The following is a 144,179-nucleotide window of genomic DNA, read 5'->3' as shown; positions in this document are numbered from 1 at the left end:
CACATTTGCATGGTTATTCACATCTAGTTTGTGATCCTCGGTATCCCAGTCACAAATAGTAGAGCATAATCTGAGATTAAAACATGCCATTAAATAGTTTTAATGTATCTCAAAAGAATTAGGAATTTCATTCCGTTTATTTAGTCTAATGGTGGAATTGGTGAATCGTCATTCACCTACCTTTATAATATTTGAACTTGGATCTCGGCATCCCATTTCTAAGTTGTAAATTGTCATAGTTGGGTCCTAACCTTGATATGATATCTTTGGGTTATTGTATTGAGGTATCTTGAAATCTAAACTAAAACTATCCTTCTTTTCAGATGTCTACTCCTGGAAACACTTATGCTTCTTCATTCTCCAGCCACAACTTCTCTTTGCTCAACATTTGCGCTAAAGTCGTTATGGATGGCTCGAACTATAACGACTGGATGCGTAACATCAAGATGGCGCTCAGATTCGAGGACAAAGAGTATGTCCTTGAAAAGAAGCTCAAAGAACTTGATGAGTCTAAAGCCACTCCTGAAGAGTATGTTGCATACAAGAAGCACTATGATGATGCTACCAAAGTGCGCAACCATGTCCCCAGAACTGCAAAGGTACTATGAGGACTACTGGCCTTTTGAGATGAACAAGGACCTTATGGAAAAGTACCATAAGCGAGCTCGTCAAGAAAAGTTTGAAGTAGTCAAGTCACTCATGGCTTGCAAGACGAAAGAGGGGGAATTGGTTGTGTCTCATGTGCAAAGAATGCAATGCTACATAGAGCGTTTGGTCAAGCTCAACATTCATTTTGATGAGGAATTGGCCATTGACATGGTCTTGAACTCATTGCCTGATTGTTATGGTCAGTTTATCTTAACTTACCATTTGAACAACATTGAGCAGACATTGGCCCCAACTTGTTGCAGACTGCTGAAGCAGGGATGAAGGGTAAAAGTATAGCCTCCACTCCTTCAAGTGCTCCTGTTCTAGCTATTAGACGGGGAAAGGGGAAAAAAAGGAAAGGTCCTCCTAAGCAAAACTGGAAGGCAAAGGTCCAAGTAGGGTCATCTAGCAATGGCCCGAAAGACAAGCCCAATGCTTCCATTCCCCATGTCTCTGATCCAAAGGAAGTTGTTTGCTTTTACTGCAATCAAAAAGGGCATTGGAAGAGAACCTGCCCACAATATCTGCAGGACATCAAAGATGGCAAAGTGAAGCCATCTTCGGCAGGTATTTACACTATTTCTTCTAATAACTCATTATCTCCTCGTTCATGGGTCCTTGATACAGGATGTGGTTTCACATCTGTTCTGATTTGCAGGGGCTAAGGGAAAGTGAGGAGATAGAGCGAGGTAGGATAAACTTGATCATGGGAAACAAGAAGTCTTCACCAGTAACCAAGATCGGAGTTTATCAACTTTTTCTTAGTAATGATGTTAGATTAGATTTGTTGAATTGTTGGTATTCGTCTGAGATGACGAGAAACATTATTTCATTTCATGCATTGTTCAGACAAGGTTTTAAATATTCTTTTAATGATTTGAATGGTTCAATTTCTGTTTATAAGAATGGTGTTTTTGTGTTTGAAGCTTTACCTTGTGATGGAGTGTATGAAACAGTAACTTGTGTTGATAGCTTAGGAAATAGTGTGTTTAATATTGACTTTTCTAATAGTGTAGACAAGGAATGCTTGTGGCATTGTCGTCTTGGACACATTAACAAGAAACACATAGTCCAACTCCAAAAGGATGGAGTCTTAGAATCATTTGACCTAAAATCAGATGATTTGTGTGAATCTTGTCTTTTGGGAAAGATGACAAAATCACCATTCATAGGGTCTTGTGAAAGAGGTGAAGGTCTGTTGGATCTCATACACACAGATGTGTGTGGGCCCTTCAGATCAACCACAAGAGATGCTAATCGATTTTATGTGACTTTCACTGATGATTATAGTAGATATGGTTATGTATACTTAATCAAACATAAGTTAGAAACCTTTGAAAAGTTCAAAGAGTTTAAACATGAGGTCGAAAATCAATTAGGCAGGAAAATAAAGGTACTTAGATCCGATAGAGGCGGAGAGTATCTTAGCATTGAGTTCAACGACTATCTAAAGGAATGTGGGATAGTCTCACAATTGACTCCTCCTAGGACACCACAGTTAAATGGTGTAGCCGAGAGGCGTAATCGAACCTTGTTAGGCATGGTTCGTTCTATGAGGAGTCGTGCTCTACTTCCAATTCATTTTTGGGGCTATGCCTTAGAAACAGCCGCCCACATCCTAAATCTTGTCCCAACAAAGAAGGTTGCCAAAACACCTCACGAAATGTGGACAGGGAAAGTTCCCTCGTTAGCACATATTAAAGTCTAGGGTTGTGAGGCTTTCGTAAGATGAGAGACTCACGACAAGCTAGCAGCAAGAAGTGAGAAATGTGTTTTCATTGGTTACCCAAAAAAGTCTTTTGGATATTTGTTCTACAGACCTAGTGAGAACGTGGTGTTTGTAGCTCGAAGATGAGTCTTTCTAGAAAGAGAGATCATATCCAAAGAGGACAGTGGGAGTACCATTGACCTTGAAGAGATTCAAGAGTCAACCAATGAAGGAACCTTAGATGAAACTAGCACTCAACCAGAGGAAACAGTTCCTGTTGAACCAGTTGATAAATCATTACCTCTTCGTAGATCCACTAGGGTGAGTGTGCCACCTGACTTGTATGGTTTTCATATCACTTCAGACGGTGACACATTCATCAGTGATAGGACACTGGTGAATTTAGATGAACCAGTCTCTTACGAGGAAGCAATGGCAGGCCCAGAGGCTTCCAAGTGGAAAGAGGCAATGGAAAGCGAGATAAAATCCATGTATGACAACCAAGTTTAGAATTTGGTTGATAATGCACCTGGTCGTAAGACAGTTGGTTGCAAATGGATCTTCAAGAAGAAGACAGACATGGATGGGAACGTACACACATTCAAGGCTAGACTGGTTGCGAAAGGTTTCACACAAACCCCAGGGGTTGACTATGATGAAACTTTCTCACCAGTAGCCAAGATCAAATCTATCAGGATATTGCTTGCCATAGCTGCCTTTCATGACTATGAAATATGGCAGATGGATGTTAAGACTGCCTTCCTTAATGGGAAGCTGGCTGAAGATGTTTACATGAATCAGCCAGAGGGTTTTGTCGATGCAAAGTTTCCCAATAGAGTGTGTAAGCTTGAGAAATCCATTTATGGATTGAAACAAGCATCTCACAGCTGGAATCTTTGCTTCCATGAGAAAGTCAAAGAGTTTGGTTTCTCTATAAGTGAATATGAGTTTTGTGTGTATATCAAGGCTAGTGGGAGTATAGTAACTTTTCTGGTGTTATATGTCGATGACATATTACTCATTGGTAACGACGTTCCAACCTTGAATGAAGTTAAGTCTTGGCTTGGAAAGTGTTTTGCCGTGAAAGACCTTAGAGAAGCTGCCTATATTCTAGGGATTAGGATATTGAGAGATAGAAAGAAGAGACTAATTGGACTAAGTCAGAGCACATACTTGGAGAAGGTACTAAAGAGGTTTAGTATGGAAAATTCCAAGAAGGGAGAGCTGCCTATCCAAAGCAACACAAAATTGAGTAAGACTCAATGCCCTAGTACAGACGAGGAAATAGCAGACTTGAGTCGTGTAACTTATGCTTCCGCTGTCGAATTGATCATGTACGCTATGACATGTACTTGCCCTGATGTGGCCTTTGCTTTGAGCATGGTCAGCCGCTATCAGGGGAACCCAGGTAGAGCTCATTGGACAGCAGTAAAGAATATACTCAAGTATTTGCGAAGAACGAAGGACTGGGTCCTTGTACTTGGTGGCAATGATACTTTGAGAGTAGATGGCTACAGTGATGCCAGTTTTCAAACAGATAGAGATAACTTCCGTTCTCAATCTGGCTAGGTATTTCTACTAAATGGAGGAGCAGTTACTTGGAAAAGTTCCAAGCAAGATACAGTGGCTGATTCTACTTGTGAATCAGAGTACATAGCAGCAAGTGAAGCATCGAAAGAAGCAGCTTGTTTGAGGAGCTTCATCGGGAATCTCGGAGTTGTTCCAACCATCCAGGAGCCTATTTAACTGTTCTGCGATAATGAAGGAGCGGTTGCCTTGACAAAGGAACCGAGAGATCATGGTAAAACCAGACATATCGATAGAAAGTACCATTTCATCAGACATAGAGTAGAAGAAGGCCATCTTATAGTGAAAAGGGTGTCATCTGAAGATAACCCAGTAGATCCCCTCACAAAGGGTCTAAGTAGGGCTAAGCATATTCAACATGCTCGGAGCATAGGTCTGAAAGATGATATTAGTTTTAGTAGTTAGATTAGTTTTGTCCTGAAACTTGTAACAAAGTAAATGTAATTGACTTTTGGTGATTAAATAATAAAGTATTATTTATGGGTTTACTACCTTTTGTCAATTGTTTATTGTTGTGTTTCATATTTTGCATGTTTTACTTCCTGAATAATATGATTGTTCAAACTCCACAGTCGCTCGTACTTTTGGAAGTAAATAGTGAATTAAGACTGTCATGAATTGGATTGCAGATTGTCTAAGGATAGACATGGCAATAGAATTGCTGCAATGTTCATGAGTACTCAGAGAGTGAGATTTGAGTATTGGATAAACCCACACTCAGAGTATTACTTCATGGAATTCATCACGAGTAATACTGAGACGATAATATCTATAATCTTGGAACAGACATATATGAGTTGTAATTTGCAAGTCGGCTATACATTGGTAATACGAAAACGCATCAGTAACTTGGTGTTATAAAACGTATTGTCATGTATGGTTTGATGAGTAAAAGATACAAGCATATGAGTCAATGTTTATTCGTTCCTTTTGCCCTAATGGGAAAAGCGATATCTGTGGGCCCCTCGATGATTTGGTGTTGACTTATGTGCTGGGCCCAGCCAGGACTGAATTGATGTGTTCGATTAGAAGTCCTATATCATCACAAATCAGGAATCAGGAAACATAGATTCTGGACAAAAGAGGATGATTACATTCCATGTATTTTGTCTAGGGATATCTAGCAGAACGAAGGATTATATGATCACTTATCTTAGGACACGTAACTGACTGGGTCAGAGTTCGGCAACAGCTTTTTGGAAGCTACAATTTGCTGGTCCAAGTGGGATATTGTTGGATTAGGTGTCTAAGCCCATAACTATAATTGGTATGTACTTGAATTGATAGCAGCACAGTCCTTTTGGGTTGCCCTCAAACCTAGCAACCAGACAAGGAAATTCTGAAAGGAGAGATATTAATTTATTATAAGATTAATAAATTAATATAAATGAATTTATTAATATGTTAAAAGATTAATATATTAATTAGAAGTCATTATGTTTAATTAATAGTTAGCCAGAAATTAATCAGAATTAATTTTGGGGTTAAAAGTATTAATTGTAAGGTGCAGGGACTAGTTTGCAATTATCTAATAGTTGAGTGGAAGGCTCTAGAACCCCCTTGGAAGAGGGTGGACGAAATCTATAGGGGAAACCCTAATTATTTCGTCCATAGGGGCTTGGATAAGGCCCTTGGGTTTTCTTAGGCCCTAAGCAAAGGATAACTAGGGTTTCCCCTAAACCCTAGACCCCTCAGCTATATAAGGAGCCTCCTGGTTCATGTTTTGGTCACTCTTTCTTTTGAAGAAACCCTAAGGCCGAGATTTTGCATACTCCCTCTCCCCCCTCTCTCTCCTACTTTCCTTCTTGCTAGTTTGGGTGTGATTCCATTAGAGGCATTACACTTGTGGTGCTAAACTTCCAAGAAGATCAAGATCAAGATCAAGGGAATTATCAATTGTTTGCTACAACAATTGAAAGGTATGTAACTCCTAACCCTAGTTTGTTAATTTTGAAATTAGCCTCTCTCCTCTAGGGTTCTTGTTTTGCAATTCAAAGTTGTATGTTCAATAGTTAAAACATAGATCCCAAGTAGGTTGCTTGTGAACTTAGGAATTGTTTCTAGTTTATTTGTTTTACCTTAAACCCATCAATAAACACTTAGTAAAAGTGTTGTAGAATTTAGAAGTTGAAAAACACAAGAAACCGAGGATCCTCGCTTGGACCGAGAACCCTCACAACCTTCTTCTTCTTTCTTCTCTCTGACCGAAAACTTTCGCAAGAAGGAACAAATAGCCTCGGACCACAAACCGAAGGCAACAAACCACGTTTACGGTTGAAAACTCCTCGGACTACAAACACGTTTTCGGCCGAGAACCTCGTACCGAAAACATGCGAGACCGACTCAACAGCTCTATTTCCTTGATTTAAGTTCCTTATCTTCTCGGTATGAGTTCCCAACCGAAAACCTTTCCTTGGTTTGTGTTCTCGGCCGAGAACCACTAACCACCACATTTTATGCTTCCTCTTTATATACATGGACCAAAAGCTTCATTCATTCTTATAAGATTCATCCGAAAATTACACTTTTCTCTCAAGGATCTTCAACTAAAAACTCCTCTCTCTTCTCAAGAACATGCGGAACTTCTCACATTTCTTGATCATCATTCCAAAATCAGTTGATTCTTCTTAAGGATCTTGCAAGTATTATCTATTGATCTTGTTATCACCTAAAAACACCTTCCAATCTTTTTATTTTGGACCGAAAACACCAAAATACATTAAATTTCACGAAGAACACAGAAAACAATCACACACTATTCTAAGGATTATTGTAAGTCTTTTTACAACAATTAAGTGTTGTTTAACACTTTAAGCTTCATTAGATTATCTAATTTATACTTAATTTTAAGTTAATATAAATTAGAATTCGGTCTTTATCACAAGTTTTAACTTGTGGATTTGGCACTGTTACATCGTATCTACAACCGGAAACCCACAAAAGGTGAGTTTATACCCCTACATTTTTACTATTTTTCACTGTTTTAGGGTGTGGGGGGGGGGGGGGGGGGGAATACAAGCCTATCACAAGAATATTGTGTTTACAATCAAATGTTTTCTAAATATTTCTAAAACGACTTTAAATTACTGAAACTCTTTTAAATATTATGAAACTCTTTTAAATGTTTAAAAACCCTTTTAAACTTATATTTTTCCAGATTTAAAGGGCTTAGAACTAATAATTCACTTTGTTTCCTTTTTCTTGTTTGGATGTTGGCTTAGGGTAGAATTATTTGTCCGAATGTCGTTTATATTATATTATATTATATATATATATATATATATATATATATATATATATATATATATATATATATATATATATATATATATATATATATATATATATATGAAAATAAAAGTTATTTCAATCAGATTCATATTCCCTTTGTAACAAGTCGAGCAAAAGGGATACCTTCATGAATATTACATATCAAACAAAACACACGTATAAATTATAAGAGGTCAAATTTATGGAACTCTGATACTATTTTAACTAATCAGTTATACAAAGTTTAACAACATACTCTCGTACAAATACTTTACATTCAAGTATACTAGAAAAGGAATCATACTATCAGTTCATTTATTTCAAAATGACTTTTCATCATTATTATATGCGTAACCATCAATATGGTTTTTGTGAGACAATGTTCAGTTGCTTTTTCATTTAGGCAATACTATTAAAGTCTTGATATTCTAACCAGATTTCCCAACTGTTAGTATAACGTCTTCGATTTCGTCCTTGGAAGGTTCCTGTAAAGAAAATTAGATACAAACGATGTGGTTAAGGCTCGAGTTGGACTCGATTCCCTTAAACAGATTCGCCATCTGTTCCTAGGGTACAACAACCTAAACAGTATTGTGTACTGCCGGAGATCACCACTTGCCTGAAAGAATCGCCGGAAGCAGGAGTGCAGAGAAGGAAGAAGAAGAAGAGTAATTTCATTCATGTGTTTCAATGAGAAGACAAGGTCTTCTTTTATAGTTGAATCGTGAAACGGAAACAAATCACTAATTGACTGAGCGTTTAATGGCAATAAATGTCATTAATTACGCAATCAATGCGTTTAATGGCAATAAAATTTCATTAATTACGCAATCAATGCATCTGTTATATAATTCAAAATAGGGACCAAAACTGTCAAGTTTAGCAAAAACGAGGGTAGCGCGCGCCCGAGTTTTCAGAGCTGCATTCTTATCCGCAGGTCGCGCCCATGCACGAGTTCAGTGTTTTTGGTCTATGGAACCAAGATCTGCACCCCCCCTGCGCGCGGGTAGGAATTGTAGCATAACCATAGACACAAGCTTGTAAGCCTTCCATGCAATGAAGCTTATAAACCTTGTTGAGTTTGGTCTCTCTACCAATGTGGGACTCATTCCCACATTCCTCTCTTTTGCTAAACTTATTCTCAAATACCCATCTTTGAGTCTCGATATCTCATTCACTTATACTCTGTTTTGGACATATAATATATCGTTTCGAAGTCCTCATGGAGGAGAACACAAACCCACTTAAAGTTCGTTATATACACAACATATGTATATATTTATATATGTCCAAAGTTAGTAAAATATATAAATATTTTTACTAAATTTCCAACAATCCCCCACATGAATGGAGATCGATCTCTGCACATCCAATTTCTAGACGAAATTTTCAACAGTTGAATCCTGCATAGGATAGGTAGGTATTACCCTTTGAACCTTCCCTTAAGAAGTTACACTTAATCTCCTAGCAGTTAGTAGATCTCGATGTCTTTGAACTAAGTTGCCATTTATGTAGACGACAATGTAAATCTCACAGGACTCTCCCTGACAAGGTCATATCCTCATAAACGTGTTCGTTTTGGTCATGAACACTAACTTGGTTCTGCGAGAGCTTTATGAATTTTTGCCCCTATAATTCCCTTCGAAGCGACCCCACTTCTCCCTCACATAGGTGAATCCAAGAATCATTAAAAACCATATGTTTAGCCTAATTTTGTCACTACATAAAGGAATGGACTAGGAAGAAATGTTAACTCCCCCCACAGTGACCTGCCCCACTCATACAATTAGGTTATCATTTTGAACCCAGAACTTGGGATCTCCAGTCTTCTGGGTAAGGTTTCCTTCGTATGAATTTATTCATTCATGGGCTTTAGTCCCATTCCTCTTGACAACTTATAAACTACATCTCTACTCAAGCCTTTTGTAAGCGGATCCGCAATGTTATCCTTTGACTTCACCCAGTCAATCGTGATAACCCCCGTAGAGATTAGTTGTCGTATCGTTTTATGTCTACGTCTAATGTGCCTTGATTTCCCATTATACATTGTACTTTGAGCTCTACCAATTGCCGATTGGTTATCACAATGTATACATATGGCCGTTACCAGCTTAGGCCATTCAGGAATGTCCTCTACATATTGACATAGCCACTTCGCCTCTTCAGCACAAATATCTAAGGCGATAAATTCAGATTCCATCGTGGATCTAGATATAACTGTTTGCTTGGATGATTTCCTTGCTACAGCAGCACCTCCAAGTTTAAACACATATCCACTTGTAGATCTGGAATCTTTTATGTCAGATATCCAATTTGCATCCGTGTATCCTTCGATAACTGTTGGATGTCTGCCATAATGCAGTCCATATTCTCGCGTGTATGTCACATACCTCAGCAACCTAGTAATACTCTTCCAGTGTTCAGAACTGGGTTTACTAGTGTATCTTCTTAGTCTGCTCACAGCATATGCTAAGTTAGGTCTGGTACAACTCATTAAATACATCAGATTGCCAATAATTCTTGAATATTCCACTTGATTAACACTATCACCTCTATTTTTACGTAGATGTTGACTAGTGTTAATTGGAGTTCTAGCTATGCTAGCATCTCCCTTAGCAATTTTTTCAAGAATTTTATCCACATAGTGTGTTTGACTCAAAATCAAACCACTTTGGGTTCTTGTGATCTTCACTCCAAGAATCACATCTGCTAAACCCATATCTTTCATGTCGAACCTAGATTTCAACATATCCTTCGTGGATCTTATTATCTTGTCATCACTACCAATGATAAGCATATCATCAACATACAAACACAAGATGACATAACCATGAGTGGTGTTTTTCACATAGATACACTTATCACACTCATTGATTCTAAATCCACTTTCCATCATGACTTGATCAAACTTTTGATGCCATTGTTTAGGAGCTTGTTTTAATCCATATAGAGACTTAACAAGTTTACAAACCTTGTTCTCTTGTCCCGAGGCAATGAATCCCTCAGGTTGCTCCATATAAGTTTCTTCTTCCAACTCCCCATTTAGGAAAGCTGTTTTCACATCCATTTGATGAACTTGCAAGTTTCTGATAGCTGCAATGGCAAGAACTAATCTAATGGATGTTATCCGCGTTATCGGCGAATAGGTATCAAAGTAGTCTAGACCTTCCTTTTGTCTATAACGTTTGATTAATAGTTTTGCCTTGTATTTATCAATACTGCCATCAAGTTTCATCTTTCTCTTAAAAATCCAACGGTAACCTAGTGGCTTGCTACCTGGAGGTAGATCCACTAGTTCCCATGTATGATTTTGTAAGATAGATTCTACCTCATTTTTATGGCTTCTTTCCATTGAGGTCCCTCAGAAGAAGTTATCGCCTCTTGGTAGTTTTTAGGTTCACTTTCCACCACATAGGTGAAAAAATCATCACCAAATGATTTTTCAACTCTAGCCCTCTTACTTCTTCTGGGTTCTATCTCTTCATCCTCGGATTGAGCTTTTCTTCCTCTCGAACAGCTTCGTTATTTGGTAAAGATGGGCTTTCAACTTCCTTGTTCAAACAGGGAAACACATCTTCAAAGAATGAAGCATTTCTTGATTCCATTATGGTATTCTTGTGTATTTCAGGATTCTTAGAATCATACACAAGGAACCGATAAGCACTACTACTTTGTGCATACCCAATGAATACACAATCCACTGTTTTAGGCCCTAACTTTTGTACCTTAGGTGGTGGCACTACAACTTTAGCTAGGCACCCCACACTCATAAGTACTTATACGATGGCTTTCTTCCCATCCAAAGTTCATACGGTGTTTCATTCTTTTCTTTGCGAGGTATCTTATTTAAAAGATAGTTAGCTGACAAAATAACTTCCCCCACATTGACTAGTTTACACCCGAACTAATTATCATGGCATTGACCATTTCTTTCAAGGTACGGTTCTTTCTTTCAGCAATTCCATTGGATTGAGGTGAATAGGGCGATGTGAATTCATGACGAATTCCATTTTTAGCACAAAAATCAGCATAGGGAGAAACATATTCCCCACCCCTATCACTTCTAACCACTTTAATTCTCTTGTTGAGTTGATTGTCAACTTCATTTTTGTACAACACAAACTTGTCTATTGCTTCATCTTTACTCTTAAGTAAATATATGTAGCAATATTTCGTGCTATCATCGATGAATGTAATGAAGTATTTGTTCCCACCTTGAGTAGGAATTGACTTTAGATCACACACATTAGTGTGAATTAAATCAAGAGGTTCGGTGTTTCTTTTGATTGTTTGGAAAGACAATCTAGTTTGTTTGGCTTCAACACATGTGGGGCATTTGTGATTTGAGTCAATATTAAGTTTTGGTATGTATTCTAGTTTAATTAATTAACAGCTTAACTGAATTGTAATTTACATGTCCTAAGCGACCATGCCAAAAATTTGAACACTCAAGCAAATAAGCAGAACTAGAACTTTCATTATTCATTTTGTTTGTCACCATTACATTCAATTTGAACATGCCATTCAAGGCATATCCTTTTCCCACAAGCATACCATTTTTGGACAAAACAAACTTGTCCGAGTCAAACACTAACTTAAAACCAAATTGGTTCAACAAACCACCCAACACTAGATTCTTACGTAGTTCAGGAACATACAAAACATCCCTAAGCTTCACTTCTTTCCCCGAAGTCATTTTTAGAATGACATCACCAACACCTTTGATATCTGCGATAGCTGCATTTCCCATGTAGAGCTTCTCACAATCTTCAACTTCTTTGTAAGTGTTGAAAATGCTTTTGTCATGACACACATGACGAGTAGCTCCCGTGTCAATCCACCACTCCTTTGAATTTATATTCATGAGATTCACTTCAGAAACCATAGCCGTGAGATCAGTTATCATGGCCACCAACTCCATGTTATCATTCACCATGTTTGCTTGACGGTTTTCTGTTAGGGTGCAAAGTCATTCTTGGATGTAGTGTTTTAGGCTTTCCCCTTTGTATGTGTAAATGGGTTGAGTCTTTCCTATAAATAGGAAGTGAGTGACTCCCATTAAGAAAAGGAACCATTTGGAGTGTTAGAATAGAGAGAGAAATTGTGTACAAACCCATTTGTATATCCTTTCTAGATCTAATATGAGCTTACACAGATTTATTTACTCCTTGTGTTCTTGATTTTACATGATGATTCACTAGATCTTTCTAATTCCGCACATGCCATCATAATCAACACCACTACAATTGGTATCAGAGCCAGATTCAAACTGCATTGATCTGATTTTCGTTTTGGAATCATTTGCTTTTTGAGTAGTGATTTTACTCAAAAATTTTCCGCGCATTTTGGTTCTGAAAATCTCTCTTGATCTTCAGATTTGAATCGATTCTGCATTTGAATTGTTTAATCGAGTGATCGATTAGCAATCGGTGATCAATTCATTTGATCAATTCATAAATTCATCAAGTTTTTCAAGTTTTTCTGAAAAATTCTCGTGTTCATCAATGGCAAACTTCAACATGAATACCATGACTTCTTTCTCTCACTTGCTTGGTTCTTCAACCAAAATTCCAATGTTAATCCATGAGTATTATGATCAGTGGGCTGATAGGATAGAGGATTACTTAAATGGAATTGATGAAGAGCTCTGGAATTGTATAAATGGAACAGTTCTACCTCCTGTAAATGTTCAAACAATTGGAGCATCTACTTCTTCAAACGATGTTACTGAACAACCGAATCGCCTGAAGAAGAATGAGAAAAGATGTATGAGGGAGCTAAGAGGTGCACTGCCTCATGTGGTTTACAATTACATTCGTAGTTGTAAAATAGCCAAGGAGATTTGGATCACACTGAAAGAGAAGTATCAAGGCAGTGAGAAGAAAAAGATCAATCTTGTTAAGCAATGTCTTGTTGAGCTTAAGGAATTCAGACAAAAGGATGCTGAAACAACTAAAAACTACTATGATTGTCTGAATGAGCTTGTTTATCGTTGCAGCAGGTATGGAATCACAAGATCTCTCATGGAATTCAATCTGACATTCATCATGGGTCTTCGCAAGGAGTGGCGTAGTGTGAGTATGATGATAAAGAACCAACAAAGTTTTGATACTTCCACCTTGAATGATCTCACAACCAGCTGAAAACACATGAAAGCGAAGTTACAAAAATGTTTGAAGAATCGAAACAGAGTCTAGGAGGTCCATTGGCTTTAGTTTCGAAGGTTACTGAAATTGATGATGGTGAGAAGGAAGAATCAGACAATGAAGGTTTCTTAATGAATTCAGATGATGAAGAAGTTGCATTTTATTCGAACAACAGAGTTAAGAAATTTTTCAAAAAACTTTTCAATCCAAAAGGAAAGCAAACTGATGCGAAGAGTGGTTTCATAAAAGCTGGAGGTGAGGAGAAGAAGAAATTTGAGAAGGTTGAAGAAAAGCAGAAAGATGCGAAAGCAGAGAAGAAACTAAAAGGTGACTCTGGAATTGTTTGTCATTACTGCAATGGTGCGAATCATTTCGCAGCTGATTGCATGTTGGGGAAGAAAGAGGAGAAGAAAAGCAAAATCAAAGACGAAGCCTACTACTCAGAGAAGCTTGAGGAGGTGCGTGCGAAGGCGAAAGGATTATCTTTGGTTGCGAAAGGAGAGTCTAAAGAAGAAGAAAGTGGAACTTATCAGATCTGGTCTTCAGGATCTGATGATGAAGAGATGAGGCACCCAACTCATGGTGCAATGTTCGCAAGTTATGAAGAAAATTGCGAAGAGAATGTTTCTGGACGATACTTTGTGTCCAATTCCACCAATAAATCTCCGATGACCACTAAGGTACGTGCTATTCTTGAATCCTTTAATATTCCTTTATCTGCTTATGATGCTGAAATAACTTAATTTGATGATATTGTTGCTTATTTTGATGATATTATTGTGTCTGCTAGTACTGAAGCACAAAATCTAAATTCGCAACTAGTTGAGACAAGAAGACAATTAGAAATAAAATGAAGCAGAGTAGATAAACTTGAATTACAAATGACAAATGTAAATTGTGATAGGGATAATCTTGATAAAGAAGTTAGGTTGTTACTAGCACAACGAAACATTTATTGTAACTCTGCTAAACGTTTATATGCGAAGTTAACAACTTTACATCATTCATCTGAGATAAGCAAAGAACAACATAGGAAACTACTACCTTTTCTTGAATTTGAACGCGAAAAAGTTGATGTTGTTTCTTATGACTGCGAGAATACTATTGCTCAATTTGACAAAATACCTGATGATAGATTCGCATATGGTATTGTTAAAATTGATGAATTTTTGAATGCGAATGAATTGGTTAATATTGTTAATGAAAGTTTGACAATGAATGAATAAGTGAAAATCTTAAAGAAAACTGAAACTTCAACTCTTGATTCTCAACACAATTATGCTGATGTCGATGACAATTCAGATAATGTGAGTGAAATCAGCGAGATCGAAGAGGAAGAAGAGGTTGATTGTTCTCAACTGTCTATCATTAATATAACATCTAAGGTCAAAGGTAAAGAAATTATAGTTGATTCGATAGTGAGGGATGAAAATGATAAACCCTCTACTTCGCAAACTTGTGACTTTGACAATGTGGAAGTTGAAAGCTGTAAGTCAGATGACACTGATGAAGACGAAGAAGAAGTGAAAGATTCGCATGAATCACCTCAACGTGTTGTTGTTAATCAAGTGTTTGGTGATACAAAAGAATTCGACAAAGTTCTTAATGACAAAGTTGCACATTATTTGGAAACCAACACTGTGGTCTATCCGAATTTTACATGCACTGATAAAACGGTTTTTCCGAATCAAGTCTTCGTCACAGCTGGAAATGTTGAGAAAATCAAGCCTGAATTCAACAAAATGGTTGAAAATGACAACAAAAGGTCAACTACCTAAGGTTTCTTTGCAAATCAAAATACGGTAGAAAACAATTCAACTCAAAACTCTTATGTTTTTCAACGCCAAAAAGCATCACAAAAAATGGATGGTTAAAAGTGAAAAAGAAAACAAAGTTTTTGAAAAAGATGAAAAACCAAAGATGGAAGTGAAATTGAATTCTCATGAATTTAAGTTGATGGTTGGAAAGTATTCAAAAGAAAACAATGTTTGAAAAAGAAAAGCAAGAAAAGCAATATTTTGGCAAGTTGTGACTAATGATAAACCTAAAGTTGCGAAAGCACAAATTCCAAAAACAAAACCATCAAAATTTCAGAGAACAAACAAACAAAAGGATACAAGTTTTCACAAACCAATATATTCTGTTGACAAAATTTCAATGAAAAATAAGGATGAATCTGTTCGAAAATTTGACAACATTAGAAAATTTGAGACTTCGCAAAATTTTGTGAATGATCGTAAGTTTCAAAATGTTAGAAAATTAACGAATAATTCACCAACTTTGAATGTCAAAACTCAAACAAAACCAAAATTTTCACCCAAACAACCAAATTTTCCAAATCCTTAGATCACAAAACCGACCAAAGTTTCGTATAGAAAAGGAAAATCTGATGTATATATGATCAACAATTGGCTTGAAGGGCAAGGAAAACAATACCAAAATGGAATGTTTTCAAAGCAACAGATAAAGACTGCATTCGACAAGTCTGTGAATAAGTCTTCTACTGGTAGTTCATCATCTCATGATTCGCAAGTTCCAGTACAAAATTGGAAACCATTTGTGAAAGTTGCGAAGGTTGTGAAGGATGAGGTGAAAGTCAATGGAAATCCAAAACTATCGAACAACTATATTTCAATATCTATATCTGATGATGTTGATTTAATCGATAGTGTCACAGACAAAGTGAAAACGTGGTTTTTAAATTCAAAGAATTTGTTCAATGCTACTAATGAAGGACCCAACAAGTCTTGGGTTCCTAAATTCTTTCATTAAATGCAGGTGATATGTGACGAGCAATATGATGCGAAATGGTATATTGATAATGGTTGCTCTCGTCACATGACTGGAAGAAAGGAAAACTTGTGAGATTATAGAAGCTTGGAAAATGCTGGAGTAGTCAAATTTAGAAACAATCACAAGTGTCAAGTGAAAGGTTATAGAAAAGTCACAAATTGACAATTCACAGTTAACCGGGTTGCTTATGTCGAAGGTCTTCAACATAACTTGATTAGTGCTTCGCAACTTGTTGTGGGTACTGGAAATCAGGTTGTGTTCAATGAAGAAGGAAGTATCATTTCGAATGTAGAGACAAATGAAGTACTTCTCAAATCCAAAAGATATGGAGACATGTTCACACTCGACATCAAACCGATTGTGGGCAAACCTGCAGTGTGTCTATTGTCGACGGCCTCTAATGATGTTAGCTGGCTCTGGCATAGAAGATTGTCTCATTTGAACTTTTTCAATATTAACAAGCTTATCACTGAAGATTTGGTTCAAGGTTTACCTGTACTGAAATTTGACAATGATACTTTGTGTGCAGCTTGTGAACAAGAAAAACAACATAGAAAAGGTCATCCAATTGTGATAGATTCAAAAATCGTGGAACCGTTGGAACTTCTTCACATTGACTTATGTGGACCGTCGACTGTTGCTACAATCAATAAAAAGCGGTACATTTTAGTTATTGTTGATGATTTTTCTCGATTTACATGGATATTCTTTCTCAGGTTAAAATCTGAAGTTGCTCAGACGATGATTGATTTTATCGAAAAGATTGAGATGAGTCTTAAAAAGAATGTTCGCAGAATTAAAAGTGACAATGGTTCTGAGTTTAAAAATCAAACGTTGGATTCATTTCTCACAGCCAAAGGCATTTCGCATAATTTCTCATCACCATATACTCCACAACAAAATGGTGTTGTTGAAAGAAGAAATAGGTCTCTATGCGAAGCGGCAAGGACCATGCTAACATATGCGAACTTACCTCAATATCTTTGGGCTGAAGTTGTGTCGACTGCATGTTTTACTCAGAATCGTTCATTCATTCATCGAAGATTCAATATTACTCCATATAAAATACTCAACAATCGAAAACCTAATGTAAAATTTTTCCATGTTTTTGGTTGCAGGTGTTTTATAATGAATCTAAAAGATAATTTGTCCAAGTTCCAAGCGAAAGCTGATGAAGGCATATTCTTAGGATATTCGTAAAATTCAGTTGCATACAAGGTGTTAAACAAGCGAACAAGAAAAGTTGAAGAAACTTTCAACTTAACCTTCGATGATTACTATCTTAAACAAACAGATAGTAAATTTGAAAATAAATCAACTCTTGTTGATTCAGATACTCAAATTGAAAATTCAGATATCAATGATTTTGATTATGACTTAATTTTCGGAATTCCTGACAGGTTAATTGATGCGGAAGTTCATGCTCCTGATAATCAAACATCCGAATCCTCAAAACATACTGATGATTCAACACTTACTACGAATTCAATATCTTGCGAAAGTGTGCCTGAAGTTTGTTTGGAGGGGGGGCATACGACCACAAATTTACAGGGATAGCAAACTTTCGAGGGGGAGAATGAGACTATGAGTCATCAAGTTGAGGGAGAGCATTCGCAATTAACTTTAAATGATCAACAGGAACATCATTTTGAGGGGGAGCATCAAGAAGAACATCATGTTGAGGGGGAGCATGATGAAACAGAGACAATTAATCTTGATGAAAATGATGAATTTCATGAATTAAATGATAATTTTTCTGTTGCAGGATCTGAAAATGAAGATATGTACGAAGATGCACCATTGGAATTCAATCTTGATTTTTCACCACTTGAGAAATGGACAAGGAATCATCCCAAAGAACAGGTGATTGGGAATCCACAAGATGGTGTGTTGACAAGAGCTCAAATTCGTGCGAAAAATGAGGTACTGAATGCGAACCAAAAATTATGTATGTTTAATGTTTTTATTTCGAAAATAGAGCCAAAGACAGTAAAGAATGCTATGGAACACTCAGATTGGGTTGTTGCTATGCAATCTGAACTGGCTGAGTTTGAACGAAACAAGGTTTGAAGATTAATTCCTAAACCTTCTGATGTTTCGATTGTCGGATTAAAATGGATTTTCAAAAATAAAACCGACAAAGATGGCAATATTATTCGAAATAAAGTTAGACTGTTTGTGAAAGGCTATTTGCAACAAGAAGGAATAGACTATGAAGAAACATTTGCTCCTGTCGCAAGACTCAAAGCAGTTCGCATATTTTTAGCTTATGCAGCTCACAAAAACTTCGATGTTTTTCAAATGGACGTTAAGTGTGCATTCTTAAATAGAGAACTAGAAGAAACAGTTTATGTTGAAAAACCACCAGGATTTATAAATGAGAAACATCCTGATCATGTTTACATACTAGACAAATCAGTTTATGGGTTAAAACAAGCACCAAGAGCCTAGTACGCAACACTTACAATTTTTTTGAAACAATCTAAATTTTAACAAGGATCAGTTGATCCCACATTATTTCGCAAGAAAGTTAGGAATCATCTTATGCTTGTTTATATTTATGTTGATGATATTATTTTTGGCTCAACCGACCCAACATTGTCTACTGAATTTGAAAATCTCATGAAGAGTCAATTTGAAATGAGCATGATGGGAACAATTAATAATTTTCTTGGTTTAAATATAAGACAGAACAGGGATGGAGTTTTAATCAACCAAGAAAAATATACAAAGAATCTGCTCGAAAAGTTTGGAATGACAAACAGCACGAAGCTTAGAGTACCAATGGCAGTGGGAACAAGACTAACTCCTTCGTTAGATACTCCTGCTGTTGATTTAACACTTTATCGAAGCATGATAGGGTCTTTATTGTACTTAACTGAAAGCAGACCTGATATTATGTTTTCAGTATGTAATTGTGCTAGGTATCAAGCTAATCCCAGAGAACCTCACTTAACTGTAGTGAAAAACATTTTTCGCTATCTTAAAGGGACAATTTCGTTAGGACTTTGGTATCCTTCGAAATCGGGATTCTTCATTCAAGCTTTTTCAGATGCTAATCTAGGAGGATGTATTTTGGATAAAAAAGTACAAGTGGTGGATGTCAACTATTGGATGGAAAATTGGTGAGTTGGCAGTCGAAGAAGCAAACTTGTGTTGCTATATCAACTGCTGAAGCGGAATATATTTCAGCTGCTGCTTGGACTTCGCAAATCATTTGGATTCAGAGTCAACTTCATGATTATGCTATAAATATGAAAAAGATTCCCTTGTATTGTGATTCTCAAAGTGAAATTCGCATTTTTCATAATCCAGTACAACACTCAAAGACAAAACATATTATTCTTCGATATCACTTTATCAAAGATCATGTGGAAGATGGGAATATCGAAGTACATTTTGTTAAAACCACTGAACAACTTGCTTATATTTTTACTAAACCTCTTGATGAAAAATCATTTGTGAGAATTTTAGCAGGTTTAGGGATGATCAATGCGAATTCAGTCCCAAAATCAATCACTCAAGAATGAAAGGTCCATTCAGCAGCTCTGAATCAGAATCATTTAGAAGTTACTGTGCGTTAAGCGGCTTCGCATTCACACATTCGGTAACTGAGGTTCAATTTAATTTTGTTCTTTTCTGCTTTGCGAAAAACGCGAAAAACCAAAAATATTTTCATTTGTTTGTCTAGTTTTTGAAAAATTCAAAAACAACAAAAAGATTTTCTTTTTATTTTGTCTTTCATTTTCGAAAAATATAAAACTCAAAAGTATTTTCTTAAGGTTGTTAAAATTAGATCTCGTTTTTGTTCTTTTATATTTGAAAAATACAAAATCACCAAAAATATTTTTCTTTTAACTTTGTTCTTTAAGTTTTGTGTGTTTTCAGTATTAGTCAAGAGCACAATGCGAAGAGGTCATGCTTATGTTTCTATGGGAAGGTATCATTTCTTTCAACTATGTACTAGTTAGGATGTCCCTAGAAGCATGCTGCAGCATGTTGACCCAAGCCTCATATGACTCTATGTGTGAGAAACGAAAGCCTTAATGAAATTATCTTATGAAAATTTCTTCCCAATAAGGCTTATATTCGCATTAGTCAAAAGAGCTACCTTACTCTTCTCAAATGAGCAAAGAGTTTTCTGTTTGGTCCACAAATAACAGAGGTACATTCGATCTTATAACAATTCTTTTTCATCACAAAATTTCTGAACACGATACACACACAAAGACACATGTCTATGAGGTCACTTGATCAAACCAATCGTGATTTAGACATGTCATCATTCTGTGTTAATGATCTTGTTTCATGAGTCCGTGAAATAAGTGAAACCCACAAACTTCACAAATTAAGGAATTGACGGGGAACTATGTTCCAGATTTTTACGAAACACTTGTTTTTGTACCTAAAATTTCATATACTCCAAATTATATTCATTCTTATGAGTGATCCTGATCAAATTTTCGAAGCCCACGAAGTTAGTTTCCCAAAAGGGTCCAGCACTTAAATTTTTTTTGAATATAATTTCCGTGTGAGTATATATCTGAAATCCTTGTCACTTTTCAAAAATAATCCAAAGCAATCTTGTCCCTGAACACAATGTTCAAACAAGTAATTTCGGTTACAATTACTCACCTTATGTTTAGGATGATATGTAACGAAATTCGCATACCACCACATTAAGCCTATAAAAGAAGCCCTTGTATGTCACGGGAAAATGCGAAAGCAGTTGATTACCTCTCTTGGTAATTAATGAAGTAACCTTTGCCCGGGGTTTTACTGTTTTGTGTCAATAAATTTTGACATCACAGAATCCCAATTGTTTTTTAACTTGCTTCTTATCTCATTTCTTTGAATCACATGCACTCACGAAATCCTTGAGGTTCTAAGTAATACCAACTTAGGCTGAAGATTTTGCAAGACTGGTAAATGAATTCGTTTAAAATCCCATAAACGAAAGATCCCAACCTCGATACCGAAGGGTCTTGTTTTACAACAACTGTACTCACAAACAGTTTCCAGTAACCGTTGGCCCTAGTTTCAAGGCACTTTATGGGGCATGATCATTACAACGGCTATTGATTGCACGTTTCCAGGAACACATAGCCTACTCTATTTTTGGAAACAATTCATCTTTGGGATTAACATATAAAAGGGATAATCTTTTCTGAGAATCATTACGCGATTCAAAATTCTTTGACGAATAAAAAGCCCTAATCTTTCTTTCAAGAAATTTCTTAGATTAACAATGGCTGCTACTCAATCAAACACAAAAGAAGTTATTTCAAAGTCCCTCATGAAGATTCAAAGCATGAATTTCCAAGTTGATCCCAATGTCTCATCTTACCCAGAAGAATTGAAGATGTTGATCGTTGCACTGAAAAAATCAGCATTGTCAACTGCTATGTTCAGTTTATTCCCTGTTCCTATGACTTGGTTGTCAATGGCGGCATCAACTGTGTCATTCAACTATGCGACAGATGTGATAACCTTCAACCTGGTGAATAACAAGAGGGTTCGTCTTACCAAGAACATGTTCATCGACTTCTTAAACATTCCTCATAACCCACCGTTCTTTAAGCCAACCAACTCACATATTATCTTCATGTTCGATGAGATGGGACATCAACCCACTCTTGAAAAGATAAGTGATTTCAGGAAATCAAGCTTACCCTGCATTTGGAACTTCTTGTTTGGAATCTTTCTACGATGCTTGACCGGAAGGATTGTTGGTCTAGACAGGGGAAGACTGGAGGTTTATGCAATGGTTATGGGCCTTTACTACGATCTAAGTGTCAATTATGGAACTCAGCTTTGGAAGGAGTTCATCAAAAGCTTAGAAAACACCAGTGTTGATAAGGGGATTTCTTGTGCAAGGTACTGGATTTTGATTTTGGAAAAAGTATATGCGAAAGAAGGAATTCAAGTTCCTGAAGGAGGAGATGTCGCCGAGTTCTCTTTGTACCAATTTCCCAAAGCTGTTGAAGATGATGCGAATATCTTCACAAGTGTTGCAAGAATTCCTGATGCAATGCTTCGCAAAGTGTCCTCTACTCACAAGGTGTTAGTTCGATACATGAAGACTTTTGATCCTAATGTGCGAACTGGAGTGCTACTTGAAGTCAGTGGTGAGTCATCCAAGAAGAAGAAGAAGACTCCAAAGGAGGAAAAACGCGAATCTCCAAAAGTATCAAAGGCTGAAGAGGTTGAGAAAGTTGAGCCTTCTACCAAACCTGCGAAGGAGATCATACCGACTAAGTCAGGGGTCTTAAAGAAGCTTCGCAAGTTGTCACATAAGAAGACTGCCTCTCCTACTATTCGCAAAACTGAAGTGAGTAGTAAGGGGCTATGTTTAGAGAAATTTTGGCTCCTGTTTCTCCTATGTCAAAGAAAAGAAGAGCTCAAGATGTTGCGAAGCACATCACTAAGAAGCTGTACAAGAAAAGGAAGATGATTATTCGCAATGAGTCATCAGAAGATGAAGTGGTACCTGAGACTCCACTTGTTTCAACTTCACTAATGGTAAACATCTCTCTTCCCATTACTTCACAAATTTCCACTACAACAACCATTCAACTCGAAGTAGTCACTACCAAATCAGTTCACGAGGAGGTACCTACTTCTGATATGGTTGTTAACATATCTGATACGGGGGCACCTATCACGAGTGTCGAAACTGCAATGCCAATCATTTTATCTACTTCATTACCCATCTCATCTGAGAACTTATCTACTTCATTACCACTATTCATTCTCCCGAATACAAATATAACCACATCATCAATCTTTGATCATCCTTTACAACATCCCTTCACTACATTGTTTCCATTACAATCCCCTGAAACACCACAACCTATACCTTCGCAAGCTCAGTATGATGAAGAAACCGAAGGAGGAGGTTTTGAAGGAACATTTGAAGCATTACACTTTGATTCAGAGGAGGAGGAAATCCCTGATCATATGCTTATGTTAGGTAAGCAATTTAAAATCATGAATCGAAAGTTGAATGCAATCCTTCAATCACAAGCTGATTCTGGTACAAAGTCTTCTGTATCGGGTTTGGAGGTTGAAACAATGATCAAAGCTGCAGAGAAAAGAATAGCTGCGAAAGTTGATGACTCTGATAAGAATAATGAGCTTCACATTCAAGCTCAAGGGAAATCTTTTGATGGTGTTGTAAAAGATCTAACAACTGCTACAAAAGAACGATATGTTCTTTTTGTACAAGATGTGAAGAAGGTCAGGGAAGATGTCAACTTCAAGGTTGAGGAGTTAAAGAAGGAGATTGCAAAAGAGCTTCAAGATCTTAATTCTCAAAACTTGGAAGTGCAAAAATGTGTTGATGTTGTTGCTGAAGCACTTACCAAGATTGTCACTGATTATCAGTCACCTGCTCCAATTATCGAAGCCAAGCACAAAGAAAATAAGGAGCAGTTCGCAAAACTAATTCTGTTGGTGACTGAATTAAAACGTTGTGTTTCGAAGCCTTCTCAACAATCAATTCTTACTCCGAAATTCTTAAAGCTTAAAGTCAATACTTTGGAGCAAGCTATTCAGAAGGCATTGGCCCCAATCACAAATTTTACTTCCGTTTTACCGAAGAATGCCCCACCTGCTTTCACAGGGGTGCAAGGGGGAGAAAGAAAAGGAAGTAAAGGAGATGATGCGAAAACCATTGGAAAGCTACATTCGACTCAGCTTAAAACAACTTTGCCTATACTCATGAAACCAATTCCTTCAACAATAGTAACAACAAAGCCATTTACAAAGCCAATTCCTAAGGGAATTATAATTGGTTCAACAGAAGGAGGGATTTCGAGTGCGAAACCTCAAACAGTGGATACTAGAAAAGGTAAAGAGGTGGCTTATGAATAGTCGAAAGAAGAAAAGAAAGTAGAGACTGAAGCTGAAATGGAAAAATAAAGACATATTTAGAGCATTCTAAGGCAAAGAGAAAATGATCCACCAACTTTGAACAAGGGTGATCATGTGAAGTTGTACTCATTCGAAACCATCGAATCCAAAGTCTTGGGAAATCACATGTACGAATTTGAGAAAAAGCCTAGAAGAAGTTATGATGTTGCGAATTCAGACAGATGCCAACTTGACTTTCTGATAAACGAAATGATGTTTATCACAACGCAGTACAAGATCAGTGAAAAGTTTGAAAATGCTGATGAATACACCTACATGAAAATCAGATTTCATGCTGTACTTGCGAAGGATCAAGAGGAAGTTTGGTCTCTGATGAAGATAAAGAAAGTGCTAACTATCAAGAAGGATGAAATTTTCAAGAACATGCTTCAAAATTTTCGATACTTCGTTGTCCGAGCAGATAACAAGCCTTTCGATTTTACCATTGCTGACTTTCCCTTAATGAATCTAAATGATCTCATTCAAGTGGCTCTTATCCTGAAAGACATGGAAGAAAACAATCTCAAAGGATATGATACTGATGTGTTCAGACTTGGTTTCGCACATATCAAGATATTCATAGATAACTACTATCATTGCTTGGCATTAACTGATGAAGAACTCGCATCAGGCCTTGGAAGAATAGTTACAGTTCCTTGGGAATCAACATTGCCTCAACCAGAATTGAAGAAGTTTGCAGACGGGGAGATATGCCTTAAACCTTTTGGCATGGTTTTCGTAGGCAAAGACACCAATGGGAAGCCTAAAAGATTTTTGTTTCAAGTCTCAGAGATTGAAAGATACACCAGTTCGCAATTTACGAATTTTATTTTTTGTATGAATAATTGCACGAAGAATAATGAAGGAGACAAGAAGGAGCTTAAAAAGATCATCACTTGGTATTCAGAAATCCGAAGAACAATGCACTCAGCTATTCAGAATCTCACAAACTGAATAGCTTCGAGTGTTTACAAAGGAGGAGAATGTAGAGTCTAGAAATTGTAAAAGTCGAAGTGTCTGTTCTTAGTTTCGCATGTTAATTATTTTACTAAGTCTTCATTTGTGCGAAGCGTATTGTTAAGGACTTAGTATATTTTTTGTACACTCATGTTTCCTATAAATAGGGACTGAGGTTAGAAGTAGAGTAACGATTGACTCACTAGTCATTCGCATGTTTCTCTGCTTAAGTCTGTAATCAATTTCTTCATCAATATAAGATCTGATTAATATTTACTCCTTGTGTTCTTACTTTTCATTCATATAATCATGATTGCTTTCTAAATCTCGATTACAATTCTCATCATTTTCCCTCTTAGGTTGAGGGCACTCCGAAGCCTTGTGACCCGGTTGGCCACAGTTGTAGCACTTTAACTTCTTCTTGAAAGTTCCTGCCTTGGGGCCTAGGTTTTTTCCCCTAGCTTTCCCTTTGTGAGGTCCCTTGCCTTTGCTTTTGGAAGTTTAGCCAACTTCCACCATATGAACCTTAGAAGATTCAACTTCACTGCCTTTCTTCAAGGCCATTCTATTGTCTTCTTCAATGCGAAGACGCACCACCAGTTCCTCCACAGACATCTCCTTTCGCTTATGCTTAAGGTAGTTTTTGAAGTCTATCCAACTGGGAGGAAGCTTTTCAACCATTAATACAACTTGGAATGATTCATTAAGATCCCTACCTTCTGCATTGTTATCATGTATGATGACCTGAAGGTCTTGGACTTGACTCATAACAGATTTCGAGTCAACCATTTTGTATTCCAAGAACTTAGCAACAACATGCTTCTTAGTTCCAACATCTTCTGTCTTATAATTCCTTTCCAATGACTCCCATAGTTCCTAGCAGTTGCAACTTTACAATAAACATTATAAAGTGCATCTGTTAGCCCATTCAACACATAGTTGCGGCACAGAAATTCTGAATGCTTCCATGCATCCACTGCATTCACAGATTGAGCATCAGCCTGCCCCTCAACAATTACAGGAGCATTTTCTGTTAGGTACCGAGCCAGGTTCAAGGTGGTCAAGTAGAACATCATCTTCTGGTGCCACCTCTTGAAGTTTAGAGCAGAAAATTTTTCAGGTCTCTCAGCATGATTAGCCATGATGTTTGGAACCGGTGTATTTGGGTTCACAGTTGGGGTAACACCAACAACAGGAGTTCCAGTACCAACGGGAGTTGCAGACAATTTGAAAAAATCGTAACCACAATCAAATATACTATTAAAGGAAAATAAAAATTGATACAAACTCGATTTTAGAATAAAAGAACAGAAAACGAAAGTTTTAGAACAAAGAATAAATTTGTTAAAGACTGTTAGTATAACGTCTTCGATTTTCGTCCTTGGAAGGTTCCTGTAAAGAAAATTAGATACAAACGATGTGGTTGAGGCTCAAGTTGGACTCGATTCCCTTAAACAGATTCGCCGTCTGTTCCCAGGGTACAACAACCTAAACAGTATTGTGTACTACCGGAGATCACCACTTGCCTGAAAGAATCGCCGGAAGCAGGAGTGCAGAGAAGTAAGAAGAAGAAGAGTAATTTCATTAGTGTGTTTGAATGAGAAGACAAGGTATTCTTTTATAGTTAAATCATGAAACGGAAACAAATCACTAATTGATTGAGCGTTTAATGGCAATAAATGTCATTAATTATGCCTATGAGTGACAAATGTCGTTACAGTTCCGACGCCTACAAAGCGTCATATTAGGCCATCTAGTCATAGCATGGTTATAATAACTCACAAAAATATGTGAACAAATACGATTAGTGTATAACTAATTAAACCAAAGAGTACGAATACAAAGTACTGGTTTTACAATAATACGATTTACAGTATTACATTACAATTTACAATTACAACTGGTGGAGCCAGACATACTCACATTTATAGGGTTTTCAAAGAGTACAATTACAGAACTTGGAAAACATAAACAATACATAAAACATTCTTTTTATAGTTTTATTGAATTAAAACTATGTTACACTACTTTATAGTACAACAACACTTATACAGATTGATTTTATGGCATTAAAACTACTTTTCAATTATATTAGAAAATATTGGATTTTCTGGAACAATAAACATGATTACTATTTCAAAAAAAAATAGTAAAACTTCTAAACATAAATACTTATTCACTCACCAACTTAAATGTTGATACTCTCTTTTTCAAAACACTTGTATTCTCGGGGAACTAGTAGACAGGTACATCCCCGGGATTTTGAGAAGACGGAGCAGTATAGAGTCATGTTTTCTATCTTTTGTTATATAACTTTTGATGTCATATATACAATGACTGAATGCATATGTAAAACTTATACTTTATTAATGCAATGATTGTTGTACTTTGATTACTATGATGCATGTGTTGTGATACTTAACATGAAGTCATCCACCCCTAGACGTTTCGTCGCTCCGGTTTGGGGGTGTGACACCGATTCTTCTGGATCACTTCAGCAGGTTCATAGATAGTAGCAAATTGATTAAGGAGGCTTCAATGCAATCTATCACATAACTTCAAGTAGAACTTCACCTTGCTTCTGGGGTTGAAAGATTGAATGCTAAAAAATAATCCTCACTTCTTGTTCCTTTGAATAAATGTTCTTTAAAGATCACTGTTGTGTCTTGAAAGGTAACCATGACTAAAAAGTCTATGTGGATCATAGAATCATAATGACCATTCTCACCATAGTTGTTCAAGGACCCAGCCTTGGCTCAGAAAATTCCGATGCAGTCTCCTTGAGTCTCTTCTTCCTTTAAGTTATCGTTTTAAGACAAATGGAATTTGAGATAAAAACAAAACTAAAAATAAACTTAGCACACAAATAAAAATAACTAAGAAAGAAATAAAAATAAAAAGTAAAATACGCTCAAAAACAATATTTTTGGATTTTTTTTTCATTTTATTTTTATTTATTTATTTATTTTTATTTTTTTCATTTTTTTATTATTTTTTTAAAAGGAAATAAAAACAGAAATAAACATATTTTTGGATTTTTTTAATTTTCTGATCTTTGTTTGTTTTTTTTAATTCTCCCCCTAATTTTGTGCATAGAGGAAAACTATGAACAAATTTAACAAAAACAAAAATAATAACTAAAATTAAAAACTTTTGGGATCAAAATTGTCAAGCAATTCAATATCGTTTATCAGCACACACCTGCATGTTTAGCTCTGGTCAATCACCAATATTGTGGTCCACTTAAACACAAAGGATATTGTCAAATTAGACAGATTATAAATGACAAGACATTGCTCCTATATTCCTAAATGGACCATTTAGTTGATGACGACCAAGGATATTGTTGTCCACTTAAATTCAGCAGCGAGATCTACAGACAACCTTGTAAGTAGTTCAATTTTAGGTGCACTAGAATGTGTTCCCCACTTCCCAACATACCCTGGAAATCAAGAAATTCCAACAAACTCCTTACTTTAGGTGAGTAGACAATCATTAAGAGAGAAGATAGATATAGAAGTGCATATGTTGTGCCACAGGTCGGATCTTTTCCAATCACGTAGGGGACAACATGTGACTAACACAGATAGAGGGATTGAGAGGTAGAATGTTGCATATGTTGTGTTCCAGTTCGGATCTGTTCCAATCACGCAGAGGAGACAACATATAACTAACAGATAGGAGGAATTGCATAGATAAGAAGGTGCGTATAGATAGAGTTGCATATGTTGCATTCCAGGACGAATTTGTTCCAATCTCGTAGAGGAGACAACATATGACTGACAGATAGAAAGCAAGAAAATAATTTCCTACAGACCTACTTTATGAAAGCCCCCCAGTTGCCCTATCAGTACCGGAATTAAGGACATAAGTACGTACATCGAGTAAATGTTGAGCCACAATTCTAGATACATATGACTTTAATGTATGTCGCAGGCTCCCTTGTTTAACTCACTGCTTAATCTATCCAAGCGTCGTATTGTCAGTCTAAACGAAACTACCTAAGTCCACACTGTCAAGTCCTTTCATTGTCAGCTAGGTCTAGTCCTTTGAATCCTTCGTGCCTACTAGCACATTGAGCATAGAGTCTAGACAATTCAAATTTAGTACCTTACACTTGTTTAAACTGCCCGTTATCACTCATTCTTAATATCACTTTCCAAAAATACTTACGAAAGAAAACATATTTTTTGTAAGTTTTGATTTTTATAATTTTTTTTGTATTTTTATTTCTCCCCCTTAATTTGGGCATGGGGAAGAAAGAAAATAAAAAAAAAATTGTCTTCAAAACGAATCATTTTAAGAAAAACTCAGGAGTATTGAGAAAATGCAAACCGTAATTCACCAACTAAAGTTGCATCCAGATGATCTAAGAACAACACACATATACATCAACACATTCATCCTTAGTCGTGTTACAACTCAGGAACAAAATCAGATATTCTGCACGCCGTTAAGTACAATCCCCATTTGTGATCCTCTTCCTTCTTCCTTTCCCGCAAAGGACACATAATCTCAATTTAAGTTTTTAATGTTGTACAGTTGAGGGATGTTCCCTATCATGTGCTTGGAACAGCCACTATCAACAAACCGGAGTCTGACGATATTCCTCCATAGCTGCTCCAGCACAGAGTGTAGGATTAGTTGGTCTTTGGAACCCAATCCATTTTGAAACTAAGTTGACCTTTATCATCTATGCCAGATACTCTCTCCCATGACATATCCAGTTTACCACACACAGAAGATGAAGAAATGTTAGAATCATTAGACGATTTGGGAGTGTGAACCTTTGGTACCCATCTGTAGTCGGCTTTAACCCATTTATTGTTTGATCTGATGGATGCCTTATCACTTGCTTTAGAACATGAAACCGATCGCCGATATGACTTTGAATAAGCAAATAACACTTAAACAAAATAATTAACTACTAAAGCAAATAGAAGGCAACTAGATTCAATAATAGAAGAGACTTTTGTTTAGATTCGACCCAATTATTCCTATGGTTGATGTAACGACCCAAAAATCACGACTAAAAATTTCTTTTAAAACATTACTAAAACCATATTTACAAAACTGTATCATAAGTCATAACATAATTTTTAGAGTATTAATTCAAAACATAATCTCATTATCAGAGTCAAACATCCCCAGGCTAACTGACTATGGTGTGTGCACTGCAATCTTCCCGAGCTCCTCTTTTTAAAACCGAGTACCTGAAACCAAAACTGAAAACCGTAAGCACGAAGCTTAGTGAGCTCCCCCAATCTACCACATACCACACAATAACATATAAACACATATTGGGCCTTGCCCACTGCATCAGACCGAAGTCCGGGCTAACTGGAGCCTTGCCCGCTACATCGGACCGAAGTTCGAAGCTGACTGGGACCTCCGTCCCCTACATCGGACCGAAGTCCGAAGCTGACTGGGACCTTCGTCCCCTACATCGGACCGAAGTCCGAAGCTGACTGGGACCTCCGTCCCCTACATCGGACCGAAGTCCGAAGCTGACTGGGACCTCTGTCCCCTACATCGGACCGAAGTCCGAAGCTGACTGAACATAGCATAAACATATCAACTAGCATAAACACATAAATCCTGTCTGAGCCACGGAGGCGTCAAACATACTAGCTACTGCATTAGACCGTAGTCCAGAAACTACGGCTAACCGAACGGGCCGACATTGTGGCCTTAGACCCGTTCCTACTGAAGGGAAACTCACCTGAGACTGCTGATCTGATGCTGCTAATCCTTTGACTGCTACTTGACCTCTGACTCCAAACTGCTGCTCCACTAGCTCCTCGAGCTACCAATGCCAAAATAACACTTAGTCCAACTGACCTCCAAAGGTCAACTAGGTCAAATCTAGTCAAGGTCAAAATCCTGGTCAAGTCAACCTTCCAGGTCAACCCTACTCGCCGAGTCCACCTAATAACTCGTCGAATTCATATGCTCGGGGTCCTTCTAATCGCGACTCGACTCGCCGAGTCAGTCCATGACTCGCTGAGTCAACTATTCCCGAGTCCTGACCTGTCCAACTCGCTGAGTCTCCACCCGACTCACTGATTCGAGTTTCAACTCGAAGGGTTTGGGGTTTCGCGACCTGACTCGCCGAGTCCAAGAACAGACTCGCCGAGCACAAGGCAATCTTCAACCAACTCGCCGAGTTGTTCATCGAACTCGTCGAGTTCATGCCCATCTTCAACCGACTCGACGAGCTGTTCATCCCACTCGTCGAGTTCCTCCTCATCTTCAAGCTACTCGCCGAGTCTATTAAGATCTTCATACATGTAGAGGAATTTTGAGTCATGCATGGACTCCATACTGCAGATCTACCCTCCCAAGCCTATTCCCCACGTAAAGTTGCAAACTTTACGTGTGGAGAAGGAGATCTAGGCACCATACACCATAAACTAGGGTTTAAGACCAAGGGGCTACAAAATCCACTCAATGGCTGATACTTTACGGGGTTCTAAACCAAAACAAGCATGGATCTGAGGTAGCAACCTCAGATCTGGACCTCAAGCTCGAGATTGATCTTAGACATGGCTTAAAAGCCCCATAACTCATAACCAAAGAAGATCTAAAGGAGAGAAACGACTTAATACCTTCAAATGCTCAGAAATGTTCCCCAAACCTCGGATCCAAGGCCACACCTTGATGCTTCAAAGATTCCCACTTCTTCTTCTTCCTTTAAATCACTCAAGGAGATGGCCAAAAGCTTGAATGAGCACAATGGAGGCTTAGGGTTTCCGGTTCTGGACTATAGGGCCGCAAATGAGCCCTAGGGAAGAGATTAAGATGCTTAAATAGGGTACCAAGTCCCGAAATTAGGGTTTCCCAACCCAGACCTGACTCGCCGAGTCCGCTTGCCAACTCGCCGAGTCGGTCACTTGCTTTACACCCGGATCCCGCTCCGACTCGTCGAGTTCCTCCCTGGACTCGACGAGTCAACCCTCTTTAACTTAGGGTTTTTCCTTTCCTTTCTTAACCATTCTGATTTCGGGTGTTACAACTCTCCCCCACTTAAACTAAACTTCGTCCTCGAAGTTTGCTATGGCTAATTGTCCTGCGAACTGTCTCCAACTCTCTGTCTGGGAAAACTAACACCCTTTTGTCCATCACTCTAGCCACTCACAGTGCTGGTCACTACCACTGGTACATACTGAATCCTTCTCTTTTCCATAATTTCCTCAACGTTACTTCCTCCGACTAAAAATCCTGTTGCCCCTCATTTGCCTACCGGATGCACTGAGACCACCCTGGTCCTACTATTCTGCCAATATCTGAGTTACCGGACTCCCACCGGTCACTACACTCCATCGCAATCTCCTAGCAGCTCTCAGCGACTCCAGAAGATACTTCGACAATCTATAACTGTTCTATTCATTCTGCCATCCATACTGAATCGATGCGGCTGGAACCAACCTGCTTATCTCTCACCTGATTACTCAACTCCTACTAACTCGAGCCTTTCATCCTGAAAGAAAAGATACCTGCCTAGCTATCCTTACATATCACTTATACTTGGCAGAAGGGCTCAACTGATCCTGCTGAGAGGGATTTGTCGTTTCCAAACAAACCAACTATACCGTCAGCACTTGCATTCCAACACAAATACTAACACTGTCCAAAACTCTGAAACTATCCAAACACTGAACTGCCTGCAATACTGAACATGCCTGAAACTCTGAACTAACTGAAACACTGAGCTGTCTGAATCACTGAACTGACTGAAACACTGAGCTCCAACTCAACTGTGGAGTCAAAGGACTCCTCATTTAGTCGCTCCCATGACTTCTAAACGAAATCCTTCTCTAGAACTAGTTTCCACTAGTTATCCTGTCATTGTGGCTCTAACAACCTTCCGATCCAACCGATCGAGTCCATACGTCACATCCTGACATCATCAATTCCATGACTAACAACACGATGGCTCCCAGATTGACGGTAGCCCTTAACATACCCGAACCCCAACGGTCCACTGCTACTCTGGTCTCATAACTGATGTGACGATCTATAGCCAAATTGCTGACTTAGCCATGACTGAACCATTTGGGAAATCCGAAATCTAACCTGTGGATTCCCATATCCTCACTGTTGCACCCGAACGGGTGGGAACTACTGCTTTCCCGCGTCCAACAACGCGCTCATGTTGCCTACCAATCTGATAAAGGCCACGGCTACACCCGCGGACTTAGAACTCTCTAATACTATCTGGCTGCTAGTGAATGCTACGGCTACCCCCCGCAGACTTACAACACTACTACTACTATCTGACTGCTAGTGAATGCTACGGCTACCCCCGCAGACTTACAACACTACTACTACTATCTGACTGTTAGTGAATGCTACGGCTACCCCCGCAGACTTACAACACTACTACTATTATCTGACTGCTAGTGAATGCTACGGCTACCCCCGCAGACTTACAACACTACTACTACTATCTGACTGCTAGTGAATGCTACGGCTACCCCTACAGACTTACAACACTACTACTACTATCTAACTGCTAGTGAATGCTATGGCTACCCCCGCAGACTTACAACACTACTACTACTATCCCGAGGACATCCTGACTATCCCTAGTCTCGCTAGTGATTCCTCATCCTGATTTCTCAAAACCAGCCCTCAGTCTTTGAATACTGCATCATCCTCGACATCTTATATCCTTAATATACTTAGCGCTTCGTCGAGGAACTCTTCGGCTTGGTTCCCAAACCAACCGTCTACTAATTCGGATACAAGAAGCTATTGTTGGGAAGTTTCCAAACTCCCAACTCCTGAATCTACACAACCCTGCATGCTGACTCTATCACTGGCTACTAATACGAAAACATCTCTTGCTAACCGCTCTCAGGATCCTCATTCCGATTCACTTGAGCCCCTACAGGTGGTCCTCCAATCCTGGATTCTCAACCAGCTTCCAACCATCTCGATCGCACGCGCTAACTGGTGGGGAGTTTCTCAAACTCCCAACCCTGAATCCTTAGTCCATCAAACGCTGAACTACTTCTTTTCCTTCTCGGAGGCCACATACTCACTCTGGGTATGCGTGCTCTTACCTGGGCACACTCGGGGGATTCTCCCCCACTTCGATCCTGCTTACCCCTTGTTGCTCGATACTCAAAAGAGATCCCGATCTTTGCTGCCATTCCATAATCATTCTGCTAAGGAACCCAAGCCTGCCATAGCTAGGGATCTAACCAATCCATCTCTAACACTATGCCACTCCGAACTAGCAAGACGCACCAAATCCCTCCCAAGCATGCTACAGTTACCGCAACCTAGATAACCCGCTCTATTGGGGAGCAACCGCTGACTATCAATCTAAAACCAAGGTACGCAAATGGCATATAACTCAATCACAAGCAGGTAGCATAATACTCACAGATACATGCTTACTAACATCGATGCAATACCATAAACATAGAGTTACTACAAAGGAAGGAATTCAACAACATACCTGTGATCTAGTGCGGCTCGATCTTGACTTTCTGTGGAACGATGGGCGCCTGACCCTAAACTCTCTCCACAACCAAGACGGGACAACGAGACCTGAAATGACCCGGCTGGTGACAATGAAAACATCTCTGATCCTGCTTACAATCCCGATACACATGCCCTTTTCCCCGCACTTGAAACACCTGAACTTGTGACAAGCAAACCCATGAGTTCCTCCACACTTACCACACACCTCTAGGTCCTCCTGACCTCCAGCGCCCAAGTCAGCTGAGTAGGACTCCACACTTCTTCCCAATCTCCCTGCGACACATGCTCGCTTCCTTTTTCCGAGTTGCCCATCCAAACCAATCTCCTGCTCCTAAGTGACCCCGACTACTCCATCAACCGTATGAAGAGCAGCTGGTTGTCCCTGGAACTTAACGGTCAATCGACCAGTGACCCGCTCAATGATGTTGGGTAACTCCTCACGAATGACTAGCGAAACCTCATTAGCTACCCAATCATGCAAGGGTCTCTCCCAGAGACAGGGTGCCCCACTCACTCCTGACCCCTAATGGCAAAAGTCAGAAATGGAATCCCCCTCTCTGATGGATCCCCGAACTCCATAAGAACCGGGATCTAGACGAGCCCAAAACGGTCATGAAACTATCTCGGCCTTAAAGGCCTCAAGATGACTGTCCATAAGCTCCACGATGGCCTCTCTAATTGAACCAAAAATCACTGGAGTCTGATCAATGATGCTGCGCACAATCTTTGCGGAAATGAAATCCCTCGTCAGATCATCAAGCTGCCCAGCTCTAGAGCCTGAGCCAGATCCCTCCCCAGCACCTGAACTGCCAACTGATACCTCGTGCAACGTCACCATGCTGAAAACATAACACAATAATTGATCAATACACACCGCTACTGAGGGATCTCACACACCCTCCACCATTCCCTGGTTTCGTCTCCCCCCCCTTTGAATCGAGTACGGATCCTCTGCTTTCAGTAGTATGGGCCCCTACTACCTTCCATATCTACCCGTACTTTCCTCAAGAGTTAGCTCAACTCCACCAAATCACTTCTACTACTACTGATCTCTGCTACTCTCGTCCTAGGCTTGCCCTAAGGAACTTCTGACTCCACCTAAACCGGTCCTCAGCTGCTGAAGGCCTCCTTGTAATGCCAATAAGCCACTACCTGAATACCATCACATGCAATGAGGCTCGGATAATCCTTCGAGTAAAAGTATCGTCCCTACAATGGTTGGACTCAGACAAGAGCTGCGCAATAGGGCCAAATCCAGCACTCTGATATTATTCAACCCTGATCACATGTGGTGTGACGTATTCACCTAATGGCTAACTCCCATCACTCAGAGTCCCACAAAGCACAAAGCAAGCAGCATTCGGATAAAGGAAACATACTCAGGCAAAACTATTCTCATAACGAGAAACTGCACTAGCATACAATGCTAAGCTCATACTATCAGGCATAACCTACACAGGCTATCCTACTACTGTCTACTCATTACTAGCATGAAACTCTTATTAAGTTGAAACACATAAAGCAGGCACATAAGGCATCATCCTAGATCCTTAGTCCTATTCTAGCATGCTGTTCTACTGAAGCTGAAACTGAAACTGAAACTGATACTGATACTCATAACATAACTTGTATGGGTAAATTGGGAGTACTTACTTGAGCTCGGCTGATTGCATGCACCACACCCTTTTCTCTTTTCAAAACTCTTTTCGTTTTTTCTAAAACTCTTTTCTTTATACTTTTTCTAAAATTGTTTTCTTTTTTTTTTTTTCAAAATCCTTTTGCAGCCATGGTTTTTCTCTTGAAAGTTCTATACCACTTCCTTAGTTTGAATTCAGACACACTCGGTAATGCGCCCGAATCCCTCAAAACAAGGCTCTGATACCAACTTGTAACGACCCAAAAATCACGACTAAAAATTTCTTTTAAAACATTACTAAAACCATATTTACAAAACTGTATCATAAGTCATAACATAATTTTTAGAGTATTAATTCAAAACATAATCTCATTATCAGAGTCAAACATCCCCAGGCTAACTGACTATGGTGTGTGCACTGCAATCTTCCCGAGCTCCTCTTTTGAAAACCGAGTACCTGAAACCAAAACTGAAAACCATAAGCATGAAGCTTAGTGAGCTCCCCCAATATACCACATACCACACAATAACATATAAACACATATTGGGCCTTGCCCACTGCATCGGACCGAAGTCCGGGCTAACTGTGGCCTTGCCCCCTACATCAGACCGATGTCCGAAGCTGACTGGGACCTCCGTCCCCTACATCGGACCGAAGTCCGAAGCTGACTGTGACCTTCGTCCCCTACATCGGACCGAAGTCCGAAGCTGACTGGGACCTCCGTCCCCTACATCGGACCGAAGTCCGAAGCTAACTGGGACCTTCGTCCCCTACATCGGACCGAAGTTTGAAGTTGACTGAACATAGCATAAACATATCAATTAGCATAAACACATAAATCCTGTCTGAGCCACGGAGGCGTCAAACATACTAGCTACTGCATTAGACCGAAGTCCAGAAACTACGGCTAACCGAACGGGCCGACATTGTGGCCTTAGACCCGTTCCTACTGAAGGGAAACTCACCTGAGACTGCTGATCTGATGCTGCTAATCCTTTGACTGCTACTTGACCTCTGACTCCAAACTGCTGCTCCACTAGCTCCTCGAGCTACCAATGCCAAAATAACACTTAGTCCAACTGACCTCCAAATGTCAACTAGGTCAAATCTAGTCAAGGTCAAAATCCTGGTCAAGTCAACCTTCCAGGTCAACCCTACTCGCCGAGTCCACCTAATAACTCGTCGAATTCATATGCTCGGGGTCCTTCTAATCGCAACTCGACTCGCCGAGTCAGTCCATGACTCGCCGAGTCAACTATTCCCGAGTCCTGACCTGTCCAACTCGCTGAGTCTCCACCCGACTCACTGATTCGAGTTTCAACTCGAAGGGTTTGGGGTTTCGCGACCTGACTCGCCGAGTCCAAGAACAGACTCGCCGAGCACAAGGCAATCTTCAACCAACTCGCTGAGTTGTTCATCGAACTCGTCGAGTTCATGCCCATCTTCAACCGACTCGACGAGCTGTTCATCCCACTCGTCGAGTTCCTCCTCATCTTCAAGCTACTCGCCGAGTCCACTCGAAGGACTCGCCGAGTCTATTAAGATCTTCATACATGTAGAGGAATTTTGAGTCATGCATGGACTCCATACTGCAGATCTACCCTCCCAAGCCTATTCCCCACGTAAAGTTGCAAACTTTACGTGTGGAGAAGGAGATCTAGGCACCATACACCATAAACTAGGGTTTAAGACCAAGGGGCTACAAAATCCACTCAATGGCTGATACTTTACGGGGTTCTAAACCAAAACAAGCATGGATCTGAGGTAGCAACCTCAGATCTGGACCTCAAGCTCGAGATTGATCTTAGACATGGCTTAAAAGCCCCATAACTCATAACCAAAGAAGATCTAAAGGAGAGAAACGACTTAATACCTTCAAATGCTCAGAAATGTTCCCCAAACCTCGGATCCAAGGCCACACCTTGATGCTTCAAAGATTCCCACTTCTTCTTCTTCCTTTAAATCACTCAAGGAGATGGCCAAAAGCTTGAATGAGCACAATGGAGGCTTAGGGTTTCCAGTTCTGGACTATAGGGCCGCTAATGAGCCCTAGGGAAGAGATTAAGATGCTTAAATAGGGAACCAAGTCCCGAAATTAGGGTTTCCCAACCCAGACCTGACTCGCCGAGTCCGCTTGCCGACTTGCCGAGTCGGTCACTTGCTTTACACCCAGATCCCGCTCCGACTCGTCGAGTTCCTCCCTGGACTCGACGAGTCAACCCTCTTTAACTTAGGGTTTTTCCTTTCCTTTCTTGACCTTTCTAATTTCGGGTGTTACAGTTGATTTCATGGCAAGTGCAATGGACTAATATATCATTGGCTACCGATTCCTAATGTGATTAGATTCACGTTCACTATTACTAATCCTTAGCAAACAGGTTAATTCAAATAGTGGACAATTGGTTAAACTAACATGCTTCCTAGTGTTTTATTCGGATCAAGTAAGACTTGTAATATTAGCTAACTAAAATTTTCAATTCAATTAACTCATGTATGGTTGTTCATCATACATGCTTACACATTAATGTACTTTTTTTCTAGTTAATCCTAGGTTTATATTCACTAATATTAGGCATACAATATTGTGTTCACAAAATTATATGATTCAAGCAATTAAGAAGATGTTCATGCAACTCAACAACTTGATTATTAACAGATAAATAATGATTATCAACACATATGGGTCTTTAACAAGCTTAACAAGACAATTCACCAAATCAAATTAATCCAAGCCATAAAATCATACCATATTCATAAATTCATCTACTCTAAACAAAAGTTATAAGCTTTTAGCTCATATCTACAACAATTAACAACCTAAAAACGAATCTAATGATGTAAACACAGTTTATGCAAAAATTAAGCAAAAGAATAGTGTTTATTGCTTTTGATATCTCCTAACTTGATTCCTAAGTCGAATTCTCGAAAACCAGAGCTTCCAGAACCCTTCTGATCGCCAATGAGTAGCCAAAAGTCCCCAAAAGCCGTCCATCGGTGTTTAGATTTCGGGAATGTCCGATATATATAAGAATTTTCATAATTACGCACCGACTCGTCGAGTCCTTAGACCGACTCGACGAGTTCTTTACTTAAATCGCGTGTACGGTATGACACTGTTGGTTCGCAAATATTCTAACCTACTCGCCGAGTTGATGGCCAACTCGCCAGGTTCTTTCTCTTTTAAGCTTTATTTCTTTGAACTTTAATTCCCAAGCTTCCAATTGCTAATTCTTCTTCCTTTTTTCACTTAAGCATGTCTTTGAGGCTGAAAACACAATTTTAACATAATTAAGTACCTTTTGTTCATGAATCGAGACAAAATAGCCAAAAAGTATTAAGATATTAAACAAAATAAAAGATTAAAAATGCACATATCATCATTTCTGACGAGTAGCAACAATTGTTCAAGTCTAAACAAAATACACTACTAAGCTTTAAAGAATAAATGCTGATCTTGGTAACAGGTGACAATCTCCTATTGCCCATTATCATGTTCATCTTCCCAAGCTCCACATTCCTACTTTCTCTTAGTCTCTGCAAGTCAGAGTAAATGTGAAAACCACATCCTGTATCAGAATGCGATGAATTTTTAGACAAAATAGTGTAAATACCTGCCGAGGAAGGCTTGATCTTCCCATCCTTGATGTCATACAAGTACTTAGGGAAGCTTCTCTTCCAATGCCCATTGTCTTGGTAGTAGAAACATATTGCATCTTCTGGATCTGAGGCAGGGGTACAGAACCAAATTTGCTTTGGATCCACTAGAAGAGGACTCATCATGATACTTTTCTTCTAGCTTTACTTAGAGGAAGATTTCCTATGTTTCCCTTTTCCTTGTCTAATAGCCAGGGCTGGAGCAGCAGCAGGAGTAGGAGTGAATTCGATACTTTTCCCTTTCAGTCCACTTTTAGCAGTTCTTAGCAGGCCTTGAAGTTTGCTCAATGTAACTTCCTCGTTGCTCACATGATAAGCCATTTTGAACTGATCATAGCTAGGAGGTAAAGAGTGCAGGACTATATCAATAGCCAACTCTTCATCAAAGTTCACATTCAACTTCAATAGATGATCCACATAGCACTGCATCCTTTGCAGGTGGGTCGTGATGGACTCTCCATCTTTCATCTTAGTGGTGATGAATGACTTGACTATGTCGTACCTCTGACGCGCTCTTTGATGGTACTTCTCCATCAAGTCCTTGCATATCTTGTAAGGCCAATAGTCCTTGTAGAACCGTTGTAGCTCAGGAGTCATAATGGCTACCATAATACAAGACACTTTAGTAGCATCCTTGCAGTGATCCCTATACTCAGCTATCTCTTCGCGAGTTGCTTTGGTTTCGTCTATCTTGTTCAACTCTTTGTCAAGGACGTATTACTTGTCTTCGTAACACAAAGCCATTCGGATGTTTCGGATTCAATCATTGAAATTGGAACCATCGAATGTGATCTTCGAGCAAATGTTCAAGAGCGAGAAAGAGTTAGCTGCGTTTTGGAAGAACCGGAAGCGTTGTTGGAAGTTGACATCTATAAAAGAAGAAGGACACGCTTTGATTAGATAAGGAATACTTAATATAACACCCAAAATGAAATATCAAGGCTAGGACCCAACACAATAATTACAATTCGGAAAAGGAATGTCGTAATCCAATTGTAAATTATTTGAAGGTAGGTAAATGACGATTTACCAATTCCACCACGAAAAACGAAATTAAAAGAATTAGGTTTTAAATGAAATGAAATTCCTAGATTCTTTGAGATTCATTGAACTACTTAATGACATGTTTAATCTCGATTATGCCCTTCGATTTTGTGATTGGGATACCGAGGATCACAAACAAGGTGTGAATAACCATGCAAATTAGCTTGGTACTCTCGATGTCGTTTACCAACAAATAAATGTGTCGGTTAACAACACACACTCTATTGACTAATGATAATTTACGAGATACCCATTGCGACTCTTTGTTAGTCCAAGTTAGTGTGCCGGTTAACCACACACGCTCCACTAACGACTTGACAAACTGCAATGTGCAATTTCATGGATTAGCTTAAAATTCACATTTTCCTAAAGTAACTAAGAGTGAGAATTTATAAAAACATTTAGTTACTTTATATTTATCATTATACTTATTAATGAAGATTAACATCCTATCCTACCCGTTCAGCTAACGACCCTCCACCAATCAAGGAAGCGGTGGGTGAGAGTGGACACCCATTCAACCGCCATTTTATAGACAATTTCCTTCTACCCCCTTATAGATCGGCTTCGTGAATGAGGCCTACTAACGGTAAGACCGACTTTTTCTTATACGTGTGTGTGTGTGTGTGTGTGTATATATATATATATATATATATATATATATATATATATATATATATATATAACTTTTAATATTATAATAGTATAAGGGTGTATTTTAAACTTTTAAAATACTAGGGCTTTAGAATTTAATATTTCAAAATTAAACTTTTAATTAAATTTTAAATTCCAAAACTAAAGGGTGTAATTTGAAACTTTTCAATGTTACTAGATCAAATTTTAAATAATTAAATTAATCATATAATTTTGTCATTTTCTTAAAATTTGACCAAATCAATCTTATTTGATAAGGAAATTATATTACCATTCAGAAAATTCAATTTAAGGCATTAAAAATGAATTATGGTAATTATCCTAAATCAAACAAGATATGAAAGTCAAAAAATCAGGCATTTGACGAGTCAACTCGTCGAGTCAGGCTATGAACTCGTTGAGTTGCTCCAACTCGTCGAGTTCCTCAATGAACTCGTCGAGTTCTGTTTGCTTTAGCTTTAGACAAATCACAAGAGCATCAAATTCAATTGAAAAACATACAAGGCTCTGATACCACTGATGGGTTTTGAGCATAAGAACATCCTATGTGTTCATGCAACCCTAATTGCTTTGGATCTAAGCTTTTCACCAATTGAACATGCAAAAGAAATTCCCAAGCAATAACCCCAGATCTAGTATATACAAGTCGAAATTCACATATGAAAAGGGTTATGAAGATTACCTTGCTTGCTATATAGTAATAACAAGTATTCCTTTCTTGATCTTGACCTTTGAAAGCTTTAGTGCCCCAAATGTTGCACCTCTAATGGATCACAAACACTTATAGCAAGAGGATGAGAAGGAGAGAGGAGGAGACACTAAGAATTCTGGCTAGGGTTTCTTTAAGGAAGCAGTGGCCGAAAATCGTTGTTGAAGGGGTCCTTAAATAGTTGAGGATGTTAGGGTTTTTCAGGTGGAAACCCTAATCTCTTGCTTAGGCCCTAAGCTGTCGATGGACTTCCCCTTCTAGAAGGCCTTGGACGAATTCTATAGGGCCTCCCTAAAGATTTCGTCTACTCTATCCAAAAGGAGTCCAACATCCCAGTTTTGCAACTATCAATGATTTGCAAAACAGTCCCCATTCTTTTAATTAGTTCCTTTGAACCCAAAATTAATTCCAAATTAATTTATGATCAAATACTAATTAAATAATATGATTTCTAATTAATATATTATTCTCGTAATATATTAATAAATCATTTATCAACCTCTCTCTCACAAGTCATCCTGTCAAGTTGCTAAAGTGAAGGCAACCTAAAAGGACCATGCTACTATCAAATCAAGTTCATACCAATTATAGTCATGGGCTTAGACACCTAATCCAACATTATATGCATGTGTGACTGTTTGCTATATGTATGTGGGGTGAAATAGACCCGTTATAGCCTTGTGCTGACATATGAGTTGAAATAGACTCGGAGGTGAAATAGACTCGGTACGACTTGGGCCGACACATGAGTTGAAATAGAATCAGGGGTGAAATAGACCCGGTACAGCCTTGAGCTGGCAGATATGTATGGTATGCAGTATTTTGGGGGAACTCACTAAGCTTCATGCTTACAGTTTTCAGTTTTGTTTCAAGTACTTTCGGATCGAAGGGGAAGAGCTTGGGATGATCGCGTCGCACACACCATATCGCTCTGCATTTATTCAACTCTAAGGCATTTGGATGATTTTGACATACTCTAATTTCGTTATGATTTTATGAAAACTTGTTGGATGTTGGTTTTGTTATTATAAAAATTGAAATTTTTAGTCTTAAATTTTTGGAGGTTACACAAATATGGGAAACCCTAATTCTGATGGGCCAGACCCATGCATAGATAGCCCATGAAGGGGATGTCCTAATTTCCAATCAATCATAGGATGCTGTAACAACCCAAAAACAGTGATAAAATTTTTCATTTAAAGACTGTTAATTTCATTCATTAATTGTTTAGAAAACTACCATCAATGTAATATTCAAAACATCAGAGTATAATTATTTAAAATTCAGAAATCATGAAGGGATGATGTTGTGTCATCACGTTGAGCCTTTCCCTTTCGAACCAAAAGTAATTAAAACCGTAAACATAAACTGTTAGCATAAAGCTTAGTGAGTTCCCCAAAGTACCATATACCAAAACCTAAAATTGGGCTTAACCCTGGGGTATAAACTAACCCTATATACACATATGGGCCCCGTCTTAGGGCCTCGCCTTAGGGTGTATTTCAACTCGATAAATAAACATGGGCCTCGCCCTGGGGTATCTTTTGACCCAAACATATAATAGTAGGCCCCGCCCTGGGGTTTATTTCAACCCATCATCCAACTCTTATAGCCACATAACAACTAGCACCCTAGATAACACAATAATGGGCCGACATTGGTGCCTTCGACCCATGGATACAGTGAAAAGACTCATCTCACAAACAGATGAGAAACTAAAACAACATGCTACTCTAAAATCGACTCAATCGGTCACCTTTATAAATATAGTGACCAAAACTAATAATACATATCACAATACCCTAAATAACCCTAGGCCAAACTTTGGTCAAAATCCAAGTCAAAATCAAAATTCAAAAGTCAACCCAACTAGCCACCACATTGTGGCCTGCTTAGCCATGTCGTGGTTGCAAACCGCCAAAACAGACGGGTCTGGACCAAGTCACCACATTGTGGCGACCTCAACCACGACGTGGTGATGCGTCTGGACAAATTAAATCAATAAGTCCTTTTTCCTTCAGCCACAAAAACTCCAAGGCTCAGATCTGGTCTTTCCCATGGTCTTGATGGGTAAAGTTTCCAACTTTATCTCTCAAAATCTTCCTTAAGCCAAACCCCCAAACCCAACCACTAATGGTGACTTAATGCATCAAGATTCTCATTAAGCACCAAATCCTTAAAGTTGCACCTCTAAAGTTTCCAGAATGGTTTCACACTCCAAAGTGACCTTAAAAATCCTGGCTTTATGACCTGCATGTCCAAAACATCCCTTTTCCATTTTAGGGAAAAATAGGGTTTAATGACTAAAGTCCCATGCATGACATCAAAACTTGATTATAATCCAGATCGAGGACATTACTTGCTCACTTTGGCCTGGAGATTCATAAAGTTGCAAACTATATGATATCCTATCACTTACGTCCATCAAAATCATGGAAAAGGGGGACAAAATAAGAGATCTAGCAACATGGAAAGAAAAAGTTGAATCTTAGGCACTCACCAAGGTTCAAGAGATGAACTTAGCTGAAGAAGCAATGCTTTCCATGAAACCACCACACCAAAAGCTTCATTATCATTCTAAAATCACCAAAATGCACCAAGAATGAGCTTAAAACTTCAATGGAGGCTAGGGTTGGGGTTTTTGAGGTCAGAAGGAAGATGGAGGCTGAAACCCAAGCCTTAATGTTCCTTAAATAAGGTCCAAGACCCGAAAATTAGGGTTTTCACTAAGAACACCCGCCACATCGTGGTGCCTCAAGACCACGTCGTGGTGGGTCATTAAAATCCCGTGATCCAAACTGATACGCCACATCGTGGTGATGCTCCACCACGTTAAGGCCACTCCTTCTAAAATAAATACAAGAAAGATGATTCATACCTGGACTGGATGTTACAGATGTCATGCAGGTGCTCGTGGAACCTTCAACCTTGAGAGACAACACTTAGTCATCAACCATGCCCATAGAGTGCACCATGATGCCATGAAGGCACATCATGCTCTATGGGGGCACCATCCACCTTGAGCACCTCGAACATCCGAGCAACCTTGGATTTCCTTGAACACCCTAGCCCACCTCACAACCAAAGGGGCACATCTAGCGCTGTAAACGAACTGAACGTTCAACGAATTGTTCGTGAATCGTTCGAAAGGAAGTTCGTTTATGTTCATTTATTTAATAAACGAACGAACATGAACACAAATTATCGTTCGTTTAATTAAACGAACGAACATGAAAACGGTCTCGTTCGTTCAATTATGTTTGTGAACGTTCATTTATGTTGTTCATTTACGTTCGTTTATGTTCGTTCATATAAGTTTATTTTATGTTCACATATGTTTAATTGTGTTGGAACATGAATGTATTATATATTCATTTATGTTCATATATCTTCAATTATGTTTTTTGTTCATTTATGTTCGTTTAACATGTTCACGAACATAAACGAATGAACATGAACAATGTAATTTGTTAAATGAACGGACATGAACAAGAAAACTCATTCGTTTATCCGTTCGTGTTTGTGTATTTGTTCGACTAACTTAAAATAACGAATATGAACAAGCCCCGTTCATGTTCGTTCGTTTCGTTTACAGCCCTAGGCACATCATCCAAGCTAATGGCGCACCATGTTCCTTGATGACGCACTAAGCATCACCAATGGCGTCTCATGTGCTACCAATGGCGCATCAACCTTCCAGTAGTACATAAGCAACACATTAACATTCAAAAGCTCACCGTGATCATCAAAATTGTAATGTCCCGATTTTCAAATCAAAATTTTCATCTTTATTTATTGAAATATATTAGAGTATTATTACATTGTGCGGAAACATGTTGCGAATACGCATGTGTACAGCCGAGCCATGTCCTTATAATGCTCCATTTAGTTTCACATACTTCATTGAATATCTAGATGCTCCACTGAAAATCCAGATGATCCAATGCTCCATTTAATTTCTAAATGGTTCATTGAGCCTCTGATCAAGTGTTCACATCCAGAAACAAAATTGTTAATTGGTGTCGGTAATATATAACAACACTAGGTGTGACACCCATGTATTATATGAGTTTATTTAAAAGAAAAACTATATACAAAATTCTAAACATTTAAGAAGTTTGAATTTATAAAAAAAGAGAGAAAATATTGAATTATAAAAATTAAAGTGTTTTTTTTTCTCTTTTAAATTTAAACAAATAATTTAGATAGACAAATAAAGAAAATTAATAAATCTTTAATTTAATAATTTTGAAATTAGAAAGAAAGTTCATTAATGAAATTGATATGTATTTATTATTGCATTTAAATATTATCCAGGATTTAATAAAATGAAAAAACCATAAAATGACAAGTGAAATAAAAATTAATTTAAAATAACCACAAAATTACATGTGTCAAAATAAATAAGAATGTGACATGTGGCTAAAAGATCTTTATTTATTAAGAAGAATAAGGAGAGTTCACGAAATGTTTATGAAGTCTAAATATCAATTATTTTTCTGTTTTATTAAAAACCATATCTTAACGATTTAATTAATTTTTTTTTTTTTGAATTTATTTTCATAAATCATAAAAGTTTTATATAAAAGATGAGCAAGTGCGCGACTACAAATTGGATGGAAGTTTTGAAGAAATTAATTGGTCAATCTAGTGATTATCATTTTAATCACCAAAAACACAATTGACTTGATCCAAAAAATCACTAATTGTTACGTGGTGGTGTTGCCATTTTCAAATAGAAAGCTCGTTTGCCCTAAATACCTAAATCGAGGAAAGTAAACTGAATTCGGGTCCATATCAGTTCCTTCAACAACCTCCAATTCGTGTTTCTGCGTGTCTGAATTGCTTGGAATCGAAGTCTCGGACTCATAAATTCAAGAACTCTATACCTATAATTCATCGAATCAGTTACAATGCTCTTTAACCCCTAGAATCTCCCTTCATTTCTTCAGGACGATGGTGAGGTGGGTTCACGATGATCTACTACTCTTGATCAATTGTCCCACGCACCTTCAAATCTTATCATCGTCATCATCATCACCGGCATCAATTACTTCAGTTCTTGATGGATCCGAAGAAGAAATCCGTAAAAGAAAAGAATACGAATCACGAGGAGAAAGTAAAGATCATTCACTGGGAAGATTTTCAACAGGAGCTTGCTCGTCTTTCGAGTCTATCGTCCGCCCTTAACGAAGCTAAGGAGAAGAAGTCTTTAATTCAAGAGAAACTTAACTCTCATTTACAGGTAGGTTGAAGTTTTACTCCATCCGTTTAATTTCCTGCCTGGTTTGTGGAATCGATCGGGATAGATTTGTGATTAGTGGAGGTTCTCAGATCAAACCAAATTAATTGCCTAGGGTCTCAAAGAAATCAAAGAAGTATAGGGGTTAATAAATTCCATTCTAGTAATACAATATCAAGGAAGGAGTCTGAATTTTACAAACCTAGAGCTATCTTCAAAAGAATCTTTGCCGAATTCTCCTAAATATAGTTGAATTTTACCATCCCTCACGATCTAGTTATGTTTCAATGCTCTATTGCATGTATTCAACTTCCTAAAACTATCAACCTGACATTGTTCCATTGCCCTTCCTTCATGGTGTAATATATACTTGGAATGAAATTGTAGCATGAATTATGGGAACGAGGTAGAGATCATGTTGTTTCTTGATAATTCGATGTTCATAGTTTAATCTATTCGTTGTCAAAGTTTCACCCTTGTGCCTGTAACTTCCTTTTGAATTAAGCAGATTCAATTTGCATTATCCTATATTTTGTATTAGGATCAAGAGAAAACTAGAACCAATAGGATCACATTAACAGGGACATGGTCCAATAGGGTTTTGGTTATCTTATGCACTAAATGATTTCTCATTCTCTTACTGGAAATGGTATCATGAGTCTTTTATTTTCATACTACTCTATTGCTTTTATCATCTTTCATTCATGGAATAAAATAGCAACACAATTTAATCCCTGTGTTAATGTTTTAACAGTTAGAAGCAGAGTCATTAAGTCGATCAAACAAGCTAGATCAGATGCGTGAAAATTTGGAAGCAAGAAAGTTGGTTATGGGAAACATGTCAATGCGTTCAAAAGTTGTAGAAGAAAAATCCAAAAAGCAGGAGGAACAACTCAACTCTCAGATTAGATCTCTTCTCATGGCTGGAACTTCTCTTTCTGTAGCCAGTAGAAGCTTGCAGGTATTATTAATCCATCTTTTTCCCTTTTATTTTCTTCAACTTTTTCCTCAAAATCAAAAACAATTTCTCTCTTTTTTTTGGTCAAGCAGGAAGCAAATAATTCACTGAATGGAGAACGAGGGTATGTTCGTCTACAAAATTTGCAGAAGTTGCTGAGAGGGAGGCAACAATTCATGGTGTCACAAATTGCATTGCTTTATCCTGTGAAAGTTGTGAGTGGACATACATGTGAGCAAGAACTTGAATCATTTTCCAGAAGTAGTAAATCAGGTAATGAAAATCTGAAATGATTTTTTCTAATCTTTTTATTAAGTTGATGATAATATTATTTTTACACATTTTTTATGGGTTAATGGCAGGAAATCCTACTGGATCAAAACCCATGGATGCAGGATCTTTGACTATTTCAGGTCTTCATCTTACTGTTCTTCCTTTTAAGAAGCTGAGTTTCTTCACTGATAAAAAAGAAGTCCAAAGATCAGCAACTGCTCTTGGTTATGTTGCACACGTATGTTCTTTCTTTTTAAAAGTAAAAATTGGAATTATTGAATGGTTTATTTATTTATAGGTTGATTCATGTTTTTCAGGCTGTTTCCCTAATTGCTTTCTATTTAGAAATTCCTTTGAGATACCCTTTACGATTAGGAGGCTCGCGTACATATATTTGCGATTATGCCCCTTCAGTGGAGCCCACTTCATCTGATTTCACATCAATCTCTTTATCTTCCTCAACTTCAAAGCCCATGGAGTTTCCACTCTTCTTGGAAGGCCAAGACACAACAAGATCAGCTTATGCTGTGTTTCTACTGAACAAGGTTTGAATTTCTGTATTATTATTTATAGTTATAGTTATATCATTGAGATATAGAATAGAGTGAAATTGATATAATATTGTGTTTACTTAAAAAATTATTTGGATTTGTGACATGGCGATAGGATCTGGAGCAGCTGTTGAACTGCATAGGGATTGAAAGTTTAGGGCCACGACACGTGTTGACTAATATGAAAGAGCTTCTAAACAATATCCTCTCACCAGAATATATCAATTCATAACCATTACTTCCTTTTTATTTTTTTTGTAAGTTTATTGTACATGGTTTCGTTATTTTCTTACAAATGGTGCTTGTTTTATTTTTTCCCCATGGAGCACCTTTTGATCGACATATAATATGTAATCACTCTTTCAATCCTTGTGCTAGTTATCTTTCTATTCAATGATGCAAGATCTTTGAATGGGATTTTGGAAATCTGTTAACCTAGGAATAGGATGAAATAAGTTTTAAGATGGGTTTTGATATTGGAAGATCTTGTTCCAATGACTTTTAGGATCAGTTAGAAGATAATTAGATGTGATATGGAGAAATCTATTTACGGGTTAAATATACAATATACACACATGAATGGATTCTAAAAACATGGAAATACATAGTGAGTTTTATGGTGGTTGACTACTGAAGATGGAGATGATTTTGTTGGGAAGAAGATGATGATGGAGTGTGGTCTTCGCTGGATTTATATGAAAACAATTACAATAAGTTTCTAACCAACAATTATAAAAGTACAATAAAAAAATGCAAATGTAGAATATGTAAAAAGTTGAAGGATTGAAGATTCAAACAAAATATAATGATTATAGTAGTATCCTTCCGTCTCGGGGTGTTTGGGATTTCTTTTTAAAATTTAAGCTTTTTCAAAAGAAGTTTTAAAAAACTATTTCGATTAGTTATTATAGTCGAAAAAATAAGTAAATCTAAAGAGTTTGAATCATCGAGAAACATATTTATGATTCATTTTGTTTGTTCGCGAAAAAAATATGTAGGAAAAAAACTTCTTACCTTCTTACAAAAATTTCCTTTTTATTTGATCTTGATTCTCTCTCTCTCTCTCTCTCTCTATATATATATATATATATATATATATATATATATATATATATATATATATATATATAGAGAGAGAGAGAGAGAGAGAATCAAGATATATATATATATATATATATATATATATATATATATATATATATATATATATATATATATATGACAAAATTGCAAAAATGGTCCCTGTGGTATGCAAAATTTTGGGGTTTTAGTTCAAACCACGAGTTTTTTGGAACCATCCTTTTGGAGTGGTTTCTATGTGGTTTTGGTCCCCGGACTTAACTCCCATTAAGTTGGATCTGTTAAGCCCCCTCATGTACCTCACACGTGAGGGTAATTTCGTCATTTCATATGTTAGGGACCATTTTTGCATAAACGTTTTTTTGGATTATTCCTTTTAAATACCCCTACTTCCTGCGATCTTCTTCCCCAACGTCTCTTTTCTTCTACCCTTATTCTTCTTGAGCTCTGCTACAACAAAAATGGTGCTATGTTTTTGTGGAAAAGTTGTTGTGGTGAAAGCGTCTTGGACCCCTCTGAATCCAGGAAGGAGATTTTTTGCATGCCCTATGAATGATTCCGTTTGTGGGTTTATTGGGTGGCTTGATCCCCCAATGTGTGCTAGGTCTAAAGCCATCATACCTGGTCTGCTAAGAAATTTGAATTCAGTGCAGGAACGGTGCAATGAGTTGGTTAGAGGTATAAACATGCTACAGGATCAATGCAATGGACTGATATGCAGGAACAACATGTTGGTGGCAAATGTCAGAGCATTGAAGGATGATAATTTGAAGCTGAAAATGTACATGTTTGGAAGTTGGTTTTTCTTTGTGATTGTATTCTTCTATATTTGGTTTGTGTAGGGGTATACTCTGAAGGGTGTTTCGCTCATTTTGTTGTAATTTTATGTGATCAAGTTTGTAGTGACTTGTGATGATAATGATATATGTACAATTTTATGATGCAAGTGTAATGAATGTTTTACCAAAATGGTATGAATGTATCAGAATTAACATATGAATAGAAATGGTATGGATGTATTACCAAAATATATATATTAGAACCAATTGTACATAACCAAAATGCACATTTCATTAAGATTTGTAATATAACAACCAAAGTTTCTAAACATAACAACCAAAGATTCTAAACATTACCAAAAGGGACACATTACCATACCTAAGATAACAACCAAGTTTTCATAACAACCAACCAAAAATTTTCAACAAAATATTGTAAACATAACAACCAAGTTTTCATAACCAACCAAAATCACAGAAAACCCCATGCATGCATGACACATTACTTCTTGGATTGATTCCCACCTTGCCCTTTACAGGTCCTAGAGTTATGTCCCTTGTTCTTGCATTTGCTACAAGTAACACTTATATGCTTCCTTGACAGCTTCTGCACTCCATCATTTGTTGGTTTTTGGGAACCTCCTTCTTATGTAGCATTCACTCCATCACCTTGACTTGCCTTCTGCTTTTTGCTTAACCTTTCACCCTCACTTTGTCTTCTCTTTTTCTTAGGCCTCCCCACCTGAGTGCGATGTGGAGGAGGGATTAGCTTTGTGGGACATTCACTTTTGGGCCACATGGATCTACCCTTAATTGGCTCCACCTTAAAAGAATAAGCCTTTTTCCATGTCTCTAGAAAATACACCTTGTGAACCCATTTGTAAATGTCAAGCTTAGCCTCTGGGTCTTTACTCATCTCATTCAGAGTTGCAATTGCATGTCTGCATGGAATTCCAATTAATTCCCATTTTCTACAAGTGCATGTTTTGTTCCTAACATCAACCACATGTTGATCCTGCAAAGCTCCTATGACTTGATACTTGTCTCCCCCATTCCACCTAGCAATGTATTGTGAAGCAACTGTTTTTCTTGCAGCTAGGATGTATGTTGCTGTGGGTGTTAGTGGACCTTTAGCCTTTTTCATTTCCTTCATGACATTGCATATCCTCTTCATTAGATACTCCCTTATGAATTCTAAACATCCAATGACAGGTTTATCCCTTCCTTTCTCTATACTCCCTTGCTACAAGAACTTTCACCTATTTTGGAATTCCCAACCCTACCCCTTCTATACTCTGGTGAGAAACTATCATTCTTACTCCCAAAAAGAATCAGAGACATGAACTCACCAATAGGCTCACCATTACCATGGTTCACATTTTTCATTGGAGAATCTGCATGAACTTGACCCTCAACTTCAGCCCCTTGATCATCATTTTCTGGTAATTCCTCAATGACAACTTTACCCTTTGCATTTGGTGACATGAAGTAAGTCAATAAATTTGTCTTTCCATGCTCTGTGTACACCTTAATCAGCTTGTTATGTGCAATGTATTTAGAAAGGTTGATCACATCCTGATCATTCCCTAAAGCTCTAACACCAAATTGAAAGTCACCATTGGGTATCTTAAAATGGTAGTATATAACTGGGGATTCATCACCGAATTTAGAATTTCGTGGGTCTGGGTAACCTAGGTCAAGCATTATGGCATCAAGTTCATGCACAGAAAACTCATCAATGTCCACATAATCAACATAACGCACTTCACCTCCAATGTACTTTATATCAGGTAATTTAGTAAATTTCCCACCGTGATGAAGCTTAATACTAAACCATGTGGGTGCACCAGCTAAAAATCAAAATTGTACATATTAACAAAGTTAAAATTTTGCATTTTTTTGTTCTAAATCAATAAGAAAATGCAAGGTATAAAAGTTAAAGAAAACAGAGCAACTTACCATATACAGTTGATACATCAACAACTTCGTGTTTTGGTCTGATATGCCACATTACGAACACCATTTCGTATTAAACGTATGCCCTTATATGTGTAGTGTCGATTATCTTGTTTGGATAAGCAACGAGGGTTTTTTGCAGGTTCAATGGAGCAGAAGCAAGAAGGAGGGAGTTGGGGAGTTGACGAGTGTTGGGGAAAGTAAATGAGGGGTAAATGTCAATTAATCCAAACAAACGTTTATGCAAAAATAGTCCCTAACATATGAAATGACGAAATTACCCTCACGTGTGAGGCACATGAGGGGGCTTAACAGATCCAACTTAACGGGAGTTAAGTCCAGGGACCAAAACCACATAGAAACCACTCCAAAAGGACTATGGTTCCAAAAAACTCGTGGTTTGGACTAAAACCCCAAAATTTTGCATACCACAGGGACCATTTTTGCAATTTTGTCTATATATATATATATATGGAAATGATCAAATAAGAACACCTACAAGATTAAGAACGCGAGAACAATTCTAGACAAATAATTTCATAAGGGTATAAAAGGAATTTTACGGTGTAATTAAATACGGATAATTAATAACTCCTAAAATCATGAGATGTTACCCTGATTAAAAAAACATTTTTTTTTACCAATCTATCAAAAATGTTGATGAGTTTATCATTTAATCTGAATATGTGTAATCATATAAGAATAAAACATATATGTAATTATATATGAATTTGGTTGTAATCTTAAATGAATAGATGAATTAAGTTATAATAATAAAAAAATATGACACAACTTATATAGAAAAAATTACAATACAACTATAAACATAAACAAATAAAACACATTAGATATATATTATACATCTATTCATAAATAATAACACAAAAAGTTACAATGTAATAAATATCTATTTTCCTATAGTCACATATAAATAGAACATAAACAAAAGTTATAATAAAACTATTATTCTCTAATCATAAATGAATAAGACAAAATATTTTCCACTCTGTCGTGTTTGTTTGTATATTAATAACCCGACATTCCATTGTAGAAGCATCTCGATTTTTTCTGCACACCGTCAAATAAAGAAATAAATACAATTAACAATTAACTAAATGAAAAAGATTTAGAAAAACATGTTCAAACATGAACAAAATATAAAATACATAAAAATATATAAATAAAACTATATTCATGTGTGAATAGAGCTATATTCATGTATGAATAGAACCTACAACCAATCAATAAAATTAAGTATAATAAATTTAATAATGAATGAATACATAATAACATTAATCAAAAGTAAAGGGACTTACGAGGGAGAGATAAACAGGCTGAAAGATATGACATTCCATGTGGAAGAGAAAGTTATGAACATGAATAATGTAGAAGAAAAAAACAATCTAAACTTGAAATTGAAAGTTGAACAGATGAATCGTATTAGCTAAATAGGAATCATTATTTCATCCGTTTCAAACTAATAACAAGTTGATTTTCCAGATAACAGTAAACAGATTGATAAAAAGGGAAGAAACATCAAAAATGAATATGAAATTTTCTTTTACTCTCATTTCAAGCATATTATCGTTGACCTAATTCACATCATGTTGATCGACTAACAGTTTCAGATTCAAACAGTCAGATCATTATTCACTTCTGTTTGTAATCAGTAAAACGTAAACAATTTAAATCCAATGAAATTTCCAAATTGGGTTTTAGTGCATCACCCAAAAATCCCAATTCAAACCCAAAATCCTCACTTGTGATCGCCAAACCACCTCAATATAATTTTAATAACAGTAAATCCCAATTGGATTTTAGTGCATCTTCCCCATAATCATTTACGTATCACTTATAATTTTAATAACAACAAATTGTGAAAATAATATCAAAAATTAAGAAAATAGCATCATAAAAATCGAAACATGAACTAGAAGAAGAGTAACACGAACAAGAGTGTTAATCACAACTTCCCACCACTGGGGTTGTCGTCTGCTTGTTGGGCCACCCAAGTACCACCGCAATATGCATCAAACGTTGCTGCTTCACCATCTCCTTTCTCGATCTCAGTCCGAATTAAAGCTTACCTAAAACGATGTTCACAATGTCGATGATGGCGGCATAAGTTTTTCTATGGAGATATGACACTGATAGAAAGGTTGACAATGACGGTAGGAGGGTTTGATTCGAAGCGGCTGAGAGATAGAGACGTGCCTTAGGTATAGAGAGAGAGTGTGACGAAATTGAAAGGAATTAGTGAAAAGTTATAGGAATTCAATAAACAATCAATTAATATTATACCATTTTCACTATTTTAAAGTTACACTTTAATACCAATCAATATCATAATTTACATAAATGGTCCGTCTGATAATAACCTTAGATTTGAATCTTTAGATGGTGTAGATCTATTCTCGCGTTCTCAACCTTTTTGATGTTTTCATTTGATCATACTCCTGTGTGTGTGTGTGTGTGTGTGTGTGTATATATATATATATATATATATATATATATATATATATATATATATATATGTGAGACGGCTTAATTTTGTGAGACTGTGAGACGTAATCCTAACCACTCATTTGGTAGATAAAAAGAATTTAAAATAAAAAATAAATGAAAATTTTTGAAATTTTATTTTTCAAATAATATTTTCGGAATTTATATTTTCCAAAAAAAACAAAAATAAATAAAATACATTTTTTACATATTTTAGTAGAATATTAGAATATTCTAGATATCTGATAAATCTAGTAGAATATTCTAACATTTAAAAACCACATTAGAATATTTACAGTGTAATATTCTATTAGAATATTTCACGTATTTAAAAATAACAGTAATTTTTTTTTTATTATTTTATTTATTTCTATTTTTTTAGGTAATTAAAGTTCCGAAAATAATAATTAAAAAAAGAATTTTTGGATTTTTCCTTTTATTTTACATTTTAAAATTATTTTTAGATTTGGTCTCACAAAATTAACATGGTCTCAAATTATTTTTAGAAAAACATATATTTGTAAAGATTTCAGCTATATAGATGCTTCTGCGCAACGCGCGAGTATTCGCCTAGTATATATATATATATATATATATATATATATATATATATATATATATATATATATATATATATATATATATATATTCCTTATAAAGTATGTTTGGTCAAATGCTGAATTTTAAGTCGTACAACCTTTATTGCGATATTTACAATCAATTTATGCACTAAAAAATATTGATCAACAGGTTATTGAATTAATCACGTTTAGAACAGGTCTCACGTTCTCATCTTCAAATTGAAGTGGTTAAAGATGAATGTGTATTCTTTATTTTTTGCCAATTGAATCGGTCAAGTTGGAATGCTTTATAAAGCCGCCTTCAGCCACCCATATCCACTTCAATAAAAAACCCCTAGCCGTCACCACCATCTCAACAATCCACCATCACCCCAAACTCCATTGGTGGATTTGGAGTCAACGCATCATTCTCATCTCACTCATGACCGGCGATTTGGGTTTTTATTTTTGTGGCCACCTCGCATAAAGAACATGCCAATGTCGACTCTGTGCTGTTTCATGAAACTAAATCACCGGAAAAAAATGATCGCCATCAAAACGTCAACACCACCACCTCCACCCACCGAAAGGAATTATGCTATACATGATGAGATATTTGTAAATGCCCCATGGAAAATCAAGGTAATTTTCATTAACTATTTGGATTATATATGGGTTACTATTAAGATTTATTCTAAGTGATAATAACATTGTGTAATTTGAAGTTTTTGAGAATTATTTTGAATAATCATGGTGCATAGGAGTTGGTGAAATTTTATAGCATTGTAACTCTATGCAATGTAAAATCGAAATGTTTATAAGACCAATGAGATTTTTACCAAGACAAGTGGACAGAGTAAGCTAATTTAAGGTAAAAAAAGATGATGATACTTTGCTGATTGATTAGGAAAGGAGATTTGGGATTTTGTTCGTGAAGTCCATATAGTAGATTTCGTTTCAGGTAACTTAATTTTGAATATTTCTTGCATTTGTGTTATTAGGTTTCTTCGATTTGATTTATAAATTACATTTTGTTGCTTCAATATGCAGATCCGTGAACAAGCTGGTTATTTTGAATATTTGTATTTGTTCCTTTTAAAAATATGGTATGTTGCTTCAATATTTGTCCCCATCACTCCATCAGTATGACTGTATAAGTTGACTAATCTATCTAACTCTTTTTTTATATTTCTTTATCTAGGTAAATCCAATTTCACCCGGTAGAAAAGATTAGCTTTGTAGGTATATTGATTTTTCTTTTAACATGCCCCTTTATCGGTGAAGTATAAACATAAATAACTTATCAGTTGTACAAGGTTCTTTTTATTAGGGTTCCTTATGTATGTTTTGTTTATTGAAACACATTTAATTAGGTTTACAGTAAAAACGGTAAAAAAAAATGATGTGCTTATTTTTGGAGTAAAGTTACAATCATAAGCAGTATATGTATTGTAAAATGGGATAAATGTTCCCAGCGATTTTATTGATTTTACAAAGCACGCTTAAATACAAAAATACAGGGAGATATACAAGATATCTAATAAATAAATATAGAAAACAAATAAGCTAATTTATAGGGATGATTTATTTCCAACACCCCCTTTCAAGCGCACAGGTGGTGGATGAACTCTGAGCTGCTGTTGAAAACTCTCAAAAAGCGGTCGAGGTAACGGTTTGGTGAAGATATCCGCCACGTGAAGCTTGGTTGGAACAAACTACGTATGCAACTTACCAGACAACACAAGTTCACGAATTAAGTGATGATCAATATCTATATGTTTGGCTCGTTTATGTGCAACAGGATTTTGACTTAAGAAAATAGCACTAAGGTTGTCACAAAGTAAAGTCGGTCAAGCAGAAGGTAAGGCATTTAAATCGCGTAACAGATGAGTAATCTAGATGAGTTCCGCAGCAGTATTTGCCATAGCCCGATACTCAGATTCACAACTGGATCGAGAGACAGTAGGTTGTTTTTTATCACTCCAAGACACAAGATTTCCTCCAAAAAGATAGAGTAGCCATAGGTGGAATGCCTAGTCTCAATACAACGAGCCCAGTCTGCATCAGAATAACCAATAAGCATAGGTTTTGTAGGCATAGAGAAATGAAGACCATGATTGATTGTGCCTTTCACATATCGTAAAATGCGTTTAACGAGGGTAAACTGTTGGTCCGTAGGAGAGTGAAGAAATTGAGTGGCTTGATTCACTGCATAGGAAATATCAGGCCTAGTGATAGTCAAGTATTGAAGAGCTCCAACAAAAGACTGATCGATACTGAGTAGGATTATGAAAGGGAGTGCCGGTAGAGGTGAAAACATCATTTGTAGTGAGCGGTGTACCTATTGGTTTCGCATCAATAAGACCAGATCGACTCAAAATATCATGAGAATATTTACTCTGACTCATAAATAAACCATAAGAGTCATAAGTAACCTCAAGCCCAAGAAAATAATTCAATTTACCCAAGTCTTTTATAGCAAACTCATTCTTTAAGCGAGAGATGAAGCGAGTGATGGAAGTGGCGTGGTTTCCAGTTAAGATAATGTCATCAATGTAAACCAAGAGATAGAAGACACACAATCCTTAATGAAAAACAAAGATAGATGTATCAGCTTGACTACACTTGAAACCTTGAGCAACTAAGAAAGAACTCAGGTGTAAAAACCAAGCTCTCGGGGCTTGACGAAGGCTATACAAGGTTTTGTTGAGACGACAAACATATGTCGGATTTTTAGAGTCAACATAACATGGAGGTTGCTCCATATAAACAGTTTCATGAAGATCACCATTTAAAAGGCATTTTTAACATCAAGCTGATGAAAAAAATTCTCTCTCTTTTTTGGTCAACTAGGAAGCAAATAATTCACTGAATTGAGAACGAGGGTATATTCCTCTACAAAATTTGCAGAAGTTGCTGAGAGGGAGGCAACAGTTCATGGTGTCACAAATCGCATTGCTTTATCCTGTGAAAGTTGTGAGTGGACATACACGTGAGCAAGAACTTGAATGATTTTCCAGAAGTAGTGTCACAACTAGGAATTTTGATGCTTTGTAAACACTTAACAAGGATAACATTGTGATTAAAACCTGAAAGCATATGGGATGCTTATTCAATGACAAAAAAATTTCCATCAAACACTCTATGCAAACATTCAAATAGTCAACAAAAGGTTGGAAACCCTAAAAATCCTGGATTAAGTCCATTTTGGACTGGGACTTCCTTATTGGGCCTAATGGACCAATAAGCTTCCAATTTGACTATTTTGGGCTTGAACTCTTATATGGGCTCTAATTGGACCCACTCTTATGAGACTTAACCTTTTTGGGCCTTATAAGCCTAAAATGGGCTAGTTTATCTATGATGAGTTTATAAAACTCTTTGATCGATTAGATCTTATAACAGGTAAATCAAGAAAGTAAAAACAGTAAGATGAAAAACACAAGAATGGATCTGAATGAGTCGAATGATTCAATTAACTCAATCCTCAACAGAGCTCGATTAAGAACTTCCGTTGTAGAGGATATTAGGGTTACAAAAGATAAGATCTGTGAACACTATGAAAAACTCTATCAAATCTTACGTTCCAGGATGCATGCAAGCATCTATAAATATTAAACCCTACAAAATAACTCACGGATGGACAGGCCCATACCGGAGACTAAACTGGACTAACTATCGAGCCCAAGACGCAACACTAACTGGACCTAACAATCTCCCCCTTTGCGTCAATTGGAGCGAGACTATCACTTCTTCTTGCTGGGTCCAACTGTAGGAACCTTCTTAGTGGTATCAAACAGACGAGGGATAAGAGCGAGGATTGTCTGTCTGAAGCGAATGTACCACTGAATCATGTCATCGAAGTACTTCTTGTCATCTGCCGAATTCTGCTTGCAACGATGAATGATTCCTAAAACATGTTCCAGGCATGCAGTGGTGTAGAGATGTTTGTCTGCCAAAGCGAACAGGCATTTTTGGCCTTCGTTTCTGGTAAACATGACAGAATTGCGTTTCGGGTCAATCTTCCCCATCTGCATCATGTTTAGGTCACTGGCAACAGGTGAGATAGTGTGATTTTTCTTGAAGACACTAGCGATCTCCTGATCCATCTTGGCAACTTCCATTATGTAGCAGACAAGCATCCTCTTGAAGTGGTCAATGATCGGACCATATTCTGCTTCATTTGTGAGGAGGATGTTGTGCAAGATTATCCAATCATGTGGATTCAAATTGGGAAGATCAGCTAGCGAAATGGCATGTTCGGTCTTGGCGGAACCCCTCAGCACCTTGAACCGAACGTTCGTGAAGTTCCCTTCTCTAAACGGCTTAAGGACCCGAACGTTGATTATTTTCTGAGCGCTCCAAGTTTGATAATGTGGTTGGGCAGCCATCAGATAGAACTCGACCAGATCCCTGTCAACCTTTGGATGAGGATGAGGGATATCAGCAATGTTGTCAAAGGCATGGAAGATGATGGCCTTTTGGATCAGTGGCATATCAAACTGTGAATCACCAGAATTGATGCGATCAAGTGAAATCACCGGTTCAAGCCACAAAATGCTAGGTGTTTCAATCGCTTCTTTCAGCAGCTTCTCAAGAGTCCACGGAGGAAAAAGGGTTTTCCTGCTCTCAAGAAGGTCATGAGCCTCTTTTATTTTTCTTTCATATTCCTCAGCCTCTCTGGCAACGCGAGCGCTCATATCAGCGTCCTTGTCGCGACCTTGCTTCTTTAAGAGATCTGCAATCGTCTCTTTATCATCATCGCTCTCTTCAACAATATTGTTCCTCTTGTCTTTGACACCCAAACCTGAGGCTTGGCCTATTGAAGGAGGTTCGGTTGTTTTTGTTGCTGTAGAAGTGGGAGGCGGTTGAGATACATTCTCTCCCCCTTCTTTCGGAATGGACACGAACTCAAGGAGCCCTTTAATTTTGCTCAGGAGAGAAAGGGCAGGAGCAAGCTTTTCGGCAAGATCACGCCTGACTGAGTAATTTATTATTGGATCATGTGCTTCAAGGATGTTGGAAAGAGCGGCGTGGACATCCGAAACACATGAAGACACAATCTCTCATTCAGATCGAAGAGAATCAATCTCCTTTTGAGAATTGGAGAGTTGCAGATTCTTGATCTTGAGAGCAGTGGTCTTTCGAGCGAGAGCGTGCATGAGGGAGTTCTCGGCAGCTAGATCTTCTTATAGCTTAGTGAGGCGCTCCTCAATAGTCGCCTTAAACGCTGAGTTGTCCTCAGTGAGAGTTTGACGAAGAGTGGCGAAGGACTGCAGTTCTGAGGCAACTGAGGTAGCCAGCTTGTTGACAATGGGGTCAAGCTTCGTTTTATTGGCATCAACAGTTTCCTGTAAAGACTGCAAAAGAGAAGAAGCATCAGCAAATAGTTTTTCGACTTTTTCGGTCACAGCAGCACAAGCCTTGGTGGAGGCATGAATAGCGGCAGTGGCTGAGCTGAGGGAGGCTTCATGAGCTTTAGAAAAAGCATCAACAATCTTCTGAACGACAGCTTCAGAAATGGTAGACTGTGATGAAGAAGAGGAGGAAGCAATGAGCGAATCAATCTTTTCGTGAAGCTCCTTGAGATGCTTCTTGGTGACAGGAGCATCGTCGTCATCGTTACTTTGCACCTGATACGGACTGTAATAGACCGAATCAAATGTCATGTCCCCCCACCAAGAAAAGGTTCTTCATTGTCTAAGGAGGGAGCAGGAGATGAGGGTGGAGGGTATGGTGGAGGCTCGGTTGTGGAAGTAGGTTCGGGTTTTGATGTGTGCTCGGTAGTGGGGGTGGGTTCGGGTGCTTTAGTAGGAGCCCCCGTATCAGATACGTTGGTTCTTACTTCAGCGGTTGTTGTTGTAGCTTCAGTGAAAATGGGAGGGGGTACTGGGATAGAGGTAGGAGGTATTTGAGTGGTGGAGGTTATGGGGGGAATGGAAATATGAATGGTGATTGGTGGAGAAGAGACAGGTGAACTGGAAAAATGTACTTCTGGGGTAGGCGATCGTGGAGGAGTGTTACCACGGGGAGACTCGTCGGAGTCTGAATTTTCTTCCTCAGATTCGCTTGAGGAGGAAGCAAGTATCAGCTTTCGCCTAGGTTGGGTTTTCCTCTTCTTCAGTGGAGGAGATTGAGCCGCCTTGGTAGTTTTACGTTTCTTGGGAGAAGGGCCTTTCGCTCCCTTGCCAACCTGCTTGTCTTTCCCCTTTTCATTTTTCTTTCCCCTTGGAGCGGGCCTATCAGCTTCATGGATCGACTTAATCATATCAGGAGTGAGCTCTCTAGGACCAGAGCGACGAAACTCCTTGTATGTTCTGATGATGCGGCTGTCGCTAGGAACGTCTCCAAACATCGACTCAGGGATGGAGCCAATGAACTGAAATTTAGATGCATCGGAGACAATGATCTTCGTAGTATGGAAAGTACCTATCGAAGAGAGTGGAGAATCAGCAACAATGGGGATGTGATACTTGTCCATCACCCATTTTGTGACCAGAGTCTAGAAGCGAGCGTAGGAGATCTCGGAATGGCGAGAGGTAGAGGCAAGACTCTGAATGAGCTGCTGCCATAAAACAGACCCAGAGTCTAGGTTGATGCCGTTGTATACCCCATAAAGAATCGTGATGAACAGACGACTCGCTCCGTTTGAACCGGCACTGCGTTCTGATAACCCCTTGAATAACACTGTAAATAACCCGTTCCATTGAGGATGCAAGCACGATTTCTTGAACTTAGTGACCGTCGTCAGAACCTCAGTATGACCCATATTATAGAACATGGAAAACAAGTGACCCACTAGAATGGATTCAGGGTTAACCCTAGATGAATCAGGTTCAAACCCTAAAAGCAAACAGAATCGCTACTTGGATATGGATGCCTTGTGATCAAGAATGTCGAAGAAAATTCTATCGACAGACTTATCATAATGAGTTGTGGCGAAGATTTGCGATAAACATTCCATTGGAACAGCTTCAACTTTGGTGAGAGCGGGAGCAAGCGGTGAATATTTGAGGCATTCGATGATCGGGAACATGAAGGCATCATAAACGTGTGGAGTAAGATCGATGATCAGACTTTGTTGAGGACGAATCGGTAGAATGTGGGAAGTGGCATGAATAGAAGATGAATCCGCCATTGAAGTGAAGAAGTTGGGAGAGATGATGAACAGTAGAATACTCAAAGCTTTTCTGGCTCTCTGAATTTTGGGTGCAGTAAAGAGGTAAATAATGGTCGAAGTTACCTTTTATACTGTGGCGAGAAGAGAGAGAAGAATTTGTTCCCAAATCTTCGAGGGAAATACGAAGGGTTTCCTTGGGTGATTGACGCATGACAGTTTGGAGCCCTGATGATTACGCAGGAGAGAGAAATAACTGTCCCGATTCACACGCCTTCCCATCAGGCGCCGTTTGAAAAAAAACGGTTCCACTTCGCACGCCTGTTCTTCAAGCGCCGTTTGAAAATCAAAGCGATTGGACTCCCGGCTGAGTCCGCATCTTATCCCTTTGGAGGGAACGTCATCTTAAAGCAAAATGACCACGTGTAACAATGTGAGCCACAACTTTTTCAAAAAAAATTGCCTTGTAAGTAATGAAACCAAAATTATGGAAAATCAAAAAGATTTTCGTGCTTAGTGTGTAAAAGAAAAAGAAGTAAAGCAACACATATGTGGGAAATTGTGATGTCAATAAAGACACAAAACAATGGATCCTGGGCACGAATCTCTTCCTTCAAAGTCAAGAGAGACCTTAAAGTGTTTGTTTGGTTTCCCGTTTAATTACGATCAGACACTTATTGAGAAGTGTTGAAAGGCTTCTTTTAATCAGGCTAATTTGGGTGGCTGCGCTTCAGGTCAGAATTCCGGATCTTGACATAAGACAGAAATCTACCGAAGTACTTGTGAGACCAATGTAGTCTATTGAACAAGTAGGTTTGAAAATAATTTAAGTGACATGGTGGAAAATTTTGTAGGTGAAATCTCAAAAAAAATTAAAAACTGGATTCCGTGGGAAGAAATGTTATGGTATGTAACAATTTCATAGGAATCACTCAAAGATAAAATTCAGAGATTTCCAAGTACAGTCGTAAGGCTGAATTCGTCAATTCATTAGTGAAAGCTAGATCAAAGTTAATTGTTCACCGTCAATGCATAGAAGGTAGTGAATTGTGGGTTTCACTTAGCACGTAGTGACACGAAGCTAAGATCATGAACACAGTAGTTGTGTAACCATAAACCTCAGTGGTAAATTCTGAGAGTCTCAAGGGTTACATGTATGAGAGTGAAATATGATGGAGAAAAATAATTGAGATGGTGTAAAGAAACAAAAGTACCTCTGCTATTAAAATAAGGACCAAACAGAAAACTCTTATCTCATGTGAGAAGAGAGTTAGGTAGCTCATGATTAGAATAAATATGAAAGCCTAATTGGGAAGACAAGGTTTGTATATACCAAGTCAGTAAGGCTATTATTCAGAATCAGGTGAGGCTTTGGACACATACAGCAGCATGCTTCTAGGGACACTTAACTAATATAAGAATTTCCCACAAATATCCACACAGAAAAAAATAATAACTAACACAAAAAAATGTTTTTGGAGTTTTTGATTAAAAAAAAAATAAAGATAAAAAAAATAAATAAAAAAAATTGACACAAAAAAAAAAAATTGGAACCGAACCCGAGCGTTCGGTCTATTTCGGTTGAAAAAAAAATGAAGTTGAAAAAGAAAAGGACGTTGAAAATAAGAGAGATGAAATTTGAGAAAAGGATACAAAATGTTTACAACCAAAGAAACTACATTTGAGTGATAAGCGAAGATAAGAGAATAGGACCGAACCCGAGCGTTCGGTTCATTTCGGCACACATGTGAACCGAACCCGAACGTTCGGTTCATTTCGCTTCCAAATTTTTAGTTTTGAGGAGTAGTTTTTGGTACTGACGCCGATTCCATCATTCCTAGCCCTTGTAGAATTTTATTGAAACTCGATTCAGGAAGAGCTTTGGTGAAGATGTCGGCCAGTTGATCAGTGGTGCGAACAAAGTGAATTTCGACGTTTCCATCTTCCACATGATCCTTTATAAAGTGGTACCTCAGTGCTATATGCTTGGTCTTGGAGTGTTGCACTGGGTTATGACAGATCCTAATTGCACTTTCTGAATCACAATAAAGTGGGATCTTTTTCATATTGAGTCCATAATCACGGAAGTGGCTTTGGATCCAAATGACTTGAGAAGTACAGGCGGCAGCTGCAATGTACTCTGCTTCGGCTGTAGACAGAGAAACACATGTCTGTTTCTTTGATTGCCAGCTAACCAACTTCCCGTCTAGGAATTGGCAGCCTCCAGTGGTGCTTTTCCTGTCTAAACCACATCCTCCAAGGTCTGCATCTGAGTAGGCTTGAATGAAGAAACCTGAGTTTGATGGATACCATAGACCGAGGGAGGTGGTTCGTTTTAGATACCGGAGTATGTTTTTCACTGCAAGCATATGTGGTTCACGAGGATTCGCCTGAAACCTAGCACAATAACACACAGAAAACATTATATCAGGCCTGCTAGCAGTGAGGTACATCAAGGAACCAATCATCTGGCGGTATAATGTAATATCGACTGCCGGTTTTTCCAAGGATGGTGTGAGCTTGGTGCCGAACGCCATTGGAACTTTGACCTTTGAGTCTCCCATCATGCCGAATTTAGCAAGAAGAGTCTTGGTGTATGCTTCCTGGTTGATAAAGATGCCTTCGGGTCCCTGTCTAATATTTAAACCAAGGAAAAAGTTAATCGGACCCATTGAGCTCATTTCAAATTTATTCTCCATCAGCTTTCTGAATTCAGCTGTTAAGCTAGGATTCGTTGAGCCAAAGATGATATCATCGACGTAGATTTGAAATATCATAAGGTGATTACCTTCCTTCTTACAAAAGAAGGTTGGTTCAACCGAACCTTGTTTGAATTTTGACATCTTTAAGAACTTGGTTAGCGTTTCATACCATGCCCTAGGTGCTTGTTTCAGACCGTAAACTGCTTTGTCCAGAATATAACAGTGATTTGGGTACTTTTCATTCACGAAACCAGGAGGTTGCTCCACGTAAACCGTTTCTTCAAGTTCTCCATTCAGAAAGGCGCATTTTACGTCCATTTGGTAGACCTCGAAGTTCTTGTGAGCAGCATAGGCCAGAAAAATTCGAACAGATTCCAGCCTTGCTACTAGAGCAAAAGTTTCTTCGTAATCAATTCCTTCTTCCTGGAAGTATCCTTCCACCACGAGACGAGCTTTATTTCGAATTACATTACCTTCCTTGTCCATTTTGTTTCTGAATACCCATTTGAGACCAACGACTGAGGCATCTTTAGGAGTTGGAATAAGGCGCCATACCTTGTTTCTTTCAAACTCATTGAGTTCATCTTGCATGGCTTGTACCCAATCAGAATGATCAAGAGCTGTGTTGACAGTTTTAGGCTCAACTTTGGATACGAAAGAATTATACATGTAGAACTCTACTTTGGAGAATAGAGACGATTGATTTGCCTTCAGTTGGGATCGGGTCAGGACCTTTTCAGAGACATTACCCACTATCTGAGATACAGGATGATCTCTGGTCCATTTAATAAGAGGAGGATAATTTGGATCATAAGATGGATCCAATTCAGCGTTGACCATTTCTTCCATTTCAGATTGACTGTCGTCATTGTAAAACATGTCGGAATTCTCCCCCTCGACTGATGAATCTCTTTGGTATTTAGGTTGATTCATACCGTTGAGTGCAACAGAACTCACAAGTGTGGCTGGACTTTCTGGTGCTACAGGACTTTCGGGTGTAGCAGAGCTTTCGGATGCTACAGGACTTTCGGGTGTAGCATAGCTTTCGGGTGCTACAGGACTTTCGGGTGTAGCAGGGCTTTCGGGTGTTACAGGAATAGAATGATCCCTCTGAAAGTGTGAGTTCGGTTGATTTGAAGAAAATGGATTCTCCCCCTCAACTGAAGTACCTTGCTGAGGAGGTTCGTTTGGAACTTGTTCTCCTTTACCCGTTTGTTTGGCTGCATCTTCGACGATTTGCTTCAGATGATCGATTTTGTTGTCTGTTGCCCTGGCTTCCGAGAGTAGCTTTCTTAGGATCATCGAATAAGTCCACAAACCGATCGAACAAATTAGCAATCGTGACCGTGACTTGAGCTGTTTGAGTGAAAATCTCTCCAATTGCTTCTTCAGTAGCCTTTAGCTTCTTGACGTAGTTATCATCGAAAGTCACATAATAAGTTTCTTCAATCTTTCTGGAATGCTTATTTAAGACCCGATATGCTTTTGAAGAAAGAGAGTATCCAAGAAAAATTCCTTCATCAACTTTAACGTCAAACTTGTTACGATGTTCTTTGGAGTTGAAGATGAAACATCGTGAGCCGAACACATGGAAGAACTTCACGTTCGGCTTCCTATTGTTGATGATCTCATAAGGAGTAAGAGAGAAGCGCTTGTTGAGATAAGACCTATTCTGCGTAAAACATGCTGTAGCAATAGCGTCAGCCCAGAAATATAAGGGAAGAGAAGCGAAACTTAGCATAGTTCGGGCCGCCTCACACAAAGATCGGTTTCGCCTTTCGACAATTCCGTTCTGTTGAGGTGTGTAGGGGATGAGAAGTTGTGACTGGTTCTTTTTCTGCCAAAAAGTCTTCAAATTCTTTTTTCTTGAACTCCAGTCCATTGTCGCTTCTAATGTTGCGAACGACTTTTCTCAGTTGCACTTCAACCTGCTTGATAAACATCTTTAGCTTAGGAGTAGCCTCAGATTTGTGCTTCAGAAAGAACACCCATGTAAAACGTGAGAAATCATCAACAATAACAAGAATATACTTGCTACCACCAATGCTTTCGATTGATGATGGACCACACAATTCGATGTGAAGCAACTCAAGTGGTTCAACAACTTTTGTGTTTATAATTGATGGGTGACTTTGACGACTTTGTTTCCCCATTTCACATGCAGCGCACAAGTGTTCTCGATCAAACTTGAGCAAGGGAAGACCCCGAACATGACCTCCGGTGACAAGCTTGTTGATGTCTTTGAAGTTGAGATGTGAGAGCCTTCGGTGCCAAAACCAGCTTTCGTCAGAATGAGCTTTGGACAAAAGACATATAGCTGGATTTCCTTTGATTGGCTTGAGATTGAGAGGAAACATTTTGCCTTTTCGGTCTGATTTAAGAATGACCTTGTTGGATTTCTTCTCTATAATCTCTGAACCTTCGTCGTTGAATGAAACCTTGAGACCGGTACCGCCGACCAGTTGAGATACACTAATGAGATTATGCTGCAACCCTTCAACATACGCCACCTTTCTTATTGTGAATTCTCCATTGGTAATCATCCCATAACCCTTTATCGTTCCATAAGAGTTGTTACCGAACTTGACATTCCCACCATTTTGAAGAGATCGAAACTCCCTTAGCTCTTCCTTCCTTCCTGTCATGTGACGTGAGCAGCCACTGTCAATGTACCATTCTTCATCGAACTGCTCGTCACTTATAACCTGCAAAAATTAAGCAGATTTAGGAACCCAAAGTTTCTTGGGTCCACGTGAGCTTTTCACAAGCTTAGGAATAGTAAGAGAAACATCAACAAGATATGTTCGTTTTATTAATGTTGTTTCATCTTTTCTTTTAATAGTAAACACTTTGATTTTGTTAGGGTTAGCTACAGTCGTTTTCGTTTCAGATTTTGGTGTTTGGGCATTACACTGCTTTTGGTCTTCCTGGACTGAGGAAATCTTCGATTTTCCTTTCAAGTTCGTTGATGATTTTGAATTTTGTGCAGGAACAGAATTGGGTTTAGAATAGAATTGAGAATGGGAAGAATTAGAATGGGAATTTCTTCTGACTTGCGGTTCGAAATGACCCTTTTGTTTATGGTCATTGGAGGGACCGAACCTGGACCTTCGACAGCTGCTCGATGATGAGCTGAAGTTGGATTTTTGGTTGTTGTTGGCTGGGGGTCTGATACCAGGACTGAAACTAGGTCTTTGCTTGTTATTACTTGGCGGACTGAAACTCGCTTTTCGGTTGTTGTTGCTTTCAGGACTGAACCTATCCTATCGGTTCTGTGCTCCATGTGGCCCGAAAGTCTTTTTCTCTGACTTTGAATTTTTATCAGGATAAGAGAAATGAGTGTTTTGAGAGCGCCAAAATTGCTTTCGCTCTGAGAGATTCTTTTTATATCTCAGGTTTCTCTGCTGCTTTTGATTTTTCACCTGTTTCGGTTGTCTATGGATATTAGCCTTTTGTTTTAGCTTCTTGACAGCCGGTTCACTCTTCATAGATGAGGTTTCGCTTGTGGAGGTGACTTCTTCTACAGGTATTTCTTTTGTGCCGCTTGTACTTGGCACGTCAAAATTGTCAGGCTTATTCAACAGCTCTAGTACATATCTTCCTTTGGTTTTCCAGGACGTTCGCTCTGACAGACCGACTGTTTCGTCTGCATTATCTATAGGAGCGGACCAAAAGAACTCATCACAGCCATCTGCGTTATCTTCGTTCACTATGGCAGTGAGTTCGGCTGTTTGATGTTCGGTTACTCCTGTGACTTTATACACTTGATTTGGAGTAGTTCTAACCTTCTGAAACACAAGAGCTTTTTCTTTAAGGGTCGGGGACTTATTCTTGGACAAACGAGCGAATTCCACAGAATTTTCAGAAATTAGATTTTTGTGGTTTTCGGGTTCGCTCTTTACAAACTCAGAGCAGTCGACTTCCACCTCTATAGAAATTTCACCTTTTTATCATCGTCCTCATTAAGTTCAAATGCGTTTTCAACATCAATTTTATTTTCTGAACTTAAATTGGCACTCAATGAGTCAAATTTTTGTATAGTTTCGGTCCTTAGTTTCAGCTTATCGTTTTCATCCAAAAGATTTTTAAGCATGTCCTTATGGTCTTTTGACTTTATAAAAGATTGTATTTTGTCCAGACCGTACATATAAGTAGGATTCACATCATCGGAAGATACAACACTTTCACAGTTGTATGCTTCGACATCGATTTCATCCTCCTTAAAGTCAAGGAAGGGTAGAATCATGTGATGTATTTTCTGCCCTATTTCACAATTTAGATGCAGTTGAGTAATGTTAGCGTAAAGTCTTTTAGCAATCAAACAAAAAACATTCCTTTGTTTTAACAATTTCAAATTGTCTATTTGCAAATAAATGTTTTCATCCTTAGACTTAATCAACTCCGACTCCTTCTGCTCAATCCACATCCTTCGCTCCTCACTCTTGGATGACACCCTGCTTATTTGGTCAGTTAGGTTAGAATTTGTGACCCGTGTTTGAGTTAAATAACTATCTAAATTTGAGATTCTTGAATTTAAGTTATTTAATTCCTTTTCATATGATTTCTGTGGGGTTTTGAATGAAACAAAAAAAGATTGTACCTTCTTGATTAGTTCATCAAGTTAACTGATCTGCACACTGAGAGGTTTTGCTGTGAAGCATAAGTCCTCTCGCTCCTTGGTGTCTTCATTTCCACCATCGATATTGTATCCCCTCATGTGAGATACGTCAGTCACCATCAGACACTTTCCACTGCTTTCACCACCTATTGCGACATACGCCTTTCCATGAGAAGGCTTTCGCACCTCATCATCTTCTGAGTCAGTCGACCAAACCTGCACGCCACCGAACTCGTCATCCTCTGCCGAACCCTGTACAATAAGAGCATTCATAGAAGGATTAGTAGCAACTTTCTTCCTCTTAATCTCTTCCAGCTTTTTCATCAGGATTGCCTCTTCATCTTTCTCCTCATCTTTCTCCGTCATTTTCTTCAAAACGCAATCTTTGGCGTAATGATTCTTTCCTCCACAGTAATAGCAGCTGACACCAGAATCCGCTTCAACCTTCACTTCTTTCTTTGGTTCGTCAATCTTCGGCTCCTCCCTTACCTTTTCTGAACTGTAGCTTCCCTGCCAATTTCGGTTCTTATTGGTAGGAAACCTCTTCTTGATGAACCTTTTTGGATTGGACACCATCATAGTGTAATCTTCTGATGTTAGATCGTAGTCCTCCAGGTTCAGATCTTCGTCTTCCACTGCATTCTTACTTTTAGACAGGAGGGCCAAGGACCCCAAGTTTGAGACAACACTCTTCTCTTGCATCACTATCTTTTCTTGGGATTTTAGAATTCCCACGAGTTTCGCCACCGAATATGATTTGAACTGTTCGTGAGCTTTAACTGTAGACACAACAACTCTCCATTCGGATCTTAAGCCATTAAAAAAGGTAACCTTTTGTTCAATAAGCTTCCTTTCGATATCATGTTTGATCATCTTGCTGAGAAGATGATTGAAGCAATCAAACGTCTGAGTAACGGACTCATTGGAATTTTGCTTAAACTCTCCAAACTCAGACAAAAGCAAAGTCTGAATAGAGTGCTCCAAATCTTCATCTGTGGAATACAGCTCTCGCAGCCGTTCCCAGATTTCTTTAGCGGTACTGCAGAAACTCACCAACCTAAACGTGTCAGATTGAAGAGCGAATCGAATCAGTCTCAATGCTTTGATGTTGCATTGAAACTTCTCCTTTTCGTCCTGAGCGACGTCTTTCACATCCTTTAATAGATCGTTATACTCCTTCTGAGTTTTAATAATTCTGGATGTTTCTGAATGAATAAATGGTCCAGACACAATGGCTTCCCATATTAGATACCCATTATCTTGAGATCTGATGACGTAGTCTTAGAAATGATGCGCCCAAACCTCGTAATCTTGAGTGTAAAGAATTGGAATCTTTGTTGTTGATCCAATACTGTTTGAGATGTTGATATGATTAGATTGAGAAGCGTCCATGCTTGATCGTTTAACCTGTTGGAAGATCAGACTTGTAATATGTAATATTATGGCAAAACGAATAAATAATGAGATACGTCAATTATGGTATGACGGCTCAATAAATATCAGTTCATGCGAAATAAACCCTAATCACTTCTTTCACAGAAGAGATGTGTATGAATTACATAGCCTCTTGCTCTGATACCAATTGATGAGTTTATAAAACTCTTTGATCGATTAGATCTTATAACAGGTAAATCAAGAAAGTAAAAACAGTAAGATGAAAAACACAAGAATGGATCTGAATGAGTCGAATGATTCAATTAACTCAATCCTCAGCAGAGCTCGATTAAGAACTTCCGTTGTAGAGGATATTAGGGTTACAAAAGATAAGATCTGTGAACGCTATGAAAAACTCTATCAAATCTTACATTCCAGGATGTATGCAAGCATCTATAAATATTAAACCCTACAAAATAACTCACGGATGGACAGGCCCATACCGGAGACTAAACTGGACTAACTATCGAGCCCAAGACGCAACACTAACTGGACCTAACAATCTAAATGGACCTTATTGGGCCATAACAAATCTAATTAGCCCTAATGGGCCATAAAACTCATCCCTTGATGTATATTGGTCCGTGAATTACTCAAAAAGGCCTAATGGGCCAAAAACCATCAAATTGGACCCATATTATGGACTCATGCATTAAAGGCCCAAATTCTTTGTCTTTTCTCTCTCTACTATCGGCCCAAGTAGGAAACAAAAAAGAAAAAAAAAAAGAAAAGAAGGATGTAAAAATGAGGAGGGTTGACTTTGGGAGGTGCCACCTCCTTATTGCACATCATGTACCCATGCATGGACCAACATGCATCTATAATGGTTACCTCACCCTCTCTCTCTTCTCCTTCTTCTACCCTCGACCAAGGATAACCAAACACATGCACACACATCTTCAAACTCTCATTACAAATTTTCTCAATAACACTTTCCTTTCCTCTATCAAAATTTCGAGATCTATGGCATTTCAAGGAGGTTCTTCCACAAAAATCATCATCCTAGGTAAGTTGATGCTTAGATCCATGGTTTAGCTTCTTGAATCTTTTATAAATCTCCTTCTAACTCATGAAAGTTCATGATCATGCTTCTTAGAACCTATCTAGGACAAAGTCTCCTCAAGAAGCTTTCTAGGGCTAAAAACAACATCAAACTATTCCATTTCTTTCTTCAAACCGAAATAACAATCAAAGGTGAGTTCATACCCCTTTATTTTATATTTTCACAAGTTTTATGGGGGAGAATACAAGTAAAATGTGTAGATCTATGTGTATGTGTATGTTATGTGTGATTTCATGTGTTTATGTGTTATATATGTGCCAAAAAGGAAAGAAATCCCGAGATCTATAGCTCTAGGAGGAAAATAAATGTGATCTAAGATATATTAAATTAAAAAAGTCAAGAAAAATTACCCTCTAAGGTTATATTAAACATATTACAACATAAAACTCATTTTTGGGCCATATTTGTCAAATAAACAAAAGTTGGGTTAAAGGTTGTCATTCACGGTTTTCATAGGGAGCAAAAGGGTCAAAACAGTTAAAATAGATGTTTTTATGAATATTATGTTTTTCAAAGGACTAGAAATGTAAATTGAGGCCTAATGGGCTAAATTTTTGGGCTTTTCGGCCCAGAGGCCCAAAATTGCGAAAAAAATGTAGGGATGAGCATCAGAACCGGGTACAGCTTTTGGAACCGGAACCGCCTCAGAACTGCCGGTTTTGGAAATGGAACTGCCTTAAGCGGTTCCGGTTCCGCTTTCTCAATTTATGGAACCGCCTTAAGCGGTTCCGGTTCTCGTTTTTTCGGAACCGTTACCCGCTGGGTACCCGCCGGAACCGGTTTATATATATATATATATATATATATATATATATATATATATATATATATATATATATATATATATATATATATATATAATTTCATATAAATGTTTGTTACTTAGACCGGTTTAAAATATATTGGTCCGATTTTGTCCGAATTAATTTGATTTGGATCAAACTAAATTGCGGTTTTGTCGAAAAAAGTTAACAAAATTATTGCAACCGGGTTACCCGCTCCTGGAACCGGAACCTCTGGTTCAGGGACTGGTTCCAAACATTTAAGAACTTCCTAGAGTGGTTCCGTTCCGGTTCTAACTTTCTAGGAACCGCCGGTTCTGGTTCCGGTTCCGGTTCTCGCAAAATGAGGCGGGTACCCGCCTATGCTCATCCCTAAAAAAATGTGTTTTAATGGATTGAAATGGTAAATTTCTCAAAACAGTGGGTAAAAGGGCAAATAAATCTATTTCATGGGTTAAAATGACCCTTTTTGCCAAAAAGGATCAAAAATGCAAAGTTTTTGGATTTTGGGTAAAAATTGTAAAATTTGCGAAAAGTTTGGACTTTAAATGAAAATCCTTTACTAAAGAGGCTGAAATTTCCAAAGAGTAAATTTTGGGCTAAAAACATTATTTAAATAATTCTATGGGCCAAAAATGTCAAGAAAATAGTTTAAGGGCCTAAAATGTCATTTTTTTTTTATAAAAAGGGACTAAGATTGTCATTTCTATTAAAGAAGGGCTGAATATGTCAAACCAATATTTTTGAGTCAATTATTTTATTACTAAGCTATTTGGGTAAAAAATTCCAAATTATAACTTATGAAAATAGAATAAAGAATATACATATATTTTCAAATATCGTTATAAACAATCGACAAGCTTAGTGCCTTTGCGATTTAACAATTGTTCAATCAAACTTCCGACAATTATACTATACATAAAACAAGTAAATATTCAAATTGTTGAGCTTGAAAGATTCTAATTATGCTTATTAGGCCTTGGTGACCCATTAACATGACTTTTGGGCCTAACAATAATAATAAATGTTTATTTGCCTCCTGTGACCCAATTACATGTTTAAGGGACCCTCAATGGCTTTTACATGCTATTGGGCCTCAGTGGCCCATTAGCATTGCTAGTAAGGTCCAAGTAAATCATATGCGAAATGGGTCAACGCGTCCTTTGTATACTCGACAACCTTATATAACAAGCGTGATTAGTAGGACCTTGTGGCCCTCTTCTCTTCGTTTGTTAGGCTTACCAGCTATTCAAGTAAACAAAAATCAGATCGTTAATCAAGGTTAATCAAATTCATTTGGATTAAGTGAGTAATAACGGGCGACACCAATAAGTTTCGGTCGTAGTCTGTAGTTATAATCAAAGTCTCCTGGAGGGGAGAGCGAGAGTTTGTGTATATGTCTATACGGGGTGAGTCCCCCACACCTCAGCTGTTCGCTACAGTTTGACTCGGCCAGTCTAGGGTGACAAAATCTTAAGATCAATTCCGGCGTTCGCTAGAATGCCAAGACAGACGAACTAGTCATTATCATGAATGGTTATAACGACTCACATAAATAAATCCAATGCTATCTGAGTAATCAAGGGAATTCATAATCATTCGTTGTGACGGTATAATAATTCGAAACAATCATATTATATTATCGGAAAACATCGGGTTTTTCGAGGAAATCAACACCATTTATTTTTTTTCAATGACTATAAGGCAAAACTTCTCGTTTATATACGCTTTGAAATCATTCATGCACAAACCTATGGATCTTCACACTTTAGTATAAACAATTGTCTTTTCAGAAAATATCGGATTTTTTGGGTTTTATAAACCGTACAAAACATTTTCATAACAACCCTGCTTATGAACTCACCAACATTCCATATGTTGACGTTTTCAAAATAACTTGTATTCTCAGGTAACAGGTAAGTTGAAGAGTAATACCAAGTATGTTAGGATGTTATGTTTTGAAAACTTTCAAACAATTTATGATATGGATATGTAATATTTAGACAATGTACTTTGATGTCAACAATGTCAGTTGTAATGTATTAATGCATGGTGATGTTTATGTTATGTTTCATGTATATTCATTGTGATGATATTCAATTTAAGTCACGTGAGCCTTCGGACGTTTCCGCCGTCTGGTTCGGGGGTGTGATAGGTTGGTATCAGAGCTCTATTTATAGTGAACTGGCATATCCAACCACACATTGATATGCAACTATAAACTAAAGAGGGACTAAAACAACTTTGAACAAAAAAAATAAAATATAACAATAAAACACCTTTACTTGTGTGATATAGGAAAAAGAACATAATACCAAATCAAATAAGATGATCTTGACATCTCGATTAAGCCGGGACTGTTCATAGTTGCATTAAGGGGGCGAATGTAGCCTGATAAACTACATTTACTCCGGAATACAACTATCACAAGCCTTGAGGAAATCACGATGTTCGGTAAACTTAAAACATACCCCTTTGTTACCAAGAAGAGAACATCAACTTAATTTATATAACAACTAAAATATCTTAGGAATAATGAGAGTTTATATACCTCCTTACGGGTTCCTCATCACAGTCACCATGGAAGAGGAGCATCAGGGCATTTAGTTTCACCAGGTCTTGGTGGCCCACGGAATGATTGAAGACGACCCCGAGGAGGGACAAGGGGCAACACACGACATTAGACCCGACGAGTACACGGACACAGACTACGAGTTTGATGGGACTGATGACGACATGGAGGAGGAACGAGACACAGACGAGGCCTCTGTCATGCCACCTACCAGCGAGACGCAGCAGAGCCACCCTGCCCCACCAGGGAATCCCGTGAGGGAGAATCATTCTCCGGAAGCTGAGATTGCCGCTCTGCGACAACAACTATTCACCATGGAAGCTCTAGCGGTGCAGGCTAAACAGGAAAGATATGAAGTCATTGGAGAGATAACTGAGATGGCCTAGTTATTGGCACAACACTTCGGTATATGACCTCGCTGCCGCCTTCGGGTGCTTAATAGAGTGTTAGGACCAACTTTACCCTACTAGTACTATGTTATCTTATGTACCATCGACTCTATGTCTAAGTGATTACACTACTCATAGAGTCGTTACGCTGCCGAATTTGTATCCCTTATGTATGCTCTTTCGCGCAAATTTTCATGTATCAAAGTACGAATATTATTAGTGGAAAAATATATGTGTTCTATTGTGATGTTGTTATCTGTTATGTGTTATGATTATATGTGAAATTACTTGAGTAAATTCTATACACCTAGTTTATTGGACCACGAACTCACAAAATTTTAGGCACTCAACATCTTTCCGCTGCATGACAAAAAGATGCCACAACGACTCGCCCGTGGAAACTCTGAGCCGATACCTCCAAAAATCAACTCAGGTGAATTTCAAGCAGCTGTATCTGTGGCAGTCACAGCGGTGCTAGCACAGATCCACAATGGGAACAATGGTGGAGCCAATGGACAAGGGGCTGGAAGTTTGAACAACGGAATAAATCAAGGGCCTACCAAGACATGCTCTTACAAAGATTTCACCAATGCCAAGCCACGAACCTTTAATGGCATGGGAGGAATGATAACCCTAAAGAAGTGGATTGAAAAGGTGGAATCGGTGTTCGAGATATGTGAATGCCCCAACGAGATGAAAGTAAAGTTTGTTGCATGCACATTCGTTGACCAAGCTCTCACCTGGTGGAATGGACATGTAGAGGCCATGACTCTCCCCGTAGCCAATGCCATGCCATGGGTGGAGCTAAAAGAAATGTTGATGTACGAATACTGGCCGTGTGGTGAAATTCAGAAAATGGAGCAAGAGTTATGGAATCTCACCGTCCGAAACTCCGACATTGATGCATACATATCCAGGTTTAGCGAACTGTCTCTGTTGTGCCCTGGCATGATTACATCAGAGGGAAATAAAATCGAATGATTCATCTGGGATTTAACCTCCCCAATTCAAGGAAATGTGATAGCTGCAAATCCTGAAACCTTCGACAGTGCCAAGAGGTTGGCCAAGAAGCTGTACTACCACAACAACAAGAAGGGCGAGAAGTCAGGGGAAACTGAAGGCAAGAAGGAGACTGACAACATGAAAGGAAAGAATAACAAGAGAAAGGGGCAACAAGGCTTAGAATCGTCGAAGAAACAACAGACAGTGACAGTCAATGCTGCAACCACCCAAGTTCCCTCCACACCACATGCTCCAGTCTCATCCACTCCAAGTGCCCCCAGGCAGTACTCCGGGAATCTCCCAAAGTGTAACAGGTGCAATCTCCATCACAATGGTGAATGCAAGGAGATGCATTGTGCCAGTTGCAATCGAAAGGGTCACACGAAAAAGTACTGTAGGACCTATCCTCCCTAGAACCAGCAGCAGGGAAACAACAACAACAACCACCACAACTACAACAACAACAACATCAACAATACCGGAAACAATGCTGGGCCAAGCCACACCTGTTATGGATATGGAAAGAATGGGCATTTCCGTCGAAACTGCCGCAACGTTAACAACCCTGGGAATGGAGGAGTAGGGAGAGTGCTGACTATGGGTCAAGGAGAAGCGATTCAGGATCCCGCTGTTGTCACTGGTACGTTTCTCCTAAACCACACATATGCATGCATCCTATTTGATACCGGGGCAGAATGAAGCTTTGTGGGTAATAAATTCAAGCACTTGCTAAAACAACAACCCCAGAAGCTTAATGAAACCTTTACGGTGGAAATGGATAATGGGAAAATAGAATCAACTGGGGAAATCTACATACGGTGTACCCTGACCTTAAATCATCACGTCTTTTAAATAAACTTGATGCCTGTAACTATTAGAAGTTTTGATGTGATTATCGGCATGGACTGGTTAAGCCCCCACCATACTGAAATTATGTGTCACGAGAAGTCCGTTTGCCTTTACCTTCCAAATCACGAAACCCTAATTATATTCGGAGACAAATCCAGTGCGAACCTTCATCTTATCTCGTGCATTAAGGCATAGAAGTATCTATGAAAGAAAGACTTGACGTTTCTGGCTCACATAGTGGATAAGTACAAGGAGGAGGTCAATATTCGGGACATCCCCGTGGCTTGCGATTTCCTGGATGTCTTTCCCAAAGATATTCCAGGGATACCCCCAGAAAGACAAGTCCAATTCCGAATTGACCTTGTGCCAGGAGCTACACCCATCGCCAAATCACCATATAGGTTGGCTCCTGTGGAGATGCAAGAACTGTCCAGCCAACTCAGTGAGCTTTTGAATAAAGGATTTATCTGACCCAACTTCTCACCTTGGGGAGCTCTATTTCTCTTTGTCAAGAAAAAGGACGGTTCCTTTAGGGTGTGTATTGACTACAGGGAACTAAATAAGCTCACTATCAAAAATCGCTATCTACTTCCGCGAATCGATGATCTATTTGACCAGCTCCAAGGAGCAAGTTACTTCTCTAAGATAGATCTGCGATCCGGATACCACCAACTCAAGGTACGGGAAGAGGATATCCCCAAAACTGCTTTTTGAACTCGTTACAGACATTACAAAATTGTTGTAATGCCCTTCGGTCTAATGAATGCCCATGCCGCATTCATGTACCTGATGAATCGAATCTGCCGACCATTCCTCAACAATTTTGTCATTGTTTTCATTGACGATATCCTATTCTATTCTCGAAGTGAAGAGGAGCATGGCCAACATCTCCGGCAAATCTTGGAAACCCTATAAACCAAAAAGTTATACGCAGAACTCTCTAAGTGTGAGTTCTGGCTTCGTAGTGTGAACTTTTTGGGTCATGTTGTTAGTCAAGAAGGGATACATGTGGATCCTTCTAAGGTCAAAGCCATTGAAGGATGGACGATTCCAACGACACCCACGGAAATTCGTCAATTTTTAGGTATCGCAGGATATTACAGGAGGTTTATTCATAACTTCTCCAAAACAGCCAAGCCACTTACCATGCTTACACAAAAGGGTGTACCCTTTGAATGGACAGATAAGCAAGAAGAACTTTGAAGCAAGCACTCTGCAGTGCATTGGTACTATCACTACCAGAGGGAACAGAGGACTTCATAGTTTACTGTGACGCTTCAAATCAAGGTTTAGGCTATGTACTCATGCAGCGTGGGAAGGTGATAGCTTATGCATCCCGACAACTAAAGACACACGAGGTGAATTATACCACCCATGATCTTGAATTGGGAGCAGTGGTATTCACCTTGAAGATTTGGAGGCACTACCTTTATGGTACAAAGTGCACCATTTTCACTGACCACAAGAGTCTCCAACACATTTTAAATCAAAAGGAGTGAAACATGAGGCAGCGAAGCTAGTTTGAGCTGCTAAACGATTATGAGTGCGAAATCAAGTACCACCCAGGCAAGGTTAACGTGGTAGCTGATGCCTTGAGTCGGAAAGAATACTCAAATCTGTGACAACCCGACACTTTTACACTGAGCAAATCGATCCATATATCTATGATCCACTTGAATTTAGCATCTTTTAATAGTATATTGAGCCCGCGCTAGTGTTTTAGGCTTAATATATCATAGATATGGACCTTAGGAAGGATTAGGAAGGGTGTTGCATCACAAAATCCAGCCAAACACACCAAGAGAGGTGTGTGCGGCCAAGCCAGCCACACACCCAGCAGCAAACCCCTCCAGCCTCACACTCAACCTTATATAAAGTGGAGGACCCCCTTTCTAATCACTTTTGGCTGCATCCTTTCTCTCTCTATACTTTCTCTCTCTAGAAAGCCACCCAAGAACACCTAGAAGGCCTCCAAAACGTGAAGAACATCATCATTTAGCTTGTCATAGAGGTAAAACACTTGAATCTAAACCTCAAACTCATAATGTTCTTCATCCTATGAAGGAGTGCGGCCGCACACCTTCATCAGGTGGCCGCACACACTCATAATACCCTCCAAAGTGGGAGTAAGGCCACACAATCAACACATAGGACTCAAACAAGGAGTGTACGGCTGCACACCCCTGTGTACGGCCGCACACACACCCTATACGGCGGCACACTTTAGTGTGAAGCCTCACACACAAGTTTGGCCGCATACCCCAGCCGTACACTCACCTTTATGGCCATACACACACCCTAATAGCCATATTTGGCCTTAAACTTGCATAGATCATTGAGTATAGAATATGGGACACTTAGTCTTAGCAATTCCAAGCTCTTTGGAGGGATTTCCCATCATGTTTAGTCGTGAAACACCTTAGCTCTAACTTATATATGTGTCACCATATAGTTAATAGGGACTACTTGCGTTCAGAGCATCAGTTGACACTCAACACTTATACGAATCGCATACTCAAACCCTACATTAAACAGTGAGTTCATACCCCTTAACGAACCTTTTCAACTGTTTTTACATATTTTAGGGGGGGGGGATACAAGTATAATGCTTCAAGATTTATTATTGAATCATATGTGATCCACCAATTAACATCAAAAAGGAATTTCTCTACACTTTAACTGTCTTCCAATAAAATTGTCTTAGTTGATTGTCAAATGCATTTTAAAATAAAATTGTTATTAAACTGCTTTTAAAACTGTGTTTAAAATTTACTTTTCTTTTTAAAATATATATCTACACTAATATATTTATATAAGTAAGGCTTGAAGGACTTAGGACCGATAGCTCGCCTTATTTCCTGTTCTTGTTTGATGTGGTCTTAGGGTATCGGTTATCCGTCCGACTGTCGTTGATTTCTTAGTTATATATCGCATATATCTGTGTTAGATATGAAAGTCTACATCATACTCAATACCTTTGTTATTCAAAGGCAAGAAATCATACACTCTAGTTAGCTATAATAGGTATAGCTAAGACCACTACTCGTTATCTCCACTACTACTATACTCACTGTAACGGCTATCATTACAAGTTAATACTCGTATAAGAGAACACTCTATGAACTATACAAAAGATTACTACACTATAATACAAGAGAATACGCTAATCCAGAGTATAACACACTATCTCTCTATAAGACACCCTACTGCGCTTATACCATGTGACCAGGGCTTTCCGGAAGGAAGGCAACACTACACGTATAGATCTATACGGGGTAGACACTACTACATCTCGATTGTTAACTACAGTCCGAGCCGACCAGGCTCGGGGGTGGCACTACTTCACTACACTACGTATGACCGGGAAGGTCATCGGGCTCTCTACTACTATAAAATTGGTCACATGAAGGGTTAGACCTATATTCAAACGAATACACTAAGACTAAAGTCTAAGCTAACATCCCGAAGTAAATACGTATCTATTACCAATGGAAGTTTGCACCACTACTACTGTCAACAGGCGTAACTGTTCTTCTTCTATGTTACCTACCTGGGATTTATTACCATACTTTTGCAACTGAAGGTTTTCAATGATAATACTTACACACGACTCAAAGGAATTATCTTACATTGTACTTTTCTGGAAAATATAGGATTTTCTAGGGATTTCTACTACTTATAAACATAAATTTCAGATTTTATACTATAAGTTTGTAGACACATTTATACAACAATGGCACTAAATTCTTATGAACTCACTAGCTTTATGCTGATACTCGTTTTCAACATAACTTGTATCCTCAGGTCAAAGATAGACAGGTACAGGTGCAGCCTTTTGGAGAAGATGAAGCATACAAGACCCCTCTCTTATTTTTGATATACTTTTGGTGCCTCTTGAAACTTTACAGAACACGCTTGTAATTAAACTCACCATGTAAATGAAATGGTTGTTGTCTCTTGTTTTTACTATTATGCAATTGTTATGATACTGTACATGACGTCCTCCACCCCATAACGTATTCCGCCGTTATCAGTTTTGGGGTGTGACAAAATCGTTGTGTAAAAACTCTTTCAATTACCATTTAATCCCATCTGTCCTCGCAAATCAAAGCAGCCCAGTTCGATGCTATGAAGATAGAAAACAGAACATGCGAAGCATTACGTGGGATGGAAAAGAATTTCGAAGTTAAGGAGGACGGAGCATATTATTTCATGAACTGAATTTGGATCCCTAAACTTGGGGGATTCAGAGAAGTATTCATGAATGAAGCCCACAAGACACAACACTCCATCCATCCGGGTTCAGATAAAATGTACTTGGATATCAAGTAGCATAATCGGTGGCCTAACATGAAGGCAGAAATTGCCACTTACGTTAGCAAGTGCCTCACTTGTGCTAAAGTAAAGGTAGAATATCAGAAGCTCTCGGGATTATTACAACAACCAGTAATACCCAAGTGGAAATGGGAAAGGATTACTATGGACTTTGTGACCAAACTACCCAAGACAACAGATGGCTTGGATACCATATGGGTAATAGTCGACAGGTTGACAAAATTCGCTCATTTCCTGCCAATAAAAGAGACATACAAAATGGAAAGACTGACAAGAACCTATATCAAGGAAATCGTGAGACTCCATGGAGTACCAACATCTATCATCTCAGATAGAGATAGTAGGTTTACTTCACGCTTTTGGCAATCGCTTCAGAAAGCTATGGGAACACAACTTGACATGAGCACTACTTACCACCCACAAAAGGATGGTCAAAGCGAGTGAACCATTCAAACGCTTGAAGATATGCTTCGCTCATGTGTGATAGATTTTGGAAGGTCGTGGGATACCCACTTGCCTTTAATCAAGTTCTCGTACAACAACAGTTATCACTCAAGCATCAAAGTTGCTCCATTCAAGGCATTGTATGGGCGTAAATGTAGATCACCGTTGTGTTGGGCTGAGGTAGGTGACACTCAGCTAGCCAGAGGACAGAACCCAAGCAATGCATTAACAGGACTGAAAATCATACGCGAAATGACAAAGAAGATAATTCAAATCAGAGCTGGAATACAAGCATCGCGAGACCAACAGAAGAGCTATGCTGATAAACGACGAAAGCCCTTGGAATTTCAAGTCGGGGATCGTGTGTTGTTAAAAGTCTCTCCCTGGAAAGGGGTGATTCGTTTTGGGAAACGGGGAAAACTAGACCCACGATACATTGGACCCTTCCAGATTCTTGCCCGAATCGGTCCAGTGGCTTATAGACTACAGCTACCTACCGAGCTCAGCAGTGTACACCCCATGTTCCACGTTTCCAATTTGAAGAATTGCTTATCCGACGAAACTCTGGTCATCCCATTGGAAGAAATTGAAATCAACGAGAATCTCCTGTTCATCGAGGAACCAGTCGATATCATGGACAGGGAAGTGAAGCGTACTAAGCAAAGTCGCATTCCGATTGTGAAAGTTTGGTGGAACGTGAAATGTGAACCGGAATTCACATGGGAACGCAAAGACCAGATGAAACAGAAGTACCCTCACCTATTCTCGCATTCTTAAATCTAGCTTCAAAAAGAATTCCGGGACGAAATTCCCTTTAACGGGGGGATGATGTCACAACTAGGAATTCTGATGCTTTGTAAACACTTAACAAGGATAACATTGTGATTAAAACCTGAAAGCATGTGGGATGTTTATTCAATGACAACAAAATTTCCATCAAAACACTCTGTGCAAACATTCAAATAGTCAACAAAAGGTTGGAAACCCTAAAAATCCCGGATTAAGTCCATTTTGGACTGGGACTTCCTTATTGGGCCTAATGGACCAATAAACTTCCAATTTGACTATTTTGGGCTTAGAACTCTTATATGGGCTCTAATTGGACCCACTCTCATGAGACTTAACCTTTTTGGGCCTTATAAGGCTAAAATGGGCTAGTTTATCTAAATGGGCCTTATTGGGCCATAACAAATCTAATTAGCCCTAATGGGCCATAAAACTCATCCCTTGATGTATATTGGGCCGTGAATTACTCTAAAAGGCCCAATGGGCCAATAACCATCAAATTAGACCCATATTATGGACTCAAGCATTAAAGGCCCAAATTCTTTCTCTTCTCTCTCTACTCTCGGCCCAAGTAGGAAACAAAAAAGAAAAAAAAAAGAAGGATGTAAAAATGGGGAGGGTTGACTTTGGGAGGTGCCACCTCTTTATTGCACATCATGTACCCATGCATGGACCAACATGCATCAATAATGGTCACCTCACCCTCTCTCTCTTCTCCTTCTTCTACCCTCGGCCAAGGATCACCAAACACATGCACACACATCTTCAAACTCTCATTACAAATTCTCTCAAGAACACTTTCCTTTTCTCTATCAAAATTTCGAAATCTAAGGCATTTCAAGGAGGTTCTTCCACAAAAATCATCATCCTAGGTAAGTTGATGCTTAGATCCATGGTTTAGTTTCTTGAATCTTTTATAAATCTCCTTCTTGTTGGATTAGTGTCTAATTCCATAACTATAATTGGTAAAACTTGACCCGACCCGATATGGTCTATTTGGGTTGCATGGCATCGGGACAATTGGATAGACAAGATGAGGAAAAAGGATACTAGTGATTTATATTCATATATTATAAGTTCTAATATATTAATATATAAACATATTATTTAATTAGTATTGATCAATAATTAATTTATAATTAATTAAGTGATCAAAAGGAAATAATTAAATATGGACTCTAAGATATATTTGTATGATGGGCCAAGTTCATTTAGGTTGGGCTAAGCTTTCATGGATAGTCCATGGAGTATTTAACCCATGGATCATATGAAATGAAAGGTCATGGGTATTAGGGTTTAACCCTAATCTCCACACTATATAAAGATGTCCTTGGTTGGTGAAATTGGCACTAGTGTGTGTACACAAAAGGGCAAGGCCGATTTCACTAGAGAGAACCAAAGTAACCTCATTCTCAAGGTTATTCCAAGTGTTCATGGTGTTGTGTGAACCATTTGAGGTGTCACACTTGGGGCACTAGGCACTCAAGCTTCATGAAGATAAGTTACATAAAAAAGGTATGTATTCTATCTATTTTATTACCCAAGTATATGATATTTGTATGCTAGTATAAGGTAATATCTTGGAAACTTCATATTTGCATGTATAATAGAGAAAACATAGATCCAAGGTATTTAGGGTTGTATGTGCACCATAGGATGTTGTAGTATACTAAAACCCAACAGTGGTATCAGAGCCATGGGTTGTTTTCTGTTATATTCTTGCAAATGTTTGATTTTCAAAGTTGAAAAAAAAAGAGAAAAACATGAAGTTTGTCAAATTTGAAGATAATTACTTGTTTTGTGAAAAACTAATTATTTGTAAAATTTGAATCATTTGCTATATGAGTTGAATTAGGTCAAATTTAGTAAAAGATAAAATGATATGATTATTTTATTAGTTTTAAAAGTTTGATCTAAATGTTTTATGGAGTTACAAATTTTGTCATAAAATTTTGGAGCTCAAAAGTGTTTTTTTAAGTTGTGATCTTAAGTGTTAAGTTATGGATATGAAAAGGTTTAAAATTTAAAAAAAAAAAAAAGTTGATTCAAAGTTTTTATGGAGTTACAAAATTTGTTGTTAATGTTTTAAAGAATTCCATAACTTATTCTTAAGTTATGGAACATGAAAAGTTTCATCATAAAACAAGCATTTAACTCCATAAGTTATGGATTACCAAAAGTTTTATGTTTCCTTGATTTATGAGTTAGTTTAGATTAATGGAAAAAAAATTTGTGTTTTAGTTGTTTTCAATCCTAATTAATCTAGAGGTAGTTCATAAAATGTGTTTTTGTAACTTGTCCTCAAGTTATATGAAAAGTCACGTTTATGAATCTTAAAACTCATAAAAATGCCTTAGGTTACAAAAAATGAAGAGTATTTTATTATAAATAGTCTTTATGGCTCCATAAATTGTCCTTAAGTTATGGATGTCCAATAGTCTCTTCATTAAAAGTTTTAAAGATTTAATTAAAACTCATAAGTTATGAAAAACTAAGAGTTTTGAATAGTTTCAAAACTTGTCCTCAAGTTTTGGAATTTGAAAAGTTTTCTCGAATGAATTCTTTAATTCCAAGTTAATCCCTTAGAATTTTAAAAGTTAAAATTCAACCCTTATACTTTATAATATTATAAGTTAATAATATATATATATATATATATATATATATATATATATGTATGTATGTATAAGAGTAAAGTCAGTCTTACCGTTAGTAGGCCTCATTCACGAAGCCGGTCTATAAGGGGGGGTATAAGGAAACTGCCTATAAAATGGCAGTTTAATGGGTGTCCACTCTCACCCACCGCTTCCTTGACCGGTGGAGGGTCGTTAGCCGAACGGGTAGGACAAGGACTATAATTCTCCCTTCATTAAAAGTATTAATGATAAATACTAAGTAACTAAACTCTTATAAATACCCAAACTTAGTTACTTAGGAAAATGTGAATAAGGTGCTAATCCATGAAATTACACTTTACACTATGTTTAAGCCGTTAGTGGAGCATGTGTGGTTAACCGACCCACTAACCTGGACTTAACAAGGTAGGCAAAGGGTAACTTAATATTTATCATAGTATCGGTGGAGCGTGTGTGGTTAACCGGCACATCGATTAAGGGGTAAATATTAAAAGTACCAAGTATATTTGCATGGTTACTTCACACCTTGTTTCGTGATCCTCGACATCCCAGTCACAAAACCTGAAGGGCACACTCGAGATTGAAACATGTCATTGAACAGCTCAATGAATCTCAAAAGATCTAGGAGTTTCAAATCCAAGCAAAACCTAATTAAATTATTTCGTTTTCATGGTGGAAATTGGTGAATCGTCATTCGCCTACCTTCAAATATTCTATAGCTTGGAATACGGCATCCCTCTTCCAAGTTATAAAATAGTTTGTAGGGTCCTAGCCTTAATATTTCATATTGGGTGTTATATTAAGGACTTTAAATCAACTATCTTGAATATCTCCTAAAAGATGTCTAGTTTAGACATCTATGATCTTCCTAAATCTCTTGGAACTTTACTTCCTCCACCTCCTCCAATTATTCTCCCTAACCCACAAGTTTAAGGTCACTCAAGCCCTATTGGAAAGGCAAGGTTTAGGTGTGATCACATCTTGGAGATGAAGTCACATATTGACAAGCCGGGAGAGTTGGGTGTCAAAGTCTTGAGAAAGTTGGTGGTTCAATCACTTTCTAAGTCACATAGTGAGTTCCTTTGGGACTCCTATGAAACAGACTATGACAAGACCCTTAATGATCTTATCTATATGCTAAGATCAAATTCCTAAAAACTTTATGGATATTGACAATGATGACACTGGAAATCCAGAAAAAGCATTCTCTTCCCAATGGAAAAGGGTCAGCCATAGTCAACTCGGTTGACCAAATGGTAAAGAGACAAGCTAAGTCTATGATAGTACCGCGAACCATTACCAAAGGGTCCGTATGTTTATATTGCCAAAGGAAGGGCCATTAGTTGCGAAGCTACCAATTTTACCTAAGGATGTTAAAGTCAATAAGGTTTGACCATACTTCAGGTAAAGTCCACTATCTAACTCTGCTAAGTTTCTATACTGAGATTCTTGATACATGATGTGACTGGGTCATATGTTGATGTTTGTAAGAATCAAAGAAAAGTGAAGAAACTTAAAGAAAGAACATGTTGAATCTGATCGCGTAGATGGATTTCTATCACATAGTTTGAAGATTGGATTCTTAAGCTACTTCTTAGGAGTTATGATATATTGCTTAGGAATAGATAATAACAAAGTTTTCATGCTCTTTTGCATTGTAAGGATACTTTTTCCGCAAAGTTTTTAAAATAAAAGGAAAAATGATGATTTTATTTATTTTAAAATATCCTTACAATGGCATTTGAGGGAAAAAAAATTGTTGCTTATATGATTCCATTAATAGCAAGAGTGGAAATATGAAATTGATTCTTTTATTTGTGGTAATGTCTAAATTTACCAAATAAGGAAAGACCCTCATCACCCAAGTTTCAATTGGACCGAAACTTAGAATCATGCAAATTGTATAGTATGATGAATGAGAACTTTCAAGCATTGGAAAATTAAGACTAATTACTTGTTCACATGGATGTGTGAGTATAGTAAAGGACTAAGGGATCGAGTACACATTCTTGTGCACTGATCAAGCCCACCACAATAATGGATAAGACTATTCGTCATGATTTACTAAGTCTAGTAAATATGGTTATACTTATAGGCCTAAGTATAATTCCGAAGCATTGAAAAGATTTCAGTGTATGACAGAACGAATGAGAAGAATCAAACTAGGAAGAAAGATAAAGTTTCTCAATCCGAAAAAAATGGGAGAGTACTTTAGTATCATGTTTATGATCATCTTAATGATTAAGATATCATTTCACAATTGATCCTCTAAGGTCATCTTAGTGCATTCTTATGACTAAGAAATGGAGTCATGAATTGTTGAAATGGTTAAATCAAAAAGATGAGTCATACTTCGTTCCAAAAACAATTCTTAGAGTTATACTCTAAGATTGTAACTTGAGTGACATGTCTTAAAGAAGGTTTAAAACAGTTGTCAAATGTAAGAGTAAAAGTTTTCTACTCTTGTACATTTGAAATTGGTAAGTTGTGATGTTTTGGATAAAACAAAGACCAACTAAGGCCAACTGTGTGAAGTGTTTGTCTTGATTAGAATCCACACTACCTCTTGAATATCTGACAAGAAATTCCTATATGTCAAGAGTACAGTAGGAGTCTTAATGGTCTTGAAAGTCTCAAGAACTAATCAAGAATAAAACCTAAAGTTCTTCACTAGCACACAACTTGAGGTTTATAACCTATCGTGTTGACATATTCTATGCCCATTCCAATTAAAGTTGACTTTGCATATGAGTTCTTAGAGTTCTCAATTAGTTGCACAACAACTTCGAAGCAATGACAGGCCCTTGAGCTACCAGATGACAAGAAATTAAGATTGAGTTCAGTCCATATGAGTTTGGATTTGTCATTATCCTTGTCTTGTGACTATGGTTTTGACAATTCACATGGATAAGAACACATACACCATTAAATCTAAGTGTCATAAGGTTTCTTTCCGATTCATGAAAATGATGGTGAAGAAACACTTTCACTAAGTAGACTTTAACTAGATAGCGATTGTGATATTTGCATTCTCAAAGTCATTAGTGGAGCATGTGTGGTTAACCGACACACTAACATGGACTTGTGAGAAGTGGCAAAGGTCTAAACAATTGAGACTATGATTACGACATCCCTTTTCATAGTTCTGAAATTGTTTAGACACACCTGTGAGCTATCTAAGAGAGGTATATGATTTTGATAAAGTCTTATCAAAGCAATCTAGTATCAGAAATCTGAACTTTGGTAAGAATTTCAATAAAGTATTGACTTCTAGAAGTCCAACTAATTTCTGGATACATGTCAAAGCTAGTGGGAGCATAAGTGTTATGCTAATAATCGTCATGTTAGTGGGAGCATGATAATTATGATAAATGTTGCAAGTCAACAATGTTAATTATAGAAAAAAAAGTTTCAATTCGTGAAGTTGCAGGGGTTGAAAGTTGTTTTGCTATAATTAAGGGAGAGGAAATTATACTTCATTTCAATTCTAAAAACTTAGATTGAGATTTTAATCAAATTTAGTCAAGAATATATATGAATTTCATAAGGAAATTCTATATATGGGTTCATTATTTGCATTCTAAAATTCGATTATGATTACGGCATCCTTTTTCATAATCTGAATTATGAGAACTTGGCAAATAGAAATGGAAATATTATAGCAAAAGATTGATTTAGTCTTTATGTGAGACATCGTGAATCGTGTTCCATATGCTTCGGATATAGGATCGATTACATGTGTTATATTCATCCTTTCTAAAATTTTCCAAATGCCTGGGGCATTAAGAAGGGAAAAGGTCTAGAACTGGATATGACTAAAACGATTAAGCAATTGTCGAGGACAATCTAAGGTTTACCAAAGATTGGTTGCTCAGGGACAGTTGGAAGTATAGTGTTAATTTTTGGAAGGACCATATTGACATATTCTAGAAAAGGCAACTCTTGTTAGGAAGTGATAGTCAAAAGGGGAATGTGGAAATGATCCCATTGGTGAAAGTTGTTCAATAAATATGTGTAAGATTAGGAAACTTAATGCAAGAAGGATGTTTCCAAGGAGTTGATCTCCTTTGGAATGCTCGGTAATGTTTTTTGTCAAGTATTTGTGACTTTGTGCATAATCATTACAAGCGAATCGTTACATGTAAGTTTATAATCTAACAGATTTCGGTAAAATGGCATGAATTTGGAATTCCTGCATTTTCCACAAGAATTCGGGAGTGTGAAATTAGAATCATTGAAAGTTTGGTCAATTGGTTTATTTCACAAAGTAAGGATCATAGACAAACATAGAATGCATACTTGGTGTATGGCAAAGCTATTGTTTAGAAAAACATAGTGTACATGCTCGGAGCATGGAAAAACTATTGTTTTAATTCAAGAATAAAGTTGATAGTTGAAACAATATGCAATGAATAATGTGTAATCATATGGTGATAAATAAAAGGTGTTTTATTTATGTTCATAGGTTTTGATATCATATTAGATTCAATTATTCTTGTGTTTCATTTTGCATGTTTTGACTTCCAGAATTAACTAGGTTATTCTTCCGGAATGACTAAGTTATTTAAACCATCCATAGTCGGTCATATGTTGGAAGTAGATATGAATCAAGATTGTCATGGGTTGGCTTGTAGATGTCCAAGTTGGTGGACAAAGTTGTGCTACAACACTCATGAGTGCTCATCAGTTCTGAGTATTGGATTCAACCTGCGCTCATTGGAATCACTTCATGGATTTTATCACGAGTGATCATGAGACAATAATATCTTATATTCTTCAAACCTAGAGATATGAGTTGTTACTATTAGTTGGTTGTACATTGATTGCATGAAAACGCATTCGGTAACTCGATGTTATAAAACGTGCCTTTGGGTATGATTCAACAAGTAGTAGAACAAGCCATATGAGTCGAAGTTTATCCATTCCTTTTACCTTCGGGATAAAAGCGATATATGTGGGCCCCTCGATGATTTAATGATGATACATGTGAGTGCTTGGCCAAGCCATGACTTATTTGATCTATTCAATCAGTCAGTCATTATGAATCGGAAATCGGGAAACAACAAATGGACAAAGAAAATGATTTATAATCCATGTCTCAGTCCATATGATATCTATAATGGAGGAATATATGATCCCTTATCTAATGGACAAGTCATCGACAAAGTTTAGAGTTCGACAGAAGCTTTTAAGAGCTACGATTGCCAGACGGTTCTTGAAGTTATATGCAATAATAGTTTTAGACTTATCCAAGTGGGAGACTATTGGATTAATGTCTAAGTCCATAACTATAATTGGTAAGACTTGACCCAACCCGACATGGTCCATTTGGGTTGCATGACATCAGGACAATTGGATAGACAAGATGAGGAAAAAGGATACTAGTGATTTATATTCATATATTATAAGTTCTAATATATTAATATATAAACATATTATTTAATTAGTATTGATCAATAATTAATTTATAATTAATTAAGTTATCAAAAGGAAATAATTAAATATGGACTCTAAGATATATTTGTATGATGGGCCAAGTTCATTTAGGTTGGGCTAAGCTTTCATGGATAGTCCATGGAGTATTTAACCCATGGATCATATGAAATGAAAGGTCATGGGTATTAGGGTTTAACCCTAATCTCCACACTATATAAAGATGTCCTTGGTTGGTGAAATTGGCACTAGTGTGTGTACACAAAAGGGCAAGGCCGATTTCACTAGAGAGAACCAAAGTAACCTCATTCTCAAGGTTATTCCAAGTGTTCATGGTGTTGTGTGAACCATTTGAGGTGTCACACTTGGGGCACTAGGCACTCAAGCTTCATGAAGATAAGTTACATAAAAAAGGTATGTATTCTATCTATTTTATTACCCAAGTATATGATATTTGTATGCTAGTATAGGGTAATATCTTGGAAACTTCATATTTGCATGTATAATAGTGAAAACATAGATCCAAGGTATTTAGGGTTGTATGTGCACCATAGGATGTTGTAGTATACTAAAACCCAACACTTCTAACTCATGAAAGTTCATGATCATGCTTCTTAGAACCTATCTAAGCCAAAGTCTCCTCAAGAAGCTTTCTAGGGCCGAAAACAACATCAAACTCTTCCATTTCTTTCTTCAAACCGAAACAATAAGCAAAGGTGAGTTCATACCCCTCTATTTTTGTTTTTCACAAGTTTTATAGGGGAGAATACAAGTAAAATGTGTAGATCTATGTGTATGTGTATGTTATGTGTGATTTCATGTGTTTATGTGGTATATATGTGCCAAAAAGGAAAGAAATCTCGAGATCTATTGCTCAAGGAGGAAAATAAACGCGATATAAGATATATTACATTAAACAAGTCAAGAAAAATTACCCTCTAAGGTTATATTAAACATATTACAACATAAAACTCATTTTTGGGCCATATTTGTCAAATAAACAGAAGTTGGGTTAAAGGTTGTCATTCACGGTTTTCATAGGAACCAAAAGGGTCAAAATAGTTAAAATAGATGTTTTTATGAATATTATGCTCTTCAAAGGACTAGAAATGTAAATTGTGGCCTAATGGGCCAAATTTTTGGGCTTTTCGGCCCATAGGCCTAAAATTGCGAAAAAATGTGTTTTAAGGGATTGAAATGGTAAATTTCTCAAAACAGTGGGTAAAAGGGATACCAAGTATGTCAGGGGTTAAAATGACCCTTTTTGCCAAAAGGGATAAAAAATGCAAAGTTTTTGGATTTTGGGTAAAAATTGTAAAATTTGCAAAAAGTTTGGACTTTAAATGAACATCCTTTACTAAAGGGGCTGAAACTGCCAAAGAGTGAATTTTGAGCTAAAAACATTATTTAAATAAGTCTATGGGCCAAAAATGTCAAGAAAATAGTTTAAGGGCCTAAAATGTCATTTTTTTTTTATAAAAAGAGACTAAGATTATCATTTTTATTAAAGAAGGGCTGAATAGGTCAAACCAATATTTTTGAGTCAATTATTTTATTACTTAGATGTTTGGGTCAAAAATGCCAAATTATAACTTATGAAAATAGAATGAAGAATATACATATATTTTCAAATATCGTTATAAACAATCGACAAGCTTAGTGCCTTTGCGATTTAACAATTGTTCAATCAAACTTCCGACAATTATACTCTACATAAAACAAGTAAATATTCAAATTGTTGGGCTTGAAAGATTCTAATCATGCTTATTAGGCCTTCGTGACCCATTAACATGACTTTTGGGCCTAACAATAATAATAAATGTTTATTGGGCCTCCCGTGACCCAATTACATGCTTAAGAGACCCTCAATGGCTTTTACGTGCTATTGGGCCTCAGTGGCCCATTAACATTGTTAGTAAGGTCCAAGTAAATCATATACGAAATGGGCCAACGCGTCCTTCGTATACTCGACAACCTTATATAACAAACGTGATTAGTAGGACCTCGTGGTCCTATTCTCCTTGTCTGTTAGGCTTACCGGCTATTCAAGTAAACAAAAATCAGATCGTTAATCAAGGTTAATCAAATTCATTTGGATTAAGTGAGTAATAACGGGCGACACCAATAAGTGTTCTGGAGGGAGAGCGAGAGTTTGTGTATAGATCTATACGGGGGTGACTCCCCCACACCTCAGATGTTCGCTATAGTTAGACTCGGCCAGTCTAGGGTGACAAAATCTTAAGATCAATTCCAGCGTTCGCTAGAATGCCAAGACCGACGAACTAGTCATTATAATGCATGGTTATAACGACTCATATAAATAAATCCAATGCTATATGAGTAATCAAGGGAATTCATAACCATTCGTTGTGACGGTATAATAATTCGAAACAATCATATTATATTATCGGAAAACATCGGGTTTTTCGAGGAAATCAACACCATTCACTTGTATTTTTCAATGACTATAATGCAAAACTTCTCGTTTATACATGCTTTGAAATCATTCATGCACAAACCTATGTATCTTCACACTTTAGTATAAACAATTGTCTTTTCAGAAAATATCAGATTTTCTGGGTTTTATAAACTGCACAAAACATTTTCATAACAACTCTGCTTATGAACTCACCAACATTCCATATGTTGACGTTTTCAAAATAACATGTATTCTCACGTAACAGGTAAGTTGAAGAGTAATACCAAGTATGTTAGGATGTTATGTTTTGAAAACTTTCAAACAATTTATGCTATAGATATGTAATATTTAGACAATGTACTTGATGTCAACAATGTCAGTTGTAATGTATTAATGCATGGTGATGTTTATGTTATGTTTCATGTATATTCATTGTGATTATATTCAATTTAAGTCACGCGAGCCCTTGGACGTTTCCGCCGTCTGGTTTGGGGGTGTGACAAGTAGTAAATCAGGTAATGAAAATATGAAATGATTTTCTATGTTTTTCACCTTTTTATCCTCCATTTTTACACATGTTTATGGGTGTCGCAGGAAATCCTTCTGGATCAAAACCCATGGATGCAGGATCTTTGACTATTTCAGGTCTTCATCTCACTATTCTTCCTTTTAGGAAGCCGAGTTTCTTCACCGATAAAAAATAAGTACAAAGATCAGCAACTGCTCTTGGTTATGTTGCACATGTATGTTCTTTCTTTTAAAAGTAAAAAAAAAGGATTGGAATCATTGAAGGGCTAATGCCATAAAACCGTTGAGTTTTCAGGTTTTTGTCGGTTTTACCCAAAGTTGGATTTTAGGTCCGTTTTTGCCCTCATATTTTCCAAAAAATGTTCGGTTTTACCCTTTACTGGTGACTACAGGTTTTCCAGGTTACCATGATATTAACTTTGAAAAACACCCTTATGTTTACCATTTTTTTTTTTTGCGTTTTTACCTTTAAGTTTATAATTTTTTTTTTTTTACACTTTGACGGTTTTGCCCAAAGTTGAAATTTATGTTTGTTTTTACCCAAACATTTTCGAAAAAATGTTCGGTTTTTCTCTTTTACCGGTGATAACAGGTTTTCCAGGTTACCATTATATTAAATTCGTAAAAAAACCCTTATGTTTACCATTTTTTTTGTGTTTGTACCCTTAAGTTTATATTTTTTTTACACTTTTACCTTAAGTATATTATTTTCATAATATACATATATTCATATGATTTTTCTGCTTGAACACGTATAATATGAAAAAAAATACATAGGGTAAAAGTGTAAAAAAATTATAAATTCAAGGGTAAAAACGTAAAAAAACTGTAAACTTAAGGGTTTTTTGCGAAGTTAATATAATGGTAACCTGTTATCACCAGTAAAAGGGTAAAACCGAACATTTTTTGGAAAATGTTAGGGTAAAAACGGACATAAAATTCAACTTTGGGCAAAACCGACAAAACCCTGAAAACTTGAGAGTTTTTATAACATTAGCCCAATATTATATTTACGTTCTTTTTATATGTTATTTCTTTATATATAAGTTTTTTTGCCTAGTTATACTGTTTAAAACTTAAAAAAACAAATTAATATGTTTTTAGAACTATAAACACGTATTTTTATGTATATATATATATATATATATATATATATATATATATATATATATATATATATATATATATATATATATATATATATATATATATATATATATATATATATATATATATATATTAGTCGTTTACCCGCGTTGAGCGACGGGTGTGAATAGTTTATTTCAGAAATTAGTTTCCTTTTTATAATCAGTTTCAATTCAGTAGTTTATTTTCTTTTCAACAAAAAATGTATTATTTGTGTATGTTTGATCTATTGTGTCCTAAATAGATCATTTCTAATTCATGATAACATATTTAAAAAAAAAAAAATTCTTTATTGACGTAATCACATGTCCCCTATGAATAGTGTCAAACCACAATTAGTTTGCAGATGATGATTAATTTTCTTTTGGCAGCATGTAAATAGGTTTCGTACAGTTAATAGTTTATTTATAATGAATAGTTTTTGGTCGACGATTAGCTTCATTTCAGTTGTGGAAAGCATATTTCCTTCCTAAAATTGCTTTTTTTTTTTTTTTTTTTTTTTTTTTTGACAATCTGGGTTTATAGTAGGGGCATGATTCGTTAGGTGAATAGTACTATTATTTTTGGAAAAAGGTTAATGAAACTGTTTTTGTAAGTAGTTTTTTTTTTCTTAAATAGTCATTTGTTAGTATCTCTAAGACTTTTGTATCCAGATATAATTAACAAAAAATACCAATGATGTTTGAAATTATGATTAGAAACCAATGCTATTATTATTATTTTTTTAATTTTCATCACATAATCCGTCATTTTTAAAAATAAATCCATATTTATTTTAATTATTAAGGTTTAAGTTGTGGTTAAATACTGTCGATGAACGGTTTCAATTAGTACTTAGTGTCCGCGAATACTTTCTTTTTAGAAATTAGTTACTTTTCGATGAGCGTTTGTTAGTTTTTTTGGGCGGGTAATTATCTTACGAAAAATGCTTTCATTTAAAGTATGTAATAGTTTTGGCTATAAATAAATGTTTGTTGGATTAAAGATAAGACATATTATTATATTGGGTTAAAAAAATTACAATACTATTGCCTGTTATATATATATATATATATATATATATATATATATATATATATATATATATATATATATATATATATATATATATATATATATATATATATATATATATATATATATGGTTAGGATTAGATGTGAACTCCAAATATTATATGAATGTATGACCAATATTGGTCCATTGGATTAAAAAGAATGAAAGCTTATGATCTTAGGTTATATATTATTAACATGTGGTAGCCTGTACAATATAACTACAATTAATTAACTATAAGACTAAATTAGGAAAATTGGTTAACACTAATTTATGGAAAGTAAGGATAGTAACCGATGTTTCATAATATAAATTATATATTTTACATTTTAAGTTTTAAATTAGTTATTAATCTTTTAATATGATCAGTGTTTTTTTAAGTCGATTATTGTTTGTGCATTTTTTAAGAATATAGTATTATAAATTCTACATATTGGAAATTCTCTAAGAATGTTTCTATTCTTTTGGTTTGATTTTGTTGATTATCAGCGTTTGCAATCTTTAAGAATATATACTATAAAACATTAGAATTTTCTTTTAGAATAACTTCCTTCTTTTGGTTTGATTGTGTGGATTTGCATGTTTGTAACACCACAAATTTGATATACAAATAAATAATTCTTGAAGAATTTAATCACTCTTGAAGAATGCTTGAAAAATATGTCTAAAACTTTTTCTGTTTTCACTTTCTCTGATCGATTTCAATTAAAAATGTATCGAGTTCTAAAAAATTCTTGGAGAATTGAGGACTAAAAATTAATTTATAGGTCTGTAGCACAACAGATTTTTTATTCAACAAAAGAATTCAAGCATTATTAAAAGAATGTTTGAAGAATACAATGAGTATGCTTTTTCCAATTGAATATTGATTTTCATATAGATAATGAAGGAGGACTTTATTCTGCTTGCTAATATGTAACTGATAACCCTCATTTAAGGGGAAATTAAATGTTTTAATTATTTTCTACGGTTAACTATAGCCATATTAATTAATATTTTTTTTTCTTAAATTGTGATTGGTCCTTACATTCACACAATATTTGTTGGATGTAGGGGTGGCAAATCGTGCTATCGTTTCGTGTTTCTGTCTGACATGACACGACACGACAAGGTTTTTGGTAACACGAACACGACACGACACGATGTCGTGTTTTTTTTTAACTAACACGAAAACGAACGAATTAAAAAACGACAAAAACGACATGACATGAAAAATATAACATATACTAAAAACTAGTTTATTTAATGAATACTTTATGAAATATAACACGATAAACACGAAAAACATGATAAAGAACTGCTAAATTGTGTCAATTTTAAACACGAACACGACACGACACGACATCGTGTTTTTTACAGCTAACACGAACACGACACGAACACGAATTCAAATTTTAGTTTCTTCCCAATTTCATTTCGTGTCGTGTATTTTTATCGTGCCGTGTTATAAATTGTCACCCCTAGTTGGATGTATATGAACCTAACTCTCTCTCTCTCTCTCTCTCTCTCTCTATATATATATATATATATATATATATATATATATATATATATATATATATATATATATATATATATATATATATTAGTTTATAACCCGTGGGAACCACGGTTACAAAATTAATTAAACTATTATAGTGAGAACTCAAAATTATCAATCAATAATTTCAAATAAATTATTAATTAAGAGATATTTTTTTTGTTACATAAAATTATAATCATTAATTTAAATAAATATGTGAAATTATATCACTTTATAATTTGTATTAATTTTAATTTAATTTTTATTCTAATGTAATTAGAGTGGGAAATTTAAAATTTAAAATTGAGATTTGATAGGTTGATAAATGGCATGCATTAATGATGAAGCCTAATAGGGTGACACATGGCAAAAGAAGAATAAAATATGCATTAATTAGGAGGTTTAATAGGATGACACATGTCAAAAGGAGATTAAAATTATTCTTTTATTAGAATAGGGATATATATATATATATATATATATATATATATATATATATATATATATATTTGCTTAGGTTCATGTAAGACAGCCTAATTTTGTGAGACAGTGAGATGCATTTTTTATTATTTTTATTATTTTTTTAATTTTTTTTAGTTAATTCAAGTTCCGAAAATAATATTTAAAAAAAGAATTTTTTGGATTTTTCCATTTATTTTGCATTTTAAAATTATTTTTTAGAATATGTACAGTGTAATATTCTATTAGAATATTTCACGTATTTTTCAAAAAAAATGGAATTTATTTTTATTATTTTTATTTTTTTTAGTTAATTCAATTTCCGAAAATAATATTAAAACTTTTTTTTTTATATTTTTCCATTTATTCTGCATTTTAAAATTATTTTTTAGAATATGTTAGTGTAATATTCTATTAGAATATTTCACGTATTTTTCAAAAAAAAAAACGGAATTTTTATTTTATTTATTTTATTTTTTTATTTTATTTTTTTTAGTTAATTCAAGTTCCAAAATTAATATTTAAAAAAAGAATTTTTGGATTTTTCCATTTATTTTGCATTTTAAAATTATTTTAGATTTGGTCTCACGGTCTCACAAAATTAGAATGATCTCAAATGAACCTGAATATATATATATATATATATATATATATATATATATATATATATATATATATATATATATATATATATATATATATATATATATATATATATATATATATATTGATGTTTTTTAAAAAGTAATTGTACCATGTTGTTTTGCAATAAAGAGAAAATAACTTTTATTTTGATATAAAAAGAATATGTTGCAACTTTGAATGATATGATTTTTTGTTTTTGATAAAAGTTAAAACATTTATTTTCTTGCATTTAGAAAAATTGAAAGTCTCAATGATATGATTCACATGTAAATCAAAAGTACATTGCTTTTATATTATTATCATCAAATTTTTATATAATATAGTAGTTAATCACAATTAGTAGATAAAGTATAAGTAATGTTATTGCTTTTTTGTAAAATTAAAAACTCTCATTTGCTAAAATGAGCGAAAAAGTAATTATTTTTTTATTTTTGGTTAAAAATATTAATATGTGACAATGGCAAGTATTTTTCATTCGGATGCAAATTTTGGTTGGAATTATATTATTTATAAAATTTATTAGCCTTTTTTTGGGAATGTGATAAGCCTCCACTCCTTCATGTTTACACTCGCAAGAAGAAGAAGCAACCCATAGGTGACAGCCCAAATTAGTAGAATCAGCCCACTTACCCTCAAGGGACAGTCCAAGGGTAATTCCGTCCTTTTAGTGCTCCTGCAGTTGCTGTGTGGGAAACACTGGTAGTGGGGAGGGAATGTTTAACGTCTTCATTGCAGTCTTTTGTCTTTTCTTTAGTATTTATAGCTGGAGATATTGCCTTTTTGTTTATGTGAAAATTTGTAATTGCTTATGCAAAAACTTGGAGAGCACTCACCTCTCGAAAGTGAGACCTATCCTTTTGTTCTATGAAAATCGTTTTAGTTCATCTCCATTTATCGCGTATTCAGTTTCCAGTTTAGATAATCAATCCTTAGTGTGAGCTTATCAAGTGGTATCAGAGCACTTTCATCCGATGGGAGGGGCATCAAAGGAAGCTGCTGCAGCTAAGAAAATTGAGGAACAAGTTGGAGTGATGCAGATCCAACTCCAATCCCATGGAGTGGATATTCAAGAGATGAAATCAAGGATGGAGGTGATCCTCCAAGGGCAAGATGAAATGAAGCAGACTATGAACGTGTTGCTAGAAAGAAGTGAAGCAAACCCAGCAGCAGGAAGAGGAACGTCAGGAACTCCAAACTCTGGTATCGTTACTCCTCCAAATGACCCGATGAACAAGAACAAGGGAACGAAAGGACCGGGAACAGGAGGATCCGGTCATGGTGGCTCCAGTTCTGGTGGATTCAATTCTGGAAACCCTCCCATCATTTTTGGGACTGTTCCACCGATGGAATCTGGGAGAGGGAAGTATAAGTATCGCCATCGTAAGATTGACATGCCGGGCTTTGATGGGTCGGACCCAGATGGGTGGATACTACAAGCGAAGCGCTACTTCACCATTTATCAACTAAACAACGGGGAGAAACTCGAAGCAGCAATCCTTGCGCTCAGCGGGGATGCCCTTTCCTGGTATCGATGGTCACACAATCAACAGCCGGTGGTGACGTGGGAACAAATGAAAGCCTTATTCCTCAAGAAATTCCGACCGGTGCTGGGAGGCAACATTTACGAGCAATGGAATTCGTTAACGCAAACCACCACCACCGTTGAGTATGTACGACGGTACATCGAACTTGCTATTCCTCTGGAAGGAGTCTCCAACGATGTTGCTATCGCAAGTTTCTTGAAAGGCTTGAAACAGGAGATACGGGATGAACTCCATATGTAGGCTCCTCAAGATTTGGGTCAAGCCATGGACCTGGCCCAGCAAGCAGAACAAAGGCTACGGAACCTCAAGGCCAGTTTACTTGGGTCTTTGGGAGTCCGAAAACCCATACCCGGAAAGTCGTCGCCATCAGGTACTTACCCGACTCTGAATATGGTTAATCCAAACTCGATTAGGGCAACGACACAAAATCAACGTTTGACGGAAGCGCAAATCCAAGAACGACGTTCGAAGGGGCTCTGTTACAAATGTAACGAAGAATGGAACAAAGGGCATCGATGCAAGACGCAAATCAATGTCATCCTGATCGAGGAATCAGAAGACCGAGAAGGGGAAGAAGACCCAGACCTGGAACCAAAAGAAACCGACCCAACTACCTTGGTCTCGATGGAAGTGGAAGACATGGTTGAGGTATCTCTCAATTCGGTGGCAGGGCTATCCTCTCCAAAAACCATGAAGTTAAGGGGCCACGTGATGGGTCAGCCGGTGGTGGCTTTAGTTGACCCAGGAGCCACCCATAATTTCATCTCCCTCAATCTCGTGGAGGACTTGGGCATTCCGGTGCAAGAGACAGAACCTTATGGGGTTCGGATGGGTACAGGTGATTGTGAAGAGGGGCAAGGCATTTGTAAAGGGTTCCTCTTACAGCTTCATGAGATCGACATAGTGGAGGAATTCCTTCCTCTTAGGCTGGGAAGTTCAGACGTGATCCTAGGAATGAAATGGTTGGAAACGCTGGGAACCACCCAAACAAATTGGAAAGAACAGTCAATGGCGTTCGAAGTGGCTGGAAATCCGGTTTGTCTCAAGGGGGATCGTTCTCTCGGGAAGTCTCTTATCTCTCTTAAGGCCATGGCACGTGAATTGAGAAGGAAAGAACCATGTGTATTGGTAGAGCTAAGCAATGTCGAACTGCAGGTCACAAGCTCACCTCCGATTCCGAAATTCTTGGCAGGGGTCTTGGAACGGTACCGAGATTTATTCAGTGAGCAAAAAGGGCTACCGCCGGTCCGGTCCATCCAACATCAGATCAAGTTAAAGGAGGGGTCTCTACCGGTCAGTGTTAGACCATATCGCTATCCTCATTTTCAAAAAAATGAGATAGAGAAGATGATCCAGGAGATGTTAAGAGCCGGGGTCATTCAACCAAGCACCAGTCCATACTCAAGCCCCGTCATCTTAGTCAAAAAGAAAGACGGTTCATGGAGATTTTGCGTGGATTATCGGGCCTTAAACCGAGCCACCATTCCCGACAAGTTTCCCATTCCAGTTATTGACGAGCTACTTGACGAGCTCCATGGGTCTTCAATTTTCAGCAAGCTGGACTTACGTTCTGGGTATCACCAAATCCGTGTCCGGGCAACAGATGTTCACAAGACAGCTTTCAGAACCCACGACGGACATTACGAGTTTAAAGTAATGCCATTCGGTCTTACTAACGCCCCGGCGACCTTCCAGGCCCTAATGAATGAAATCTTTCGGCCCTATTTGCGGAAGTTCATTCTTGTCTTCTTCGATGATATTCTCGTTTACAGCCCAAATAACGAGGTCCACCAACAACACTTAACAATAGCTTTCAAAAAACTGGAAGAACATCAGATGTACTTGAACTTAAAAAAATGCGAGTTTGGAAAAACAAGGCTCTCGTATTTAGGTCATGTCATCTCTAGTGAGGGGGTATCGGTAGAAGGAGAAAAGATTGGGTCAATGTTGGAATGGCCCACCCCACGTAACATCAAGGAGCTAAGGGGATTCCTTGGGCTCACTGGTTATTACCGGTAGTTTGTCCGGAATTACGCCTAAATTGCCCTTCCCTTGACAGAGCAGCTTAAGAAGGATCGGTTTGGTTGGGGGGACAAGGCGGAAGAAGCTTTTCAAAACCTTAAGAAGGCCATGACTATCCTACCGGTCCTAGCTATGCCCGATTTCCAGCAAACCTTTGTGGTTGAGACGGATGCCTCCGACTTTGGATTAGGGGCGGTGTTATCGCAAAACAATCGACCGGTGGCCTATTATAGCTTTACTCTGGGAGTTAGGGCAAGAGAGAAATCCATCTACGAAAAAGAACTCATGGCGATTGTGAAAGCGGTTATCAAATGGAGGCCCTATTTGTTGGGACGAAGGTTTGTGGTCAGAACGGACCAGAAAAGTCTGAAATACATTCTGGAACAACGCATGATTGGAAATGACTACCAACGGTGGGTAATTAAGTTGATGGGTTTTGATTTCGAGGTACAATACCGCACCAGAGCCAGTAACCGAGTGGCGGATGCCCTGTCACGGCAGGACACTACCATTGCATGCAATTCAGTAAGAATGACACTATGGGGAAGCTGGGACAAACTTAAAAAAGAATTGGAACAAGATGAATTTGTGAAAAAGGTGAAACAGGACTTGGAAACTAGTCCTCAAAACCATAAAGGTTTTTCAGTTTTCTTTGGGAACTTGATGTACAAAGGATGACTGGTAATTCCCGCCGCTTCCCCGCTAATTCCAGAAATTATCTCGATATTTCACGACTCCCCAATCGGAGGTCACTCGGGAATCAAGAAAACCTACCAACGGGCAGCATCAGAAGTGTATTGGATCGGAATGAGAGAAGCTATCACAGAATTTGTCAAAAAGTGCACCATCTGTCAGCAACACAAGACTCTCACCACCTCTCCGACCGGGTTACTTCAGCCAATTCCAATACCTGACCAGGTCTGGGACGAAATCACCATGGATTTTGTAGAAGGCTTACCTCAATCTAAGGGGTGGGATACGATATGGGTTGTGGTAGACCGCCTTAGCAAATACAGCCATTTCATACCACTAAAACACCCATTTTCAGCAGCTACTGTGGCAAGTAAGTTCATGACCGAGGTGGTGAAGTTGCACGGGATGCCTTTAGCCATTATCAGTGATAGGGACAAAATATTCTTAAGTCAATTCTGGAGAGAGCTTTTCAAGCTCCATGGGGTAGATCTGAAACGCAGCACGACTTATCATCCCCAATCGGATGGGCAGTCGGAAGTAGTAAATCGCTGTCTCGAGACCTACCTTCGTTGTTTTTGCTCAAGTAAACCAAGACAGTGGGCTAACTGGTTGTCTTGGGCTGAATACTGGTATAATAGCTCCTACCATTCAGCCACAGGTCTTACTCCTTTCAAGGCCCTATATGGGCGAGACCCCCCACCCCTGATCAGATACGAGGGACAACAAACCTCAGTGGATGCTCTTGACCAGCTACTGGAAGATAGAGACAATAACCTGGATGATCTTAAGATGAATCTAATCAGGTCCCATCAAAGGATGCAAATTCAAGCTAACAGGAAAAGGAGGGACTTGGAATACCAGGTTGGTGACTGGGTATACCTGAAATTACGACCCTACAGGCAAAAGAGTTTGGCTCGTAGGAAATCAGAGAAGTTGGCCCCTCGTTATTACGGGCCCTTTTGTATTCAAGAAAGAATTAGGAAGGTTGCTTATAAGCTTGAACTACCATCTACCACTAAGATCCATCCTACATTTCATGTATCACAGCTCAAGGCTGCCATGGGAACTCCAACTCCAGCAAGGGATTTGCCTCCTCAGCTCAACGAAGACTTAGAGCTGATGGCCCACCCAGAAGAAGTGCGAGGGGTTCGATATAAGAAGAATGGAGGGGCTACAGAAAAATAAGTTTTAATTCAATGGGAGGGGCTAACAGAGTTGGAAGCAACGTGGGAAGATTTCTCCAAAGTGAACATGCAGTTTCCCAATTTTAACCTTGAGGACAAGGTTAAAGTTTGGGCCGCCGGTGTTGATAAGCCTCCACTCCTTCATGTTTACACTCGCAAGAAGAAGAAGCAGCCCATAGGTGACAACCCAAATGAGCAGAATCAGCCCACTTACCCTCAAGGGACAGTCCAGGGGTAATTCCGTCCTTTTAGTGCTCCTGCAGCTGTTGTGTGGGAAACACTGATAGTGGGGAGGGAATGTTTAACGTCTTCATTGCAGTCTTTTGTCTTTTCTTTAGTATTTATAGATGGAGATATTGCCTTTTTGTTTATGTGAAAATTTGAAATTGCTTATGCAAAAACTTGGAGAGCACTCACCTCTCGAAAGTGAGACCTATCCTTTTGTTCTATGAAAATCGTTTCAGTTCATCTCCATTTATCGCGTATTCAGTTTCCAGTTTAGATAATCAATCCTTAGTGTGAGCTTATCAGAATGACGCTATATCCACAAAACTAAATGAAGAGTCGTTAACGAGAAACGTTTTGTGGTTATTTATTTATGATAGAAAAGGTTAATATAGAAATCAAAAGATATATAAGGTAAAAATATTATAAAGATAAAGGTGTAAATTTATAGTTTAATATATGTTGAACATATGATGGGCACAAAATTCAGTTGAGCCCTATAAAAATCATCACATTCTATTAATAACATTCAATTAATATTAATATTAATAACATTCTAATAATAACGTTCAATTTTTTTATTAGATCACCTCCATGACAAGTGGCAACCCATATTTTTATTAATGTGTTATTGCAGCCTTTTAGTTTTGGACCACTTCTTGGACTTCGTTTAACATCTTTTGCACCTTTACTAAAAAGATATTATCATCGTAGTAAATATCAAGAATATGCCTATACACAGTACCAATTTGAATCATATCCATAAAGTACAGTGTCCTCATATGAAGAAAACAGAAAGTAGGATGTTGTTATTTGGTAGATTTTTTGATGTATCAAGCATAATGAGGAAATGACAACTCATGTTTAGATGATTAGCTTACATTTCTATTGTTCCTATTTCAAGTACCAACTATTTTTTAATTTTGTTATTCTTGATGGCTACTTTTTCCATGTCTATGTATCCGAAGGTTAAGGTGCCCATCTTCATTTAATTTGTATCTCAACCAAAAACTACCTACCTGAACCCGACATCCAGAACTGAAAAGTAAATTTTCTTGATCAGAGTTTAGTTTAGTAGACAAAAAATATCTTATTAGAGGAGTAAAGAATTTACACACATATATCCACTCACTATTCACAAACTTTTTCCCACCCATTCTGGTTTTGGACACTCTTTTTTCAACCTTGCGATGAAACACGATGATGAGGTGTTAATGGCAATGTTGGTTGAAGATGAACATATGACTTTGAAATTAAAATCTCGGCTACAACTTAGAGACCCTGTGAAGAGAAAGAGATAAATGATCATTGTTATTTCCTTCTTTAGTCCAAAAAGTACATTGTTATTTATTTTAGACCAAGTATATTACTATTTCTTTCCAGGACCAGAAACAACTGAAATTCTGCAATTGAAGTTATTTTCCTCTTACACTAAGACTATATTCTATGGATGATTTTTAATTCTACACACAGTTTAGCTCCATATGCAATATATTAGGCTGAAATGATAGGGCATTATCATGGTTGTTTTGTGTCTAAGTATTTTGGAATGTAGTTACATAAATATCAATTTTTCTTTTGTGAAAATGTAAACTTTCTTGTAGGGACAAAAATGTCAAAACTGATCTTGCATGGACAACAGTGTCAAAAGCTGCCAGGGACAAACATGTCAAAGATAAGATAACATATACATGTCAACATCATATTTTTATTTATCTTATTATTAAAATAAATGTAAAATGAAAGTAACCTGCAAATTTGGTCTCCTGGTAGATAGACGTTCTGTTTCCGTGTTGATATTCAACAAACAATGTATACGCCCGTTTCTACCAGATATATGGCTACCCTGTGAACACAACAAAAAAAAACCAATACATTTTATTAATTTTCTAAATTTGGCATTATAAATTATAAGTTGGAACTAATTATTCTAACTTGTAAAGGAAGAATGAAGTTGGAAATCAACAAGTCAATAGAGCAAACTTCACACAACCCAACAATTACATGACAAGCCTCCTGTCCTTCAGACCCCCCATCAAATGCCTCATAAGCCGTGCCATAAGAATTTTAAGAAATTTTACAGAAATTTCCGGGTTTTTTATCAGGCAACTCAATAAAATCATCATCCAGCTCTGCATTGTCATCATCTATAAAATCATAATCCATGGATATTTTTCCAGCAAGTGTTTTTAAAGCATCCCCACAAACAGAAGGGCATCCGGATGCTGTGTAAGTTTCTGTTTGTAGACCAAAACAAATCACATGTAGTTATGTAGTTTGATTTTATGGAATTTAGTCGCGGTTTTTTTTGCCTTCTTCAATAATGTTGTCAATATTTGGAACTTTAAACTCTTTCTCCATTGGAAGAGACTGAGTTTGATCTTTGCTACATAACAAATTAAATTATGCTAACAATGAAAACCAAAGGCTAACAATTTTTTCAACATTGAATAAAAAGCTAAATATTCATAAATTTTCTACCTGTTCTCAATGCCACCAAAAAAGAGCTGGGTAACTGTGTATCAATTCTAACATTCATAAACTTATCATCTGCACACAACTTTGATGCCCAGTTTCTAAATCTATGAGCAGCAATCTGGTGTTCCACTTTTGCCACTTTCTCAATTTCCATCAAATAATCCCTATCAACCAGCATCCCTTCGGTTTCCATTTTCACCAAAATCTCCCCAAAAGGACGCCAATATTGTTCATAGAAATCAAACAATGTCCCCTTTGTAACCCCATTAAACTTTCCCTCCCTATTCGATAATTTACTTTTCAATCTCTCATAAAGCTTGAGAGCACTTATCGAATCTAAAGCTGAGTAACAAACCCATGGTTCCCGTTCTACCCTTTGAAGCTCTTCAACAAGTGGAATAATGACAATTTTACCCTCTTTAAATGGAGTAGGAGGGATATGGATTAGGGTTTTATCAGAGAGTTCGAGAGAAGAGATAGCGAAGGGTTCTTCCATAAGCAATGCCTATTAAACTACTGAAATAAGAGATGATATATAGAGAGACATAAGAGAGCAATTAGAGAGACAGAAGAGAATGAAGTCAGTAATTAGAGAGACAAAGAGATTTGGGAGAAACGATGACTGATGGTATGCAGATGAAATTAGGGTTTTCCACGTTTAAATACAGGGAGAATGTACTACCGTTAGTTACGATCAAAGGAGTATGTGCAGACGTTTTATGCTTGATAGGATTGTATATGGTGTTTTATGTTATAATACGTATACCTTTTAATTTTCAAGAAATAGGCAACATGCTTTTATATATATATATATATATATATATATATATATATATATATATATATATATATATATATATATATATATATATATATATATATATATATATATATATATATATATAGGTTCAGGTTCATTTGAGACCATTCTAATTTTGTGAGACCGTGAGACCAAATCTAAAAATAATTTTAAAATGCAAAATAAATGGAAAAATCCAAAAATTCTTTTTTTAAATATTATTTTCGGAACTTGAATTAACTAAAAAAAATAAAAATAAAATAAAAAAAAATCCGTTTTTTTTTAAAAAATACGTGAAATATTCTAAATAGAATATTACACTGACATATTCTAAAAAATAATTTTAAAATGCAGAATAAATGGAAAAATCTAAAAATTCTTTTTTTAAATATTATTTTCGGAACTTGAACTAACTAAAAAAATAAAAAAAAATAAATAAAATCTATTTTTTTTGAAAAATACGTGAAATATTCTAAATAGAATATTACACTGTACATATTCTAAAAATAATTTTAAAATGCAAAATAAATGGAAAAATCAAAAAATTCTTTTTTTAAATATTATTTTCGAAACTTGAATTAACTAAAAAAAACAAAAAAAAAATAAAAAAATACGTCTCACGGTCTCACAAAATATAGGTGGTCTCAAATGAACCTAACCCTCTCTCTCTCTCTCTCTCTATATATATATATATATATATATATATATATATATATATATATATATATATATATATATATATATATATATATATCAAAATCATGTTTATATGCAAAAAAAACTTGCTCAATCATACACTGTTTATATGTATAACATTTAAAAATAATGTAAATATAATATTTAATTAAACATTTTTTTGTATATAAATACAATACGTATAACATGACAAAAATAAAAATTATAAACTTACGGGTACAAACATAAAAAATCTGTAAACTTAAGGGTTATTTTGCGAAGTTAATATCATAGTAACCGGTAATCATCACTGGTAAAAGTTTTTGAAAATGTCAGGACAAAAACGGACATAAAATCCAACTTTTGGCAAAAACAACAAAAACCTGAAAACTCAAGGGTTTTTATGGCATTATCCCATGATTGAATGGTTTATTTATGGGTTCGATTTTTGCAGGCTGTTTCCGTAATTGCTTTCTATTTAGAAATTCCTTTGCGATACCCTTTACAATTAGGAGACTCACGTACATATATTTGCGATTATGCCCCTTCAGTGGAGCCCACTTCATCTGATTTCACATCAATCTCTTTATCTTCCTCAACTTCAAAAGCCCATGGAGTTTCCACTCTTCTTGGAAGGCCAAGACACAACAAGATCAGCTTATGCTGTATTTCTACTAAACAAGGTTTGAATTTGTGTATTATTATTATTATTATTTTCATTTATACTTTCAATGTTTTTCTCATTAAGGCATTGAAAAACTTCCCCAGTTTTAGCATTGATATTATATTATAGGGTAGATTAAGATTTATATATTTATTGTGTTTGAAATTTCATATGATTTCTCACCTGGACATAGGATATGGAGCAGCTGTTGAACTTCATAGGGATTGAAAGTTTAGGGGATTGATATTTCCGTGAAAATCTATTAACCTAGTGAATAGGTTGAAAAAAAGTTTTAATGGTGGGTTTTGATATTGAAAAATCTTGTTGGGTTGAGTTGGGAAATCAAATATCTTTTAGGATCAGTTTGATAATTAGATGTGATATGGAGAATTCTATTTACGAGTTAAATATATAATATACACACATGGGTGGATTCTAAAAACATGGAAATACCGAATAGTGAGTTTTATGGAGGTTGAGTAATGAAGATGGAGATGATTTTGTTGGGAAGAAGATGATGATGGAGTGTGGTCTTCGCTGGATTTATATGAAAACAATTACAATAGATTTCTAACCAACAATTATAAAATTACAAAAAAAATGCAAATGTAGAATATGTAAAAAGTTGAAGGATTAAAGATTCAAACAAAATATAATGATTATAATAGTTTCCCTCCGTCACTTTTGGGATTTCTTTTTAAATTTGAAGCTTAATCAAATCAAGTTCTAAAAAACTGTTTGGATTAGTTATTATAGATTGAAAATCAATAAATTTAAAGAGTTTAAATATATATATATATATATATATATATATATATATATATATATATATAGAGAGAGAGAGAGAGAGAGAGAGAGATATGTTTAAATGTTTTTAGCAACTATTGTATGTCTAAATGCACCAATGAGAATTCAATAAATAATAAATAATTAAATAAATCATTAAAGGGTATTTTGGACCTTTCGTACTTTTAATTAAGAAAATCATTTAATTGAAATCATTCAATTAAGGAAATAAACTAATCATTCAATTAAGGAAATAAACTAAATATATTTGACCTAGTTATGTTTGTGGCCGAACACTTCATCATCGGCATCAACACCATTACCATCACCGATTCTGCTTCTTCTTCTCCAATCGACGGATCCAAAAGGGAGCACATACTCTCGTCTCGCAATCGATGATGGACTCTAGGGTCGATAAGGCTGAAGAAGGTGAGGAAATCCCGACGATTGAAGGTACTTGGACGGAGGTATGCTCCGGCAGCCTCCTGTTCTTCTTTCTCTGGTCCGGTAATCCAACAACTAGGGGATATAATTAGAAATTATTTACCTCAATCGAGATTGATTTTATCTCGATTTTGATTCAAGATCGAGATTGTGTCCATCATCTTATTAAATTCGATTTCTTCAATTGTTTATTTATGTTCGATTGAAGAATATTCTAATACAACTTGCACTTCATAGTCATAAGTTGGATTTTGTTTCGAAAAAGTCAAAATTGGTGTTCATATTTCTAAATCGATAATGTAAATGTGTGCTTGTTTCTTGAATTCATGACTGAGAATGAATGCAGATGCGTGTTGATGATTTAATCACAACTCTTGAATTATGTATTCAATCACAGCTCTTGAATTATGTAATGTATTCTATTAGAATTTAATTTATATAAATGTATTCTGTTAGAATGTTTGAGAATAATTGTCAACAACAAGTAAATGATCATGCTCGCTTACAAGTATCCTCTGAGAATGCATTGAATTTTTTTATTTTTGAAATTTGATTATGTTTTCTTTGTGGATTTAGGTTTTGAGGAGGCTAACATTGATGTGGAGAAGGAAGAAAACATAAAGAACGAGAGTGTATTATACCAGAATGTGTTATGCTACAATGTATAAAGTGCTGCTAAAAAAATAATCTTCTCTCAGAATAGATTAGTGTTTTTGTTAGATTTTGATGTTTTTTTTTTTTTTTTTCTTTTTTCTTTCAGAATATTGTTATTATTCAATGAATCACAATCATACAATGTAATTATTTGGTATATTATTAGTTCAAGAATTGATTTTGTGTATTCTTTTCAGAATGTATTTACTAGTTATGATTGACATTCTGTCATTGTGACACAATAAAATCGAAAAACATAGTTACTAGTTTATGTTTAACATTCTATCATTCTGACAGAATAAAATTGGATTTTTAATTTTGAATTATTTTAAAATATTCAGATTTTTAAAAATAAAGGAATTAATTATCCCTAAAAATCCAAAAATTTCATTTTTTAATATAGGTTAATTGACTAAAATGCCCTTATGCTGAAATTTGTGTGATTATATGATACATGTTATCCTATTCTACTATCATAGACCCTCAAATTTTTAAAAATAAACCAATTTTTTTACAACTTTTATAACTTATTTTTAATCAAAAAAAAAAAAACTAAAATACAGACAGAGAAAATTCGAGAAATGACCAAAAAAAGGGGGTGGTAGAAAATAACCAAAGAGAAACACATTTTAGAAAATGACCATAGGATCCGCAGAGCACCCTCTGCGAATATTTTAAGTCCTCTGCGGGTTTGCTACACCTCTGCGAAATTGAGTTTTTTAAATTTTTTTTCATTTTTTTGCGTTAATTTTAGTTTATTAGTATTAATTTTGTTTAAATATATTAATACGTTATGTGATTATTATGTAAAAAAAATTGAGAAATTTTTTTTTTTCGTTTTTTTTTTTTGCGTTAATTTTAGTTTATTAATATAATTTTTTTTAAATACACTAATACGTTATGTGATTATTATGTAAAAATTTTGATAGAAAAAGGTTAAAAAATATATATATATTTTTAAAATACACTAATACGTTATGTGATTATTATGTAAAAAATTTGACAAAAAAAGGTTAAAATAATGAATTGTTTTATGTAATACGTTTACTACTGATGTATGTTTTCAATGTATTTGTACTCTTTTGTATTTTATGTTCTATGGAATAAAATAGAAGTTAACTCATCTGTTTCGTAAATAACCTAATACAAACCAAATACTTAATAATGTAATACAAATCGGTGCATATAAATAACCTAATTAAAATTATACAAATATTCCATATTTTTTATAGGTTACAAAACATACCTTAGAAAACATAAACATACAACCTTCACCACGTCCAGGATAACTTCCTCATCTTCATTTGGACATACGTCATCAATTTTGGTATAAAGATTGGTGAAAACCAAGACTTCCGTTTTCAATTCATACAATTTTGCTGTGATGTCAACGATGTTGCGGTGTTTTCTGTTGAAGACATAAGTTAAACGGGTCCAATAACTTGGATCATTCACCCTGATGGTCTCGTGGATATTAATATATGCACGAGTTAGACGGAGGTTGTCCTCAGCACTCCATGGTATGGAAGCCATTATGACGGAAAATATGAGGGTTAATTTTTCAAAAAAAATAAATAAAATGAAATGAAGAAGAAATTGTACAAAATCGATGAAAGGATACGCATGGTAAAGTGATTTTATATTACTTATTCCGCAAAATTGTTTGGTAATCCGCACAGCTGTTTGTCAGTCATTTTTTATTCTCTAACAGTTCTGCGTATTCCCTTATGCAGAGGTGTATACTAATCCGCAAAGATGATTCCAAGAAGAGAATACGTATGTACACTGATCCGCTGATAACAGTTCTGTGGATTCTCAAACAGTTCTGTGGACTGATATTAAACATAAGTTCATTATTTTTAACTTTTTTTTTTTTATCAAATTCTTTACATAATCACATAAGGTATTAGTGTATTTAAAAAAATTAATATTAATAAACGAAAATGAATGCAAAGAAAATGAAAAAACGAAAAAAAAAAAAATCAGAAAACAAAGATTCCGCAGAGCTGTAGAGGATCCACATAGCCTTTAATGGATCCGCAGAGGTTGCTCTGCGGATTAAACATAGTTCATTATTTTTAACCTTTAATGGATCCCCCGAGTTAGATCTCATTCAAATAAATTTATATTAGTGTATTTAAAAAAAATTATATTAATAAACTAAAATTAACGCAAAAGAAAAAAAAAAACATTTTTTCTCAATTCTTTTACATAATAATCACATAACATGTTAGTATATTTAAAAAAATTAATATTAATAAACTAAAATTAACGCAAAAAAATTATAGAAAATTAAAAGAAAATTAAAAAAATGAAAAAAAACTCAATTCCGCAGAGGTGTAGCAAATCCGTAGAGGACTTAATAAATCCGCAGAGGGTGCTCTGCGGATCCTTTGGTCATTCTATGAAATGTGTTTTTCCTTGGTTATTTTCTTCAAACAACCCCTCTTTTTGGTCATTTCTAGAATTTTCTCATATATAAATTCATAACCTTTTATATTTTTTCCAATGATATCGAATTCGATAAACTTTTTTCGTCAAATTCACAATGTGAATCTAAATTCACACAGTGAATCCGAAAAATATATTTAACATTCACAATGTTAAGTTATGAATTTAGATATTTTTAATTTTTTTGATTTTTTTCCATAAGAATAAGCTTTAGAACTTGAAAAGAATATTTGGTTCCTTGGAGAACCAATAATTATGGTTCTCCATTGAACTTTTCCATATATATATATATATATATATATATATATATATATATATATATATATATATATATATATATATATATATATATATATATATATATATATATAGAGAGAGAGAGAGAGAGAGAGAGAGGTTCAAATATTTCTCACATCTATTGTATACAAGAATGCACCAATAAGAATTTAGTAAAAATTATATTTATATTAAATGATATTCATACTTATACTCTTTTTTATGGAAACTAATTAAATTCATCATTAATGTCAACAATAATATTCTTTTAAAATGAATTCGTATCTAGAAGAATGATAGTGTATTCTAGCAGAATGAGAGTGTATTCTAGTAGAATACACTCTCGTTCTTCATATTCTATGCATCTTTATTTCATTTTAAGTGAGTGAGTTCTAAAATAAAAAACGAACTCATACATAAAAATGTAGATACGAATTCATTCTGAAAGAATGTTATTGCTGACATTAATAACGAATTTAATTAGTTTCCATAAAAACAGAATTATAATTATAGATATCATTTAATATCTATCTTTATTTAATTAAATAATTATTTAATTTTATAAAATTCCTATTGGTGTATTTCAGCACACAATAAATGTAAGAAACACGTTAACCTAGCCCTATATATATATATATATATATATATATATATATATATATATATATATATATATATATATATATATATATATATATATATATATATATATATATAAGGTTAAAACCGAGGAACCGATGGGTGTTAATTTTAAATAATATTAAAAAATTGATTATGTAATAAAATAGTATATCATTAATTTAGAAAAACTTATGAATTGTAATATTGTATTTTTTTAATAACTTTATAATTTGTAAGTATTTAATTACACATGTAAATCCACCTATTTTATAAAATTCATGAGTTTGTATAATGCAATATAGTATCACTTTTGGAGCTTTATTCTTATTAAATACATGGAACATATGACGCACTCACAAGACAAGCGCATGTGTTGTAAAAAAAATATTCATTCTTATTAAATCTTTACTTTTGATGCATGATTCTAGGGATTATCGTCATTATAAGTTTTATAGTAAGAACTCTTAATTACATATACCATTTCACATTTTATGACCGAATCATTGTAACTTTTTAATGTATGGCTATAGGCATTATAAATATACATTTGCATGGAGTTAAAAAACACGATAAATAATATAAATGACAATGATTCGTGACAAATTAAACATGATAGCAATGTTTTTACTATAAGTAAAAGATGATCCAAAAAATTAAAGAACACATAATATATAAATAGTAATAATTAATCATAAGTTTGCAGACAGGTATTTTCATGTAACATCTGATATTTTGTTCGTAAGTTTGTACTCACACAATTAGGGGTGTGAGAAAAAAACCAAAACCGAATAACAGAAAAGAAAAACAAATGATGTTTGGGTTATTTAGTTTTTGGGTAATTTGTTTTGGTTAACTGAATAATAATAACTTTGGTTGGTTTGGTTTTGGTTAAACTTTTATAATTTTGGTTAAATCGAATAAGCCAATAAATATATATTTTGCGATTTTATTTTGATAAATAAATATTTTGTTTCTAAGTTTCTAGTTTAATTACTAAAACTTTCACTTAACTAATTACTTATTAATGAATCATTGTTATAATTTTCTATTTGTATTGTATGTATTATTACTACATGAATAATTTCCAATGTATTCAATGTGAAAGACTCAATACCTACGTGTTGGCCAAAGTTAAATGTGTTGATCTATCTTTTTAAGCATTTAAGTCTTATTCATAGTTGTTTTGGCTTTTGTACCTTTAAGGTCCTAAAACGTATCTTTACCAATGATCAAACAATCAATAGAAACTAGAATATGAGTAAAAGAAGAGAAATCAAGCTTGCACATGTTTATTACTGAAAAACGGCTGGTACAACTCGATATATTAGGCTGTGAACTCTGTGGCATCAACAACCAATAATGACCTAAACAACCCCTATTTATAGTGGACTTGGGTCGGAATCTGGGTTTACGACCGTAAACTAGTTTACGGCCGTAAACTCACTACCGGGCCGTAAACACACTAACAACCTACCAAAACACAATAAAGACTCAAAAGAACTATTACAATGAAAGCCTAGACCAAACCACTAACTGGACCCTTCAATCTCCCCCTTGGTTTGGTGCTAGCTTGAGCTCAGTCTTTGTCGACCACCATCATATCTGACTTCCCCATTGCTCTATTCCACATCCGTTTGTTAATGATATCAATAACCACAGTAGTATATTCTTTGGCAGCTGGCTCAAAGATGTCTTCTGCAACTTTGGTCGGATGATGGCTCAACTGATGTATATCCCATTTCCCAAACTGAAGCAGGTCTCTTTTGTCGTATAAGCGAATACATCCTCGTTCAAGTTTTATGACAACAGAGGCTGTAGTTTCATCAAACACCCAGTACAACATGGACCGTAGAGATCCATCTGGATGATTCTGAAGAATAGGAATCTGATTTACTTGATTGGTAGCAGGCCACATCACAGATCGAAGAGGTTGATTGGTTTTGGGATCAATTACACTTAGGTAAACTTTAATAATCAACTCTGCAATCTTCATTGAAGGAAAATCCTTAAGCACTTGATCTTCCAAGAAATGCTTGAACTATGTAGCCTTGGGATTCTGAGACGGATTTGCAAAAGGAGCCTTTGATAACTCTGAAAGATCAACCCTGGTCTAGGAGTGGAAGTCATGAGCATCTTTATACAATTCAGTGTTGCCACTCTTCTGTCTCACGATCCACATATTTAATGTGTCTTGAAATCCCCATGAAATGATCCTTGACCTATCACCATATACAAGTCTAAATCGATTCTCTCAAAGATCTGTAAAAGTGATGTTGGGCTGATCCACAGGAGCATTTTGATCCGAGCTCCTTTTAAACGAATATTAACCCTTCTCAGCAGATTTGGCCAGCTTGGCACGTTTTAAGGCCACAACATTAGGAACTTGAATAGGCTCCACCTCAAAACGATCTACAACACGAGATGTTTGAGAAGATGTCACAATGGGGTGAGCTTGAATATGCAGATTGATCCTTGACTCATCAGCAGATGTCTTGAACTTGTCACCAAGTTCCTCTTCTAGATTTTTCTTTAAATCAAAGTAGCTTGAAATGAGGAGATTAAAGTGTTCTTGGAGATCTAAATCTGCTTAGTCTTCAAAGTTTTGTCCTTTTCAAGATCAGAAACTTGAATCTTCAGCTTGGCATTTTCGCTTAAAAGATCAGTTACTTGGATATTGAGCTCAATGTTCGTTTGATCAAGTACATCCATTTTCTTCTGAAGCTCATCAATGGTTGGATTATCTTCTCCTAAATGACGTTCCATAACAGAAATTCCTTTAGCTCTGGGAGAAGGCATTGAGCTTTGTTCCTGAGCTAGATGCATGGCGAGCCGTACAGAGGCAACATCATGATCTGGCCTGGGAGGAGAAAATCCTGCTTGAGCAGAAGATCCACCAGCCTCAGAGGTGGTGCTAAGACCTTCACAGAAAGGTTCTGATGAGACAATGGTAGGAGTGGTTGTTGGTGGAATTGGGAGGCCTTGAAATAGATCAGAATCCAGAAATCGTTGTCTTCGATCACATATTCTTCTTTTTGGAGGAGGTTGTGAGATATGGGTTGTTGCATCATCACTCTGAAGTGGTTCTGTGGTAGGTGGAACAATATCAAGGGGAGGAATCCCTGACACTGTCACCATAGGAGTTGTCGTTTCAACCACTTGTTGGGTAGTAAGAGGCGTTGACTCGAGAACATCATTAGAGTCCCGTATCTCCGTTGCTGGATGAGCAACATCATTGATATTATCAAGTAGCGAGTTAAGATTATCATTTGACAAGAAATATTCATTGCTTCCAAAGTTGAATGGGATTTATTCCTTGTCAAATCCTGTAAGAACGAGATCTTCATACAAGTTAGTCTTAGTCACATTCTTTGAAGACCCTTCATCATAATCACTCTGAACTGGAATGGATGTCAGATCATGTTCCTCTTCAAAAAAAAGCCTTTGGATCAGCTGTTTCTTCTCTTTCTCCTTGGTCTGACATGGTGATAACATCTTCAGAAATCACCCTCTCTGAAGAAGTTGGCTTAGAGGAGACTTTATCGGATGATCCATGAGACTTAGAGCTTTCGTTTAGTTCAACGAGTTTTCCAAACTTCACCAGTGGATACAATCCTTGGAAAATGACCTTACCCTTGCGATTTTGCTTAATAAGCCCAATAGTGTGAGGACCTAAGGACTTAATTTCAAGAGTATCTCCCTCCTTGACCTTCTCTGAAAATTGAGTATTGATGAAAATTTGGATGAACCTAGGATACATCAAGAAAGTATCCCGGGTTATAGCGTTGATATTTACTACGAACTCGTCTTGAATGAACTTCGAAAAATTGAAGTCTATCCCTGCAGCTAGAGAAGCAATGGCTCTAGTGTTCCTTAGAGAGATCTCATCAGCGCCAGACCTCTTGCCAGAAATGTAGCTGACAAAGACATGAGCCAGAAATCTCCAATACGGTGGCAGAAGCTTCTTCACAGTAGGAGGAAAAGTGAGCAGTGGAGGAGTTTCCGACTGTAAAGTCTCTTTAAATAACGTGTTCGATTTTACCAGTCTTCCACACAGTATAAGGCACAGTCCAAATCCCAAATATTTTTTAAAAATAAAACATTTTGAGGATTTTAAAAATTAAAATTTAAATAACATAAACAAAAATAAAAAATAAAATAAAATTAAAATAATAAAAATAAAATAAAAATAATTTCCAAAATTAAAAATTAACAATTAAAATTTGACAATTATAAAAATAAAATAAAAAAATAAAAATAAAATAAAATAAAATCAAAACAGACTAAACTTATCTCAATAGTCACTGAAAAATAATTTTTGTGACACTGAGATCAAAATTGTTAGACAACCCTAATCCACTTGTCGGTACCTTTATTTTCATGTCTTTGTCTGGTTGATCGCCGATATTGTGGTCCACTTAAACACAAAAGTTTGTGATAAATTTGGACAAACTAAGAATGACAAGATATTTTGAACCTATATTCTTAGATAAATTTCCTAGGGACCATTTAGTTGACGACGACCAGAGATATTGTTGTCCACCTAAATTGAGCAGCGAGATCTACAGACAATCTGTAAGTGTTCAATTTTAATTGCACTAGAACATGTTTCCTGCTTCCTGATATGCTCCAGTAATCAATGACCTCCAGAATACTCCTTACTTCGGGTGAGCAGACAATTATTGATTGAGATGATAGATTTAGAATGCATATGCTATACACCCAGGTCGGATCTCTTCCAATCATGCAGAGGATGAAACATATGACTAACTGAAGTTTTAGAGGGATTGAGTAAAAGAATAATGCATATACTGTGTACCAGGTCGGATTGTAAGTGATGCAAAGGAGATAGTATATGGCTAACAGATAGACAAAATTGCATAGATAGAAGATGCAGAGAGATAGAGTTGCATATGTTACAGTCCAGGTCGGATCTTTCAATCACGCAGAGGAGGCAACATATGACTAATAGACAGAAAGAAAGAAAATAATCTTCTACAGACCTAATTTATCGGAATTCCCCAGTCACCCCATTAAGGACAAAGTCCGCACATCGAGGAAAAGTTAATCCACAATTCTAGATACGAGTTCTTTTAATGTGACCAGTAAACTCCCATATATATCTCCCTGCTCAACCTATCCGAGCGTCGTATTGTCAGGCTAAACGGATCTAACTACGTCAAGATTTGTCAGGTCATTGAATTCCTTAAATTCAACTTTGCCTAGTCAAGTACATTTAGAATTCTTCGTGCCTACCAGCGCATCGAACACAGAGCGTAGAAAATACAATTTTGTTACGTTATGCAGATTCAGATTGCCTGTTATCACTTGATAATATCACTTTCCAACACATCACCTACAAGCAAAACTATTAGCAACATATTTTTGATTTTCTGATTTTTAATGTTTTTGGATTTTTGAAAATTTTCAATTTTTTTGTTTGGTTTTTGTTTATTTCCCCCTCTAAATTTATGCATGGGTGAGAATGAAATCACTAAAATGCTCAAATTTAAACTAATCTAACCTAAAATAAAAAAATATAAAATATAAAATAAAAAAATAAAAATAAAATAAAAAATAAAAGATTAATCCTCAAAATGAATCATTTTCAAAAATCCCACAAGCATATCGAATCGAGCTTTGTTAAAAGCTTGGTGAAAGGATCCGCCACATTATTAGTAGTGGGAACCTGTTCCAGCTGGATGAGCGAACGCTCATAACAATCTTTGATAAAATGAATTTTGATATCACAGTAAATGGGGTTTCTAGATAATTCAAATCGTAATCCAACAGTTGATCTTGGATCTAGATAACTTGAGAGCAACAAGCAGATGCAACAACGTATTCCGCTTCCGCTGTTGAGGTTGAAACATTGTGTTGTTTCTTGCACTGCCACGACACTAGCTTGTCTCTAAGGAATTGACACCCTCCTGATGTAGATTTCCTGTCAAGCTCACAACCTCCATAATTACTGTCAACAAAAGCATATAAATCAAATTCATAATTTTTCGGATACCAAAGACCCAATTTTGGGCTGCCTTTGATATACCGAAAGATTCTTTTAATAGCAATAAGATGTGAAAATTTAGGATTAGCCTGATAACGTGCGCATTGACAAACTGCAAACATGATGCCTAGACAGCTTGTAGTAAGATACATCAATGATTTGATCATCGATCTGTAGTGTGTCTAATCTACGGATTCACCATCAGTATCTGGAGTCAGCAGGGGTCTTTCGGCCATTGGCGTTGATGTAGGTTTTGCGTCTTGAAACCTGAACTTCTCAAGAATATCCTCCACATACTTAGCTTGATGGTGCGGGATTCCGGTTGAATTTTGTTTGACATGAAGCCCCAGAAACATGGTCATTTCACCCAACGAACTCATCTCAAACCTCTATTTCATAACGCCTTCAAATTCTTTGCATAACTATGGACTGGTAGACTCGAAGATAATGTCGTCAACATAGATCTGGACTTGAATCTGATCATTACCAACATGCTTGATGAACAAAGTTTGATCGATAGTGCCACGAGATTATCCATGCTCGAGCAAATGCTTTGTGAGAGTCGCATACCACGCTCGAGGAGCTTGATGCAACCCATACATCGCCTTGTCCAACTTGTAGACATGATTAGGAAACTTCGAGTTAACGAACCCAGGGGGCTGATCAACATAGATTTCTTCCTTCAACTTGCCATACAAGAAGACTGTCTTGACATCCATTTGATAAACCGTGAAGTTCATGTAGGAAGTATATGCAAGGAAGTTACGAATAGCCTTCAAGTGAGCCACTAGAGCATAAACCTCAGTATAATCAAGACCCTCGACTTGTCGAAACCCCCGAACCACCAATCTTGCTTTGTTTCGCACTATAACCCCTGAATCATCCTGCTTGTTTCGATAGACCCAGCGTGTGTCAAGAGACTTTTTGCCCTTTGTTACTCAACCAATGTCCAAACCCCGAGCTTTTCAAACTGATTCAGCTCTTCATGAATAGCATCTAGCCAGCTGGGCTTATTCAAAGCCATTTCAATGTTCTCAAGCTCTATTTGAGAGATAAAGCAAGAATAGAGACATTCATTAACATCTCCACTCTGACTTCTAGTTCTAACTCCATCGCCCAGCTGACCAATGACATTTTCGATCGGATGATCGCGTTGAATTCTTGAGGGTATCTCCTGGCTGATATCATTGGGTGAAACAGGAAGATTGTGAATGTTGAAAACTTCATCATTTGCTGATTGTTCAACATTAGATGAATCTGCTACAAAATCATTAGCAATTTCTTCAGGAAAGAGTAGTTCCATAAAAGTTGGAGTGATAGCAGAAGCATCTCTAGACATGAACTCTCTTTCAACAGGGGTAAGAGGTGTAGCATCTGATGGGATTTGGTCCTAAGAACATCCTATGTGCTCATACAAACCCTAATGCTTGGATCTAGGTTTCTCTATTGTACATGCAAGTTATCCAAGACTATAAACCCTAATTCTAGCATTCAAGTAATCATATTAACATAAGAATAGGTTTAAGATGTTACCTTGATTGTTATGTAGTAATAACAATCCCAAATCTCCTTGTATTGACTTTAGAAAGCCTAGAGTCAGAAATGTCACTCCTCTAATGGTTCACAAACACCATAAGCAAGAGGATGAAGAGGAGAGAGGTTAGAGGCTGCCCTAAAACGTGTGAAACCCTAGAATGAAGCTTGGCCACGTTTTTGGTCCTTAAGAGGTATATATATATATATATATATATATATATATATATATATATATATATATATATATATATATATATATAGGAGGCTATTAGGGTTATCTAACAAGGAAACCCTAATTTGGATGCTTAAGCCCTAAGCAACCCATGGATCCATTTAAGGCCTTGGACGATTTCCTTATGGGCTTCCCCATAGAATTCGTCCACTCCTTAATACAAGGCAATCCATGGCCCAAATTGCAATTATCATATAATTACAATTCCAGTCCCTTAAGTTTAATTAATCTCTTTTAGTCACAAAACTAATTACCAATTAATTATTGACTAATATTAATTAAACAATATGATTTCTCCTTTAATATATTATTCCCATAATATATTAATAAATCATATTTAATCCTTTCTCTCCATAATTCATCCTATCAAGTTGCTTTGGTGAAGGCAACCCAAAAGGACCATGCACCATCAGGTCAAGTACATACCAAAATAGTTATGGACTTAGACACTAATCCAACAGCATCAACATCAGGGGTATTATTTTGAACTGGAGATTTTGGACTATTAAGTGGAACAGACGACTCCCTCTCAGGTGGAGTAGATGACTCTCCCTTAGATGGAGCAGATGACTCCCCCTCAGGTGATGAAGAAGGCACCGTTGGAGGTCTGTACACAAATTCTTCGTCTTCTTCTTCAGACACAATCTTCGAACCAAAAGAAGATCTAGATGAACTATCCGAATACACATTTATGGACTTGAAGAGTGATGTTTAATTAAATAACCAATCCGAACCCACTCGGGCATCCGTTTCATTCTCCTCCAACCAGCGCACATCGTAGGATTCCATAATCTGCTTCGTCTTCTTGTTGTAGACCCTATATGCGGTGCATGCAGCATACCCTATGAAATAACAATCATCGGCTTTGGCATTAAACTTTGGGTTGGACTCCAGGTGAAGAAGGGTGCAAGGGCAGCCAAATACGTGGAAATGACTGACTGAAGGCTTGTGACCATATAGAATCTCATTCGGTGTCTTCATTTGAGCTTTGTTGACCAACACACGATTCTGAATGTAGCAAGCAGTGTTAATTGCCTCATACCAAAAGAAAATGGGTAACTTAGAGTCACACAAAATCATCCTTGCTGCGACTTTTAAAGTTCTATTTCTCCTTTCAGCAACACCATTTTGTTAAGGTGTGTGAGCAGAGCTGTATTGACGCACGATCTCCTTTTCTGCGCAAAAATGATCAAGAATAGAGTTCTTGAATTATGTTCCATTGTAAGTGTGAAGCGCCTTCACCCGGTTGTTGGTTTGGTTCTCAATCAACACAATGAATTTCTTTATCAGATCAGCAACCCTGACTTTGTTGGATAAGACAAAAACCCACGTAAAACGAGAGAAGTCATCAGTCACAACCAGACAATACGAATTTTTGTTGATGCTGAGGACGTTGACTAGACCAAATAAATCAGCAATTGGAGCACCTGACTGATTGAGTTAACCTGTTTTGGTTGATGTGGTTTTCTATGATGTTTTCCTTGTGCACATGACACACACTTTTCAAAAGTTATAAAATCTCTGACAGGTAAACCACGGACCATCTCATTCTTCGCAAGACGATTCAGATTTCTAGCGTTAGCATGACCTAGTTGTCGGTGCCATAACATTGCGTTCTGTTCTGAGACATTTGAAAAGAGGCAAGTGACTTGGTCGAGAATGTTGCTATTCATATCAATAATGTAAGCATTTCCATCCCTCTTAGATTTAACAAGAATCAATTCTTCCAGGATGACAATGCCTGGCTTGAGAATTATACACTCCTTGTCGGTGAAATGTGTAGAATAACCTTTGTCGCATATCTGAGACACACTCAACAAACTTTGTTTAAACTCGGGAGCAAAGTTGACATTCTCGAAACTTAACACTCCATTTGTAACGGTTCCTTTCTGAGTGATCTTGCCACCTTCTCTGCTCGCAAAGGAAACATATCCTCCATTAAAATATTGAATGTTGCTCAATTGGGAGATGTCTCCTGTCATATGCCGGGAGCAGCCGCTGTCGACGTACCAAGGTCTGACGACATTCCTCCGTAACTATCCCTGCAAGATGAGCATGATCATTTAGATTTGGGAACCCAGGTCATCACTGTCTTGGGTGGTCCCTTCTTTTTCTCTGATTTATCTTTCAAAGTCTTCAAGTTTGAGTCATCATTTTTGACCTTTTCAGAGGATGATGATGATTGATTGGAGGTTAATTTGGGCATCCAATGATAATTAGGTTTTCTAACAATCACAAATGGTTTTGAAATATGTTTCTTATTAGTTTGTATTGAGCATATGGATTTTCTACCAGAATTGGTTGAAGATCCATAATTGCTATTTGACAAAACCGATCTTGGAGAAACCGTGTTCAGTTTTGGCAAACTGTTTGGGACTTTGTTGTGACATCCCCAAAATCTCGGCCAGAAAAGACCGATTTCATTTATGCTTTTTAAAATAATTTCAGAGTGAATCCTTATGATTTAAAAGAGTTGCGGAATTTGTTCCCAAAAAAAATATGATAAGATAATATTTATCAAAGCATTTCATCAAGAGAAGCATTTTCATTATATAATCAAAACTCATTATGTCATGTTCCGATACAGACCATAAAACATAAACGATAACATTACAAGTCATTCCACAAATATATACATATACAGAATTGTAAACAAAACAACTTGATGATTCATCCATCTTATGCCCTTGCGCCACTTCCTGTAATACAAATAAACTGAGTGGGTCAGGCTTGGGAGCCTGGTGAGCATATAGGGTTTTCAACCCACAATAAATAATTATATTTAATTTCACCAACCAACAATAACCCAATTACCCATTCCCGTTATCCTCACTTTATGTCCCTAAAACAAAATCTATCTCAAGGGACCTAATCTAGGATTTTCATCGGGACGGACATTACTGCTAAGGGGTTTCCTCAACAATAGATATTATAAAGGCAACCATGAGGGGGATAGAGTACAACGGTGAACACATCGTTCACAACACCTACAGGTTATGAACCTGCTAGCGTTCCACTGGACTGTCTAGAAAGAGTCTGTGGTCATCATCCATACTCCGCTAGATGACTAGGTCAACATCAACAACATCGAGGCCTCTCATCTGTTTATCACACATCAACTATCTACCCATGTTCTACCCAAAATATTAGTAGATAAAAATATATATTTTTATACATAGTTTAAAACCAGTATAGCATGTTCAATCAATACATATTCCACATAACAGATGAGGCACACACACATAATACGTATTTCATAAAGAATAAATCAAATCTATGAGATAGAAGAAAGTGAATATACATTCACACATATAACAACAAAATATACACATAACACGTATTTTATATAAAATACATCATAATTATGCGTTAGAAGAAAGTAACTACACGCTCACTTGATCAGAAGATGATCGGACAACACTACGACTTGTAGAAGTAGTATTCTCCGGTAGATCTTCAGAAAAACCGGGCTCCTCGCGGGCAGAGCTTCGGCTCGGGAATTGCACTTCTCGGGATCTTCGGGGCTTCGGGACTTGCTTCGGGGATCGGGAATGATACCGAGGCTTCGGGATATTTCTAGCACGCAAAACGATGCAAAATGGGAGAAAGAGGAGAGAATTTGGCAAATGGAGTCGGCTGCCCTCGCAAGCCTTTTATAGAGGCTGAGGCCTCGCATTACGCTGGGCGTAATGCTCTACGTGGGGCGTACGCCTCCGGAAACGTCACTGCATGCGTCATCGGAGCACTCGAGTCCGAGGCGGTGCATGTATCGGGGTACACTGGGCGTAGTTCGGATCAGACCAATGACTCCTTCGGATATTATCCAAATTAAAGATTAAATAAATAAATATTAATCATTTAAAAACTTCTGAAATTCATATCTTCTTCATACGAACTCCGTTTTCGACGTTCTTTATATCCACACGTAGGTGAGACTACGCTCTACAACTTTCGTTTAGACTCCGTTGGCTAATTTTGACTTTTATTTTTATTATTTATTTTTAGTAGACCGGGACAGGAAAACTCCGTTATAAATTCATAACTTCTTCATCTGACATCCGTTTTTGTCTGTCTTTTCACCAATGCACTACTATCAACGAGATCTTTGATTCTCGTTTAGATTGTTTCAACCAACAATCACTCGATCTCGAATCGAGTATTCGGGCTGCATACTGCTAAGCTGAAACTTTGGAAAAATCATAACTTCCTCATACGAATTCAGATTTTGGCATTCTTTTTATGCACGCTCTCGGTTTAACAAAATCTACGACTTTCATTTAGATCACTAAGGCTAAATATCGCTCTAACGTAAATTTCACTTTTTACGTCATTCAGCGTTGCCGGTTCTGTCGCGAAACTTCGACAGATCATAACTTCTTCGTTATAACTCGGATTTCGGCATTCTTTATATATTCAGAAACCTCATTTCAACTACTACAACATTATCAATAGATATCGAGCTTATCTAACATTTCATTTTGACGCTTATTTTTATTCTTAATTCAATTAAGTCACATAGTTAAGCACAAAACACATAATACTCAAATAATACACTTCTATTATTTCAAAACAGGTTACAAAGGTTAACCTAGACTATTATATCTACATTAATGACAAGCCCATAAACACATGAGTTACATTTGTTATGAAGAACCTTTTTATTCTTTTGAAAAACTACCCTTTTTCTACTTCGATCATCCTTCCAATCATCATCCCGAGAACGAATTCTTGAGGACTTTCTAGTTAAAGACCTTCCTCTAGATTCGTTCTCTCCTCTTGGTGACGTATAGTGTAAAAAAATTCTATTTGGACAATTCCTAGCTATATGACCACCAATACCACAATTGAAACAAATCCGTTTGTTATTATAAAACTTGTACTGCCTTTTTCAGATTTATTTTCCATACCGATACCCTTGCTTTTCCCACAAGAACATGAACATGAAGCAGGTTGTGAGATAAGTGAGGGTGTATCAGATGGTGTCACTTGTGGAAGTGGTGTGTTTTCATTAGGATCATTACAAACATCAGAATTATCAAATAACTCATCAAACACTTTAAAAAAACTTAATCCATTATCAACAGGTGCAGAAATATCACAAAAACCATTGTCATTTTTAACAACAGATATAATAGAATCTTTATTTGGAACAAAAACATTAGGTTCAGACTCAGTTTTGTTATCAGAAATAGATCCTTCAACTTCATGCTTTGACTGATCTAAGTATTGATCTGTAGGGGAAGTAGAAACGTTAGAAATTTCAACATTAATAACTCCTCCTAAAACAAAACCATTTGGCTTGCCATAAACCATGAAAGATTCTTTGGCAATCTCCTCATCAGTGACAGGGTGATACTGATAATTATGATTGAAAGGAGGAGGCACTTTATCGTATCCGAAACCCTTTTTCTGGTTTTGTTTGAACTGCAGGCAATGGTCAATCATGTTGGCAACTACCTCGCTTCATACATCATATTTTTTAAAATCAAAATTTGCAGTGTCAAATTTGTTTTTTAATGTATCATGCTCAGTAATTAACTCAACATTATATCTCTTGATATAATCATAGTTTTCACATTTATTATTGTAGTCTTCCTGAAGTCTCCTAAAGTCCTTTATCTTTGTCTCTAATTGGGCCTTTAGGGGTTTTTGTCATTTTCTAAGTTGGTAGTCCTCATATCTAAGGTCCTCTACTTCTCTACGTAAACATTCTAATTCGTCACGAAGAATTTTAACATAGTCAATACATGCTTGAGAACAGGAAGGTAAACTTAACTCATTTGTCTTTGGTTCAGAAGTAGAAGATACCGTTAGCGCAAACTGCAGCTCCATCATCTTTTCTTCTGGATCAGCTGTAACATTCTTCATAGGAGCTTCATCATTGACTTGGGCCAGGTGAGCATTTTCAGGTCTTGAAATGTTTAAAGCCTGGTCATCCCAGTCAAAAGACTAAGCAACCATAGCCGTATCACTATTGACCTGAGCACCTCCACTATTGTTTCCCACCGCAACCATCGTCCTTTCTTTGTTCAACCTTCTATCCGGCTTTGGGCACTCACGAGCAAAATGACCCGACTCATGATAGTTAAAACACCGCAGCTTCCCTTTGTTGAAACCCACCTTTTTATCAGCGTTTATCCCCCGGTTATTCTTCCCTGTCTTCTAACCAAACTGCTTCGCCCTGAACACTGCCATGACAATTTGCCATGTAATATCCATTTCTGCCACATCTTTTGGATGAATCTGACCCAGACCAGCAAATGACAATTGTGGTGGAAGATCTCCAACTACAAAAGCATTATAGCAGTTAACAAGTCCTGTAGCGAAAGCAATATTTTCATAAATTTCCTTGGAATTTGAGGAAGATGCCACATTTGAGGTAGAAGCAACTTGTGGAGCAACAGACGATTAGTTCTGAGAGAAAGGCATGGATGACGTAGCAGGAAATGATGTTGCTGATGAAGTAGCAAAGGGTTGAGTTTGAGCTTGTTGAGCAGCAAATGGTTGACCTGGAGAGGGAAAGGTGAGAGATGAAAGAGCATTGTTAGAGGAAATCCCGAGATTTACAGTTGAATACGAATTCACATGATTAATCTCTCGTTGTTTATCATCAATATCACAAGCCTTGATGACCGCCATTGTTTCAGCAAGAATGGGACGATTCAGATCCTTGGTCTTCTTAATAATAGCTAAATTCATGTCCCATGACTTTGGAAGAGAATTTAGTAGCTTTTTATTTATCTCAGACTTGGTCAAGAAGATTCCAGATATGTTCATCTCAGTGTTGAGAGTTGTGAATCGCTGTAGCTGTGCCTCCAGGGTTTCTCCGGGAATGTAGTTGAACATGTTGAATTTCTGGCGCAGCATGTCCTGGCGATTTTCCTTCATGTCTTCATTTCCTTCATATACCTCAATCAGGGCTTCCCACAAAGCTTTAGCTGAAGCATACTCTCTGAAACCTTGAGCTATATCCGGAGACAAGGCCATGGTCAGAGTGGCCAAAGCCCTTTCTTGTTCCTCAACTTTCTCAAAATCTTCATTTGTATAGTTCTCAACCGCTTTGTCAGTTATTTGTCCTGCAACAGTGGTGGTAATTCGGATAGGTCCCTTGATGATGCTTCTCCAAACCTTGAAGTCTTTCGTTTTAATGTACTTTTCAGTCTGGTATTTCCATTCAGGAAAACCATCTACAGACAAAAGTCTTGGAATGTGTGTAGTTGTGCCCATGACAGAATCCAACTCATGATGATGTGTTTGGCTTTGAGAATCCATCGATTATTAAGTTTTGAGACAAAGATTTAAAACAAAAATTTATTAAAATTGAATTTTTGGTCAAAGTTTGAGTTTACGGTCAGAATTGGGTTTGCGGCCGTAAACTCAGTTTACGGTTACTAATTGCGGTTTTTGAAGCTTAGATTACGGTTATTGAAGATGCTTGGTTTACGGTCCAAGAACAATGTTTACGGTCCAATAATGTTCTTGAGTTTACGATTGTAAACAAGGTTTACGACCGTAATCTCTTGGTGGTAAACTCCCAGAAGTTCACGAAAACACGATTTTGGATTAGATTCGACCCCCTTTAGCAGTAAAAATACCAATCCCAATCTCAAACAGTGAGGAATACGGCCGAAAACTCAATTGCAAGATGCTTTGACACTGGTTTTGCTCTAATACCAATTGTAAGGTCCTAAAATGGATCTTTACCAATGATCAAACAATCAAACAATCAATAGAAACTAGAATATGAGTAGAAGAAGAGAAATCAAGCTTGCAAACGTTTATTACTGAAAAGCGTCCGGTACAACTCGATATATTAGGCCGTGAACTTTGTGGCATCAACAACCAATAATGACCTAAACAACCCCTATTTATAGTAGACTTGGGCCGGAATCTAAGTTTACGGCCGCAAAATCACTACTGGGCCGGAAACACACTAACAACCTACCAAAACACAATAAAGACTCAAAAGAACTATTACAATGAAAGCCTAGACCAAACCACTAATTGGACCCTTCAGTACCCAATTATAACATTGCGGTTTTTAAACACAGTAGTTTGATTACAAAAAAATGCATTTTTTTATAAAATTGTGATTAAAGTTTTTATGTCGTAGTACGAAGAAATTACATATGCATTAAAAATACAATACAAAAATTTATGTTCGAACATTTAAGAAATTACCGAGCCTTCTATATTATATATTTTTTTAACTAAATTAGTACAAAATTGGGTCACTAATTGATAGATAATACATATTTGTGTGTGTTATAAGATTTCACTATAAAACGAGGATAACATGTTTGCTATCTTATAAAAGATTTGAAGTTATGACATGATACCTATGTTATAAGAGCATTTTTTGTAATAAACTTTTCATTTAATAAATATTTACTAACAAATATTTACTAAGCAGTACTTTAATATTAAATAAGTCATTGTAGACATAGTAAAATATTAAAGAACATTTTTAAATCAATAAATTATCTAAGCATAAGTTAGATTGATTATTGATAAATTTCCTTTCTTTTTGAAAAACGGATTTGGGTGTCTCCATAGGATGAATCTTTACTGTCCAGGAATCCGTTTGTGACTTCTTTGCTCTTCGGGTGTATATTAGAACTCCATCTGATGCATTCTACATAAACAAAAACCCAAATCCAAATGAATCTTATATCTTTACATCTAAAATTATTTAAAAGGATTTTAATTTATTTGGATAACAAACACAAAAAATTTATATTATGTTTTGAAGAAAATGAAAATCTGATGGCTTACAATTAGTGAAAAAAACAATATATATCAAATTTAATGATTGATATTCACAAATGCAGACATCTTATCTTAATTGGGCTTTCCATCAACTTAACTTTCAAAGATTAACAGCATGTGAATATCTATTTTAAAAAGGTTTAGTCTATAAAAGCATGAAACTTGTTTTTGACAATTTACAATTTTGAAGATATGAAACTAAAATATAAAACATAAAACCATCAAGAATTTTAAAACATAGTTGGTAGCATCCATTTATTTTAAACTAATATAAGTAATTGATTATAATTTTTATTGGAAGATTAGATAAATACACTGCTATAATAACTTAAAAAGAGAAGTACATCGCCATTACTGGTTAAAGAGGTAAGTACATCGCTATTAATGGTTAAAAAGATGGGTAAATTGCAAGTATCAGTTAAAAAATATAAACATTGCTATTAATTATTAAAATAATAAGTACATTGATGTTATTAGTTAAAAAGATAAATATGTTTCTTTCGTGATTCCATTCCATTCTTACAGCCCAACAAAACATGAGTATGGAAGCATAATAAATTATCCCTTTGCTTATCCCATTCGTTCGTCATGCCATTTCACTAAACCAAAAATATATTTCGATAAAATGGTTCATGTTTGTGTCATTGATATGTGCATATTTACTCATATATTTTGTGTAAAATCTTAATACTTTTTGGCTATTTTATTGCAAATTATGAAAAAAAGGTACTTAAATATGTTTAAAGTGTATTTGCAGCCTAAAAGATAATCTTGGAAGCAAAAGGAAGCGGAAAAAGCGATAGGAAGCTCGGGAATTGAAGAAAGAAGGATGTTTCTGGACAACTTGACCCCTAGTCAGTGTTTTGGCCATATCTCATGAATCGTAACTCCGTTTGACGATATTCAAAATGTTCTGAAAACTAGACACAATCTCGGACGACTTTGATGTTTTGAGAAAATGTTGATTCCAAATGGACTCGACGAGTTGGTCATCAACTCAACGAGTTAGTCAGAAGTTTTGCGATTCTTGACGCTGACTTGCCGTACACTGGGTTTTAAGTGATGGACTCGACGAGTAGCCCCTGTTTTCAGAACTATATAAAGGGGTCCGATTTATGACTTGGGGACCTTCTTCTGGAACCTTTGGAGGATAATTTTCGAATTAAACTGCTGCTGGAGCTCTAGAACTCGAAGATCAAGGCTAAGCATCCAATTTTGGGAGAATCAAAGGCAATTCAAGTGTATTCTTACTTAAATTTTTTTTAAACCATGTTTACTTCAATTGATTTCGTTTTTTGGATTGTTTTCTGCTTTAATCACGAGCTAAAAACTCATAACTTCTGTTTTGGATAGATGATTTTATAAATATGGTTTGATTTTATGATTGGATTGATTTAATTTGGTGATTTTGTTTTGTTAAGCTTGTTAAAGAACCTTATGTGTTAATTACAACTATTTTCTGTTAATTAACCAACAAATTAAGTTGCATGAACATCTCTTAATTGCTAATCTTGTATGATTTATGTGAAAACATTGTTATATGCCTAGGAATAGCGATCGTGAAACTAGGGTTAATTAGAAAATAAGTAAATTAATGTGTAAGCTTGTGTGACAAACCATTAGCAAGAGGTTAATTGAATTAGCAATTTGATTAACTACTACAAGTATTACTTAACCCGAATAAAGCAACTAGGAAATCTATTAGTTTAATCACCTAATCAATGCTTGAATTGATATGTTTTCTAAGGATTAGTAATAGCGAACGTGAACCTAATCACACTAATCGGTAGCCAATGCCAGTCAATCCATTACACTTGTCATAAAATCAACCATAGGAATAAATGATTCAAACCTAAACAGAAGTCTTCTCCATTATTGAATTTAGTTGATTTTTGTTTGCTTAGCTGTTAGTTGCTAGTTTAAACATTAGTGAAGTATTTAAGTTTCTAGTCTTGTAAAACTAGAGAAAACCCATTTCCTTATTGTTTGTTTTTAGATAATATTAGTAATTAGTTTAATTGTCGTTCCCTGTGTTCGATACGCTGCTTACTAGAACTATTCTACCAATTGACAGTACACTGCCTTTTGTGTGTCTAATTTATATTAAATAATTGTAACATCGTAAATTTCAAAACAATTTTTCGCATTTTATAAAAAACATAATTCATTCATTACTCATAAAAACATCATTGTTTGAAACTCAATTCATAACATATATCAATCCCAAGATCTCATAACATAAAAATCCCGTGTGTGTACTGATCAGGTCGGCGCCTTCCCGCGATCCTCACTAGTACCTGAAACACATAACACATAACACTGTAAGCATGAAGCTTAGTGAGTTCCCTAAAATACCATATATAACACATATTAGCCACTCGAGGCTATAACTTTGTGGGTCCGTGCACCCAAACTCTATGAACCCTCAGGTTCTATCTCTGTGAACCTTCCGGTTCTAACTCTGTAAACATGCACAACATAAATCACATAGAATAATGTAGTGCAACACATAACACATATATAGCATACAAGCACTGTATCACATATCTCTGATTACCTACTCAAGGTAAAGTATAGTGAGAAGACTCACCTCGGATATCTCAGTAAATCTCTAACTCGGTAAACCCTGGTCTAGCCCCTGACTAATCACATGAAATAAATACTCTAATTAATACAACCCTCAGGGCTAGGCTAATCTCTCTCTCTCTCTCTCTCTTTCTCTATACATCCTCTAGGAAGGGTAAAAGACTATCCTACCCTTCCGATGACTCTAAGGTCCAAACATTGACTAACCCTAAAAGTCAACGAAGTCAACGGTCAACCTTGACCAAACTCGCCAAGTGCACAACTGTGACTCGGTGAGTCCACACGTGTTCTTCACTCTCTTAGTCCTCATTCGACTCACTGAGTCAACCTCAACTATGCAAATCATCACCGATCACAATATGTGAAATGTCCCGACCCAACTCACCGAGTCCGGCTCCTGACTCGGTGAGTACCATCGTACACTCTGTCCTCTATATTCCCTCTGACTCACCGAGTCACTTCCCCAACTCAGTGAGTCACCAATTGTGTGATTATCAGGAAAACCCTCATCCTACTCGGCGAGTCGGCTATCGGACTCGGTGAGTTCTGTAACAGCCCGGATTTCCAGGTATCTTTTATGTTTATGTTTTGGTGTTTTGAGAGGGGACTCAGCGAGTTGGAGCTCAGAATCGCCGAGTAGGATCGCAGTTCTGGTCGCGGGTTCGCGCCTGGACTCGGCGAGTCTAGGGTATGGACTTGGCGAGTCTGCGCTGTTTAATGAAACCCTAATTTCTCGGGTTTGGGACCTATTTAAAGGGCCTTATGGCCGTCATTTGTGCTCACCAATCCCTTGAGTGAAACCCCAATCGAGTGTGAGCGTTTGGAGCAAAGTAGAAGGCCATTATTGATCTTGGAGGTGTCATCTTGCAAGGGAAAGGGAGGATCAGCTAAGGGGAAAGCAAGGGGAGCCATTTTCTGAGAGTTTAGAGTCCAGAGCATCACTATTGTGGTAATATCTTCGAGCTATCCTCTTCTATGTTGATGTTTATTTGATTTAGGGTTTATTGAACCCTTTTGTGGCTAGATCTAGAGCCCCTTTGGCCCCTTAAGCGATTTAGACCATAGATCTGGACCCTTGGAGGTCCAGAGTGTCCCTTTGTCCAAGCTTTCTGTGAATCAATGGAGGTTTTGGATTGGAATCCTTATGCTTTGGGTCAAAATGCTATTTATGAGCCATGGGGTGTGTTGTGAACACCAAGATAAGGGCTTTACGTGATGAATCAGTCTAGGAGGCCAGATCTATGAATTGTTGGAGCAGATCTGACCTTAGAAGCGAGTTTGAGTGATTGCATGGCATGGACTCGCCGAGTACGATGAGCAGACTCGGCGAGTAGCTTGAAGATTGCCCTTAGATCGGCCAGTGAGTGGTCCAGTCGAGTCACAGGTTGACTCAGTGAGTCAGGAAGAGTTAGAGAGGGTGGTCAGGTGGACTGAGTCGAGCTGGGACTCGTCGAGTTGTTCTTGAGACTCGGCGAGTTGAGTTGGGGTGGCCCCGTGATTCTTCCAGGTGGAACTCGTCGAGTCAGGGGGAGTACTTGACGTGTCAAAAGGGAATTTTGTAGAGGTTGGTGAAAACGTCTAGACTCGCCGAGTCGCCATAGTGCACTCGCCGAGTCCGGTCAAAGTTGACCGTTGACCGTTGACCAGAGTTGACCAGTGTTGACTTCTTAGGGGTAGTCAACCTTAGTGTAAAGAGTATTAATTAGAGACATATGATGTTATAGGAGGATTATAGCTCGAAGGATCGAGCACGAGGGATTCCAGGATTGTGAGTCATCGAGGTACACGAGGTTAGTCTTCTCACTATAGTTTACCTTGAGTAGGTAATCAGAGTTATGTGTTAGAGTATGTGTATGTTATGTGTATGCTATGTGTTGTACTGCATGATGTCTATGTGATTTATGCTGTGCATGTTTATAGAGTTGGAACCGGAAGGTTCCCAGAGTTAGAACATGAGGGTTCACAGAGCTTGGGTGCACAGACCCACAGAGTTATAGCCTCGAGTGGCTAATATATATATATATATATATATATATATATATATATGTGTGTGTGTGTGTTTGTGTGTGTGTGTGTGTGTGTTTATGTGGTATTTTGGGGAACTCACTAAGCTTTGTGATTACAGTGTTAGTGTTGTTGTTTCAGGTACTAGCGATGACCGTGGGAAGGCGCCGGCTTGATCTGTACACACGCATGGGATTTTTGATATACATTGATCTTGGGATTTTGTATAATGTGAATTGAGATTTAAACTTGATGTTTTTATGGAAAGTTAATGAGATATGTTTTTATAAATTGTGAAAAATTATTTTGAAATTTACGGTGTTACAAGTTGGTATCAGAGCCTTGGTTTGAGGGATTCGAGTACACCTTCGGGCGTATTTGAACTCAAACTGAGGATTTGAGAAGTATTTTCAAAAATAAAAAGAGAAGTATAAAAGATTTTGAAAATGCAGAGCAAAGTTGTGTGTATGATCAGTCCGCGCCCGAACGGTGATTTCCCAAAATACCCTTATGTTATGTATTATTGATACTGATATGATGTATTTGCATGCTAGAGTAGGATAGGTATTCCTATTAGGACTAGAGTGGCCTGATTTGTGATGCCTTAGCCTAGGAAGAGGTGAGCTGCTATGAGAGGCTTGAGAGTGAGTAGGTAGCAGCAAGGGGCTTATGAGAGATCTATTAGTGGGAGGTCTATGCATGATAGAGTACTTGGAAATTTGGATCCGAAGAGGAGGACTTGGGGTGTATTCTGATACGATGTGGACAGTAGTATTGGGCCCGTACTACTGAAAGCATCGGAGCGGTGTACAGCCCAAGTAAGAATCTTTGGAATACTAAGAATCAAGGAGGAAAGAGTTGTCGAGTGTGAGTATGCTCGTAAGGGTTCTAATTTATCGTATGTTGTATTTCAGAGGTAGATCATGGTGAGGACATGCTTGATGCCCGAGTGCAGTGGTACCAGTGATAAGGAGATCCGCCGGATCATTCATGAGGAGGTGGCTGCGGCCATCAGGGCAGAGATACCGGAGATGTTTGGGTCTATAAAGACCATGCTAATTGAAACGTTTGACGAGCGTTATGCCGCTCTTTCTGAGGCTGCTGTTGCAGCAGCTACCACAACGATTGCTGCTGCGAGGCCGCAAGGTGGTGATGCGTTGCTGTTCCGGGAGTTTAGCAACACAAAACCACCAGAGTTTGATGGGACCCAGGATTCGGTGGCAGCGGTGAGGTGGATATCTGATATTGAGGGGTGCTTCTTCACTTGCTTATCTCCTGAGCATTTGAAGGTTCGGTTCGCGTTGAACCAGCTTCGCTTGGGAGTGAAGGACTGGTGGAAGTTTGTGACAGCGCATTATACGCCTGCTGAGCTTGTGGCAGTGACCTGGGAGAGGTTCACTGTCATGTTCCGAGATGAGTACGTTCCCCAGGTGGAGAGGGAGCGTTTGGCACAGGAGTTTCTGACCCTCAAGCAGGGTACTGATTCGGTTACAGCGATCACGAGGATGTTTCATGAGAGGGCGATGTTCTGCCCTGAGCACGTGTCCACTGAGCAGGCACGTATGAGCCGTTATTTGAGCGTTTTAAGGCAGGATATTCAGGAGTTCGCGGCGAACTCCTCGTATCGGACATTTGTTGAGCTTCAGGCAAATGCTCGGAAGAGGGAGATCGAGCTAGAGACTCAGGCTAGGGAGGATGCGGAGTCTCAGGGGAGGGATCGGCGACCGGCACAGTCTCAGCCAGCAGCCAAGCGGGCCAAGCCCGCTGATCCCAAACCAGGGAGCCAGAAGGGCCGCACTTATGGTAAGTGTGGCAAGGGTCATGATGGAGTCTGCCGAGCAGGATCTTGCTACAAATGTGGCAAGGAGGGGCATATGGCCAAGGATTTCCCCAAGGGGTTTGTAGTGTGCTTCCACTGCAATCAGACCGGACACCGGAAGGCCGAGTGTCCACAGCTGCGAGGGTCATCTCAGGGATCTGCCCCTGCCGCCATTAGAGCTACAGAGAGTCGGCCAGTGAAGGCCGAGGTGCCGAGGGCACGAGGGAGAGCCTTTCAGCTGACCGCGGAGGAGGTCCGCGCAGCGCCCGATGTCGTGGCTGGTATGTGTTCTTTCATATATTTATTTTGATGTTGAGATATTATGCTTATGTTATGTTATGCGTAGGTACTTTTCTTGTGAATTCTGTACCTGCCTTGGTGTTATTTGACTCGGGTGCGAGTCGGTCTTTTGTATCTTTGGCTTTTAGTCAGCATATCAGTGTTAGTCGTGAGGCATTGAGTCGGCCTCTGAGAGTTTCCATAGCTGATGAGAGGGTGATATATGCCACGGAGGTTCTCCGAGGTTGCGTAGTTGAGATATTCGGTGTTGAGTTCTCGATTGATCTAATTCCTATTGCTATGGGTGATGTCTGTGTCATTGTGGGCATGGATTTGTTGAGCAGATTCGGTGCAGTCATCGACTGCGAGCGACAGCTGGTGACGATACGAGACCCTAGTGGGGGAGCTCTTTCGGTATACGGTGAGGGTACACGTTCAGGATCAGCGTTTTGTTCGGCCGCTAGGGCGAGGCAGTGTTTACAGCAGGGCTGTAAGGGTTTTGTGGCGTATGTGATGGATACGCGGGTGATTTCCGAGAGGCCGAGTTCAGTGGAGGAGGTTCCGGTAGTGCGTGAGTTCCCGGATGTATTTCCCGAGGAGTTGCCGGGTGTGCCTCCTGTGAGGCAAGTAGAGTTCAATATCGATTTGGTTCCGGGGGCTGCGCCTATCGCTAAGGTGCCTTATCGCCTTGCACCTCCAGAGATGCAAGAGTTATCCTCACAGCTTCAGGAGCTGCTGGGGAAGGAGTTTATTCGGCCGAGCAGCTCGCCGTGGGGAGCACCTATCCTGTTCGTCAAGAAGAAGGATGGTTCACACCGGATGTGCATTGATTATCGGGAGTTGAACAAGCTGACGGTCAAGAACCGTTACCCATTGCCGAGGATCAACGATTTGTTCGATCAGTTGTAGGGAGCATCTTGGTTTTCCAAGATCGATTTGAGATCGGGATATCATCAGGTGAGAGTGCGGGATGAGGACGTCCAGAAGACAGCGTTCAGGACACGTTATGGGCATTATGAGTTTGTGGTGATGCCTTTTGGGCTCACCAATGCCCCAGCAGTGTTCATGGATCTAATGAACCGAGTGTGTAGGCCGATGCTGGATCGGTCGGTGATTGTGTTTATCGACGACATTCTGGTATATTCGAGATTTAGAGAGCAGCATGAGGAGCATCTGAGAGAGGTTCTTGGAGTTCTGAGATCGGAGAGGCTCTATGCCAAATTCTCCAAGTGTGATTTCTGGTTGCAGGAGGTTCAGTTCTTAGGACATCTCGTTAACCAGGAAGGGATTTTGGTCGATCCGGCCAAGGTGGAGGCAATGATGAGTTGGGAGGTGCCGAAGTCACCCTCCGAGATCAGGAGTTTCCTAGGGTTGGCAGGGTATTATCGGAGATTTATCAAGGATTTCTCCAAGATCGCAGTGCCACTCACCAGATTGACCCGGAAGGGTGTTGCTATTTCATGGGCCCCCGAGCAGCAGGCCTCCTTTGAGACACTTCGCCAGAGGTTGTGCGAAGCCCCGGTGTTAGCTCTTCCGGAAGGGATGGAGGACTTTGTGGTATTCTGTGATGCATCGATTTCGGGATTGGGAGCGGTGCTGATGCAGAGAGGGCATGTGATAGCATATGCATCGAGGCAGCTGAAGCCTCATGAGATGAGATATCCCACCCATGATCTAGAGTTGGGGGCAGTGGTGTTCGCCCTCAAGATTTGGTGTCACTACTTGTATGGGGTTCGGTGTACGATATACACGGACCATAAGAGTCTGAAGTATTTGATGGATCAGCCCAACCTAAATATGCGTCAGAGAAGGTGGTTGGATGTGGTCAAGGATTGTGATTGTGAGATCCTGCACCACCCAGGCAAGGCTAATTTGGTAGCCGATGCGTTGAGCCACAGGGCGGAGAGCACTCCATTGCGGGATGTGTGTTTGAGATTGACCGTGATAGCTCCGGTATTGGACGCCATTCGCGGGGCACATGCCGAGGCTGTGCAACCTGAGATGCAGAAGAGGGAACGGGTTGTTGGTTTGGTTTCAGAGTTCGTGACCGATGGTCGGGGTCTTATGACATTTCAGGGGTGTATCTGGGTATCGTTTGTGGGAGGAACGCATACCAATTTTTGATGGAGGAGGCTCATCGGTCGAAATTTTCGATCCATCCGGGGGCCACTAAGATGTATTTGGATTTGAGAAAGGAGTATTGGTGGCCCTGTATGAAGAGGGACGTCGCATGGTTTGTTGAGAGGTGCTTGAGCTGCCGTAGGGTTAAGGCCGAGCACCAGAGGCCGCATGACAAGTTGCAGCCATTGGAGATTCCTGAGTGGAAGTGGGAACAGATCACTATGGATTTCATCACCAAATTGCCGAGGACTGCCAGAGGAGTTGATGCAATTTGGGTGATTGTGGACAGGTTGACGAAGAGCGCTCACTTCCTTACCATTAGTGAGAGTTCTTCAGCAAAGAAATTGGCAGAGGTGTATGTGAGGGAAGTGGTATCTCGGCATGGGGTGCCGATCTCGATTGTTTCGGACCGTGATGTGCATTTCACTTCCAGGTTATGGAAGAAATTTCATGAGGATTTGGGTACTAGACTGCATTTTAGTACCGCATATCATCCCCAGACAGACGGTCAGAGTGAGCGGACGATTCAGACGCTTGAGGACATGCTCCGAGCATGTGTGTTGGATTTCAGGGGTAGCTAGGATGCGTATTTACCCTTGGCAGAGTTTTCCTACAACAACAGCCATCATTCGAGCATTGGTATGCCGCCCTTTGAGCTGTTGTATGGGAGGAGGTGTCGGACCCCCATTTGTTGGGGAGAGGTTGGTCAGTGAGTGATGGGCAGTACAGAGATCGTGCTTTAGACGACAGAGCAGATTCAGCAGGTCAGACAGAGGCTGTTGACCGCTCAGAGCCAACAGAAGAGTTATGCAGATAGACGCCGGTCCAAGCTTAAGTTTCAGGTCAGCGACTTCATTCTCCTGAAGGTCTCTCCTTGGAAAGGAGTGATTCGATTCAGGAAGAGGGGCAAGTTGGGGCCCCAGTATATTGGTCCATTTCGTGTGGTTGCGAGGGTAGGCCGGGTAGCTTATCGTTTGGAGTTGCCAGCAGAGTTGGGGCAGATTCACGACACTTTTCATGTGTCGCAGTTGAGGAAGTGTATAGCCGACGAGTCGGCAGTGGTTCCATTAGAGGATATTCAGGTGGATGCGAGCCTGAATTATGCCGAGAGGACAGTGGCCATCAGAGATCGGAAGATCAAGGTTCTGAGGAACAAAGAGGTACCTCTGGTGTTGTTTCAGTGGCAACATCGGAAGGGATCAGAGATGACCTAGGAGCCGGAGCGTGAGATGTGTGAGCAGCATCCGGAGCTATTTTCAGAGCGAGACTTCGAGGGTGAAGTCTAGTTCTAGTGGGGGAGAGTTGTAACAGCCCGGATTTCCAGGTATCTTTTATGTTTATGTTTTGGTGTTTTGAGAGGGGACTCGGCGAGTTGGAGCTCAGACTCGCCGAGTAGGATCGCGGTTCTGGTCGCGGGTTCGCGCCTGGACTCGGCGAGTCCAGGGTATGGACTCGGCGAGTCTGCGCTGTTTAATGAAACCCTAATTTCTCTGGTTTGGGACCTATTTAAAGGGCCTTATGGCCGTCATTTTGCTCACCAGTCCCTTGAGTGAAACCCTAATCGAGTGTGAGCGTTTGGAGCAAAGTAGAAGGCCATTATTGATCTTGGAGGTGTCATCTTGCAAGGGAAAGGGAGGATCAGCTAAGGGGAAAGCAAGGGGAGCCATTTTTTGAGAGTTTGGAGTCCAGAGCATCACTATTGTGGTAATATATTCGAGCTATCCTCTTCTATGTTGATGTTTATTTGATTTAGGGTTTATTGAACCCTTTTGTGGCTAGATCTAGAGCCCCCTTGGCCCCTTAAGCGATTTAGACCATAGATCTGGACCCTTGGAGGTCCAGAGTGTCCCTTTGTCCAAGCTTTCTGTGAATCAATGGAGGTTTTGGATTGGAATCCTTATGCCTTGGGTCAAAATGCTATTTATGAGCCATGGGGTGTGTTGTGAACACCAAGATAAGGGCTTTACGTGATGAATCAGTCTAGGAGGCCAGATCTATGAATTGTTGGAGCAGATCTGACCTTAGAAGCGAGTTTGAGTGATTGCATGGCATGGACTCGCCGAGTATGATGAGCAGACTCAGCGAGTAGCTTGAAGATTGCCCTTAGATCGGCCAGTGAGTGGTCCAGTCGAGTCATAGGTTGACTCAGTGAGTCAGGACGAGTTAGAGAGGGTGGTCAGGTGGACTGAGTCGAGCTGGGACTCGTCGAGTTGTTCTTGAGACTCGGCGAGTTGAGTCGGGGTGGCCCCGCAATTCTTCCAGGTGGAACTCGTCGAGTCAGGGGGAGTACTCGACGTGTCAAAAGGGAATTTTGGAGAGGTTGGTGAAAACGTCTAGACTCGTCGAGTCGCCATAGTGCACTCGCCGAGTCCGGTCAAAGTTGACCGTTGACCAGAGTTGACCAGTGTTGACTTCTTAGGGGTAGTCAACCTTAGTGTAAAGAGTATTAATTAGAGACATATGATGTTATAGGAGGATTATAGCTCGGAGGATCGAGCACGAGGGATTCCAGGATTGTGAGTCATCGAGGTACGCGAGGTGAGTCTTCTCACTATACTTTACCTTGAGTAGGTAATCAGAGTTATGTGTCAGAGTATGTGTATGTTATGTGTATGCTATGTGTTGTACTTCATGATGTCTATGTGATTTATGCTGTGCATGTTTATAGAGTTGGAATCGGAAGGTTCCCAGAGTTAGAACCTGAGGGTTCACTGAGCTTAGGTGCACGGACCCACAGAGTTATAGCCTCGAGTGGCTAATATATATATATATATATATATATATATATATATATATATATATATATATATATATGTGTGTGTGTGTGTGTGTGTGTGTTTATGTGGTATTTTGGGGAACTCACTAAGCTTTGTGCTTACAGTGTTAGTGTTGTTGTTTCAGGTACTAGCGATGACCGTGGGAAGGCACCGGCTTGATCTGTACACACGCATGGGATTTTTGATATACATTGATCTTGGGATTTTGTATAATGTGAATTGAGATTTAAACTTGATGTTTTTATGGAAAGTTAATGAGATATGTTTTTATAAATTGTGAAAAATTATTTTGAAATTTTCGGTGTTACAAGTTCATGCCATGCTGAAGCTAAACTGACCTCCTGAGGTCAAATCCGCTCCTCTAAACCATAGATCCAGCTTCCCAAAGCATTATAATCACGTGAAGCTAACATCTTGGTGCTCATGCAAAGGCTCAAAGGCCTTATTTGAAGATATGACCTCTAAATGACATCCTAAGCTTAGA

The 144,179-nt window shown here is 37.3% G+C and overlaps 2 protein-coding genes and 1 pseudogene across 5 annotated transcripts; 2 read left to right on the top strand and 1 right to left on the bottom strand.

Annotated features, from left to right (window-relative positions):
- The first annotated feature begins 46,855 nt into the window (after positions 1 to 46,855).
- Positions 46,856 to 49,634, top strand: LOC111895920 (vacuolar protein sorting 38). Its single transcript, XM_023891970.3, has 6 exons — positions 46,856 to 47,461; positions 48,213 to 48,419; positions 48,509 to 48,689; positions 48,779 to 48,927; positions 49,007 to 49,234; positions 49,356 to 49,634. Exons 1-6 carry the CDS (start codon positions 47,282 to 47,284, stop codon positions 49,470 to 49,472), a joined length of 1,062 nt encoding a protein of 353 aa, XP_023747738.1. The 5' UTR covers positions 46,856 to 47,281; the 3' UTR covers positions 49,473 to 49,634.
- Positions 49,635 to 58,866: 9,232 nt separating this feature from the next.
- LOC111895958 (vacuolar protein sorting 38-like) lies at positions 58,867 to 110,580 on the top strand (annotated as a pseudogene).
- LOC111895925 (DNA polymerase I A, chloroplastic/mitochondrial) lies at positions 106,456 to 108,920 on the bottom strand. Of its 4 annotated transcripts, none has more exons than XM_023891977.3 (4): positions 108,202 to 108,920; positions 107,471 to 108,106; positions 106,839 to 107,001; positions 106,456 to 106,758 (listed from the first exon to the last, which is right to left on the bottom strand). In XM_023891977.3, the coding sequence occupies exons 1-2, from the start codon at positions 108,692 to 108,694 to the stop codon at positions 107,979 to 107,981; spliced, it is 621 nt and encodes a 206-aa protein (XP_023747745.1). In that variant the 5' UTR covers positions 108,695 to 108,920; the 3' UTR covers positions 106,456 to 106,758; positions 106,839 to 107,001; positions 107,471 to 107,978. The 4 variants fall into 4 exon arrangements, with proteins under 4 accessions (XP_023747745.1, XP_023747746.1, XP_023747747.1 ...); XM_023891978.3 differs by having other exon boundaries at positions 106,853 to 107,001; XM_023891979.3 differs by lacking the exon at positions 106,456 to 106,758 and having other exon boundaries at positions 106,760 to 107,001; positions 107,471 to 107,566; positions 107,656 to 108,106.
- Positions 110,581 to 144,179: the final 33,599 nt, after the last annotated feature.

This window comes from Lactuca sativa, chromosome 6, assembly GCF_002870075.4.
Source record: "Lactuca sativa cultivar Salinas chromosome 6, Lsat_Salinas_v11, whole genome shotgun sequence".
NCBI classification, from domain to species: Eukaryota; Viridiplantae; Streptophyta; class Magnoliopsida; order Asterales; family Asteraceae; genus Lactuca; species Lactuca sativa.
The sequence above is the reverse complement of the archived record's forward strand: the minus strand, read 5'-3'. Positions and strand labels throughout refer to the sequence as shown.

Bases quoted from the DNA above. Each gene is read 5' to 3' on its own strand.
- LOC111895920 (XM_023891970.3), top strand. From the start codon at position 47,282: ATGGATCCGAAGAAGAAATCCGTAAAAGAAAAGAATACGAATCACGAG. The intron at 48,420-48,508 runs GTATTATTAATC...TTGGTCAAGCAG, and splicing joins TAGCCAGTAGAAGCTTGCAG to GAAGCAAATAATTCACTGAA. The intron at 48,928-49,006 runs GTATGTTCTTTC...CATGTTTTTCAG, and splicing joins CTCTTGGTTATGTTGCACAC to GCTGTTTCCCTAATTGCTTT.
- LOC111895925 (XM_023891977.3), bottom strand. From the start codon at position 108,694: ATGGAAGAACCCTTCGCTATCTCTTCTCTCGAACTCTCTGATAAAACC. The intron at 108,107-108,201 runs GTAGAAAATTTA...TTTGTTATGTAG, and splicing joins TTTGGTGGCATTGAGAACAG to CAAAGATCAAACTCAGTCTC.